At 42.7% G+C, this 144,179-nt stretch overlaps 5 protein-coding genes across 7 annotated transcripts in view; 3 read left to right on the top strand and 2 right to left on the bottom strand.

Moving 5' to 3' along the window:
* LOC129706691 (uncharacterized) overlaps positions 1–13,997 on the top strand; it is a 98,776-nt gene extending 84,779 nt beyond the window's left edge. Inside the window, exons 60-72 of the mRNA XM_055651089.1 lie at positions 1,250–1,367; positions 2,306–2,391; positions 3,645–3,771; positions 3,948–4,132; positions 5,232–5,322; positions 6,132–6,252; positions 7,558–7,739; positions 8,326–8,472; positions 9,297–9,430; positions 10,999–11,132; positions 12,324–12,418; positions 12,994–13,180; positions 13,290–13,997. Of these exons, the coding sequence (XP_055507064.1) occupies positions 1,250–1,367; positions 2,306–2,391; positions 3,645–3,771; positions 3,948–4,132; positions 5,232–5,322; positions 6,132–6,252; positions 7,558–7,739; positions 8,326–8,472; positions 9,297–9,430; positions 10,999–11,132; positions 12,324–12,418; positions 12,994–13,180; positions 13,290–13,393 (1,711 nt within the window). The 3' untranslated portion in view covers positions 13,394–13,997. The remainder of the gene's footprint in view (positions 1–1,249; positions 1,368–2,305; positions 2,392–3,644; positions 3,772–3,947; positions 4,133–5,231; positions 5,323–6,131; positions 6,253–7,557; positions 7,740–8,325; positions 8,473–9,296; positions 9,431–10,998; positions 11,133–12,323; positions 12,419–12,993; positions 13,181–13,289) is intronic.
* Positions 13,998–18,127: 4,130 nt separating this feature from the next.
* Positions 18,128–44,721, top strand: narfl (nuclear prelamin A recognition factor-like). The gene is made up of 11 exons (XM_055651094.1): positions 18,128–18,281; positions 23,618–23,713; positions 24,392–24,535; positions 25,791–25,923; positions 26,621–26,755; positions 27,434–27,552; positions 27,646–27,775; positions 30,041–30,113; positions 37,788–37,925; positions 41,430–41,587; positions 43,167–44,721. The coding sequence occupies exons 1-11, from the start codon at positions 18,216–18,218 to the stop codon at positions 43,397–43,399; spliced, it is 1,425 nt and encodes a 474-aa protein (XP_055507069.1). The 5' UTR covers positions 18,128–18,215; the 3' UTR covers positions 43,400–44,721.
* A 12,464-nt stretch (positions 44,722–57,185) lies between these two features.
* On the bottom strand, positions 57,186–74,461 carry hagh (hydroxyacylglutathione hydrolase). Its single transcript, XM_055651095.1, has 9 exons — positions 74,301–74,461; positions 70,869–71,035; positions 67,979–68,043; positions 66,619–66,736; positions 65,786–65,894; positions 62,863–62,966; positions 62,072–62,173; positions 60,967–61,046; positions 57,186–60,186 (listed from the first exon to the last, which is right to left on the bottom strand). The coding sequence occupies exons 1-9, from the start codon at positions 74,422–74,424 to the stop codon at positions 60,087–60,089; spliced, it is 969 nt and encodes a 322-aa protein (XP_055507070.1). The 5' UTR covers positions 74,425–74,461; the 3' UTR covers positions 57,186–60,086.
* A 105-nt stretch (positions 74,462–74,566) lies between these two features.
* fahd1 (fumarylacetoacetate hydrolase domain containing 1) lies at positions 74,567–75,910 on the top strand. The gene has a single exon (XM_055651096.1). The coding sequence runs from the start codon at positions 74,666–74,668 to the stop codon at positions 75,437–75,439; it is 774 nt and encodes a 257-aa protein (XP_055507071.1). The 5' UTR covers positions 74,567–74,665; the 3' UTR covers positions 75,440–75,910.
* Positions 75,911–77,786: 1,876 nt separating this feature from the next.
* Positions 77,787–98,224, bottom strand: meiob (meiosis specific with OB-fold). Of its 3 annotated transcripts, XM_055651090.1 has the most exons (14): positions 96,874–98,219; positions 92,745–92,825; positions 91,882–91,939; positions 89,046–89,177; positions 88,582–88,654; positions 87,308–87,503; positions 85,309–85,409; positions 84,070–84,122; positions 83,865–83,960; positions 82,850–82,942; positions 82,261–82,414; positions 80,346–80,535; positions 79,705–79,791; positions 77,787–78,668 (listed from the first exon to the last, which is right to left on the bottom strand). In XM_055651090.1, the coding sequence occupies exons 1-14, from the start codon at positions 97,072–97,074 to the stop codon at positions 78,540–78,542; spliced, it is 1,644 nt and encodes a 547-aa protein (XP_055507065.1). In that variant the 5' UTR covers positions 97,075–98,219; the 3' UTR covers positions 77,787–78,539. The 3 variants fall into 3 exon arrangements, with proteins under 3 accessions (XP_055507065.1, XP_055507067.1, XP_055507068.1); XM_055651092.1 differs by lacking the exon at positions 92,745–92,825 and having other exon boundaries at positions 96,874–98,220; XM_055651093.1 differs by lacking the exons at positions 85,309–85,409; positions 87,308–87,503 and having other exon boundaries at positions 96,874–98,224.
* Between the last annotated feature and the right edge of the window lie 45,955 nt (positions 98,225–144,179).

Genomic DNA, 144,179 nt, shown 5'->3' on the forward strand with positions numbered 1-144,179 from the left:
CAAAAGGTATTTGACATGTTTGCCTTATCGGCCAGGGTATTGAGTATAGGAGTTGAGACATCATGTTTCAGCTGCAAAAGATACAATAAGGAATATATGGAATACTGAGTAAAGTACTGGTCACCCTACTATATGAAGGCAGGCATTCATGTGGAAAGGGTGCAAAAAAGATTTACAAGAAGCTTACCAGGTATGGAGTATTTGAGTTACAAGGAGAGGTTAGTTCGGCTCAGACTTTTTGTTTCTCCCTGGAACATAAGAGGCTGAGGGGAGACTTTAGAGGTTTATAAAATTAAAAGGGGAATATATAAGGTGGCTAGGTACATTATTTTCCTCAGAATCGAGGAGTCTTAAACTGGAGGGCATAGGTTTGTGAGAGGGGAAAGGTATAAAAAGGACTTGAGGGACAACTTTTTTCCTATACACAGAGGGTGGTGCGTGTATGGAATGAGCTGCCGGAGCAGATAATTTAAGCAGGTACAATGACAACATTTAAAAGTCATTTGGGCGGCACGATGGCACAGCTGCAGAGTTTCTGACTTACAGCGCCCAAGAGACGGGGTCGTTTCTGACTACGGGTGCTGTCTGTATAGAGTTTGTACGTTCTCCCCGTGACCTGTGCGAGTTTTCCCCGGGGGTTCCGGTTTCCACACATACTCAAAAGACGTACAGGTTTGTAGGTTAATTGGCTTAATCGTAACTTGTTAATAGTCTGGGTGTATAGTGTTAATGTGCGGGGATCGCTGGTCGGCGCGGACTCGATGGGCCGAATGGTCTTTTTCCATGCTGCATCTCTAAACTAAAACTAAACATTTGGACACATAGGAAAGGTTTGGAGGGCCTTTGGCCAGGCACAGGCAAATTGACCAGCTTGGTTAGGCAACTTACTCAGCACGGTTGAGTTGACACAAAGGGCCTGTATCTGCACTTAGCATCTCTGCGACTTTACAGCTCTATGTCTCTGCCATTAAATGTATAGCAAATGAATGAATACTCTATTGTCACAGTGAAATCCCAAGGTATGAAAAGAGTCGCCACATAAAGGGCGCCGACAAAGTTACAAAGTCCTCCTTTGTTCCCCCCTCACAACGCTTCCCCCAGGAGCTACCCTTTGTTCCCAACGCTGCATCCTCCGGCTCCCACATGCAGATTCTACTCAAAGATAATATTGTAATCCATGCTGATTTCTAAATGCTGAACCTTTGAAAAATTTGACGCAAAAGATTAACCATTTAAATCTTTGTTACAGTGCATCTCCCTCTGTTCTGCAAGGATTTAGTTGTGCAGCAGGACACAATTTGAACATTAAACAATTAAGAAAGTTTGTTAAAGCCACAAGGGGTAAAGCTTCACTGAACAGTGATCAGGTAAACTCACCTACAAGTTAAACTCTTTGTTCGCCCGTAGGATGTGATTTATTGTGATACGAGTGCTGGTTTCTGACTGATTTAGGTTTGAGATTTTTAAGAGCACAGCGTCAAACTGCACCCTTAATTTAAAAAGTGCTCGTCTACAATAGCAGTGCACCCATATGAAAACATTTTCCCAACTAAATTTATAAATACATTTCATCCTCTTAATTGGAGGGATCAATTTGGAAACCTCCATTGAATTTCCTCCACACAAGTGAATGCTTCCTTCAGTTATTAGACAAAACCTGCATCCATATGTGAAAGGTAACTAGTGAAACTAGATAGAGGCTTAGATGGAGGGGATGTGGAGAGGATGTTTTCACTAGAGGGAGTGTCTAGGACCCTTGCCATTCAAACAAGGCTGATCTATCTCTCCCTCCTAACCCCATTCTCCTGTCTTCTCCCCATAACCCCTGACACCCGCACTAATCAAGAATCTATCTCTGCCTTAAAAATATCCATTGACGTGGCCTCCATTGCCTTCTGTGGCAATGAATTCCACAGATTCACCACCCTCTGACTAAAGAAACTCTTTATCTTCCTGAAGGAATGTCCTTTAATTCTGAGGCTATGACCTCCCGTCCTAGACTCTCCCACTTGTGGATACGTCCTCTCCACATCCAACTTTATCCAGGTCTACATTTTCTACTAAAATGGATGAATTCACTTTTGTTCCCGATGACATTTCATGTGCCCTTCAATTAATCTTTCTATATCCCTCCACAAAGTCTTCCTGCATCCCTTTTAATTTTTTTCGCTGTAAAGAAAATAAGATTTTAAAGATAACATCCGATGAAGTGTAACCTGTAAAAAAATTAAATGGCTAGAAAATAAATGAGCCTTGTTTTGCGATTTAAGAATTTTATTTAACAAATGAAAACTTGTTTCCTCAGCTGATTTGCATGTCTAGAAGACTGAATGCCAGTGGCACCCCATCAAACATTTCTGACCTACCTACAGATCTCTTGATATTCTACACGTAAGATTTCCAGTACTTTTATTCCCGTTTTTTGTAGATCATAAGGTGATGTGATAGGAGCAGAATTAGGCCATTCGGTCCATCAAGTCTACTCCGCCATTCAATCATGGCTGATCTATCTCTCCCACCTAACTTTATTCTCCTGCCTTCTTCCCATAACCCCTGACAACTGTACTAATCAAGAATCTATCTAAATCGGCCTTAAAAATATCCATTGACTTGATCTCCATAGAGTGATATAGTGTGGAAACAGGCCCTTCGGCCCAACTTGCCCACACCGGCCAACAATGTCCAGCTATACTGGTCCCATTTGCCTGCGCTTGGTCCATATCCCTCCAAACCTGTCCTATCCATGTACCTGTCTAACTGTTTCTTAAACGATGGGATAGAGCCAGCCTTAACTACCTCCTCAACTACCTCCTCTTCCATACACCCATCACCCTTTGTGTGAAAAACTTACCTGTCAGATTCCTATTAATTCTTTTCCCCTTCATTTGAACCTTTGTCCTCTGGTCCTCAATTCACCGACTCTGGGCGAAAGACTTTGTGCATCTACCCGATCTATTCCTCTCATCATTTTGTACACCTCCAAAAGATCTCCCCTCATCCTCTCCTATCCCTATAGCTCACTCCCTCTAGTCCTGGCAACATCCTCGTAAATCTTTTCCGAACCCCATCAAGCTTGACAATATATTTCCTATAGCATAGTGCCCAGAACTGAACACAATATTCAATACTCAATACTCTGACTGATGAAGGCCAATGTGCCATCTGCCTTTTTGACCACCTTATCTAACTGTGACACGAACCATGCACCTGTGCTTCTAGATCCCTCCCCTCTACAACACTACCCAGAGGCCTACCATTTACTGTGCCTTTCTTTAACTTCTGCAAGTCCTACAATCATCCAATAATCCTTGTTAAAAGTGGAGTGGGGAAATATTGTCAAGTCTATTGAAAACAACATGCTTCAAACCAGAAAATGAAAACTGAATCAAGTGAATGACTGTGTCGGATTAAAACTGTTACAGCCAAAGTGCTGGAGGAACTTAGTGGGTCAAGCAGCATCTGTGGAAGGAATGGCTAGCCGATACCGAGTTCCTCCAGCACTTTGTGCTTTGCTCAAGAATCTAGCATCTGCATTTCCTTGTGTCTCCACTTCAACCTGCCCTGCGTTTTTTGCCTTAAAGCAGTTTAAAAAAATTTCTTAGCACAAATAGTGGGATTCACTCTGCGATATTTTCACACTTTAGACCTGAAGCATTCCCATCTGAAAACTGTACAAGCTTCTTCCGTGCTGTTGGGCATGCCAACATTAACGTTGTATCACAAGGATCTCAAGTCAGAAAGGATCTGTTGCAAAATGCTAAACTCTGCTTGGTGAGTACATACTGCTATTTGACAACGATTCCTGAATACAGGTCCGGAAGCCTGTAGATGGGATACCGGGCCGCAAAGTTGACCGCGGAAGTCGGCTGTGGACACGAATCTGCCGGCTCTGGCAGAATTCATTCATCTTTCTTGCTTATCATTTTTATATTTGTTCTTTATTTCAGAATATTTCCAATCAAGGCCTGTCAAGAGATCAGGTGCTAATACTAAATAATCTAGTCTGTGACTACGATGGAGACATAACAAAGGCAGATATTTCTATACTGGAGGCTTTGAAAAACTGTAACGAATACACACCTACTCAGAAATATGCAATTAATGTCCAGCTTAACCGTGTTACACGATATGGGTGAGTTTTAAAAACATCACCTCTTTCCCATCTAATTTTATTATTAGGGTCTGTCAATTAGCCTGTACTCTTTCAGTCTCTTGTTTTCAGTACTGTTCAAATCTAGTGATGTTTCGGGTTTTTTTTGTGCTAATTCCCTGATAGGACATCATTCTTTGTTTTAAGTAACTCTGGAGAATTGAGGTCGAAAAGGCTAAGTTAATGCTATGGATTTTTTAAGAACCAGACTATATAGTGAAATTTAAGTTTTGACTCTCCCCAACTTGCCTTCCGTGAGCTCTTAAGCAAGTCAGATTTTACACATCAGCATCCCCATTCCCATCTTCATCCCCTGCCCCAAAATAACTCACCAAGTCTGAAGATGAGTCTCAACCAGAAGCGCCACCTGTCGATGTTCTCCAGAGATGCTGCATGGTCTGCTGAGTTACTCCAGCAGTGTGTGTCCATCGCTGAGAGTATTAACTGTCTCGGGTGTCCAGCTGCACCAGCACACTTTCTCTGGCATGTGTCCTTTTGGGAAAGGATTGCCAGCTCGAGTTCCGTCTCGCCGTTGGGGGACTTTCTGTGGCACGAGGCCTTCTGGGTAAGCACCGCCGCCATTGCCAGTTTGTTTCCGATGTAAACTTGAGTGATCGTAAGGTCTCGACCCGAAACGTCACCCATTCCTTCCCTGAAGAGTTACTCCAGCTTTTTGTGTCTATCTGTAATCATATAGTGTTGTGGAAATCACAAACTGACAGGATTGATGATGTAAGTTCGAGTTTACGTAAGTCAGGCAGTGTGTGTGCAGTGAATGCAATGTATCCAACAAATCTAAAGAATCTGAGGCCTGCATCATCATCCCCATCCCCTGCCCAAAATAACTCACCCAGTCTGAAGAAGGGTCTCGACCCGAAACGTCACCAAATCCTTTTCTCCAGAGATGCTGCCAGTCACCGCTGTACCTATTTTCGGTTTAAACCAGCATCTGCAGTTTCTTCCAACACACATACATCTAAATTTCATACTGTTCAGTTTTAAATGTATTTAAACAAACGTTTGCATGGTAGTTTATATACTGCATTATAACTGTACAAATATTTTTTTGATTTCTCTCCAGTGACCCCTCCACATGGAATACATCCACACTCGAAAATCTGGAAACACTTGTGTTTGCTGTGAATGGAACTACATGGAGTAAAGTCAACAGGGTATAACATTTTTTAAGCCTTGAATTTGAGCTGCATTTAAATATTTTGACAAATGCGTGCTAAGTCCTTGTCTAATAATGTTTAGCATCTGATGTTACGATGAATTGAGTGGGTCAAGTGGCGAAGATATAACATTTGCAAAGTCTGTCCTTAACTATAAGACCAGTAAGTGCAACGGGTATATAGTTTTTTGTTTTTAAGCAAGGATTTGGAAATTGGGAATTAAGGGATGGGATAAAAGATATTGAAGTAAAAGCTAAAGACCTGGGTAATCAAAGTCTGAAGATCCAGTATCAAGAGTCAAGAGTGTTTTATTGTCATATGTCTTGAAACAACTTGACTCAGTGGGCCGTATGGTCTGTTCCTGGGCTGTACAGTTTGGTTTAGAAATACAGCACAGAAATAGGCCCGCCGAGTCCGCACAGAACAGCGAACACCTCATACACTAACACTATCCTACACACACTAAGGACAATTTTACATTTATACCAAGCCAGTTAACCTACATACCTGTACGCCTGGAGTGTTGGAGGAAATCGAAGATGTTGGAGGAAACCCGCATGGTCACGGGGAGAGCGTACAAACCCCATACAGACAGCACACGTAGTCAGGATCAAACTGGGTCTCTGGCACTGTAAGGCTGTAGTTCACCCACCCTATGTTCTATATTCATATGACAATAAAGGAGATTATAGCATGCTTTCAGTTCTGAAAACTATTTGCTTTTCTAGCTTCCATTTATAGCTCTTTTTAAAAAACTGTTGTCTGATTGAAGTAACGATATATAACTGATATTTTTCTACTTGCAGGATGTTATTTTAGAAGGTCTGAGACCATACGTGGGGAGAAGTTCAATGTTCAAAATTAATAGACGAAGAGGTTTGCTCCAAAGACTGTTCTCATCATCTCGAAGATCAAGAGCTGCAACTGGTACATAGTTTTTTTTACAAGTCTAATTTTAGTTGGAGGGATTCCTGTAAAACCTTGCAACATTCCATGTAAAACTTGCCTTTGTTGCATCCCTCTCACTTTTATTCTTGGACTTGAATTGCATGAGAGGTTGCCGAACTACAACAGGCAGGTCAAGAAGACAGAAAAAGGAGGGAAAGGTTATATTTGTGGCGTTCATGTTGGGACATCAACAGTAACTTTTAGAGTCATTTTAGTAATGGTGACAAGAAATGAAACTTGACTGAAGGAGTTCAAATGAGTTCTGGTTTAGCTTAGCTGAGAGGTATAGTGTGGAAACAGGCCCTTCAGCCCACCATGTCCGTGCCGGCCAGCAATCACCCATACACTATTTACAGAATACAATTTATAAGTGATAGTTCAATAGTGCTCTATTTGTCACAGCCAATTAGCCTACAAACCTGCATGTTTTTGAAATGTGGGAGGAAACCAGAACACCCAGAGAAAACCCATGCTATCACAGGGAGAATGTACCAAACTCTATACAGATAGCACCCGTAGTCAGGATAGAATCCGGATCTCTGGTGCTGTGCCACTGGATAGAAAGGATCAAGATTTGTGTGAAGATTTTTCAAAAGATAGTTGAAGATATGGGGCTGAAGGATTCAAGAGGGTTTTGTTAAAGAGTAGTGGAATACCTTGAAGGGTCTCGACCCAAAACCTCTCCTTTTCATTCTCTCCAGAAAAACGGTCTGACCTGCTGAGTTACTCCAGCTTTTTGTTTCTATCTTCGGTTTAAACCAGCATCCACAGTCACTTCCTTCACCAAACTGTTGCATTTTAGTGTTTGTACTGTTAGAGAATGAATTGTTTCAAAGAAATGTAAGTTGAATTTATTGTCACGTGTACCGAGGTACAGTGAAATTTTTTTGTTGCGTGCTAACCAGTCGGCAGTACATGGACAATACATGATTACAATTGAGCCACTTACAGCGTATGAATACCTGATACAGGAATAACGTTTAGTGCAAAGTAAAGCCAGTAATGTCTGATCAAAGATAGTCCGAGAGTCACCAACGAGATAGTAATTTTAGGACTGACCACTGGTTGTGGAAGGATGATTCAGCTGCCTGATGACAGCTGGATAGAAATGATCTCTGTCCACAGATGGCATCAGGGAGGTTGAGTGATTAGGGATCGAGAGAGCAGAAGGCAAGTGTCATAGACAAGATTTCAGAGGTGATGAGGAAAGGGGGGAGAGCAACTAGAGAATGAAATATTGAAATGTGCTCCTCAAAATGAATGACCATATTATTGTATTTGCAGGATGTACGATTGGTGAAATCACAGCATCAATGACATTTGACGTAATGCTTCCTGCACTATACGGAGCTACAGAACTAGAGAATTGTCTGAATAATACTATTCTGAAGGATTACCTGTTTCAACTGGGGAAACACGCATTCGATGAAGTGCAACTTAGAGTTTTAAAGAAAAAATTGAATCAGGTAAAATGCATGGGTTTAAAATAAGCTTTGCAAATTTTTAAAAAATCAGATGCACTGTATATGTACAATCTGAATCCAGTTTTCCTGCTACTGAAGGAGGAATTATGTCTAAGACGATTTCATGCCAATCATACACTCCACCTTTACACCATATTTACTCTCTGAAGATAGATGCAAAGTGCTGAAGTAACTCAGCAGGTCAGGCAGCATCTCTGGAGAAAAACGAGGCCCTTCTTCAGACTGAGTAGGGAGGAGAGCAGGGGGAAGAACTGCCTCAAGAACAATTCTGGAGGAAAACAACAGGAGGAGAGAGAAAATAGTTCTTCCCCCCCCCGTAGTAACTCAGCGGGTCAGGCAGTGTTTGTGCAATTAATAAAATTAGATAATTCAACGTTCATACCGCTAAATTATAACAAACAAACCCTGTTTCTTAGCTTTTCAATATTAACTAGCATAACACAAACTGAATTTTATTAATTCACAAGTACATTCAAAGACTCTGGAATGCTGTAAAATGTGATTTTCTTTTCCCCAACGCATGTAGAATGATTCAGCAAAATGTAATAATTCTCTCATTCTTGTGCAGATTTACCCTAACGGAATTCCAGAAGACAAGATTCAATTACTGGGATACGTTACTTCAGCATTCAATTCTACTGACATTAACACTTGGAGTGTGACCAAACAGGAGACCCTGTCAGCAACTCTGCCAAACAGCCCGAATGATGGCGTGGTATGCTAGCCCTTGCAATAAATATATTGACAATTTGATGTTGCTCATAAAAACCTGCTTTGAAACTCACATAATCTGCCCAGGATTTTCAAATGGAAATAAGTTCACAAGTAATGGTAGAATTAGGCCATTCAGCCCATCGAGACAACTCCGCCATTCAATCATGGCTGATCCCTGCCTGCCTCCTAATCCCATTTTCTTGCCTTCTCCCCGACACCCGTTCTGATCAAGAATTTGTCTTTCTCTGCCTTAAAAATATCCACTTACTTGGCCTCCACAACCTTCTGTGGCAATGAATTCCACTGATTAATTACCCTCTGACTAAAGAAGTTCCTCCTCACCTTCTTTGCCCTTTAATTCGGAGGCTATGATGTCTGATCCAAGACTCTCCCACTAGTGGAAACACCCTCTCCACATCCATTCTATCCAGGCCTTTCATTATTCTGTATTCCAATGAGGTCCCCCTCAACCTTCTAAACTCCAGAGAGTAGTGGTCCGGTGCTGTCAAATGCTCATCAAATGCTAACCCACTCATTCCTGGTGAGCTATTCATGAACAAAGGCATTCTAAAACATTCGGGGGATGGTGTTTTGAGTCACATTTGAAGATACGAGTGGATTTTAAATCTGCAAATATATCACTGAAATAACTTGTCAAAAATTGACTTATTGGCCCATGCAGATTTAAATTCAATAAAATTGAATTAAAAAAACTACAAAATAAATGTAAATTTGATATCGGGGTTATCTAGCCATTGTTTTGATGTGAATTTAAAGATGAGCTGTAAATATTCTCCATAACAACTTGTTCTTTTTAACAAGCAGAGCAAAGCCATTCTTTCAAGGTACTTAACTGCATCTGGAGTAATAGATACAGCCACGCTGAACATTATAGGTGGTAGAGTGTTGTGTCTTCTTAACGAGAGCGAGATCCAGCCAATCAGCCCTACTAATATCAGGTGAGTGCCCTACTTTAAAGTCAATTAAATCAATAGGGAGCAACAGTGGTAGAGTTGCTGCCTGACAGTGCCAGAGGCCCGGATTTGATCCTAACTACAGGGGCTGGCTACAGAGTTGTATGTTCTCCCCATGACTTGGTGGGTTTTGTCTGTTTCTTCAGTTTCCTCACACACCCCAAATACGCATAGGTTTGTACGTTAATTCAAGTTCAAGTTCAAGTGAGTTTATTTTCATGTGGCCCTGATAGGACAATGAAATTCTTGCTTTGCTTCAGCACAACAGAACATAGTAGGCATTGACTTGGTATAAATGTCATTGGCAATTGATTGGCTTGGTATAAATGTCAATTGTCCCCAGTGTGTGTCAGATAGTGTCAGTGTGCAGGGATCGCTGGTCGGCACGGACTCGGTTCCACGCTGTACCCCTAAACTAAATAAAAACTAAACTAAATTTACTGAGATGCTGACCTAATTACAGTATGTCTGTGTGTAGGAAGAAGCTGCAGATGCTGGGTTAAACCAAAGATAGACACACAAAGCAGAAGTAACTTACTGCTGCTGCCTAACCCACTGAGTTATTCCAGCTTTTTGTGTCTATCTTCGAATTACTTTGTGTTCGATTGTCCAAATTACACGTCAAGAGTGTTTAATTGTCATATGCACCGACAACATAACAATGAAATTCTTATTTGCAGCAGCATAACAGGCCTGTAAATGCAATACATATAGACAATATAATAATCAATAAATGAATAACCACCGTACAAGGTCAAAAATACCTTAAGTCTTTAGTGCAACCAAAGACAGTCTATAGAGATTCATGGTTGAGGTTAGTGTCATGTAGTCTTCAAGAGTGATGGATATTGGGAAGAAGCTATAATGTTTATGTTTAGACACAAAAAGCTGGCGTAACTCAGCGGGACAGGCAGCATCTCTGGAGAAAGAGAATAGGTGATGTTTCGGGACGACACCCTTTTTCAGACCCGAAACGTCACCTTATCCGTTTCTCCAGAGATGCTGTCTGACCCGCTGAGTTACTACAGCTTTTTGTGTCTATTTTCAGTTTAAACCAGAATCTGCAGTTCCTTCCTACACTTAGTGGTCATGGTTTTCAAACTCCAAAACCTTCTTCCCAATGACAGAAGTGAAACTAGCGCATGTACATCAGATTTGCATATTACAAGTATTTGACTGATAAAATAGTGGGAACACTCATTTCCATTGGCTACTACTACTCTGGAATTTAGTTACCTCTCAATCTGTAAATTGAACCCGGGTGTCTGGTGCCGTAAGGCATCAACTCTACTGCTGCGCCACTGTGCCGCACCTTTTCTACAAGATTATTTATTGCGGCATGTGTTTCATCCTTAAGGTATCCTCTGACCTCAGACTCCATCCTAGTGCTGCCAAATGTCACACCTCTTCACAGTTTTGTTAAGTGTGCCGAGAAATATTATTACTGTTCCTATACAGCATCCAACAGTGAATAATGTTTTGATAGATTCAACACTAACATATCTTTTCCTAGATATTTCCTAACTCACTACCTTGCAATTATTTTCCTACAGTAACGCAAACCCATTGAATATTTCCTCGTGCTCTCAATCGAAGATAAACTTAATTTACAACAAAGCAAAGACCGTAGTCGCAACACAAAATAGTGATCAAGCCATCTACTACACCCAGATGAGAACATACCTTGGTAAGTGGAACAGAGATTGGCAAATCACAATAGAACATTTCTTCTGAATTCTATAAAATGTATTATACAAACCGATTATCCGCAGGCTACAGACTGGAAAATATATTTATATGTTTCAATGCATTATGAGCATAACCGGAGATTGTACTAATTAATATGTGGTAATAATCTTACTGATCCAAATGCAAAAAAAGAATCTCATCTCTTGGTACACATGATAATAAAGGATCCATTGATCCATTGAATTAACAAAATAACAATATATCAGCATATTTAAAAGATATGCAATTAGAATTAGTGCTGAATTAGATAGACTTCCATTTCTCGTTTGGAAAATATCACTGCCATAGATGGCTGTAGAGGCCAAATCATTGAGTATTTTTAAGGGGGAGATCGACAGATGCATAAGTCACAGGAGAAGAATTAGGCCATTCAGCTCCTGAGGTCCACTCTGCCATTCAATCATGACTGATCTATCTTTCCCTCTCAACCCCATTCACGACACCTGGAGGCTGCAGCAAATCGTCCGATCAGCAGAGAAGGTTATTGGCTGCAACCTTCCCTCCATTGATGAACTGTACACTGCAAGGGCCAGGAAGCGAGCGGGCAAGATCATCTCTGACCCCTCTCACCCTGGCCACAAACTCTTTGAATCACTTCGGACTGTCAAAGCTGCCACAGCCAGACATAAAAACAGCTTTTATCCTCGAGTCTCTACTCAACAGCCAAAAATCTGTAGCCTCCCTTTGATCTGGTATTTTGTTGGTTCACATGCTTGATCAATGGTGTTTTACTATTAATGTTTTATTATTATTAATGCTTAGTGTTTTCTGAGTCATTCGTAACTGTCACTATGTCATGTTACTTGTGGGCGGAGCACCAAGGCAAATTCCTTGTATGTGAATACTTGGGCAATAAACTTACTTACTTACTTATCCTTCCAGTGGATTTGGATGATGTTGCAGAGACAGTGTTGGTGACATTTATCCAGTGTCTAGTTGTGTGTTACAGTTGGCCCAGTTCCAATAACATACAGGAGAGTCAGAGAAATGAATGAAGAACCAGCTGGGCAACAGCATGTTCCAGCCCAATAGGGAAACATTCTTTAAATTATTGAGGACCTGGTATTTTACTGATGTAAAAGACACAGCGGTTTATTTTATATTGCATGTTCTTTTTATTTTCTTTCAGGTGGTGCAACAACAAGTGATTTGCAGTCTCTGGCATCGGGCAACATCAGCATGGATCCATCTGTAATCCTGGCACTGAATCCCGAGGAATTTAAAGTATGAAGGCATTAAACATTTCTGTTTCGTCATTCAAAATGTTTGTGTGCTAACATGATTCATACCGAGTGATATTTTCCATAACGTTTATGTTGACTGATGAATACCTTGTAGAATTGTATATTTTGGTTTTAGAGTAGAATGACAATCAGTGACATTCAGTTATGTTGCTGACCCTTGCACACTGAATAGTGTCCAGTTCAAGTCTCGATAGACCAGTGTTGCAGCTAGTAGAGCCACTACCTCACACCGCCAGAGACCCGGATTCAATCCTGACCTTGGGTGTGATTCTAACCTCAGGTGCTGTCTTTGTGTAGTTAGCACATTCTCCCTGCGGGTTTCCTCTGGGCACTCTAGTTTCCTCTCACATCCCAAAATTGTGTGGCTTTGTAGGTTAATTGGCTTCCGTAAATCGCCACCAAGTGTGTAGTGAGTGGATGGGAAAGTAGTATAACGAAGGGCCTGTTTCCAGGCTGTATCTCTAAACTAAACCAAGTCCTGATGAAATATGTTCTTGGGTATGAAGAGGCAAGAGACGGTTTCCTGGCAGTCATGCCCAATTCTTTTTATTCCAGGATCTTAGTACAGGAGATGTGAAAGATCTGCTTGGAATTAATCTTGAAACCATGAAAACTTATGAAAATTCCACGTTGGTTGAAACCTGGATTTCAAAACACACAAACGTTGAAGTGGCGAGTCTAGGAATTGGACTGAAAGGAGGAAATAAAATCCCGGTCCCTGGTGGCGTAATCGACATTCCAGGTGAGTGCTGTCCATTGCCAATACAGATGTTGATAATTATTAGAAATGATAAAAATCTGCGGTAAATTCAAGGATTAAAAAAATACTCTTTTTTTGTTTCCTTTCCCAGTGATAGAATCGGCATCACCATCCATCAACAAGAATTGCCTAATGTGTATAATTCACACACTCTCTCTCAGTGTGATAATCAGTGCATTGCAAACATGGTTGTGAGAGAAACCCGGATGTACTCCATATTGCAAATGTAAAACTAAAGAATTATCAGCCGGTGTTAATACAGTTTAAATGTGCCAAATGCTAGCATTTACTGTAAGATTTAATTGTATACAACGTTCAACCAACAAGATAAATACTTTCTATTATAAACCTGGCTTTGCACTTTAGAATTGATTGTGGCATGATTATTGAAGATAGATAAATTGCCAGGCAAACCGAATCATGTCAAAGCCCATTAATCAACAAAGAAAAATAAGAATCTTTTTAATCAGAGTTCAGTGATTTAGAATGTAAGCTAATAAATATAAAAGTGTAAATGATATGTAAAATATAATTGTGTAAATAATGCACAGTTCTGGGACAAATTTTATTTTCTGGTTTAAATTTTTACTTTTGTTCTTTAAAATTTGGCATGAAAGCTAAGCTTGAAACAAATATATTTTTCAATGAATATGTAAACAAATGATCTTTAACTAGGATGGGTGTAATTTCTCAGAATGGAAAATGTAACAATATTTTAAATACCAACTCGTAATTTATTACACCAAAATGAGATAATGCATGTTTTTAAATTAAATAAAACTTGAATTCCACATAACAACTTGTGTCCTGTCTTCTTCAAAATATAGACATTAAGTTACAGTTATCTATTGACTTATTACTGATGTCTGGATACTGGTGTACTTCTTTAGAAGGCATAGGATGTTCGGCATGTCCCCAACAACAATCACCAACTTCTACAGATGCACCATAGAAAGCATTTTATCTGGATGCATCACAGCTTGGTTTAGGAACAGCTCCATCCAAGACCCCAAAAATTGCAGCAAATCGTGGATGCCTCCCAGACTATCACACAAACCAACTCCCCTTCGATTGACTCCATTTATACCTCACGCTGCCTCGGTAAGGCCAGCAGCATTATCAAGGACCAGACGCACCCTGGCCACACCCTCTTCTCCCCCCTACAATTGGGCATAAGGTACAGAAGTGTGAAAACACACACCTCCAGATTGAGGGACAGTTTCTTCCCAGCTGTTATCAGGCAACTGAATCAACCTAACACAACCAGAGAACAGTGCTGAACTACTATCCACCTCATTGGTGACCCTAGGACTATCTTTGATCAGACTTTACTGGCATTAACTTGCACTAAACGTTAATCCCTTATCATGTATCTACACGCTGTAAATGGCTCGATTGTAATCATGTATTGTCTTTCTGCTGACTGGTTAGCACACAACAAAACATAGAAAATGGGTTCAGGAGTAGGTCATTCGGCCCTTCGAGCCAGCACCGCCATTCAATATGATCAATGCTGATCATCCAAAATCAGTACCCCATTCCAGCTTTTTCCCCGATATCCCCTGATTCCGTTAACCCCAAGATCTAAATCTAACTCTCCCTTGAAAACATCCATTGAAACGGCCTCCACTGCCTTCTGTGGCAAAGAATTCCACAGATTCTCACCTTTCTGGGTGAAAAAGGTTTTCCTCATTTCAATCCTAAATGGTCTACCCCTTATTCCTAAACTGTGACCCCTGGTTCTGGACTCCCCCAACATCGGGAACATTATTCCTACATCTACACTATCAAATCCTCTAAGCATTTTTATATGTTTCTACAAGATCCCCTCTCATCCTAAATTCCAGCGAATACAAGCCCAGTCGACCCATTCTTTCATCGTATGTCAATCCCACCATTCCGATAATTTTCCACAATGCAGCGATGTATTCTAGACCTTCCGGAAATATTCACAGGTTCCTTGTCCACAGTGTAAATAGTGTGCACATAAAGCAAATGAGGGGTTCCTTTAATTAAATGCAACCCTTTAAGGTAGAGATGAGGCAAAACCTTTCTTCACTCAAAAGATCATGAGTTCCGATAAAGCAATCAAGCCATAATGAAGAAGGGGTTTGGCCCGAAACGTTGCCTTCATCCTTCACTCCATAGATGCTGCTGCACCCGCTGAGTTTCTCCAGTAACATTATTAGGACTCTCTATTTTTCAAATAGAGAGTGGTGAATCTCTGGAATTCTCTGCCACAGAGGGTAGTCGAGGCCAGTTCATTGGCTATATTTAAGAAGGAGTTAGATGTGGCCCTTGTGGCTAAAGGGATCAGGGGTATGGAGAGAAGGCAGGTACAGGATACTGAGTTGGATGATCAGCCATGATCATATTGAATGGCGGTGCAGGCTCGAAGGATCGAATGGCCTACTCCTGCACCTATTTTCTATGTTTCTATTCTCCTACACACACAGGTGACAATTTGCCTTTATACCAAGCCGATTAACCTACAAACCTACAAACCTGTACGTCTCTGGAGTATGGGAGGAAACTGAAGATCTCGGGGGGGAAAAAACTCATACGGTCACGGGGAGAACGTATAAACTCCGTACAGACAGCGTCCATGGTCGGGATCGAACTCTGGCGCTGCATGCGTTGTACGGCAGCAACTATACAAATTTGTGCCCAAACTGTTCTCAGGATAATTTTGAGTTACTGTGCTAAAGAGATGATATCAATTCAGCCACCTGCTTTGCCTTCACATTATTTATTTCCATTTACTTTACCTTATGTTAAATTTACCATTCCTACTTTAGGGAACACTAAGTGACTGGAGATATAATTTTAGCAGGAATAGGTTGCTCCATAACTATTTATTTGCCCAAAGTGGACAGAAAAATAAATTGTGTTGATTTTTGTCAACAAGTAAGACTTAAAGGCAAGCCAACATTAAATTTACTGTATTTATTTGTACATTTGTTGTGCATCAATAACAATATCAAAAGCTTTATAGCAGGATTCAAACCTCTTGTATGAAGATTTCAAAGAAGCACAGGTTTGTAGGTTAATTGGCTTCTCCAAATTGTCCCTAGTTTGTAGGATAGTGCTTTCAGCGCTATATCTCTAAACTAAACTTCACAAAAAACACCAGCTTCAAACCAAATATCCTTGATCAATGGTCAACAACAAGCAATTAAGAGCAATGGCTGCAACAAACGCAAAATTGCATTACATTTTGCACATCATTCATAAAGGCTTACAAACACAATATATAAGATATACTGGCAGACGCAATGAGAATGGTTTTGCTGTCATCGCAAACCACCAACATAAATTGCAACTTTTCTCAGAACAACCATCCTAGTGGAAACATTCACAAAGTGTCAAAACCAGCCCCCAGTACGCCCAACCCTCCAGCTACCCCTTATTTATGATATAAGGCATAAGGGTTGGGTGTTTATGCGTGCTATTTTCGTGATATTTATTTAGTTGTTTATCTTTTAATATTTTACCTTGTATGTATCGTTAGCTTTTAGAAATGTTTGAATGGTGCACTGACTGGCTGACATTTTTAAATTTCGTTGTACATGGTTCATGTTACAATGACAATAAAGAAACTATTCTATTCTATTCTATTCTGACAGCCCCAGGACACTTAGAACCAAAGATTATAGAGGAGCTCCTCTAGAATCTTTGCTCAGAACCACCGACACATATACAGAACTGCAGATGCTGGTTAAATCGATGGTAGACACAAAATGCTGGAGTAACACAGCGGGACAGGCAGCATCTCTGGAGAGAAGGGATGGGTGACGTTTCGGGTCGAGATCCTTCTTCAGATTGTTTCGGGTCGAGACCCTTCTTCAGAAGAGAGCTGAAGAAGGGTCTCGACCCGAAACGTCACCCATTTCATCGCTCCAGAGATGCTGCCTGTCCCGCTGAGTTACTCCAGCATTTTGCATAACCAGCATTGACAACTTAACTCGTTGAGAAGCACCCAGTACATGTACTTCCAGCATCTGCAGTTCCTTCTTGAACAGTACATGTACAGCATTGGCATCTGATTCAGAAGCACTTCAGCACATGTATAACATTGGCATCACTGTGGTGGATGTTTATGTTAAAATGTATTTTGTGTTTCCTTTGCTTTTTATTTGCATGACTGACTTGGCAAATGAAATTCCTCGTATGTTGCAAAATATACTTGGCTAATAAAGTGATAATGATAGTGATACCGCTGGGGTGTGAGCTGCCCAAGTGAAATACGAGCTGCTCTGTCAGTAACTGTTCCCCAGGGAGCTCAGGCTAAGATGTGATGTGATGACTTCTGCAGAGACCACAGCTTCAGCCTCTCTCCACAATCCTGCCAGCACTTGAGAGCTGCCGCAGAGACACTTCATGATCAAAACGCACCAAAAACAGACTGCAAACCCGAGCTCTGGTTTGTGGGCAAGTTGTGCTCAAGTCCAAGCACTTGGACCTTCTTGATTAGTACGGGTGTCAGAAGTTACGGGAGAAGGCAGGAGACTGTGGTTCGGAGGGAGAGATAGATCAGCCATGATTGGATGGTGGAGTAGACTTGATGGGCCAAATGGCCTATCTCTTCTCCAATTTCTTTTGATCTGAACCTCTGGCCCCGCCCCGTGAGGGCGGATGTCTCAGGCCCCGCCCCGTGAGGGCGGATGACGCAGGCCCCGCCCCGTGAGGGGATGGATGCCCCGCCCCGTGAGGGCGGATGACAGGCCCCGCCCCGTGAGAGCGGATGACGCAGGCCCCGCCCCGTGAGGGCGGATGACGCAGGCCCCGCCCCGTGAGGGCGGATGACGCAGGCCCCGCCCCGTGAGGGCGGATGACGCAGGCCCCGCCCCGTGAGGGCGGGTGACGGCAGCCGCGCCCCCTGAAGGCACGTGACGTCCATATTTCGGCCCCGCCCAGTGAGGGCAGGAGACTCCGCCTCACTGCCGTCCGTCGGTCGGTCGCCGTGCGCTTTGCGGCAGCGCATTGACGCCGCTGGCTGTCAGTGAGCGGGAGTAAGATGGTGTCGCGGTTCAGCGGGGCGCTGCAGCTGACCGACCTCAACGACTTCATCACCCCCTCGCAGGTAGGCAGGGCCCGCTCCGCCGCTCACACAGCCGCCATCTGACGGCAACTGGCCCACGCCCCCCTCCCTGGTGATAGAATCATTATAACATAACAGGGATTCATTTAACGAGGGAAAAGCCAGGAGAGGCTGGGTGCTCCTCAACTCCGATGGGCTGAATGGCCTTCCTCCCCCCGCGCATTGTAAAGAAGAGGGGAAATGTGTAGGAAGAAACTGCAGATGCTGGTTGACCCCCAAGACAAACACAAAGAGTACTGGAGCAGGTCGGGCAGCCAGAGATGCCGAGTTAATGCAGCATTTTCCGTTCCTTCCCACAATGTAAATAAGAGGGCCTTGGTTCGGTGACTGTGATTGAATTGGCCCAGTTACTGGTTAAACTCCCCCACCCTGTGCCAACGTGATATCACACCAGGAAGTTTAGCTGCAAAGTATTTACTGGCTCCGAACTTCATCTCGTGGATTCTACTCACAAATGTGATGAATGAGAAGAGTAAAACGCTGAACATTTCCGCTCAGTCCGCCTGACCTCCCGGTTGCTCCACACTTTAACTACCCCTCCCGTTCCCACACTGCGTCTGAAGGGTCTCCACCCTTTCTCTCTCTCTCTCTCTCCAGAGATGCTGTCTGTCCCGCTGAGTCACTGTCTACCCACACTGACCCAGCGCAAATTGGAGGAACAACACCTCGTATTTCGCTTGGGCAGCTTACACCCCAGCGATATGAACATTGACCTCTAACTTCAAGTAACCCTTGCTTTCCCTCTCTCCCCATCCCAGTTCTCCGACCACTCTGGCTGTCCCTTGATTAAAGTTTATCTCTGTTTGCTTCGTTGTCAGCTTCCCCCAACTAACAATGATCTCTTTTATATTTACCTTGACCTGTATCCCCTTTGATGTCTCGTTTTCACACCTTGCACCTCATCCCTGTGTCTCACCGTCCTGGCTCACCCGTCAGATTTTATCAGTCTAAAGAAGGGGCTCGATCTGAAATGTCACCCATTCCTTCCAACCAGAGATGTTGTCTGAGTTACTCCAGCATTTAGTGCCTCTTTTGAGCATTGAAATAGTTTAAGGGTATCATCTCTTGTTCTTGATTATGTACTTACAAAATTCTCCATACACGTCCGAAGATAGACACAAACTGCTGGAGTAATTCACAAGTTTATAGGAGTAGAATTAGGCCATTCGGCCCATCAAGTCTACTCTGCCATTCAATAATGGTTGATTTCTGCCTCATAATCCTATTTTCCTGCCTTCTCCCCATAACCCCTGACACGTTCTAATCAAGAATATCTCTCCCTTAAAAATATCCACTGATGGCCTCCACAGACCTCTGTGGCAATTGGTTCCACAGATTACCCTCTGACTAAAGAAGTTCCTCCTCACCTCCTTTCTAAAAGAGCACCCTTTAATTCTCAGGCTAAGACCTCTGGTCCTAGACTCTCCCACCAGTGGAAACATCCTTTCCACATCCACTCTGTGCCTTTCATTATTCTGTAAGTTTCAATGAGTTCCCCCTCAACCTTCTGAACTCCAGCGTGTAGAGGCCCAGTGCTTTCAAACCGTTCTGCAGCATCTGTAGAGAAAAAGGATGGGTGATGTTTTGGGTCGAGACCCTTCTTCAGACTGAGAGTCAGGAGAAAGGGAATCGAGAGATATGGAAGGATAAGGTGTGAAAACAACTGATCAAAGCAGACTATGACCAAAGAAATGTAAAATGGTTCATTGTTGGCTGAGGGGAAGGTGAAAACGAGGCAAACAAACAGTAAAATTAATCAGGATGATAACTAGGGTGTGGGAGGGACAGAGAGAGAGGGAATGCATGGATTATTTGAAGTTACAGAAATCAATATTCATACCACTGGTTTGTAAGCCTCTCAGGTAAAATATGAGGCGGTGTTCCCGCTGAGTTACTCCTCCCCCTTCTGTTGTGGGGTAGTTCGACTCCCCTTCCCCCCCCGCCCCCCCTAATCTTTGCACATCCCCAATCCTGAACTTTCCACCTGTCACTTTCATTTCATGGTCCATGTATCTACTTGTGTTTTATGATTCCCTCCTGGGATAAATAAAGTTCTGTCATATATCGTAATAACTAGTCGATTCTGAGGTGGCTACTGTGGCAGAGTTAACCTGTCCCACATTGGCCTTATCGACTACCTCAAAGTCCGCAGATATGGATTGGAAACAAATCATCTTCAATTCCAAAGGACTGCCAAAGAAGAGAATACTGTGTGTAACTATCATCATGCTGATATACTAATCCTGCTCGTGCCAATTTCCTGGAAAACAAAATGAGGAAGCAGTGTAAACAACCGTGGAAGCAGGAAAGGGGAATTTGTAATTTATTCTTTTTTTGGGGTATTTTAATTAATAACCAAATGTAACAAAAATGCCTTCATTAATGTTTTTCAATATTTTAATATAACTCCTGTTAAAAAAAAATAAGTATGATGTAGGACTAAAATTTAGAAGAATGTTTGATGAAAAGTTCTCCAGAAATGGATCCAGGAAGTTTTGAGATCAAATTTAAGCATTTAAAATTTAAGCAATAAGTGCTGGAAACACTGATTAAAAAATATATATAATGTGGGTGAATCCAGACTGTGAGGATGATGTCACCAGTTGTTCTATTAAGTTGGTGCAAATATTGTGGATATTCTGGTGCATAGCAATTCTGGTGAAAGTGACTTCCACCCAATTTACCTCAAACTGAGCGAGTGCACAATTTGTAAATTATTCCTATAAACTGAACTGCTATTTTTGGCTCTTTGGATCCTTCATTTCCTGATGCCTTCATCTTTCCCACACAACCTTTTGATCTCTTTCCAAAAAAAAATTAATTCTGCTGCAGGCTTTCTGCATGGAATGTAGAATCAATGCTGGTTTGCAAAAAAAAAAACACTAGCTAGACAAGAGGGAGTGCATGACAAAGCAAGGCAGGTATTCCTGTGATCACCTGTTACCTGTTCAAATCAGTTTGAAGAAGGGTCCCAAACCAAAACTTCACCTATCCATGTTCTGTGGGGATGCTGCTTTGACCCGCTGAGTTACTCCAGCACTTTGTATCTTGGTTTTTTTTTATCCACAGGGAGCGTTTACCAGAGGTGTTTACAATGGCCAATTAAATAACTGAAGGTAGACAAATGTTTCCAGCATCTGCAGTTCCTTCTTAAAAATTAAATAACTGAGTTACATTTTGTTTTGTCTAAATTTGTTGGATTTTATTTCAGTGTTCTGTTTTTATTACTAAGCTTCTTGGCAGATAAACGTACAGATTGAGCATTTGATCTACATTCATGTAAGACTAAATTAATCGTGTGCTACTTTCAATTAGGTGGGAATCTGAGCTCACTTTACCTCCTCCTCCTCCCACATCATTTATTTCTGTTTGCATTTTGTACGTGCTCAACACAAAGGTCTTTTGCAATGAAGTTTAAAACGAGGAAGGGCGGGTAAAAACCGTGCTGTGTTTGTACACATTTCCACTCGCCACGCCTCCTGGTCCGATCAGGACTGTTATCCAGTTGAACATTTCAGACAGACTTGCAGGACAGATATTAGCACAGTAAGGACAAGAGCAGCTCACAGGGAGATTTGTCCAACTCGCAGAGCGAACCTTTATAATCCAAATACTTGAACCTGCTGCACCTCTGTCCACTGGTCATGAAGCAGGAGAAGTGTGCCAACTGCATCAGTAGGGTGAGAACACATTACTGCTAATCTCTCGAAGGAATGTTTTCTATGAGAAGTTACGCAATGGTATTAAATAATGGCAACAAAGTTCATTTATAGCTGCCCTAAGCGCGTTCTGCAGGCGTTGATATATGATGGGTTCTTCTGAATTTGGAAGTAATGTACTCAAGCTGATCATTGTTTTTACGTATGGTTTAAGTATGGTTTTTACTTTTTAAATGAATCTTGGACGGAAAGAGTATTTTGCTGTGGGTACGAGAGACTATGAATGACTGAACTTGCTCACTGTGGAGCTGCCGCATCGACAGCTCAGTGGTTAAAAGGGAAATTTACTTCAGACAGGAAATTGTAAATTGCCATTTAAAGTACAGAAATTGAGACATCGTTAGTTCCCTGTACACACACTTGTGTGTGTTCTCCCTGCATTGGTCTCTTTTTATTATAATGTTTCTTATAATTCCTGTTGCAAGGAGCATATCTTATGCATGCATATTCAAGGACAGTTTCAACCCAGCTGTTATCAGGCAACTGAACCGTCCTCTCACCGGCTAGAGTGCGGTCCTGACCTCTCATCTACCTCATTGGAGACCTTCAAACTATCTTTGATCATAGTTTATCTAGCACTAAATGATATACCCTTTATCCTGTATCTGTGCACCGTGGTTGACTTAATTGTAATCATGTATAGTCTTTTCATTGACTTGACAGCACACAAGAAAAAAGCTTTTCACGCTACCTCGGTATGCGCGGCAATAATAATAAACTAAACTAAATTAAATCACTGGACTCAACAGATAGACTGTCGTTAGTAGACTGCACGCTCCATTGTGGCATATGGAGACACGAGACTGTGGATGCTGCAATCTGCAGCTACAAATAATCTGCTGGAGGAACTCAGCATGTTGAGCATCATCTCTTGGAGAGGAATGGTCAACGTTAAAACCTTGCATCAGGTCCCAATGCAGTGTTATGTCCCGAAACGTCATCCATGCCTTTCCAATCACAAATGCTGCTTAACCTGCTTCATTCTGGCAGATGCTCCTTTAAAAGACAAAAGGCAATTATATTAAAATATAAGGTTTAAAAAATCAGATTTTCTTACCATTTAAATCCAGGCAAGTGCTCATTTTCACCCCTGAGTATTGCAAAAGAGCTGAATCTTGAATATGATATTGTATAAGGAACTCTGGTATTAAAATTTACTTTGTAACAGTGATATTTGCGCCTGGCTCAAATATCACTTATTTGGTGCAAGTACTAAATTAAGAAGCAAGCAGAGTGTTTCACTGTACCTCGGTACACGTGTTAACAATCTTTTCGTGTCCATCTTGTTACAAATGTTGGCCTTGCTGCCATCGTTCGTCCTGAAAAGGGCGCAAGCGTCCGGCGACAATCAGTGGAAGCCATCACTTGTCGCAGTCGATGATGGTTGTAGCAGAATTAGCTCGGGATACCTCCAGTTTCCAGCCCCGTGACGTGGACGCTTCTGCTGTGGGGCCGTGGCTTTGGTGAAGCAGTGGTTTTCCACATGGTGAATTATTTTTGTGGTCCAGATGCCCACTACTGTGATTCTCGGCTGCAATTTGCTTTAAATATCTTTGAATGGGGATCCCAATTTAAAATCTTTAAACATTATTGTTGTAGGAATGTGTGAAGCCAGTGAAAATTGAAAAGAAGCAAGGGAAATCCTCCGGAATAATCCGAATTGAAGATGATGGCAGTTATACTCAGCTGAACCAGGTAATACCTGCAGTCTCCTTTCAGTCTGCACTTGCTTCCGTCAATTAATGTTTGAAATGTCTTCATTTCTTTAGTTAAAGTGACATTAAGTAAATGAAAGAAGTAATGTCAGAAACAAAGTTGAAGCAACATTATGTTTGGAAAAACAAAAGACAATATATAATAAATTGAAAAATTGGTGGCGCAGTGGTTGAGTTGCTTCTTTTTAGCACTGGAGACCCGTGTTCGATCCTGACTGCGGGTGCTTCTGTACGGAGTTTGTACGTTCTCCCCGTGGCCTGCTTGTGTTGTTTTCCGGGAGCTCCAGTTTCCTCCCGCACTCCAAAGATGTACAGGTTTGGTTAATTGGCTTGGTATCATTGTAAATTGTTCTTTCTGTGAATAGATTGTGCAATTGTGTAGAGATCACTTGTCATTGTGGACGCGGATGATCGAAGGGCCTGTTTCTGCGTTGTATCTCTAAACTAAAAGGTTTTAAAAATCTGGGGTGATTTTCTTACCATTTAAAGCTAGTCCCATCTTTAATCACGTGCTTTTCTTTTTTTAAAAAAGTATCCTCTGGAGAGGAAATTTGAAATTGTCCATCTCAAAATCCAGATAGGGAGATAGTAATCCTTCTCTATTTGAACTGTTGCCTTTCAGTGTTTGTACTCTCATCTGACTTGCTTTAATTTTCAGGATGGAGGTGTCCAGAAACTTGAAAAGGCAAAAATAACCCTGAATGATTGTTTAGCATGCAGCGGTTGCATAACGTCAGCTGAAAGTGTACTCATCACTCAACAAAGCCAGGATGAACTGTACAAAGTTTTGAACCAAAATAAAGTAAGGCTGTTGTGGCAGATTAAAAATAATCTACCAAATTTTCTTGAATCAGTAAAAAGAATGCATATTAATGATACATGACAGATCTAAGAACTCTTTACAGAATATCATAGTGTTTAAGAGACATTTGGACAGGTACATGGATAGGATAGGTTTAGAGAGTTATGGACCAAGTGGGACTAGTGTCGTTGGGACTTGTTGGACGGCATGGGCACGTTGGGCTGAAGGGCCTGTTTCCATACTGTATTTCAATCTTGGTTTGTAAAACCATATATTACTACAGTACATCCTGACACGGAGGGTGGTGGTTATATGGAACTAATTGCCAGAGGGAATAGTTGAGGCAGGTATAACAACAATTAAAAGACATTTGGACAGGGACATGGAAAGGGGTCAAACATGGGCAAATGGGACTAGCGTAGATGGGGCATCTTGGTCAGTATGGGCAAGTTGGGACGAAGGACCTGTTTCCATGCTCTGTTCCTAGGTTGCCTGCTGAGAAGATAGTTATAGATGATGTCAGATTTTTATCAAGTTGAATTAAATATGATTGTGTTTAGCTTCTGGGTAGTACAATGAGCTCTATAATAAATATGTCTGAAAAGTCTGGAAATACGGTAACATCTTTGAAAATAAGTAGAATGGAGAAACAAGGAACTGCGGATGTCGTTTTACAAAAAAAAAGACACAAAGTGCTGGAGTAACTCATCAGGTCAGGTAGCATCTTTGCAGAACATGGACAGGTGATGTTTCGGTTAGGGACACTACTTCGGGCACCGACCCATAATGTCACCCATCCACGTTCTCCAGGAATGCTGCCTGACCCGCTGAGTTACTCCAGCACTTTGTGTCTTTTGTTTTTTAAGCCAGTATTTATAGTTCCTTGTTTCTACATGAAAAGTACAGTGCAGGAACGGTCCCTTCATCCCACTGTGTCCGTGCCAAACATGATACCAAATTAAACTTCCCACTTCTGCCTGTACATGACCCATATCCCTCCACCCCTTGCATATCCATGTGCCTATCTAAAAACGTTAGACAGCAAAATATCTACCAGTAGCTCTCTGAGGTGGGTGACAATTTTTCTGATCTCCAATGGAATATTGTACTTGAGAACAACTCATACCCTGTTAATAAAATGACAAAATCAATAAAAACAGTCCGTAATATTGGGGGTTTTTTCTAACCAGAGGTAAATGGGTTTGATTTTAATGTGGAAAGCAAGTGTACTTAGCACTACTCTTTCATCAATTAGGTATCCATCTCCAAGAATCGAAAGACGACGGTAGTTTCAGTTTCACCACAGTCCAGGGCATCAATAGCAGCGAGATTTAATTTGCCCGTTGCAGACACTGCTCGGAGGCTGACGGCCTTCTTCAAAAATCTAGGTGAGTGGCTTGTGACAAGTATATTGAACCATCAGCCCACAGCATGTAGAGTTCGACACCGACGCACAGATACCAAACATGTCATAAGTTCACAAGTGGTAGGAGTAGAATTAGGTTATTCGGCCCATCAAGTTTACTCTGCCATTCAATCATGGCTGATCCATCTCTCCTGCCTAACCCCATTCTCCTGCCTTCTCCCCATATCCCCTGATACCCATACTGATCAAGAATCTATCTATCTCTGCCTTAAAAAATAGCCATTGACTTGGCCTCCACAGCCTTATGTGGCAAAGAGTTCCACAGATTCACCACCCTCTGCCTAAATAAATTCCTCTTCATCTCCTTCCTAATGGAACATTATTTTTTTCTGAGGCCGTGGCCTCTGGTCCTAGACTCTTCCGTTAGTGGAAACATCTTCACCACATCCACTCTATCCAAGTCAGAGGTTCTTGAGGCAAGGCCTTTGAAACAAGGTCTAAACTGGGGAGTTGTTGAAGGTCTCCGCTGTATGACTCTAAGACTGATCATTTGTACGTGCCACAATCTTTACACTGTTTATTTGAGAAATGTAACTGAACTGTTATCATTTTGGAGTTGGTTGATTCAGATATTTCCAGTCATATTTTATTGTGTTTGATATTCTTGATATTTTAATTACTCCAAACATTATTTTTCTGCCTCTTCAAAATATCCCCAGGTGTTGACTACGTGTTCGACACTACTTTTTCCAGAAACTTCAGCCTGATAGAGGGTCAACGGGAGTTTGTGCAACGTTTCCGCAGGCATAAGGATGATAGCAAAGCACTGCCTATGCTGGCCTCGGCTTGCCCAGGTACTTAGAACCCGTGTGGATGTAAGCTCTCTACAAACAATGAAGATTGGCACTCACTGCTGTGCTGCTATAGTCAGAATTTTGTATTGTCTCCTGAGCAATGGTGGCTCAGCGGTAGAGTTGCTGCTTTACAGCGCCAGAGACCCGGCTTCGATCCTGACTATGGGTGCAGCCGGTACGGAATTTGTATGTCCTCCCCGTGACCGCGTGAGATTTCTCCGGCTGCTCCGGTTTCCTCCCACACTCCAAAGACGCACAGGTTTGTAGGCTCACTGACTTTGGTACAAATTGTAAATTGTCGCTAGTGTGTAGGGGTAGTTCTAGTATGCGGGGTGGTCGCTGGTTGGCGCGGACTCGGCGGGCCGAAGGGCCTGTTTCCACGCTGTTTCTCTCAACCAAACTAAACTAAGCTAGAATATTGTAAATGGTCTGAAGAAGGGTTTCGGCCCGAAACGTTGCCTATTTCCTTCGCTCCATAGATGCTGCTGCACCCGTTGAGTTTCTCCAGCATTTTTGTCTACCTTAGAATATTCTAAATCCAGTTTTGATCCTTTGTTGAAGAATCCAAAGATTGTCGACTCTGAGAGAGAATAGGGCTTTGCCTCATCTCATGAGTTCGGCCCAACATCAGCTTCAATTAAACATGAATGCTAATTTACAGTTGTACTCCTGTTTTAGGTTGGATTTGCTACGCTGAAAAAACCCATGGTAGTTACATAATTCCATATATCAGCACAACAAAATCCCCCCAGCAGATGATGGGCTCATTAGTGAAGGACTATTTTGCAAAACAGCGGGTAAGCAGTCATGTTTTGTAAATTCATTTGCAATATTGGTTATTATGCACCTGGTAAAATACTGAGAAGTGTTGCGTGTTTTTTTGTCCCTAGAGTGTGACACCAGATCAGATATACCACGTAACAGTGATGCCATGCTATGATAAAAAATTGGAGGCTTCAAGGGCAGATTTCTTCAGTGAGGAATACGAAACAAGAGATGTAGATTGTGTCATTACTTCTGGTGAGTAAAGCCTGAAGCAGGGCAGCTTGTTCAGCTCAATGACACTGGTGCATCTGTTGTTCTTTGCCTACTTTGCCATCTCCTGCCACCCTCACTCTCATTTGCTTTGTCAATAACATCATTCTGTGTGATTAAACATGCCGACGTGGACGGGAGGAGGAAGATCGAGTGGATTAATATGTGCCGAGTGTCCTCAGATTCTTGAGGCTTTCAGCTCCTCTGGGTTGGAGGCATCCAAAATTCAAAATGGACATTTTGCACAGCTCAATCAGCAGGAAAGATGTAAATGTATAGAATCTTATAGAAACTTACAAAATTCTTACCGCGGGAAGTCCAGACAGCTTAAGGATAAGGGGGAAATTCATCACTGTGAACTTTTTTCACAGAGCATTGGAACTCTCTGCCACAGAAGATTGGCATCAGTTCTTCAATCAAGAGGAAAGATGTGGCTAAGTGGGAGGGGGTATAAATGCAGGTAAATATCAATGATCATATTGAATGTGTAAGGCTCGAAGGGCCGGAGGAACTCCCACCTGCAATAAATATAGGTAATAGAGCACAGCTATATGAGAGAGCACGACGACATGAGAAACAAAGGTAGATAAAAATGCTGGAGAAACTCAGCGGGTGAGGCAGCATCTATGGAGCGAAGGAATAGGTGACGTTTTGGGTCGAGACCCTTCTTCAGAAGTCGGGCTGAAAATTCATTAAATTAGTCTGTACAAATAGGTGTAAAAAGGGCTGAAGCTCTATAGACAGATGTAGCCATAGGAAATGCCAATAGCAAAAAGAGGCTCAATAGAGGGCTGAATAAGGCACTTATTGTCCCTTGAAACAAGTAAGGATGAAATAAAAATGACACAATGAAAAAGTATTGATTTAAGCAAAATTATGATCATACTGGAGAGTGGCACCCATGTGTTGAGAGCTAAATTCAAGGTGGTTAGTCCTTAGACTACAGCATCGTGTGAGGAGCAAAACTGTAGATATTCAAGAGCTATGGACTGGCGACATTAAGGTAATCTGTTACCACAATAGTAATTTGGCTGCCATTAAGAGTTAGGAGCAAAGAATGGGAGTAATCTCTGCATTGTGTTCTGGAGAATTACCTTGATCACTCTAGGTTGTTATTGTCGGGTCTGGCTCTCAGGAATGAGGTGGGCTGCGCGGATGAGTCTCATTGGGAGAATACTTGGGGAACAATGAGCAGCAAGTCCGTAAGATTTAGATTAGCAATGGGGAAGGGCAAAACAAAATCTAATATAGGACTTCTTAACGTGATGGATAATATCACTAGCTCGAATAAAGAAAGACCAAGTATTGGCAGATGAAACAAAAATGGAATAATAGGTGGCCTTCAAAGAAGAGGGCGTTATGTTGTGACAAGGTGGAAGGATAGAGAGCTAAAACCAAAACTAGAGCTTGCAGGGTGATCAACGAGATAGAGACTCTGATAAAACAGAGAAATCATTGAAATTATTTAAACTTTTTTAGATCTGGCCAATTGCTATCAAGATTATACCTCTGTCTACCACACATATCTGATATTTCATTTTTAAATGTTGTTCTGTGATTCTATAACTCCGGGTGGTGCCACTGCAGTGGCTGCCTCGCCAACAGTCTGTCTGTCCCTCTCTGTTTTTATTATTTTAAGTATGCTTTAGTGTTTCCTGGTCTGTTTTATGTGGGGGGAACTTTTTCAATCACTTACCTCGACAGAAATGCGATTCTTCGCAGTATCATATCTCTGTCCCCTCTGCGGCCTAACTTCGTGGAGTGGTGCGACCTTTCCTGAAGTCTGGACGGCGCTTCAAGCCGCGGGCGCGCGGACTTTAACATCAAGGGAGCCTGCGATCTTTTGCCGAGGATCGCATGTGAAAGATGCCTGTGGACTTTAACACCCTGAAGCCCGCGGTCCCCAGTAAGAAGAGGCCGACCCGGGAGCTCCGTGCCGCGGAGTTCTCCAATCATCCCGACGCTGGAGTTTCAATCATCCCGACGCGAGGGCTTCAGACATCGGACTGTCGGCAGCGGTGACTGTGGAGGGTTCAACAGCCCCGACCACGGGTGAACGAAATGGAAGATGATTGAACTTTATTACCTTCCATCGCAGTGAGGAATGTGGATGTTTATGTTACATGTTATTTTATGTTGCTGTGTGTCTTGTTGTTTTTCACTTAGTATGGCTGCATGGGAAATCAAATATTACTGTACCCTAATTGGTGCACGTGACAATAAATCTGAACTTGAATCTCTGTTTTGAAGGTGAAGTGTTGAAGATGTTGGAACAAGAAGGACTTTCTTTGGCCAATGTGGATCCCATGCCATTGGATACAATGTAAGTCAAGATGCTTCTGTATGTGATGCACTTGGGCCTCATTATATCTTCAGTTCTGATCAATTTTCCATGTAAGTTTTTTTTTAATTTACAATCTTCACAGGCATTTTACTTGTTTTAAAGTTTTGACCCAGAACATCACCTATTCCCTTCTCTCCAGAGATGCTGCCTGACCCGCTGAGTTACTCCAGCATTTTGTGGCTAGCTTTAGTGTAAACCAGCATCTCAAGTTCCTTCCTACACACTAAGCAAAGTATGTCCTGTACTGACCTCATTTCAATGTGTATATCACAAACCATAAACTGATACTATGGCCCTTGTCATTAGGCTATATGTTTTGTCCTTGGAACTCACATTAAAACCATCAAGGACTCTGCTGAGAGCGAGAGAGAGAGAGAGATGGCATTTAGATTGGACTTCAAGCTATTTTTTATCACAGTAGTGTTTATTACTCCTGGATGAGAAGGTGGGATAACGTAACCTAGTGTGAATGGGTGATCAGCTTGGATTCGATGGGCCGAAAGGCCTACTTCCATGGACACGAAAAGCTAGAGTAACTCAGCGGGTCAGACAGCATCTCTGGAGAAAAGGACTAGGTGATGTTTCGGGTGGATACCCTCCTTCAGACCTGAAATGTCACCTATTCATTTTCTCCAGAGATGATGTCTGACCCGCTGAGTTACTGCAGATTTATATGTGTATCTTTGGTTTGAACCAGCGTCTGCAGTTCCTTCCTACACAGACCTACTTACACACTGTATCTTGCAAATAATCAGTCAATAGTCGCATAGTTCACTACTTTGGAAATCCTTAACACTGTAAAATCACAAATGTAATACGTAAAGTAGGCAAATAATACATTTTGCTTAAGATGGGACCTCATGAGTTTTCAGACTAAGACTAAACATATTGTTGGGCAAAAATAAACATTGCAGCAAACAGAAACTTGGCTTTGTCAGAATGATTGCCCAGATATTTTGATACTCGTACAGAGGGGTTGTTTCCAACTTCCTGAAGTTAATGATGTGTGGCAGACAAGATGCCACCGTTATGCCTTTCCAGCTCGGCTGGAGAAATGCCAGTCTGTGAGCGTAGAGTCTGCAAAGTATTTATTTCTTGCTGGAAACGATGCAACAGAGGAATGCTAAGCTGGAGACTGGCCTAAATAGGTTCCATCTTCAACATTTCTTGTTTACAATCCAGGACATGAGTAGGCACTCCAGAGAGACATGTGCAGCGTAAGAAAGCATCGGGAGCTGATTTGCCTTGAATTTGGTTGCAGACATGTAATGTACAATACTACCATTGCTAAAATGCATTCATGTTTTTATTCCGTCTATAACATTATTACAGAAGCCACTTCAATTATTATAGACAACATGAACTGTATCTAATAAAAGTGCACAAACGTTTGGAGGGATATGGGCCAAACGCAGGCAGGTGGGACTATTGTAGCTGGGTCAGTATGGGCAAGTTGAACCGAAGGGGCCTGTTTTCACGCCATATGATTCTATGACTCTATAAACGCTGTGAGTCAGAACATGGGTTCCGATGTTCTCCAGAGATGCTGCCTGACCCGCTGAGTTATTCCAGCACTTTGTGTCCTTTTATTACATATACTCAGAGTCTGAAGAAGGATCCTGACCCAAAATGTCCATGTTGTCCAGAGATGGCCCGATGAGTTACCCCAGCACTTTGTGTCCTTTTGTGTAGACCAGCATCTGCAGTTCCTTATTTATAATATATGTAATACTTCTTTCATGGTAATTTTATTGCCTTTGAATAGCTTGTTTCACATAATATTCATGTGAGATAAAAAGATTCTGCAGTAGATGGAATTTTAGAATTGATTTGTTTAGTTTTAGTTTAGTTTAGAGCTACAGAGCGGAAACTGGCCCTTCTGCCCACTGAGTCTGTGCCGACCAACAATCACCTATACACTGGCACGATCCAACACACTGGGGACAATTTACAGAAGCCAATTAACCTACGAACCTGCACATCTTTGGAACACCCGGAGAAAACCCATGCGGTCACTGGGAGAACATGCAAACTCCTTACAGACAGCACCCGTAGTCAGGATCAAATCGGCAGCAACGCTACCATTGCGCCACCCAAAGTTGCACGACAGAAATATGTGACTGGGAATTTAACACTTAGCTTTTTGTGGGAAAGGTTTTGCAGTCTCATCACCAAAATGTTGAAAGATTTTTGTTTTAATTCGAATGACCTGAGTTTCTTTATAACCAGCTGGGTTTGTTACTACAGAGAATCAAGTATATCGAAGCTATTGGGAGCTAACTCCATTTCCAAGACAGCGACAATGCGAGCAGAATTCAAGTGCTCGGTTATCTGTCTCACCAGCGACTCTGAAGATAGGCTGTGTGGATTCGATACTCCCTGTTATGGAAATAGATAATTTAATATCTGAATAGAAATACTAAAGGAAGACACTTCAGAAGAATTTCCGTCTAAAATACAGGTTTTACAGTATTAGCTTAAACATCCAGGTCCATTGCCACGCTAACAGCGTGCATGAAAGTTATATGTTACAGCAGCAAAATTGCAACTGTTTACACTATAGGGGAGGAGGAAACTAAACACTTCCTGGAATTAATGAAGTGTGACTCCTGTACTGGCGTTTATAGTGAGGAGTCCAGATGGTGAGGTGGAATCTAAAGGGAAAGGAGAATGCCTTTCAATTATACAATCCCAATGAAGTTTGCACCTAAGAGTTAGCTACTGTTGAATTTAAACATAGCTACCAGCGAATTTAAATAGTAATATAGTTTTTAAACTCGTTTCCATTTAAACCACCATCTGCAGTTGCTTCCTACACTTCTTTTCCATTTTATCTTCCCAATTAAATACCCCATTTTAAAAATATGTGGTCCCAAATATGTCCACAACTGTATTATAGTGCCTTGGGGGTTGTACACCACAGAAACAGGCCATTCAGCACAACTCATCCATGCCGACTAAGGTTCCCACCTAAGCTAGGCCCATTTACCTACTTTTATTGCATATCCCTCTACCTTTCATATCCGTGCACTTGTCTAATGTGTTTTAATTTAATCCCCACCTCTACCCCTTCTTCCAGCACATTGTTCCACATATCAACCACCCTTTGCGTTGATGTGTTTGTTCCTCAAGACCCCTAAAAAATCCCCCCCCCCCCCACATCCCCCCCATTCCCCCCCCCCCCCTACCCCCCCCCCCCCCCAACCACCACCAGCATAATTTTTACCCTCTAGTTTTAGACTCTGCTACTGTGGGGGAAAAGAATGTAATTCGCCTTTCCTATTTTTCTATGCCCTCATGGTTTTATATCACCACAGCCTCCTTTGTTACAGGGGGAAAAAGCCTCGGCCTAACCAGTTTCTCCTTATAACTGAAGCCCTCCAGCCCCCATAAAATCAACGTGAATATTTTCTGCAACCTATTCAACTTAATGTCATCCCTTTACTCAGTAACTGAAACTGCAAACAAATACTCAAAGTATGATATCGCCATGGTAGACACAGAATGCTGGAGTAACTCAGCGGGACAGGCAGCTTCTCCGGAGAGAAGAAATGGGTCTTTTCAGAGATGCTGCCTGTCCCACTGAGTTACTCCAGCATTTTGTGTCTACCTTCGATTTAATCCAGCATCTGTAGTTATTTTCTACACATGTGATATCGCCAACATCTTGTACAGTTTAGTTTAGAGATACAGCTTGGAAACAGGCCTTCGGCCCACCGTGACCACACAGACCAATGATCACTCGCTCGCACTAGTTCCCACTGTCTCATCCATTCCCTGCACACTAGAAGCAACTTACAGAGTTCAAATAATCTACATAACCTGCATGTCTTTGGAGTGTGGGAGGAAACCAGAGCACCCGGAGGAAACCCACAGGGTCACACAGAGACTGTATAAACTTCACACAGACAGAACCCAAGGTCAGGATTGAACCCGTGTCTCTGGCACTGTGAGGCAGCAGCTCTACCAGCTGCACCACTGTACCACCCTATCAAGTAGTTGTAACATGCCGCCTTGACTCTTGTACTCGATACCCGAACCAACAAAGGCAAGTATTCAATAGCTTTCATCACCACCCTCTCTACTTATGTAAGCACTTTCAGTGAATCATGTATTTGTACCCCTTGGTTTCATAGTTCTCCAACTTCCAGCCCCTGCCATTTACTGTCTAAACCCTGCCTCGATTTAACTTGCCAAAATGCAACTCTTGATAGCACTATTTCCATCACTTTGATGGCAATTGAGTGTAGACTATCAGATTGGGTTTGTCTTGCTGTTTGTGGACAAATTAACTAGTCCTACTGTAATAAAATGCCCTGAAAATCTTAGTCACTCACCCAAGTCATTAACGATGGACACAAAGTGCTGGGGTAACTCAGCGGGTCAGGCAGCATCTCTGAAGAACAAAATATGGGTGTAGAAAGGAACTGCAGATGCTGGTTTATACTGAATGTAATGATCCTATCCTTTTTCTCCAGAGATGCTGCCTGACCAGTTTAATTACTCCAGCACTTTGTGTCTATCTTTGGTATAAGCCAGCATCTGAAGTTTTATTTCTCTCATTTAAATACTTCTAAATACAAGCCATTTTTTTAAGTGTTTTTTTTTTAAATAATATTTTTATTAGAAGCATATCATAATCCAAACCAATACAGACTTTGTGTAACAATTGCATATTGTTAGTATCTAGCGTCCTGGGGTAGCAGCTATCAAAATAGCTGGGGTCCTCATTTATTAATTACGTATTAACACTGCTTCGAATTGGTTATTTTTATTTATAGATAGAGAGAAAAGAGAATTAAAAAAAATAGAGTAAATTATCAATAATACAGCTTAGGAGATAGGTCCGTATGTTATAAAATGTAACTATTGATCTAATCCTGGATTCAAGTTTCAGGCAGGTTCCCGTGCTGGACCAATCTACCACTTCACATAATCTATAAATCTAGACCATGGTCTAGCAAATAAATCTGGTTTGTCAATTAAGACAAGTCTAATTTTTTTCCAAATGTAAGGTCTCCGACATCGCCATAATCCACATTTTAATTGTGGGGGTTGTTGGGTTTTTCCAAAATTTTAATATTAATTTTTTCCCCAATTATTATACTATAATCAAGGAAATTTCTTTGGCTTTATATAGGTTAGCGATGGAATTTTGGAATTCACTTTAATCATATTCTAAGTGTTTGCTAAATCGTCGTTGGGATATTTATCTTTGTTTGCTTATTTAATTATGTTTTTTATTGATAGCATAAAATCTTGTCTTTGGGTAGAATTGTTAAAAGCTGATGGACTGGATTAAAATCAACAATGATTACGTGATCACACACAAGTTGAAGAATAGTTTTAAGTGATTTGTTTTTTAATCGGGTAAAGCAAAAGTTTACAGTCTTGTTCCTAAACAGCTCTCGACATCAAGCCGGCCACCTTGATTAGTTTGTAGGAAGGTGGACAAATGTCACTGAACTTGGCCGAGATTTCTGCTGTTATTGGATCAGACCTGTCCAGTTCTTTTATTGATGAGAGCAGTTTCCACAGAGCTACGTGATTTGAGACGCGTTTAGCTATTAGTGTTCCAGCCTTCCTGTAAACAAGGCAGTTAAAGCTAAAGATAGCTCTTACAAAAAGGTATTCGAGTCCTTGGGGCAATAATATTTTAAAATGCCTGTTTCTAATGTGTTTGTCTGCGTGTAATTGATTCATAATACTCCTGATGTGAAAGAGCGTAAACACTTCCTGAATTAACTTTGGCATAAAACTGAAATCTAGTACGGGATTTCGAACATGCTCCTTGCAGTTTACATTGAGTATTAAGGTCAGGAAGTCGTGTTGCAGCTTTATAAAAAACATTGGTTCGGACACATTTGGAGTAGTGTATACGTGTATTTTTACAATGCTGGAGAGAACATTAAATATGTCGTTTCTCCACTGTTCCAGTAGTATGCTGTTAATTGTTTCAGGAATTGTCATTCAAATGTGCAAGAGATAATAGAGATTAAATCAAGTTAGGAATTAAATTAATTCCCTGATTCAACCAGTTCATATCTCAAAAATATCCATTTTTAGGACACCAAAAATGTGACATGCTTTGACACAATGAAATAAAGAAGCAATTTCTGCATTAATTTCATTCTAATTTAAAACAGTTTCAAGTTTGTTGCTTTGCAGAGATGCATGTTTCACAGTAATGATCAATTTGGCATTGTGCTCTGAATGGCCATATTTCAAAGAGTGTAGCGGTGGTTACTGTTGGTGTCCACCCTATTGTAGAGTAACCACCGTTACACCACAATGGTAAACGAAGACCAGAGAACTTCCCAAGGAGATTGAAACATTTCTACTTTGAAGAACAATAGATAATTAAATTATGAGAATGTTATGTATGATGTCACACTTTTTGTGCCCTGTATTGTAAAAACACACATACAGTTGTGGCCACCCCACTCCAAGGAGGATGTGAATATTTTGGACAGGGTGCAGAGGAGGTTTAACCCAAATGCTGCATGGATTAGGGGTATTAGCTATGGGGAAAGGTTGAACAAACTTACATTGTTTCCTGTGGAACATTGGAGATTGAGGGTAGGACTGGTAGAAGGATATTAAATTATGGGTGGCATAGATTGGGTAGACTGTCAGAATCTTTTATCCAGTGTGGAAAAGTCAGCGACTAGAGGGCATAGTTTTAAAGTGAGAGGAGGAAAGTTTAAAGGATTTGTGTGGGGGAAATTGGTTTTACACAGGGTGATGGGTGCCTGAAACACTCTGCCAGGGTTGGAGGTTGTTGCTTTTGAGAGGCTTATAGATGGATATACAGGGAATGGAGGGATGTGGATCATGTGCAGGAAGATGAGATTAACTTGGCATCATATTCAACACAGACATGGTGGGGTGAAGGGCCTGTCCCTGTGCTGTACTGTTCTACATTTTAAGCAGTTAAAGTTTCACTTTGAAGACCATTTTTCATAATTGTTGAGGATGTTCTGGGATAAAGTAATGGGGCTGTCCCACTGTACGAGCTAATTCAAGAGTTCTCCCGAGTTTCCTCTGATTCGAACTCGGAGAATTACGATAATAGCCGCTCGTAGGTAATCGGGGCTCTCGTGGACATTTTTCAACATGTTGAAAAATCTTCACGAGTCTTCACGAGCTTACCACGTTTCCCGAGTACCTGCCGTTAGCGTTACGAGCCACTAAGAGACGTCCCCGAGCTCCGACGTACCGGCTACGTACATTCTACGTGTTTACCACGAGTTTGATTGGTTTTTTTTAACTCAGGAGAGCACGAATGAACTCGTACAGTGGGACAGGCCCTTAGGACTTTTGTTGTTGACAGAAAAATGCTGACCTATTAGTTTGGTTTATTTTAATTTCGGTTATCACATTGTCACATCTACCAATGTTTGTTGTGTGGTATCCTGTCAGCAAAAAGTCTATTTTGAGTACAACCAAACCGTCCATGGTGTACAGATACAGGATAAGGAATAACGTTTTGTGCAAGGTAAAGTTGGATAAAAGAGAGCCTGAGGGTCTCAAGTGAGGTAGATGGGTCAGAGAGAGGTCCTGCTATTAATTCAGATAACGGTCAATTTTCTATCTTTTGTGTTCGACTCATTAAGTATTTGGGAACTCATGTCAATAGAATTGTTTTTCTAGATTCGGCAGTGTTGCAGACGGTGAAGTTGTTGGCCATTCTGGTGGGGGATCTGGTGGATACCTGGAACATATTTTCAAGCATGCTTCCAAGGAACTCTTTGGAATTGAAGTGAATCAGATAATCTATAAAACTCTCAGGTAGGTGATCAATTCTGAAATGTACTTCCCTTGTTTCCCTAACTACAATAGGAAGATTTGATTTGCCGAACCCCTCGGCACAGGAGTGGTGCACTCAGCCTAACATGATTGCAGGTTTATTCAATGGCTCAACTCTGCCAGAGCATGGCATCGGATTGCCTTGGAAACTCCTGGCTAGCAGGGAGATAATTGATCAGTGTTCCGTAACAACTGTATGTGCTTTATGTGCATTATCAGACGGGGGGGCAAGGTTTTGTTGGGCTGTAATGGGTCCAAAAGCCAAATGGTTCACCTTGAGTTAGTCCAGTCTACCCTGGATCAGGCCAAAGGCAGCCAGATGGATTAGACAACTGTTGCTTTTTACTATTACTATTTTTACTATTCCTTTTGCAATTGTACAGAGCCCTAGTGAGACCACACCTGGAGTATTGTGTGCAGTTTTGGTCCCCTAATTTGAGGAAGGACATTCTTGCTATTGAGGGAGGTTTACAAGGTTAATTCCCGGGATGGCAGGACTGACATATGCTTAGAGAATGGAGCAGCTGGGCTTGTATACTCTGGAGTTTAGAAGGATGGCATCTCATTGAAACATATAAGATTGTTAATGGCTTGGACACACTAGAGGCAGGAAACATGTTCCCGATGTTGGGGGAGTCCAGAACCAGGGGCCACAGTTTAAGAATAAGGAGTAAGCCATTTAGAACGGAGACGAGGAAACACTTTTTCTCACAGAGAGTGGTGAATCTGTGAAATTCTCTGCCTCAGTGGTCGGTGGAGGCAGGTTCTCTGGATGCTTTCAAGAGAGAGCTAGATAGGGCTCTTAAAGATAGCGGAGTCAGGGGATATGGGGAGAAGGCAGGAACGGGGTACTGATTGGGGATGATCAGTACCAACATGATCACATTGAATGGCGGTGCTGGCCCGAAGGGCCAAATGGCCTACTCCTGCACCTATTGTCTATTGTCTATTATATAACTTTGTTAATGTTAACCGTTCAGAAGCCAGAACTAAACAGGTTACCTTTAAGTGTTTTCACTTACTAAATCGATTATAGAAACTTGTAGCACAGGAATGTGTCTGGGCCAGCCAAGTAGTGTCACTTTAGATGGACACAAAGTGCTGGAGTAACTCAGCGGGTCAGGCAGCATTTCTGGACAAAAGTAATAGGTGACGTTTCGGATCCAAACCCTTCTTCAGACGTCAGAGAAAATCCAGACCCAGCAGTGTCATTTTAGATTAATCCCACTTCCCATTTCTTGGCCAATAGACACAAAATGCTGGAGTAACTCAGCGGGACATCGAAACATAGAAAATAGGTGCAGGAGTAAGCCATTCGGCCCTTCGAGCCAGCACCACCATTCAATATGATCATGGCTGATCATCAAAAATCAATACCCCATTCCTGCTTTCTCCCGTTATCCCTTCATTCCGTTAGCCAGGGACAAGCAGCATCTCTGGATAGAAGGAATGGGTGGCGTTTCGGTTCGAAACCCATTTCTTGGTCAGTTGGTGATGACAAAGGTGATCGTCCTTATACCTTCATAGCGTCGTGGTCTTCTCTCTACACTTTTTCAGCCAGTGAGTACCACACTGGCACTACTTATGGAGTGAAAACAGTTTCAATCCCCCGCTATTCCTTCTAATAATGAACTTAAGTCTATCTCTACTAATTCTTGGGCCTCAGGGAAATGAATCTTTCATGTTCGTCCTGATTAAGCTACTCATAATTTTATAGACCTCAATTAAATGTCCCCTCTGCTTTGTTCCAAAGAAAACAAGCTCGGCGTAGCCACACACTCCACGTAACGACAATTTCCCAGTCTTGGCAACGCCTTCTACAGATTTCCTCTACACCCTTTCTAGCGTTATCACATCCTTCCTGCAGTGCAGTGTCCAGTGCTCGTGTTGTGGGCTGACAAGTGTTTCACACTAACACAGCGTGACACTCCCGCAGTCGCCCCTTCGAACTACAGCTGGCTTTGTGCTTCAGGCTAAGCAGACGTGCGACTGTCGAGGACTCCTTCGAGAATTTCTCCTCTCGTACCTTTGTTGATTTTGTAGCAAGTTTGATTTTGAGTTCAAGTTCAAGTTCAAGTGAGTTTATTGTCATGTGTTCCTGATAGGACAATGAAATTCTTGCTTTGCTTCAGCACACAGAACATAGTAGGCATTTACTCCAAAACAGATCAGTGTGTCCATATACCATAATATAAATATATACACACATGAATAAATAAACTGATAAAGTGCAAATAACAGATAATGGGTTATTAATAATCAGAGTTTTGTCCGAGCCAGGTTTAATAGCCTGATCGCTGTGGGGAAGTAGCTATTCCTGAACCTGGTTGTTGCTGCTGTTGATTTTGTAGCAAGTGGTTCTAGCAAGTTTCTCTGTATGCACCCCCGATATTAGTTGGCTGACCGTTTGTTCAGAGAGTCTAAAGTCAGTGTCATCTCAACCACAAAGGTGTATTCACTCTTTGTTGAGCCCAACATCCACTTTGCTTTTAAACCACCGGATCTATTTATCCTTCTATCTTCAGGGACCTGAGAACTTGCAGTCCAAGATCCCTCCTAGTATCAATAACACATAGTGTATTTTACTTGTCCTGCTCTTCCTTGAGCCAAAAGCAAAGGCTGGAGGATCTCTCAGTGGGTCAGGCAGCATCTATGGGGGAATGGACAAAGAACATTTCGGGTTGGAGCCTTCTACAGATTGATTGTAGGAGGCGGAGCAAGCTGCAAAAGAGAGAGAGGTGGGAGCGGGACACGGTATGGCGAGCGATAGGTGGATACACGTGAGAGGGTTGATTGGTAGATGGGTGGAATAAGTGTTGCGGTGAAAAGGAGACAACAGGGCTTCAGGTAATGAGAGGAGGAATAAAATGCCTTCTCTTTTTCCTTCGAGAATACATAATCTTCTTCAAATTAAGTTCCACGCCACCTTTGTCATTGTATTGACATCTTCCTGCAGCCTCGCATTTTCTTCTTCACCATTAGCCACGAATAGTATTTTGATTTCATTGGAACATTGTGGCTCCGACAATTAAGTCCAAATCATTGAGTTAAACCATGAACGGCAAGTAACCTAACAGAGTCTTGCCTGACCTCACTATGCTCAGCTCTCTGGGCACCAACACTACCATTGAACATTGCCTTTTGCTGATATAATTGCCTTATATAATTGTTAGACCCCTTAATAAGGCCCTTCTCTCTATGCGAATCATTTCCCATGATTCACTCTCTTTCTCCATAATACAGATCCCAATATCATATCGTTCTTCTATGAAGAAAAGTGCAAATTAATTGTTCAGAAATTTACACACATTTCCACCTCTTTATTCAGACCATTATTTTGATGTCAAATAGGACCAAGATGCCAAGATTCCTCTGCACGTCAATGCCGTTATGGGTCTTGCCATTCATTGTATAATTTCCCCTTGCATTCGACCACCCAAAGTGCAACTATCTGGTTCTTCCATCTTCAATTTTTCTTCTCTGCAGGAATAAGGATTTCCAGGAGGTGACGCTGGAACAGGATGGGAATGTTCTGCTCCGCTTTGCATTAGCCTACGGATTTAGGAATATTCAAAACCTGGTGCAGAAACTAAAGCGCGGAAAGTTGACGTACCATTATGTGGAAGTGATGGCTTGTCCTTCAGGTAAAGCTTTGAGAAATTAAAACGTAGGTGTGATAGATTATCTGTACCTGTCGCTGTGCTCCCTTGCTGATTCCATTTCATAGAGTCATACAGCATGGAAACAGGCCTTTTGGCCCAACTTGCCCACACTGACCAACATGTCCCATCTACACTAGTCCCACCTGCCTGCGTTTGGCCCATATCCCTCTAAACCCATCCTCTCCATGTACCTGTCTAATTGTTTCTTAAACGTTCTGGTAGTTCCTGCCTCAACTACCTCTTCCGGCAGCTCCTTCCATGCACCCACCAGTGGAGACGATGAATAATGCCCTGAAAAGTTGCCCCTGGGGTAATTCTTGTAGACACGTGGAGTTCATCAGATGAGCTGAGCCTTGCTGGGATCCTATACATTAGACTAATGTTACAGAGCAGGTGCTGCCAGTGATGGTGGTGGTGGAAGCAGATACAATAGTGGCACTTTAGAGGCTTTTGAATAGACGCATGGATATGCAGGGAATGGAGGGATGTGAATCACAGGCAGGCAGAGGTAGATAGTGTGATGAGAAGGCATAGGATAAGCTTGCCTTCATTAGCCGGGACATTGAATTCAATAAGTCAGAAAGTCATGGCGCAGTGTGATAGGACTTTGGTTAAATCACATTTCAAGAGTCAAGAATGTTTTATCATCATATGTCCCAAACTGAACAATGGCATTCTAACTTGCAGCAGCACAACTCAATGTGGAAACATAGTAGACTAAACAATATAATAAATGAGTAAAAAAAGTTCAGTGTGTGTATATACACGCACACACACACACACCATAAAAAACAAACAAACAATAATTGTGCAATAATAACAATAATAGTCTATGTAGTTCAGAGCTTATTTGGTGTTGTATTGTTTAATATGCAAAGAAGCCTCATCACCATTCTAAAGGTACATCCTTTTATTTGGAGGCCCTGCTCTCTAGTCCTAGACTCATTGCTTGTAACTAGTTGCCCCATTGATGCGGAGGCTTTGAAGAAGGTGCAGAGGAGGTTTACCAGAATGATGCCTGGATTATGGGCTGTTAGATATAGAGAGAGGTTGGACAGACTCTCGGTCAGTTTCAAACCACATATTATCTTTTGGATAATGGATGGCTGCTGTATAAACTTGTTGACAGTTGAATGGCAGTCCCCATTGTAAATGTGAATAAACTGGTGATGTTAAATTGACAGGGAATTTGCCCTTGTAAGAATTTGCTCATTTTAGATGGATTCTTACTAATTTTATAGGTGAAGCTTCCGACTGGTAGTGGCATTTTCAGTTGAAGATAGATGGTATTTGATTGAACTATTAGAGATCTACAAAGATTGGCATTCAAGTTTGCATTACACTGTAAATCTTTTAAAGGCTTAAATCCAGGCTGCACAGAATGTACAAACCCCATACTGACAGCACCCGCAATCAGAATTGAACCCAGGTCGCTGGTGGGGTACGGCAGCAACTATACTGTTGTGCCATCGTGCTGCGATGATATAATATGATTATATATTCATTTTTACTTTTTTTTAAAAAAACACTTACTAACTAATCTGGTCTGTCCTGTCTTCAGGTTGTCTGAATGGCGGTGGTCAGATACGAGCAGAGGAATCCGGGTCTGGTAAGGATTTGTTGCAGCAAGTGGAGGATCTCTACACAGCGGTGACGGTCCAGGCACCTGAAGCAAACGAGTCCATCGAGCAGCTCTACCAACAGTGGCTGGGTGGCACGGGTCACACACAAACGCTACACACACAGTACCATGCTGTGGAGAAGGTGGACAGTGCCCTGAACATTAAATGGTGAAGCACCAACTTTTATATAGAAAGCACCTGATGGACATTAACAAGGTTGACAACCGTACCTTTTATTTGAAACAGGAATTTGGTGAATTGTTGTCAGAATTTAATTTGTTATGTTCTTAGGAGACGGGCTAACATTTAAAATAGATATTCAACTTACAGGCGACCTTGCCATTCTGAAAGAATAGTATGGATTATGCCTGACAATGGATAGGGCGGCAGGGTGGAGCAGCGGTAGAGCTGCTGCCTTACAGCGAATTAAACGCTGAAGACACGGGTTCGATCCCGACTACGGGCGCTGTCTGTACGGAGTTTGTATGTTCTCTTCGTGTCCTGCATTGGTTTTCTCCGAGATCTTCGGTTTCCTTCCACACTGCAAAGACGTGCAGGTTTGTAGGTTAATTGGCTTGGTATAAATGTAAATTGTCCCTAGTTGGTGTAGGACAGTGTTAGTGTGCAGGGATCGCTGGTCGGCGCCGACCCGGAGGGCCTGTTTCTGCGCTGTATCTCTAAACTAAACTAAACAGGAAACCAAAGCAGTTTCAACAGTGCAAATTAATAAAATGTACAAAAACAATAATTGCCCCTTCAAGTTCAACTTGATACAGTCATCGAGAGAGTCACAGCATGGAAACAGGACCGCCAGCCCAACTTTCCCACGCCGACCAGGTTGCCCCATCTACACTGGTCCCACCTGCCTGCATTTGGCCTGTGAAAGATCACCTCGCGAGGAGAAGGAAAAGCAAGTGTTGAGAAAAGGTGAAGGTGTTAAAAGCTAACACGGCTGTTTTTCACCAATACAGAGCAATAACAGTGGGTTGGGGAACCTGCTGTTCTATTGCTGCTCTGGCTGCTGTCATGTTGGTCGAAGGGTTGGAAATGGCTGGTCCAAGTGCACAGGAGAAATGTGCAAGACCCAAATAGCTCATCACATCATTCTGTGCTGTAAATGGGACCTGCAATGCAGTTGTGCTGAAGAGACTGCTTATTTACACATATTAAAACCCAGTGATTTTATTTTGACCTTTTATTACAAGGGGTGTGGGGTATAAAAAAGTAGGTGTACTTGTAAAATTTCCATGGAGCTGGTCAAACCTCACCGTGACTACTGCGTGCAGTTAAGGTTGCCACATTTATGTGCTGGCTTGGGAAATAACACACAGAAGGTTGATTTATGGGAGCAGGGATTCGTTATGAGGGTCACCCAATTCGGAAGGAGATGAGGGGGTTATCTTCTCGGTATGGTGAATCTTTAGAATTTTCTACCTCGGACAACTGGGTCAAAGTGCATAGAGAGAGGGGGAGAGAGTGCAGGAAGGTGTCATTAGGGGGGTCTGTCAGGGGGCTGTCAGCAGCGCGTTTTAGTGTTCCTTTGTGTTTTTTTTATGTGTTTAAAGTTTGTTTTAATGGGGGAACCGCTTCGTGTCGTCTCCTCCACGGAGAGGCAACTTTTTCCAGGTCGCCTCCCCCGTGGCCTAACAACGAGGATCGGCGTGGCCTTTTCCGGAGACACGCCCGGGGCTTCAGCGGCGGGCGCAGCGTGGACTCTCAGCGTGGAGCGGGCGAGCCCTCGCCGGGGCTCACCAGAGGGGAGCGCTCTGATTCACTGGCCCGGGGCAGCCGGCAGCCTGAAGTCGTGGTCTGCAGAGCTCAAGCTGGCGCGGCGTCCGCAGCCCGGGATCCCTCGTAGGGGGACCCGGGGGAAGAAGAAGCCATCACGGCCGGCCCGCGGCCAACTTCTACCGCGGGGCCGGCATGGACTTACCATCACCCCTGGAGGGGAGCTTCAACCACCGGCCTGCAGTCTGCGGTGCTTCTGGCTGCGGCACGGCGGGAACTTTAAATCTTCGACCGCCGGCCTGCGGCCTACACCAACCTGAAGCCGCGGTCTCCGGTGGGGAAGAGCCGATCCTGGACTTACTTTGACTTTGGCTCTTACCATCTGGACGCCCGCAGCAACGGCTGTGGAGGGTGGAGGTCCCGACCACGGGGGAAAATGGAGGAGGACTGGCCAAGTTCTGTGCCTTCCACCACAGTGATGAATGCCGTGGTGGATGTTTGTGTCACATTTTTATTGTGGTTGTGTGTTCTTTATTATTGTACCGCTGCTGACAACCCAAATTCCACCGACCCTGGTTGTGTGGCAAATAAATTCTATTCAATTCAATTAAAACCCATTTGGAGTGGCACAGCAGGAGAATTGCCGCCTTACAACGCCATAGATCTGGGTTCAATCGTGACCACGCGTGCTGCCTGTACAGAGTTGGTTTGTTCTCTCTGTGGCCGGATGGGTTTCCTCCCCCATTCCAGAGACTTGCAGGTGTGTAGGTCAATTGGCTTTGGTAAAATTGTAAATTGTCCCCAGTGTGTAGGATAGTGCTAGACACAAAATGCTGGAGTAACTCAGTGGGACAGGCAACATCTCTGGAGAGAAGGAACGGGTGACGTTTCGGGTGTCGGAGAGTGCTAGTGTGCGGGGTGATCGCTGGTCGGCATAGATGCTGCTGAACGATGGACCAGATTTAATGGGCCGCTGGTCTGCTCCTGACCCTGCTTCTGTTCGGTGTAAGAAAGCCATCAACCTTCATGGACAGGTAACTGAATAACGTCAATACCCAGTTTCCAGCCTCATTTGTCTGTGCCACTGGACTCTACACAAGAGACATCTTGAGTTCCCACCTCTCGCTGATGGTGGTTTGTTGATTGCCGACCGACCAATGCCTCCCGTTGGATAGACTGGATGAGTATCCGACGGGAGGCATTGGTGGGTCAGCACACTAGTGGCAATCATGGAAACAGGCCCTTCGGCCCAACTCGTCCATGCCGACCAGAATGCTCCATCGTAGCTGGTCCCATTTTCCCCTCATGGGCCCCAATCCCTCGAAAACCAGAAACTCCATGGACTTCTTTACTCCTCTTCCCCAGGGGACTAGTGCAAGAATGGGTGAGAAATAAAAGATCTGCGTGGCTCTCTGGAGTTTGATGTGCCTGACCGCAAAGAAATATTGGCAGCTGGCACCTTCCGGAATGTTCTCGGAAACATTCCACTACCGTTTGCCTAATAGACTGTGGGCAAATTCTTTCACCAAACAGCAAATAATACTGAAGTACACAGGTTAATTATTACTGATTTTGTACATGATCAAGATTAGACTAAAGTTTTAGACAAATAACTTACTTTATTAATAAATAAAATTTGTGATAAGCAAGTGTCCAGATTATGAAAAATGTTTGCTTTCACCTTCGGATTGAGAGGATGATAAAAGTGCACTGGCCCAGATTTTATATAAAATTCTTTCTTGCTGTGACATCTTCTGCTGCCCCCACACATTATTCCCCATCCACGTCCCTATATCATCAGGGAGACTCGATTACAAAGGGATAGGATCAGCAGGATTCTGAAGAATGGTCTTGACCCAAAACGTCACCATGTTCTCCAGAGATGCTGCCTGACCCGCTGAGTTTTGTGTCTATTTATTAGTATGGGTGTCGGGGTAATGGGGCGAAGGTGGGGTTAGAAGGACGAGATAGATCGGCCATGATTTAATGGCAGAGTAGACGTGATGAGCCGAATGGCCTAATTCTACTATCACTAATGATATTCCAGGATCTCTTTGGGTTCTGGTTCTCGGTTAGTCCACCAGATGGCAGCTCTACCCTTCGACACTTGATGAAACATCTGTTGAAGGATGTTTCCCTGTATATTCCTTGCCTACAGGGGGCACCCTTGGACAATTTGCACGTTGAAAGAGAATATTCAACTGAGTTTTCATAAGTGATTGGAGCAGAATTAGGCGATATGGCCCATCAAGTCTACTCCCTCTCAACCCCATTCTCCTGCCGTCTCCCCATAACCCCAGACACCCGTGCAGAGTTTAAGATTTAATAAGCTTGTGTGATTGCAACTCCATTAGGTTTTAATTATATGTAAAATAACCAAACACCATGCGTTCTACATCAAGTGCATTTCAGAGCTATACAGTGTTTCCCAACGATAAATAGGCACATAGGGAATTCAGGCTCCCTCAGACACAGTAACTGGACATAGAAAATAGGTGCAGGAGTAGGCCATTCGGCCCTTTGAGCTAGCACCGCCATTCAATGTAATCATGGCTGATCATTCAAAATCAGTACCCTGATACTGTTTGCTCCCCATATCCCTTGATTCCGTTAGCCCTAAGAGCCATATCTAACACTCTCTTGAATACATGAGGTATAGAAGTCATGGCCAGGTTGTGGTACAATAATCCATAGGAAGTACAAACTGCTGAAGGACATTGCATCAAGACTGAGAATAGAGAGGGAAGGTATCAGGAGCATTCTGAGTTCAATATGAAACTTCCCTGTGGTCACATGGAAGGCCGTTCATTCCTTTGCACCATGCATCATTCAATTGTGTTATAGAGTCACAGAGTGATGCAGTGTGGAAACAGGCCCTTCGGCCCAACCTGCCCACACCGGCCCACATGTCCCAGCCACACTAGTCCCACTTGCTGGTGTTTGGTCCATATCCTTCCAAACCTGTCCTAATCATGTACCTGTCTAACTTTATTAAATGTTAGGATAGTCGCTGCCCCAACTACCTCCCCTGGCAGCTTGTTACATACACCCACTACCCTTTGTGTGAAAAAGTCACCCCTCAGATTCCTTTTAAACTGTTTCCCTTTCACCTTAAACCTATGTCCTCTAGTCTTCAATTCACCTATGCTGGGAAAGACACTCTGTGCATCTACCCGATCTATTCCTCTCATGATTTGATACACCTCTATAAGATCACCCCTCATCCTCCTGCGCTCCAAGGAATAGAGTCCCAGCCTACTCAACCTCTCTCTTTAGCTCAGATTCTCTAGTCCTGGCAACATCCACGTAAATCTTCTCTGTACGCTTTCCAGCTTGACAACATCTTTCGTATTAGCATGGTGCTTAGACCTGAACACAATACTCTAATACTGCAGTCTAAAGAGGGGTCTCCACCAGAAATGTCACCCATTCCTGTTCTCCTGAGATGCGGCCTGCCCCGCTGAGTTACTCCAGCATTTTGTGTCTTTCTTCAGTTTAAACCAGCAACTGCAGTTCCTTCCCACACAATACTCTAAACAGTGGCCTCACCAATGCCTTATACAACTGCAACATGACCTCCTAACTTCTGCTTGTGATTTATCCGATTGAGTGAATTGGAGGGTGATACAGTGGCGCAGCTGGTATAACTGATGCCTTGCAGTGCGAGAGATCTGGGTTCAATCCTGAGCTCGAGTGCTGGCTGTGTGGAGTTTGCACGTTCTCCCCGTGACCATGTGGGTTTCCACCAGGCGCTCCAGTTTCTTCCCACATCCCAAAGGGGTTTGGGTGTGCAAGTCAATTGGCCTCTGTAGATGCGGAGGTGGGATGACATTGAACGAGTGTGAACTGGTGATCGTTGGTCGGCATGGACTCCAGGGACCGAAGAAACTGTATCTCTAAAAACTAAAGCTAAACAAAAACATACGAACCAAATGTAAAAGGTGAGCTAAAAACACACCAAACGCTGGCTTGGTTTGAGAGATAACTGAGTCTGCCACTGAGTAACTAGCTTGTTATTCATTTAAAACAGTTTCTATTTTTATAAGACTGCAGTTTGTAACTTCAGGCAGGGTCACTCATTCATTTATTGCCACTACCAGCCTGGGACTATAAATCATTGTGATACATCACCATCATTTGGTGCCTTGTGTTCATTTTCCAGTTATACCCACCTGAGCCTTTTGCTTTTTTTTGCTCAGCACTTTACTAAATAAACTAATTAACACTAATTAGTTTGTTTGATGGAGGTGGGGGGGGGTTTGGGTTGTGGTGACTAAATGCTTGCCATCGATAAACGTGATTCGGTGTCAGTGCTGCTCATGGGGCGTCATTACTGCCAGAGTTCCTCTGTTCACGGTGCACCTGTTAGCCTTGTGATGGGACAGGTAGGGCAGCCTAATGCGCTGAAATGTTATTCATTAGAAAAATTCTCACTGCAGAGCTTTTCAGCTCAGCAACACACACGATTAACCCTTTACAGACAGAATCGTGCCTCTTAGTGGCGGCACGGTGGCACAATGGGCAGAGCTGCTGCCTCACGGCGCCAGAGACCCGGGTTCGATCCCGACTACGGGTGCTGTCTGTGTGGAGTTTTGTACCTTCTCCCTGTGATCTCGTGGGTTTTCTCCGGGTGCTCTGGTTTCCCCCACATTACAATTTGGATTCAAACTTTATTGTCATTGTGCAGTGTACAGTACAGAGACAACGGAATGCAGTTAGCATCTCCCTGGAAGAGCGACATAGAATATGAGCAATAAATATATATATATATGTACATACAGTGCATTTTTTTTCTGGGGGTAGGAGTGTCCGGGGGTGGTGGTGGAGGGGGGGTTTGATTGGCAGTCACCGAGGTACGTTGTTGAGTAGAGTGACAGCCGCAGGGAAGAAGCTGTTCCTGGACCTACTGGTCCAGCAATGGAGAGACCTGTAGCGCCTCCCGGATGGCAGGAGGGTAAACAGACTGTGACTGGGGTGAGAGCAGTCCTTGGCGATGCTGCACGCCCTTCGCAGACAACGCTTGCTTTGGACAGACTCAATGGAGGGGAGCGAGGAACCGGTACATTCCATACACGTGTAGGTTTGGGAAACTGGGCTAACATAGAACTAGTGGGAAATGATGATGAATAATCAGTAGATCCTGTGGACTCAAGGACCTGTTTCCATGCTGTATCTCTTAAAAACAAAAACAGATCATTCTATAAGCAAACAAAGTTAGTGTTTGTTAATGAAATTGATTGCTGGTTAAGTTTTTTAACTTTAGTTACAGCACAGAAACAGCACCGATTCCACGCTGATCATTGGTAGACAAAAATGCTGGAGAAACTCAGCGGGTGAGGCAGCATCTATGGAGCGAAGGAATAGGTGACGTTTCGGGCCGAGACCCTTCTTCAGACTCGTCACCCATTCACACTAGTTCTATGTTATCCCACTTTCTCGTCCACTCAGGAGCAATTTACAGAGGGACAATTAACCTACAAACCCGCACGTCTTTGGGATGTGGGAGGAAACCGGAGCACCCGGAGAAAACCCACGCAGTCACAGGGAGAAGGTACAAACTCCACACAGACAGCGTCCGAGGCTGGGATCGAACCCTCTTCTCTGGTGCCGTGAGGCAGCGGCTCTGTGCCACTGTGTCGCCACCACAGTGTTACATTGGGTTAGTAAAGTACAGATGAACGATGACTAACTTGCAGACTATCCAGAAGTCAGTTTAATCTTTGTTATTAGGTGGTCGACGCTAAATTCACTGCAGATGTTATTTCCCTTATCACTGGTCGGACAAGATTTCTGGCTATTCAGATTGATTTACAAAAGCTTCAAGGGATTCATATTTTGGCAAATTCCTATCAAAAATACAAGTGCCAAGGCTCGTGTAAGGTCACTTTTCTGTTATGTTTTCCAGAAATCCCACTGCGGCGTTGATGGGTTCTCAGAATGAATAAAGCTTCTGCCTAATTTGCTCAGAATCACCATCTTATTTTTCTCAAACTTCTGGTAAAGCCATTCAGAAAGTTTACTTGGAATTGTGTCAGATTTGTCGTCATCCATCCACACCTGTTCTCACTTGCGATTCCAGCACGGCGGCGCAGCCTCCTCACGGCGGCGGAGGCCCAGGTTCGATCCTGACCTCGGGTGCTGTCTATGTGGAGTTTGCACATTCTCCCTGTGACCGCCTTGGGCGCTCCGGTTTCCTCCCACATCCCAGAGACCTGTGGGTCTGTAGGTTAATTGGCTTCTGTAAGATTGTGTGTGGGGGGGGTGGATGAGGAAGGCCGAATAACAAAGGGATTGGAGTCATAGATTATATAGGGTGATTTCACGAAAGGTCACTGGAGCATAGACGCTTTATTCATTTGTTATATGAAAAGTTTTAAAAGTGAAAAATCCCTCAGTAAAATTGCAAAATCGCCCATGCAGGTGGGTTTTAACATGCAAAATGAAAACGCTTCTGAGGCTACATTTACCATTTAAATCATCGTAAACTATCAATTCATTTTGAAATAAATTCAAATAAATTCAAAACGCATTGATAGTTTACGATTATTTAAATGGTAAATGTAGCTTCAGAAGCGTTTTCATTTTGCATGTAAACTGGCTCATAAACTGGCCGTTTTCGATGTTTTTAACGGATGTGAAAGTGCGTGTTTTCCCATTCACTAACATGTACCGGATGTATAGCATGTACTCCACTTCAGATTTTCGGTCACGTGGGTGCGGATCTACGCTCCAGTGACCTTTCGTGAAATCACCCTATAAAAGAACTTTGTCAATCGGACGCATTTTACAGTGGTTACAACATTCTACAGCATGTCAGGGTGCATCATCTTTAAACAGGTATGGAGAGGCAATTACGTCAGATTAGTCAGGGGCCAAAGTGGGCAAACGTCACGTGTGCCTGGCTCCTGGGAACTACACATCCTAAAGATAAATGATTATAATTTTGTTGATTAATGCTACACCAATTAGTATCAGTCGGTGTACATCACCAACCACCTGAAAATGGCTGCGGTGGGGCTCAAAAATATTCGGATTAAATAATTAAAATACAAAGATTAGTCGTGCTCAATTAACCTTATTAATCACTGTTGCTCAGAAATTAAACCCGCTGCAGATGGGTAAATGTTGCTGACATCAGCCTTCTCTTCAAATTGCTCCTAATTAACATTAATTATATTTTGATAACAGACTGAATATCCCCACATAGGGAATGGATCAATCTACCTTCATTGTTGCAGTAAATAGTTGGAAAAGTGTGTGTGTGCTTGTGAATGAGTGCATGTGTGAGTGTGTGCACGTGCGTGTGTGCGTGTGTGTTTGTATATGTGAACCAAGCTACAAATGTAGTTTCACCTGGTTAAAAATGAACTAAAGGCAAGAGACGTATATTGAATTGAATTGAATTTCCTTTATTGTCATTCAGACCTTGCGGTCTGAACGAAATTTCGTGCCTGCAGTCATACATACAATAATACAATAATAAACAACAATAAACACAAATTAACATCCACCACAGTGAGTCCTCCAAACACCTCCTCACTGTGGTGGAGGCAACAATCTTAGGGCTACAGTCTCTTCCCTCTTCTCCCTCTGCGCTGAGGCAATTCCCCACCGGGCGATGGTACAACAGTCCCGCAGCTCACCAAACCCCGCGAACGGGCCGGTTCAAACACTGCCGCCCGGGGTGGTCGAAGCCGCCGCACCTCCAGTCCAGCACACGCAGCCGCTGGCCCGTGGCTGAACCCCAGGACTCTGGACACCGCCGCCAGAACGTCGTCCCGGCCACCGGAGCACCGTCCCAGCCCCCGGACCAGATCGCCCTCACGTGAGTACCGTTCCAACCTCGGGCTGGGCCACTCCAGCGGGAGTGCCGTTCCTCCCTCGGGTTGGGCCACTCCGACGGGAGTGCCGTTCCTCCCTCGGGTTGGGCCACTCCCACGGGAGTGCCGTTCCACCCTCGGGCTGGGCCACTCCAGCAGGAGTGCCGTTCCTCCCTCGGGCTGGGCCAATCCGACGGGAGTGCCGTTGGGCTGGGCCACTCCAGCCCCTCACCATGCCGCTCTCACGGGAGCACCGTTCCATCCCAGGCTGGGCCGGGAGCGAGCCCAGGACGAGTCCTGTCAGCTGCCTCCAGAGTCCCGGTCGCCGGCTCCGCTAGGCCTCAGCGTAGACGGAGGCAAAGAAGGGGGATACGACAAAAAGGTCGTATTCCCCCGAAGGGAGTGACAGCAGCCCCCGTTTCACCCCCCACCCCCCTCCCCACATAAACACAGCCTAAAAACCAAAAACATAACTAGACAAAAACGAAAAAAAACAATACAAAAAAGTAAAAACCAACGGACTGCAGGCGAGCCGCTGCTGCCAGGGCAGCGCCGCCACTTATATATAAGCTCTCACTGTGAAGACGGAAGCAGCCGGAGTTGGCTTCACAGCTGGTTTAATCTCCACTTTGTGCAAAGAAGCTACATCAGCATTGTGACTTCAACTGCTTAATAGCAAGAACTGTCCCAGCTTACTTTAGATACTTTGGAAGAATAGCTACAGGTAGAAATCATACTCCCATAACTGCACACACATATTGGATAAGCTAGTGACTGTCTGATTCACCTCCATCCATGGGGGGGGGGGGGTGAGGACACTGGCCCTTGTCAATGGAGCTGATGTGTTGCAATGTGCTGAGAACTATATTCAGCACGACAACAACATTTGTACAGGTACATGGACAGGAGAGGTTTAGAGGGATGTGGGCAGATGGAGCATTTTGGTCGGCACGGGTAACTTGGGCTGAAGGGCCTGCTTCTATGCGGTATGACTCCACGACTCCGTATCTTCCCCTTTGCTCTATTGTACTTAAGTTTCACTCGATTGGATCTATTTATGGTTTATCCGATCTGTTTGGATGCAGGGAAAGCAAAGCTTTACACATGACGATAATAAACCTAGACTTAAACACACAACACAGTATTTACAATGAGTTGCCGGAGGAGGTAGTTGAGACGGGTACCGTTGCAAAGTTTAAGAAACATTTAGACAGTACATGGCTATGACAGGTTTAGAGGGGTATGGGCAAATCGGCGGGTCTAGTGTAGACGGGACATGGTGGCAGGTGTGGGCAAGTTGGGCCAAAGGGCCTGTTTCCACGCTGTAACACACTACGACACTGTGTGTTATTCATGGCAATGTCTCTAAGCTAAGTTTAGTTTTGTTTCATTTAGTTTAGAGATACAGCATGGAAACAGGCCCTTCGGCCCACCAAGTCCGCACTGACCAGCGATCCCTGCACATTAACACTATCCTTCATGAGGGACATTTATCACATTTAGAGACCTTCAAACTATCTTTAATCAGACTTTAAGTATTTTAATCAGTATTTTGTTGGTTCACATGCTTGATCAATGGTGTTTTATCATTAATGTCTTATTATTATTAATGTTTAATTTTTTCTGAGTCATTCGTAACTGTCACTGTATGTCATGTTGTTACTTGTGGGCGGAGCACCAAGGCAAATTCCTTGTATGTGAATACTTGGCCAATAAACTTACTTACTTAATGGACTTTATCTTGGACTAAACGTTATTCCCCTCATCCTGTATCTGTACACTGTGGACACCTTGATTGTAATCATGTACAGTCTGTTCGCTGACTGGATAGCACGCAACAACAAAAAAAGCATTTCACTGCACCTCGGTACACGTGACAATAAAATATACTAAACTAGTCCCAGCCTGGTTCTGAGCCTGCTTTGGGTAGTACAGGTGTCAGGGGTTATGGGGAGAAGGCAGGAGAATGTGGTTGAGAGGGAAAGATAAGAATTTAGAAGATTGAGAGGGGATCTTACAGAAACTTACAAAATTCTTAAGGGGTTGGACAGGCTAGATGCAGGAAGATTGTTCCCGATGTTGGGGAAGTCCAGGACAAGGGGTCACAGCTTAAGGATAAGGGGGAAATCCTTTAAAAACCCGAGATGAGAAGAACTTTTTTCACACAGAGAGTGGTGAATCTCTGGAACTCTCTGCCACAGAGGGTAGTTGAGGCCAGTTCATTGGCTATATTTAAGAGGGAGTTAGATGTGGCCCTTGTGGCTAAGGGGATCAGGGGGTATGGAGAGAAGGCAGGTACGGGATACTGAGTTGGATGATCAGCCATGATCATATTGAATGGCGGTGCAGGCTCGAAGGGCCGAATGGCCTACTCCTGCACCTAATTTCTATGTTTCTATGATAGATCAGCCATGATTGAATGGCAGAGTGGATGATTGACCAAATGGCCTAATTCTGCTCCTAAAACTTAGAAACGTATGAACCCATCTGGAGCCTAAAGTCTAAAGGTTGTTGTTCTAGGAAGGAACTGCAGATGCTGGTTTAAACCGTAGACACAAAATGTTGGAGTAACTCAGCGGGACAGGCAGCATCTCTGGAGAGAAGGAATGGGTGACCTTTCGGGTCTGAAGAAGGGTCTTGAGTCGACCCGAAACCGCACCCATTTCTTTTCTCCAGAGATGCTGCCTGTCCAGCTGAGTTAATGCCCCTGTCCCACTTAGGAAACCGTGCGGTTCCCGGAGGTTTTTGTCAGTCTCCCTCGCTGCGTCCACTACCTGCAACCTCCGGCAACCACCTGCAACCTCCGGGAACCGCACGGAAACCTTGGGTGGGGCACAAAGTCTCCAGAGGTTGCTGTTCAGGTTCCCTCCGGCATTTGGTGTCTGTTTTTACTGGGCAGATGTCGAGCAGGAGCTTTGACCACTTGGCTGCTCTTTGCCCTTTTCCTGAAACGTTTGATGCTGGAGGTGGACCGACAGTCGGCTCACACGGACTTCATTGGGAAAACGTACCTCTTCAGAACAATCTTAGCCGCTCTATTCTGCCCTACATTCACGCATAAGTCTCACCTGCATTTAACCACATTACTGATGATCTACAGACACAGAAATCATCGACGGCTTACACAAGTGTGGGTTCACACTGTCTATTATTTGTCTTGCCAATTGCTGCAATCGAAACGAGGGATAATCTTTAGCATCTGGTTAAAAAAATAAATCACCAATCATTTGTTTCCCCTGACGCGTCCTATTTTAATGATACACGTGCCAAAATTGTTCATCAAATTTAATATTTTCACACCGTGGGACTATGGATCGTTGGGTCAATTCTTCAGCTGTCGTTAGATCTCTTCATCCTGTCCAGGACAATTTGCTTTCCCACACAATTATCTGCAAAAGGCAAATGCTTTAAATACAATAATTTCACCGGGATCATTTATAACCACTATGTACATGGGGTGGATCCCTGGAGCTCTGATCTGGTCACAGCAGCCACTATTACTATTGATAACTACCCTCTGTTTCCTATTTTCTAACCAATTTGTTCGGCAATTTTTAACTTCCTCTTTGGCCCCTGTGCCGATGTTGGCCGCATGTCTTCTCTGAAAGTAAACGTTTTCTGAATGTCAGGCCACATAATAAATCATCGCTTCTCACCAATATAATTGCTCATTTGTTAAACACTTCTTCGTAAATGCACAATGCACAATGGCGATGCCTTCATTTCACTTTAAGAGGCACTCTTAAAGTGACAGTAGGCTGTGGAGGCCAAGTCAATGGATGGTTTTAAGGCAGAGATACATGGATAGATTCTTGATGCGGACGGGTGTCAGGGGTTATGGGGGGGTGGGAGGCAAGAGAATGGAGTTAGGAGGGAGAGATAGATTGGCCATGATTGAATGGCAGAGTAGACTTGATGGGCCGAATGGCCTAATTCTGCTCCTATCACTTATGAACTCTTGAATTATTTCACCTATGTTTGACTAATATCTTCTCCAATACAGGCTTTAAAGTAATAGTCCTATAACTGTACCTTAGACTTTTTTTGAAGATTAACTATAATGTCGAACTAAACTGAACAGTGAAATTTTTCAACCAGCACTTCATATCATCCCAATTATTAAAGACCCTGTGGATATTTTTCATTTGGTCTGAGTTTCTTTTCAATACACAAAAAGCAAACATGTCATAGAGTCATGGAGCTTAGTTTAGAGAGGGTGGAAACAGGCCCTTCGGCCCACCGAGTCCACGCCTACCAGCGATCCCCATACACTAACGCGATCCCAAGCACACGCTAGTGACAATTTACAATTTTACCAAAGCCAATTCGCTCTTAAAATCATCTGGTTCGTCTTCGAATCAGTAACAGAGACGTCCGGGTTTCAGGTAAAGAAACGTCTCCACAAAATGCAACAGCACAAAGCATTTTATTTATTCATTTATTTTCTTTATAACTTCTCAAAAATTGACAATAACGCAATGAAAAACAAAACCACAATCAGCAGGTATATTGTCAACGGAGAAACATCTTACCACACAGATTCCACACAGGGATGCTAATCAAGATGAAAAGGAACACAGTTTGTTTCTTCAAGCCGAGTGCTGGACAGATCTACGGAATAATTCTAAAGCCCGGCAGAAAAGTCAGCATGAAATTTCTTCGATTGAGATGAGCCCTGTAGTTTTCTTATAGACTATCTGATACTTACTGAGGAAGTGGCCAATCTCGGTTAAAAACAAAACTGCATTCTGGAAGAGCCGAACGTAAAAGGTATAAGTTAGCAGAGCGTTAAACAGTGGTTAGTTTTGGACACACAGTGCTGGAGTAACTCAGCGGGTCAGGCAGCATCTCGGGAGAACACGGGTCGGGACTCTATTCAGACTGTGACAGGGAACAAATCTGGGTTTCTCAAAGCTGGTCCAGCACATACATAGCGTTTCTATTTTGTTTACACTTAAGATTCTAGGTCATATCATTGAAAGGAACTAAATATTTGTGAAGACACGAGGTACTTCAGAAGCTGGTTTACAAACAAAAGACAGCAGATTACTGAATCAGTCTGAAGAAGGGTCCTGGCCTGAAATGTCACATAGAAAATAGGTGCAGGAGTAGGCCATTCGGCCCTTCAAGCCTGTACCGCCATTCAATATGATCAGGGCTGATCATCCAACTCAGTATCTTGTACCTGTCACCTATCCACATTCTTCACAGATGCTGCCTGACCCGCTGAGTCACTCCAGCACTTTGTGTTAAGCATTTTCGTTGGGACTACAAACAAGGGTTCTTACATTCTTTATCAGTCCCCACAGCCGTTGACTTTAGATATATCAATTCCACTGTACAATGAAAAATCCCAAGATGGAAGTCAAATTTCACTGGACTTTAAATGGCCTGTCCCCACTGTATGAGGTCATTCAAGAGTTCTCCCGAGTTCTCTCCCGTTTCGAGCTGGTGTAATATACGTAGCGGGCACCTAGGGGCTCGTACAAGTAAAAAGTAAACATTTTTTTTCATCACAAGTATTTTTTTACTAGTGGACATTACATGAGCTCGAATCAGGGGAGAACTCTTGAATTACCTCGTACAGTGGGGCAGACCCTTAACTGGTACATGTGACAATAAACTGACATTGAAGACTAAGTGAAATCTGTAATAACATATATATATATCTTTTTTTTAAATGTGTCCAGTGGAACAATTCTAATGTCGCAGAGAACAAGAGGGAAATATATCCATGTATCACATTCAAACGCACTCTGGATTTTATTTAATGACATCAGTTTTTGTTCCTTCCCACAGCGACATTCTTAACTGATATTAAATGAATCGCTAAAATTAATTGCAAAAATTCAATATGATTACATTTAATTCAAAATCATCTAATTTTTTACTTTTACTATTCACACTTTTTCACACTCGCGTTGGGACCAGTCGGATACAAATATATTTTTGTATTTAGGATTTTGTAAATCAGAAGCTTGAAGCTACTTCAAATTGATGGAAGGGATTGAAAGATACAGCACCTGGAAACAGAGGCTTCAGCCCCCCGGGTCCACGCTGACCATCCAGCCCGCCAACCATTCAGCCCGCTCACACTAGTTCTATGCTATCCCACTTTCCCATCCACTCCCTTCACACTGGGGACAAATTACAGTGGCCAATTAGCCTGCAAGCCCGCACGTCTTGGGGACGTGGGAGGAAACCGGAGCACCCGGAGGAAACGCGCGCGGTCACAGGGAGGGCGTGCAAACTCCACACAGACAGCACGGCACCTGAAGTCAGGATCGAACCCGGGGCTGTGAGGCAGCAGCTCCACCTGCTGCGCCACTGTGCAAACGGGCTTCAGTGCCCAGAACATAGCAGGGATAGAATTATGTTTCTAAAATAAGGTGACTGCAAATAGCATGCAGCTATAGAAAGAATCTGATTTAATTTATTTACACATTTAATGATTCTTTGCTCCATAATCTTTGTCCAGAGAGCCCGGGAGACCGCGGCTACTTTCAGATTGCGACGCTGTGCGGTCATCGGCAGAGTTGTGGTCTTTCAATCCCTGGCCATCCATTTACGATGTAACATTTGCTTTCCATGCTTCGGTAAAACAGGGCTGACAGGTCTCAGTGCGAAGTGACTGGGACTTTTTGCTCAGGTATACAGTCACTTAAATCGCTTGGCTTCTAAGAAAATGGCAGCAAGCAAGTCAAGTTAAAAGCAGACTAAAAGATGGAGAGAGAAATGGAGCAAAAGAGAATCATCTCTCTGACAGAAGTGAAAGAACATGTTACAATTTTCATTCATCTACAACACATGAAAATTAGATACCATAATCATAACTATCATACGTTATTAGCCAAGTATGTTTTGCAACATATATTGTACATATTTCATTTGTCTAGAGTTGCTTAGAGATACAGCGCGGCAACAGGCCCTTCGGCCCACCAGGTCCGTGCCGACCAGCGATCCCCGCACATTAACACCCACTAGAGACAATTTTTCGATTTCCCAAGATAATTAGCCTGCTGTACGTCTTTGGAGTGTGGGAGGAAACTGACGATCTCAGAGAAAACCCACGCAGGTCACGGGGCGAACGCACAAACTCCGTGCAGACGGAACCCGTAGTCGGGATCGAACTCGGGTCTCCGGCGCGGCATTCGCTGTAAGGCAGCGACTCTACCGCTGCACCACCGTGACCACAAAGCAAAGCAAATACAATTTATTTAGAAGATTTATTACTGAATATATTTTACACCATTATACTAGGTGCAGAAGTCAATGTGTATTGAAAGCCCGTGACCTGGTCGCACCTTTTAATTAATCCACCGGGACTTTAAAACGGTCCTTTTCTTTCCTGATTGCATCCATTGTGGAAATTGCATCCTTCGTCCCAGCGTGGTCCTGCACACTTTTTTCCCTGTTTAAAAAAAAAAAAAACACTTGTTGTTTTCCACACCTCTCTATTCTCAAATGTCAATACTGACAATTACTTGAGACAGACAAAAAAAAGCTCAGCCGGTCAGGCAGCATCTCTGGAGAAAAGGAATCGGCAGGCGTTTCGGGTTGGAAGCTTTCTTCAGACTGGATTCAATTTATTTAGAATCTTTATTGCCTTCCAGGGGAGTCCAGAACCAGGGGCCACAGTTTAAGAATAAGGGGTAAGCCATTTAGAATGGAGACGAGGAAACACTTTTTCTCACAGGGAGTGGTGAGTCTGTGGAATTCTCTGCCTCAGAGGGCAGTGGAGGCCGGTTCTCTGGATGCTTTCAAGAGAGAGCTAGATAGGGCTCTTAAAAATAGCGGAGTCAGGGGATATGGGGAGAAGGCAGGAACGGGGTACTGATTGGGGATGATCAGCCATGATCACATTGAATGGCGGTGCTGGCTCGAAGGGCCGAATGGACCTATTCCTGCACCTATTGTCGATTGTCAGAATGCGGGAACTCCTCTCGACCATGAAGGAGACTCACCAGAGGCCACCAGCGAGCATGTGGCAACCATGAGGCGAGCACAGTCTCCTGCACTTGCCTAAGTGGGACAGGCTCTTTAGTAAATATACTTTACACCTGGGGCTCCTTTGGGAAAAAAGGAATAGGCGACTTCTATCAGGTCTCCCCGCAACCTCCAACATTCCAGAGAAAACAATCCACGTCTGTCCAGTCTCTCCCTGAGACGATTAACATGGATTTAGTCATACCTGACTCTCATGAAAGGGTTATAACTGAACTCCTCTCCAATGGTGGATGGGATGGTGGGATTTCCAAGTTTGTAGTGTTCCTAAAACAGATTAAAGAATCTGATCAAAATCTATAATTCAAATTTGCCAACTATTAACACAAGACATAAAGTGATGGAGTCATACAGTGTGGAAACAGCCCCTTCAGCCCAACTCACCCACACCGGCCAACAATGTCCCAGCTTCCCTATTCCCTCTTGTCCGCGCTTGGTCCATATCCCTCCAAACCCGTCCTATCCATGTAACTGCTCAACTGTTTCTTAAACGATGGGATAGTCCCAGCCTCAACTACCTCCTCTGGCAGCTTGTTCCATGCACCCAAAGTGAAAAGGAATTGGCGGCCGTTCCGTGTTGGAAGCCTTCTTCAGACTGGATCCAATTTATATAGAAGCTTTATTGCCTGTGAAAAAGTTACCCCTCGGATTCCCCATTAAATCTTTTCCCCTTCATCTTGAACCTATGTCCTCTGGTCCTCGATCTTTGCATTATAACTTAACACAGAATACACTGAATTTTTATATACATGGGAACAGCTCTAAGAGAAATCCACAGTCTTATCTCAACAGAATCGAAGTGTTTTGAGGGTTTACATAATTTATGGATGAATCAATTGCCCTGAAAATGTTCATATTAACCATTTAAAGGGCGGCACGGTGGTGCAGCGGTAGAATTGCTGCCTTACAGCGCCAGAGACCTGGGTTCGATCCACGATGTCTGCTCGGCCCACCGAGTCCGTGCCGACTAGTGATCACCCCGTACACTAACACTATGCTACCCGCACTAGACACAATGTACAATTTTACAGAACCTGCACGTCTTTGGAGTGTGGGAGGAAACCGGAGCACCCGGAGAAAACCCACGGGGTCACGGGGCAGGTACAAACTCCGTGCAGACAGCACCCGTGGTCAGGATCGAACCCGGGTCTCTGGCGCTGTGAGGCAGCAGCTCTACCGCTGCACCACCGTGCTGGCCCGACAATAAAACACTCTTGACCAGCGAAGCAGGCGGAGTCATACGATGAAGCAAGCGGTTACACACGCGCTGAAAATGCAGGCGCCAAACCTACCTTAGCCCAGGCTAGCTTTTGTTTGATCATTGCATTGTTTGGTTCAACATGTTGTGCAAATTTAAGGTTGTTGACTGTATACTCGTGGCCGCAGTACACCCTCTGGAAACAAGGAACGCTCAGTCAATACCAACTTCTTACCGAATAAAACACACAATCCAGCAATGGCAGCCACAGCAAGCCGTCGCAGAGGGAGTCGTGTTATTGTAACACTTTAGTTTCCAAAAATATGACATTTTCCAACATGTAGTGAGAAAGCACAATTGAAGAGAATTAGTTTGGAAGCTTGGAAGGAAAGTGGGGACAACGGAATCAAGGGATATGGGGAGAAAACGGGAATGGGGTACTGATTCTGGTTGATAAGCCATGAGCATATTAAGTGGCAGTGCTGGCTCGAAGGGCCGAATGGCCTACTCCTGCATCTGATACAGAATGGGAACAGGTCCGTCGGCCCACCGAGTCCATGCCGACCCGTTCACACTTGTTCTCCACCCAGGGTTCAATCCTGACCTCGGGTGCTGCCTGTGTGGAGTTTGCACGTTCTGGCGATTATCTCTGCATTTAGAAGATAAAAATGTGGCGCTATGTTCAAGCAGTGGCTTCAACATATAACATGGCAGCAAGAGGCAGGGAGTAAATTAAATGCTTTATTTGTAAGTACTTCTTTACATAAATCTGACAATGGAAAAAATAGATGGCACGGAATGATGCAGACACATGGTAAATGTGAGGGCTGACATTGGGAGGTGGAGGGAGCTTTTCCGATCGTTGATGAAAATTAAACCACTCACGGTTTCATGTGGCAGGCTGCCGAGGATGTCGATCAGGGCTCGATACATCTCCTCGCCCGACCCTTCAAAGAACTTACCACAGCCACCAACAAAGAGTGTGTCACCTGTGAACAAGCACAGAACCAACCTATCAATCTGCAGACCATACCGTGAACTTTAAAACAGATTTTATAAACAGTCTATACAGTATATACATCTTAGTTTATCATTTTAGTTTTAGAGATACGGCGTGAAATCAGGCCATTCGGCCCGCCGAGTCAGCACCGACCAGCGATCCCCGCGCATCAACACTACCCGACACACACACACACACACACTGTGGATAATTTACACTTGTACCGATCCAATTCACCGACAGACCTGCACGTCTTTGGAGCGGGGGAGGAAACCGAGGATCTCGGTGAAAATCCACGCGGGTCACGGGGAGAATGTACACGCTCCGTACAGACAGCGCCCGCCCGTGGTCGGGATCGAACCCGGGTCTCCGGCGCGGCAAGCGCTTGTAAGACAGCAACTCTACCGCTGCGCCACCGCACAGGCCCATCAACTCACCGAAGCGGTGGAAAGGACACAGTACAAGCGAAACCAAGATGGGCCCTTTACCTTTGCACTGCGGACAGCTAGATCGTATTCCCGTATAGTCTTCACCTGGCCAGCACGCAGATGAAAGCTGTTCACTGTACCTCGGTACATGTGACAACAATAAACAAAGTCAAAATATTTAAACGGTGATCGGTGAAGTTTGATGCACTTAGTTCAACTTACACTAGAATTCCCACATGACTGCTGTTTAAATTGGTCAAGGATTTGTTTGATACTAATCGTGCTTATGGGTGGTCGATGGTCGGTGCGGGCTCGGTGGGCCGAAGGGCCTGTTTCCATGCTGTATCTCTAAACTAAATACGACCCAGCTAACAACCTCACAATCTACTCTCAGCTGAATCAACGGTGCTGAAATGCAGCACCTACTCTCCCAGGTAACCCCGCTCACACTGTGCTGGGAGGGGGAGAGGGGGAGAGGGGGAGAGGGAGAGACGGGAGAGAGAGGGAGAGAGGGGAGAGAGAGAGAGAGACCTAGATCACGCGACAGCCTTTGTCCACCGAGCTGAACTCTATAGAGGACGAGAGAGAGAGAGAGAGAGAGAGAGAGAGAGAGAGAACGCCTGTCCTCAGGCCAACACTCGGCAGTCAAGGTGTTCTGGTAAAACTGAAGACAAAGAATATCAAGGGGAAAAAAACAATTCTAACAGATGTCGGCCTGCTACGCTCAAAGGAAGCTGGTTGTGATAATTGGTCAATTATCTCAGCCTCCAGAGTGCAGTCGTAGGAAGTCCTTGTGGCAGCATTCAAGGCACAGCCATCTTCAGCTGTTTAACACATGATATTCCTTCCAGCACAGAGGCAGGGGCTTGCAGACGCACTATCTCACAGCTCCAGGTTCAGACGCAACTTCTGGTGTTGCCGGCACGGAGCTCTTACATTCTCTCTGTGACTGTCCGGGGTTTGTGTGGGTGCTACGGTTTCACATAGATGTGCGGACCTGAAGTTTAATTGGTCACTGTATACTTGCCCTGAGTGTGTGGGTGAATGTTGGTGGGGGCGGGGGGTGGGGGGAAACACAAGGGTTTTGATAGAAACATTAGAGAGAATGAAACAAGACAATTAAAAATGTGTAGGAAGGAACTGCAGGTGCTGGTTTAAACCGGAGATAAGACACAAAAAGCTGGAGTAACTCAGCGGGCCATTCAGCATCTCTGGAGAGAAGGAATGGGTGACGTTTCAGGTCTTGGTTTATAACCTATAACGTCACCCATTCCTTCTCTCCAGAGATGCGGCCTGTCTGTCCCCCCTGAGTTATTCCACCATTTTGTGTCTTATCTTCTTGGCAATTAAAACGATGGCCGATGGTCGACACAGGTAAATGCACTGATGGACAACACAAAGTGATGGAGGATCTCAGCAGGCTCGGCCGCATCTGTGGAGATCTTGAAGGGCCTGTCCCACTTGGTGATTTTTCCCGGCGACTGCCGGCATCATCGACTGACGTATCTGGTCACCGGACAATTTGCGGCACGGTGGCGTATGACGCGGGGCGTTTTTTTCAAGTGTCGCAACATTTTTTTTGTCGCCGCTGGATTTTGAAATGTTCAAAGTCTTTTGGCGACACTGAATTGACATCGTCAGTCGCCAAATAAAATCGCCAGGTGGGACAGGCCCCTTAAACTCTCAGGAAGGGCCCCGACCCGAAACATCACCTATCCATGTTCCCATGGGGATGATCAGCCATGATCACATTGAATGGCGGTGCTGGTTCGAAGGGCCAAATGGCCTACTCCTGCACCCATTGTCTATTGTCTACAGTTGTCTGTATGGAATTTGAACGTTCTCCCCGTGACTACAAAGATGCGTGGGTCTGAAGGTTAATTTCCTTCGGTAGGTTGTAAAATTGTCGCTATTGTGTGTAGGTTAGTGTACGGGGTGATCTTTGGTCAGCGCAGACTCGCTGGGCTGATTCCACGCTGTATCCCTAACGTCTAAAAGTCTATCTGCGTATAAAAAAAATCATTCAGCTATATTTTAGTTTAGTTTAGAGATACAGCGCGGAAACAGGCCCTTCGGCCCACCGGGTCCGCACCGACCAGCGATCCACGCACGTTAACGCCGTCCTGCACATACTAAGGACATTTATTTTTTTTTACACTTCCCAAGCCAATTAACCTGCAAACCTGCACGTCTTTGGAGGAAGGTGGGAGGAAACCGAAGATGGCGGAGTGAGCCCACGCAGGTCACTGGGAGAACGTACAAACAGCACCCGCAGTCAGGATCGAACCCGGGTCGCCAGCGCTGCATTCGCTGTAAGGCAGCAACTCTACCGCTGCGCCACCGTGACCATATTGATGAGGGATGTTCCAGATATACTTACCAGTGAACACAGCGGGGGCCTCAGTACTATTATCTTTGGTCACAAAGTAGCAGATATGTCCTGTTGTGTGACAAGGAGTAAACAGGCACTCCACATTCAACGAGCCAACCTACATGGGTCAAGCACATCACGTCAGGCTGTTAGTTTCAATTTGACACACGTTGTTACTCACTTAGAATCACCAGTCGATGAAATGATAAAAAGGATAATCGGATGAAAAAGATACGACTGTTAGATGAAATGGCAGTAACTCTTTCCAAAACCATGTTGTTTTTAATCATTCGGCAACAATAGACAATAGGTGCAGGAGTAGGCCATTCGGCCCTTCGAGCCATTCACTGTGATCAAGGCTGATCATCCACCATCAGTACCCCGTTCCTGCCTTCTCCCCATATCCCTTGACTCTGCCATCTTTAAGAGCTCTCTCTAACTCTCTCTTGAAAGCATCCAGAGAATTGGCCTCCACTGCCTTCGGAGGCAGAGAATTCCACAGATTCACAACTCTCTGGGCGAAAGCGTTTTTCCTCATCTCCGTTCTGAATGGCCTTGCCCCTTATCCTAAAACTGTGGCCTAAATAATTAAACATATATACAGGTTTACCCTTGGGAAGGAGATGAGGAATAATTTCTTTAGCTAGGGGGTGGAATTAATTGCCACTGAAGGCTGTGGAGGCCAAGGCAATGGTTACTTTTAAGGTGGAGATTGATAGATTCTTCTTTAGTACAGGTGTCAGGGGTTAAGGGGAGAAGGCAGGAGAATGTTGGCTGGAAGGGAACGCTTGAGGTGTCATTATTATGGGGGCAGACGATTCTTGCGCAATCTCGTTGGCTACCTGGAACTTCTTCTTGTGTGTGACCTTGCAGGTGAGAGCTCCGATGCGATCGTCCCCACCATAGACCTTGAGGCCAGGCACTTTCTTCACCAAATCCTCATTTCCCCCAGCGTGGTCCCTGGAAACAAGGCAACAGAACCGTTAGCAGCAGAGCCAGACCTGAATAACGCAGGGAAATAAACGGAGCCATCTTTGCAAAAGTATGAGGGGGATGGCCGAGACCTATGACAAGAAGACTCTCGTTGAACTAGGTCATGGCACCAGACAAATAATAATGGTGAGGCGAGGAACTGCAGAGGCTGGAGTCTTGAGCAACACAACAAAGTGCTGGAGGAACGCTGCAGAGAATGGGCAGGCAATGTTATGAGTCCAGGAGAGACCCTTCTTCAGACTGACTGAGCAAATACAGGGATACAGCAGATACAATAATGGCATTTAAGAGGCTTTTAGATAGGCACAAGATAGTCAGACGATCAGATTTGGATGGTTCTTTTGTAAATCCTTGTTCAGCAACTAATTCCTGTTTAAACATTGTTTAATAAATCCCTTTGGGTTCCTGTGTTGGTTCCACTAAACTCTCTAGTGGGAGGGTCCAGAGCACGAGGCACAGCCTCAGAATAAAAGGCCATGCCTTTAGAAAGGAGATGAGGAGGAATTTCCTTAGTGGTCAATATGTGGAATCCATTGCCACAGAAGGTTGTGGAGGCCAAGCCATTGGGTATTTTTAACACGTTTCACCAAGTGCTGGAGTCACTCAGCGGGTCAGGCAGCATCTATGGAGCTAAGGAAATAGGCAACGTTTCGGGCCGAAACCCGGAAGGGTTTCGGCCTGAAACGTTACCTATTTCCATAAGGATTTCGGCCCCGAAACGTTGCCTATTTCCTTCGCTACATAGATGCTGCTGCACCATAACTCAGCGGGTCAGGCAGCATCTGTGGAGAACATGGATAGGTGACGTTTCACAGAGTGCTGGAGTAACTCAGAGATTTGCTTACGTAACTCGATTAGTAAGTGTAAGTGTGTCAAACGTTATGGGGAAGAAGGCAGGAGAACGGGGTTGAGAGGGAAGGATAGGTCCGCCATGATCGAATGGCGGAGCAGAATTGATGGGCCGATTGGCCTAATACTGCTCCAATGACGTGTGAACATATGATCGTTGATTGTTTCTGTCCCTGATTTAAACTTTTCCCGACTTTCTCCCTATCTAAATTCAGAAGAATGGTAGAGGGAATAGACAAGGCAGCAGGTTTCAGGTCAGGAACCTTCTTCAGAGTCACGTTGGCATGGGGGAGATCAGAGCTGAAGACGTATGCGAGGCACGTCTATTTTTCACTCCTATGCTTTCGGGAACTTGCTTACCAGTGATGGTGTGTGGTAAGGACAGTGGTCAGCTTTACACCGTGCTTTTTAACTGCAGCGACCACCTGCAAGAAAAAAAACAAAATAATTCATTCAAAGCTAAACTTTATAGCATTTATTTGCAAAAATAAACTTCACAGATTCAGCAACTAAATTTAGTTTAGTTTAGTTAAAACACATTTGTACTCCCTGGCTTTTGACCATGCCTGAGGCTTTGTTTCTGTTTGTGGTGTTTTTGATGTTTCTTTATTTTACATGTCTTTTCCTACTATTTCTTTTGATTGTTATTTTTGGTGTCTATTGACTTTTTTGTCAATGATTAGTGATGTACAGCACTTTGTTGCAGCTATGTTTGTTTTTAAAGTGCTCTATAAATAAAATTATTATTATTATTACTATTATTATTAGAGATACAGCGCGGAACAGCGCGAGTCCGCGCGGACCAGTGATCCCTGCACGCTAACACTATCCGACACACACTAGGGACAATCTTAGCCACCAAACCTGTACGTCCTTACGTCTTTGGAATGGGGGGGGGGGGGGGGGGGGGGGGGGGGGGGGAGACTGGAGATCCCAGAGAAAACCCATGCAGGTCACGGGGAGAAAGAACAAACTCCTTCGAGACAGCACCCGTAGTCAGGATCGAACCCGGTTCTCTGGCGCTGTAAGGCAGCAACTCTACTGCTGATTTATAACGGAAACAAGTGTTCGGCAGAAATTAAGCGAATCATTGGTATTCACATATCACTTTTGAAATCCACCAGAATATTCAATGTTCTTCAAGTTATTTTATTGCTTTCCTTGACACCAAATAAATTGTTGGTCATCGTGGTCTGATTAGCTGCCCTCGCATGCTATACAGTAGGCAGCTCAGCATTTCTTCAATGAAGGGGTGGTACACTGGCACAGCGGTAGAGTTGCTGCCTCACAGCACCAGAGACCCAGCTTCAATCCTGACTGCGGTTGTTATCTGTACTGAGTCCCAAAGACATGCAGGTTTGTAGATTAATTGACCGCCGTAAATTGCCTCTGGTGTGCAGGGGATGGATGTGAAAGTGGGAGAACATTGGCCTAGTGTGACCTGAACATTGGCCTATCTCTGAACTAAACACAAGCTTTTCACTGTATCTTGGTGGACAATAATATTCCAATACTAAACTGCAGGTAGAAATCTTTACTATTAAAAGAGAGAAAAATAAGGTAAAAGGTACACAAAATGCTGGAGTAACTCAGTGGGTGAGGCAGCAGCATCTATGGAGAGAAGGAATGGGTGACGTTTAGGGTCGCGACCCTTCTTCAAAATAAGGTAGCATGCCTTAATAACTACCGTCCACCAGCTCCAACATCCAATATGACCAAGTGCTTCGAGAAATTGGTGTTGGCGCACATTAACTCCAGACTCCCAACCTGCTTTGATCCACCGCTGTTTTCTTACCGTCGCAACAGGTCCACTGCAGACGCCATCTCCATGGCCCCAAGCTAAACTCTGGAACACCCAGACCATAAACCTAAACCTAAAAACTGAATGCCACGTGTCCGTTGCTGTCTGGATCTTAGTTGAGCACCACAAACATAGAACCAGTGTGATCCAGGTGACCCATTGTTGGTGTGGACTCTGTGGATCAAAGGGCATGTTTCCATGCTTTATCACCAATCTTTCTTCTCCGGGATCTTCGGTTTCCTCCCAAACTCAAACGACGTACAGGTTTGTAGGTTAATTTGCTTGGTATCATTGTAGCGGCAGATTTTTCAGATCTTTCAGGAAATTAACTCCCTAGCCACTAATTGGACGAGAGGGGATAAGGGGAATATCTTCGGTACGCATGCAAGCTGCCTCAGAGACTTTCAGAGCTTCTACTTTCATAAAGCTTCAGCACACAGTCTTTTAATGAATATTTTCTTTATTGTAGATATAAAACAGTAAGATACATCCAAGGTTTACCGACTTGTTCCAGCAATCTTCTTCGAACTCCAGCGCATTGCTTCAGATACTAGAAAACTCCTCGTGTCTTCTTCTTCACATGAGGCTTGACATGCTTGACCTGGCTTGACATGGTCGAAGGATAAACCTTCTCCCTCTCCTGTCCAAAACGAATCCCCAACTAAACTAACACCCAAGCAGTTTAGCTGCATAAACACGCCCCAAGACACGTCATAAAATCCCACCCACATTATAACGGGCTGGCTAAAATTTAAAGGACCATGCCATCCACAATGACATGCAAAATAGGCCAAATGGCCACTACAATCATTGTAAATTGTCCCTAGTGTGTGTAGGATAGTGTTGGTGTGCGGGGGGGGGGTCGCTGGTCGGCGCGGACTCGGTGATCGAAGGGTTGACGCGTCAATTTCTGCGCTGTATCTCAAAACTTAACTTAACTAAAGATAGACGATCTAGAACATAAAAAATAATCTCCTTGTGGCGATTGAATAAACTCCCTCCTGCTTTCCCTCCTCACTTATTTCTTTTCTTCACTATTTTCTTTTTCCACCTATCACTCACCCACACTAGCCTATTCTTTACCCTCATTCTTTACTACCTCATTTTCCTTTTTCTATTCTTACTTTTCTCTTTAACAAAAAAGGAAGTTGTACAGAGAATGTAATATGTTAACATAATTTTGGGAACCTGTAAAAAGGTACCACTGTATTGTACTTACTTCTAATAAATAAAATTATAAAACTAAAAAAAAAAATTAAAAAAAAATGCTGGAGGAACTCAGCGGGACAGGCAGCATTTCTGGAGAGAAGAAGTGGGTGACGTTTCACGTCGAGACCCTCCTTCAGACTAAACTAAACTAGTTTTTTCACTATAGCTCAATGCACATGAATTTAATACTATTAATTTTATAATTTAATACTAATAACTACATATTTTTTTCCTACTTGCCTTCTGTGGCTCCACAGGATCGACTATCGCGGCCTCTCCGGAATCCTTATCAATGAGGAGATACATATAGTTATCCTGCAGTGCTGGCAACAGTTCAACCTTCATCCCTGCCTTGAGAAGGGTCTCAGGTTGTCTGATGGCACCTCTAGAGTAAAAACACAACGAGCCTGCAGGTAGAAGCAGAAATAAACACAGGTGAAGCATATTGTGTACATGTTATTCCTGAATATTATGCATTAACATTGATAATTTCCAGCTATTAATTGACAAAGTATTTTGTTTTGTGTAAGGGCCATTGATTGCAAGATGAAATCAAGCTGAGCTGAATCAGGTATGATGACATTTGAATAATGCCACCAATAATGTCGGCGCCCGCATGTGTAATATACACAAAAATAATTTCACTGTGTACTTGCAGGCGTGAAAAATAAAGCACTGTTGAACGACTGACTATTCTCTCGGGTATTTGATTCCCAGGCATAATCTTCCCACTCTCCCTTATCTGAATGTTTAATTTTGCTAGCCTAATTTTTTGCTGGTACCAGGAACCCACTCATCTCACATCTGTAAAACCCTGCCCCAAGCATTTCCATCTCCCTCAAGTTCTTCACCAGCATTCACAAAACTGTACAGACTTTCCGTAGGGACTTGGGTTTTATTTCGATCCTCCCTGTGTGGGGACTGTGAGAAGAACGGGTCTGCTCTTCCATTTTGTCTTCCATCAATGGCAACACTTCACTCTGTGGGGAATCAAACTTTACTCCGGTGAATGTACCCCCTCCGAGAGCTAGGCTAAACGTTCCCAGTGGTGGTGGCCCATAGAGTTCACCTAGCTATAGGTGCTGAGACCATTTCTATCAACCGGCTACACATAGGGCTAATGTCAGGCTCATCCAAAAATATTCAGTCTTTAAAAGTAGATCATATTTTAGTGAAGGAAGAATTATTTCATCTCCTCACTTTGATTAAGGCCAATACGTTTTTTCACTTCTCGCGAGAATATTTGCAGTTTTAGGAGAACAGTTTTAGGTAAGTGGTTCATGTGGAATGCTCAATCCGAGCATAGCGAACAGCCGCCTCCTGAGCCATTCACAGGTTCATAAATTTTAGGAGCGGAATAAGGCCATTCCGGCCCATCAAGTCTACTCTGCCATTCAATCATGGCCGATCTACCTTTCCCTCTCAACCCCATTCTCCTGCCTTCACCCCATAACTGCTTACATTCATGAATTCTATATTATAATTACATTTAATGTGAGATGAGGAACTGGCGACACTGAGTGAGGCCAATCAGAGGCAGTTAATTAAAGTTCCACTGGCACTAAAGCGGTCTTTCAATTTGCATTGTACCTTTGGAAGGATTTACAAATGTCAATGGATAAACTATGGAAGATTAGTTAAAGATTTAAAATTGACTTTTGTTACACATTGAGACACTAAATGTGATTTAATTAGAAACACTGTTTACGTTTAACGGGGGGGTGTTCACATGTGCTCTTTAACGATGTAGAGGTGGTGTTTTAAGCAGGATCCCAGAAAACGTCTAATACCAGGTAGAAACAAGGAACTGCAGATGCTAGTTTGCGCAAAAGGACACAAAGTGCTGGAGTAACTCAGGGGGCCAGGCAGCATCTCTGGAGAATATGGAACCAATCAATGCTGTGTAGAAAGGAACTGCAGATGCTGCAGTTAGATAGAAGACAAGACACAAAAATGCTGGAGTAACTCAGCGGGTCAGGCAGCATCTCTGGAGAAAAGTCTGAAAGGTCTCGCCCAGAAACGTCACATATTCCTTTTCTCCAGAGATGCTGCCTGACCCGCTGAGTTACTCCAGCAATTTGTGCCTCGCCCCATTTATTTTCTTGTTAGACCAGAAGTATGGGTAATCCTCCGTCAGTTTCGCCACCTCCCGTCAACGTGACCCCACCACTCGCCACATCTTCCCATCTCCCCCCATGCCTGCCTTCCGCAAAGACCGCTCCCTCCGTAACTCCCTTGTCAATTCTTCCCTTCCCTCCCGTACCACTCCCTCCCCGGGCACTTTCCCTTGCAACCGCAAGAGATGCAACACTTGTCCCTTTACCTCCCCCCTCGACTCCATTCAAGGACCCAAGCAGTCGTTCCAGGTGCGACAGAGGTTCACCTGCATCTCCTCCAACCTCATCTATTGCATCCGCTGCTCTAGATGTCAGCTGATCTACATCCGTGAGACCAAACGGAGGTTGGACGATCGTTTCGCCGAACACCTCCGCTCGGTCCGCAAGAACCTACCTGACCTCCCGGTGGCTCAGCACTTCAACTCCCCCTCCCATTCCATATCCAACCTCTCTGTCCTGGGTCTCCTCCATGGCCAGAGCGAGCAACACCGGAAATTGGAGGAAGAACACCTCATATTCCGCTTGGGGAGTCTGCATCCTGGGGGCATGAACATTGAATTCTCCCAATTTTGTTAGCCCTTGCTGTCTCCTCCCATTCCTCAGCCCTCGGGCTCCTCCTCCTCCTCCTTTTTCCTTTCTTCTCCCCGCTCCCCCCACCAGTCTGAAGAAGGGTTTCGGCCCGAAAAGTTGCCTATCTCCTTCGCTAGACGATAAGCAAACCTCTGCTACTCTACAATTAATTTTCCAAAGAGCTGCTTGCTACATCTGATTGCAAAGTGCACGCATTTATTTCCTTCCGAGCTAAAAGAGCCAGAGCTTTAATTGTAAACATAGTTCCAGAGAGTGTTGTCAATTTAATTGAACAGCGGGGAACCCAAACAAGTGGGCCTCAAAAATACTGTGTCCACCCGCAGACATGACTTGTAAACAAAAGCGCTCAGTGCAGGTAACTTCCGCAACACAGCCCAGGCTGCCAGCTGACAGGCCCATACTATAAACAAGTGTAACCTTCGATTCTCCAGCATCTGCAGTTCCCTCTTAAACACTATAAACAAGTATGTTTGTCACCGAGGGAATGACAACCACCGAAATATGCATCTGTCTTTTACTGAATTAATTCGAATTGCTAAAAAAATGGCTCCTAAATGCATTTGAGAAAGGGGGGGGGGGGTGGGTGTTAAAAAAGCAGGTGGATTTTATATATATATATATATATGTATATATATATACATACACACATATATACATATACACACACACACAACTCCACAGATAAATATGTATCCGATATTCTGGATTTAAAGTGACAAACGCAGGGGTGTTGCAAATGGGGACGGCGACAGCAAAAGGAGGCAACGTTTAGAGGATGGCAGGGGAGGGGGGGGAGAGGTTGCAATGATACATTTATGGTTGTTGTGCAAGTTTGATACATTGTGGAGGTGGTGAAAGAGAGAGAGAGAGAGAGAGTCAGGAGCAAAGATTTAGATTATAGAGCTCTAATCTAATGATCTTTGGTCAGGAGCGGATCCACAATTGAACTGAGTGAGTGTCCTACCGAGTCTCCGAGCAGCGGCTCCCAGCGCAGTGACACCACAGAGTCGGTGCAAGAGCACCACCATAGTCAGCGGCGGTACATAACCGTCAGGGGAGGGAGGAGAAGGGGAAAGTGCACCAACCATCTGAGCAAGGACAGCCTTTAACCTCCAAACTCTCCCCCATCAACTCCACCCCCGCTCGGTATCGGCGACCAATTGCAATCTTTTCCCCGCCCACCAACTGTTGCAAACGTCAATACGCAAATATTATTTGCAATCATATTTTGTTTTAAAGTGCAGCAGAGGCGATGATTTTTTTGGGGGGGGTTGCATAAAATTAAGATGAAGATGCACAAGATTGCAAACAGTTTCCGAGGGCCGGCGGATGATTAACCCCTCGCTGGCCGGGCTGTCAGAGTGTGAGTCACTGCCGGGTTGCAAGTCTGTGCCGACAGACGCCAGGGTCAGGGCCACTGCGAGGATGGGTTCCAGGAACCTGAGCTGCTTCTGGGAGTGGGGGAGAAAGATAGTGTGCGTGGGCAGGAATTACGCCGAGCACGCCCGGGAGCTGGAGAACCCGGTGTCCACCAGCGAGCCGCTGCTCTTCCTGAAACCTCCCAGCGCCTACCTGAGAGAGGGCTCCCCGCTGCGCCTCCCCCACTACAGCAGCAACGTGCAGCACGAAGTGGAGCTGGGGGTGGTGGTGGCCAAGGGGGGCAGCCACATCCCGCAGGGGGACGCCATGGACCATGTCGGGGGGTACGCCCTGTGCCTGGACATGACGGCCAGGGACGTGCAGGACGAGTGCAAGAAGAAGGGGCACCCCTGGACCCTGGCCAAAGCCTTCGACTGCTCCTGCCCCGTCAGCGACTTCATCCCCAAGGGCAGAGTCCCCGACCCGCAGCGCCTCACCCTGTGGCTGAAGGTGAACGGGCAGCTCAGGCAGCGAGGCAGCACCTCGCAAATGATCTTCCCCGTCCCCTTCCTCGTCCACTACATCAGCCGGATCATCCGGCTGGAAGAAGGTGACCTGATTCTCACCGGCACCCCCGCCGGAGTCTCTGCCGTGCAGGAACACGACGAGCTGCAAGCTGGCATCGACGACCTCATCACCATGAAGTTCACAGTGGAAGGGAACTCACCCAGTTACTCGCAGTGACTTGAGAGTCGGGAGTGTTTTATTGCCAAATGTCCCGAAACGGAGACATTGTTGTTTGCAGCAGCAGTAGCAGCAGCAGACTGACAAACAAATAAATCAAAGGCCAAAGTTCCTCATGCAACCCAGGCGGTTCAGTGGTTTAGTTGGAGTTTCTAGTGTTCAATAGCCTGATGGTTGTTGGGAAGAAGCTGTTCCTGAACCTGGACGTTACAGTTTCCAGACTTCTTTCTGAAGGCTAAAGAAAAACGTTCTGCCTACTACACTACCACTCGCTGAAGAAAGTATCTTCCTCGGCACAATGACACTCCCGACTAAAGGGCAGCTGCCTGACACAACCTCAAACGATGCATCCTAACCAATTACGTTGGATCAACAATGAGAAGCAACCAGCAACTGGACCAATCAATGTATTTGAAGCTTCCAAAAATTAAAATAAATGGTATTTTGATCATTAAACACTAGCCTGGTACAAATTCACGTCTGCCATAGTTGTCAATCTGCCATAGTTGTCAATTATTTACAAAGTTTTGGACCAGAGGTGATGTTTTCTGGGTGGATCGGTGTCATTGAAGCAAAGACATTGCACCAGATTGCTGCATGAAATGTAAGGGCAAGAGGGTTGGTGATTGCAGGCTGAGGATTGGAATCGGGTATTAGAGCATTGTGCCTGAGACAATAGTGGATCAGGTTTGCTGATGTTGATCAACAGGTGAATTGCCAGGGGCCAGTGTGGTCATTGTGAAGGCTATGACCATCAATGTGCATTTTAACATAGTACATACAGTACTATGTACTCACCACATAAGCAGACTGAAGATAGACACAAAATGCCAAAGAAGGTTTCCGACCTGAAACGTCACCTATTCATTTTTTCCAGAGATGCTGCTTGACTCGCTGAGGTACTCCAGCATTTTGTGTCTATCTGGATAGCACGCAACAAAAGCTTTTCATGGTACCTCAGTACACGTGACAATAAACTAAACTGAACTGAAATTCCTTTGAACGAACTTGTCAATGGCACAATGTACGGAAACATTTTCCTTGCTATATATAATTGCGTCAAGAATTTACCAATGATTGTGAAGATAGACACAAAATGCTGGAATAACTCGGTGGGAAAGGCAGCATCTCTGGAGAGAGGGAATGGGTAGGGGAGGATATGAAGGATTTAAGGTCTGAACCCAAAAGGTCCCATTCAACTCTCTAGTGATGCTGCCTGACCCGTTGAGGTACTCCAGCATTTTGTGTCTATCTTCGGTATAAACCAGTTCCTTCTTGCACGCAAAAAGGTGCTTTGGCCCACAATGTCTGCTGAACATGATGCCAGATTAAACCAATCTGCTCTGCATAAATATGATCCATATTCCTCCATTCTCTGCCAATCCATGTGCCTATCAAAAGCCTCTGAATCTGTTTTAGCTGACGAGCGAGTTGAAAGAGGGTGAAAAAAGGGATTAGAGGTGGCGTGGTGGGCCGATGGCAGGTGTTGCCTGGAAGTGTGGGATCTTGTTGGGTCTCATTCTAGGACGACATTGTAAAGGACGATTGTCCTGGGGATGTTCAAGTGTGGTTACTTCTGGAATAATGTGGTCTAAATACCAGCACCCACTCTCCCTCACACACACATGCACACAATGACAGCATATTGTGTGCATGACTGACAAAGAAAAACAAGTGTGTGTAAGGGCAGTGCCTGGGCAATATCATACCCCGACCACAAGAACCATCATTGTATAAGAAAATGTATAACTAGACTAGAACACACATGTTGAATTGTATTCTTTGTTACAGTTTTAACTTGTTTTTATAATTATATTTTATTTTGTCCACTCTTATAATGAAAATACATGCCTGTCACACTCTATAACTATGGTCTCAGATCAATGGTGGAATTGCACTGATATTACCACTGGGTTTTAGCATCTACTGTATTACAATCTGGTACGGAAATAGATTCCACTATAAATATTAACACAGAAATGTAATATTAAGGAAGCTAGCAGGAAGTATGTACAACAGAAGACTTTTAATGTACTACACAACAAAATCCAATGCTGGTATTCCAGGATTGTTTTCAAAGCTATTTACAAAATAAATACCACCATAGGAAATACATTTGCCAAGATTTCGTTGACAAGCTGACAAGGATAATGAAAGTGTGAAATAAACCACTAAACTGTGATTTTTCACTCTTTACTTGTAACGTTTTGGTAATTATATCTCCAAGTGGACTTAAAAGTTGCGTTTCTATTGTCATTTAAAGATATATTTGAGACTGGTTCACAATAATGAAAATGTGATAAGATAACATGGCAACAAATGCCGTGTTTGAGAGTAACAGGAAATTCAAACGTTTGAAGCAAGTAACTTTACTTAAACATGTCTCAAAAAGTATTCATACCCATATAAATGATGCTATTAAAATGGGATGACAAACAGGCAAATTTAGCATGGGAAAATTCCACCTACTTTATATTATATCATCACTGACTGCTTAAATATAAACCGACAAATTCCATGCAGTTCTTTAAGATGACAAGCAATTATTGTGATGTCACAAGAGTTTAATTATCACACATGTTTTAAAATAACTGTCATCTTTCACATAACTTTAAAAAAAAGATTATTTCTAACTGCTCTACTGAAAAAGTGTGAAATTTTGTGTTAATAATGACAAATTACGACCGGTATTTTATAATATATATTCAATTAAGAAGATATATGAGCAAGAAAAGTGCAGATGAGTTAGATAATTGAAGAAGGACCAACAAAGAGATCTCTGGGTTAACTGTAAACATTTAACCCTGAGCCAATGTGTCGAGGGCCTTTTGCAAAAGAGCAAACTTAGAAAATATAACCATAAGTTTCAGTATCTAAAATAAAATGTTCTACCCTAACTCAATGTCATTCTCTTGCCATGCATGAACAGTCAACTGATTTGACAAACTTCTGCACACTTTTTTGAAATTTAATAATGCATCATAATCAAAACAGTAAACATTTACACCTAAATATTAATATAAACTGGCAGCTGAATTTTTGGTTAAGATTTTGTCTACCAGTTTTGCTTGGAAGTAAGTATTTGATCTGGGGTTCATCTCTATAATAAACAGCTGCTGGAAGAAATTGATATGCTGGACAAAGTCTGACTAGCCTCTTCAGGATCAGCTATTTGGCAGGATAGAAAACTTGTTCTTATTCCATTTCTTGCGTTACTTGACGGAACCAACTGCATGCAATGATAGAAAAGATTTTTTATTTTTATAATGATATAGAAAAATACATACAAGGGAAATTCCAATTTTTTTTAAAGCTTGTAGACCTGATACCTAACATAATAAATGTATGATCTCCCCACCATCGAAGGGATCTATCGCAGTCGCTGCCTCAAAAAGGCAGCCAAAATCACCCACACCATCCTGGCCACACACTCATCTCACCACTGCCATCGGGAAGAAGGTACAGGAGCCTGAAAACTGTAACGTCCAGATTCAGGAACAGCTTCTTCCCCACAGCCATCAGGCTATTAAACACAATGAATAAGCTATGAGCTCTGAACTGCAAAAGACTATATTATTATTTGTTATTTGCACTATATTTTATTTATTGAACCATTTCTTTTTTCCCCCCATTATTTAAAATGTTTACATATTCACATATTTTGTTGTGTTGCAGCAAGTAAGAATTTCATTGTCCCGTCCAATAAAACACTCTTGACTAAAATAAATGAGGATTCCAGTTCATGTGTTGTCTCGTCAGACACACAACCTGAGAGCCATTCCTAATATAATGGTCTGGAATCCTCACAAGACCAGACCTGTGTCATATTCTTTGTGTAGGAAGGAACTGCAGGTGCTGGTTTAAACCGATGACAGACACAAAATGCCGGACTAACTCAGCGGGCCAGACAGCATCTCCAGAGAAAAGGAAAAGGTGCCGTTTCGGGTCGAGACCCTTCAAACTGAGCTCAGTCTGAAGATGGGTCTCGACCCGAAACGTTACCTATTCCTTTTCTCCAGAGATGCTGTCTGACCCGCTGAGTTACACCAGCATTTTGTGTCTATCTTCAGTGTTATACTCTATGGGAAGTCCAACGCTTTTGTTGGAATGATTGAAGCCCGCAATTCCCTTTGGAGTCGTTGGCCATAGCCAACAAGATTCAGCCCAAAAGTGTGAGAAGTAGTGTTATTCAGTAAATTGTAAATCATTTAAAAATATATATTTTCATGAGTACATAGTATAGTTAGGATACATAAAATCCAAACCTTTAGATAGATTTTACATCTCTCCAAAAGAAAGTTCCATTTTAACAATGTTTTCTGTTCTTCTGTTAAACTGCAAAACTCTTCAATCTAGGAATCATAGCATAAGATACATAACATCAGTTTTGTAATCTAAAATCATTAATTATATCCTTTTCATTCCTTGTTGTTAAAAATAACCCCAAAGGTGGGAAGGGTGATTACAGTTTCATCGAAGTTGGATATCCAGTTCTGAATTCTACAACCTGGGACTTTCTCAGCCTGTACCCAATTATTTAATCTACTTTGGTTCTTTTTAATAACAAAACTAAATAAAGTGGGATCATGTAAGAATTTTGGAAGGAAAAATAAACATCAAATGGAATTTTTGAATAAACAGCTTATAAAAATGCAGAAGTTAAATATTCCTGCATGTCTTGAGATGAATGAGCAAGTAAATTTATTGTTGCAGATGATTTCAAGGTACGATATTTTTCTCAGTCTGCGTGCTTCCTTAACACGTGTCTTCCTCTCCCAGCCTGACTGACTGGTCCATACAATGAAAGCTAATCTCAAATGTGTGTTGCAGCATAAAGCACTCGAGAAAACACAGTAACTATTACACTGCAACTTTAATCTAAAAGTTCTAAGTACTAAATACTCACTGTGTAGCCAAGAGTTTTTTCAGCTGTGTTTCCTACTAAGTTACAAGACGGAAGAGTGCCTGTATGGTCGGACACATCCACCCAGAAATCAAAATTGGTAATGATATTTGAAGAGCTCATTGCGCCGAATGAACAAGAAGGATTTGTGCATACGTCTGAACCAATATCGACCAACATTCTGCACCTACCACTTCAATAAACAAAATTGATGTGTTTTAAAATGTTCATGGAATGTTTTTGGAACATGACTTCATAATTAGTACCTCTGCAAATCTGCATTTTTTGTCTCTTTTATCACTATTCCCCTTTTTCTGATTCTGAATTTTCTTTCTTACCATATCTGAATTTTAATAGTATTTTAAAAAGTAACGCAGCATCAATAAGACTCTTACAGATAAAGATTATTATGCAAAACTTCTGATTCCTAACATGACATATAAGTATAAGAGTATAAGAGCAGGGAGGTTCTACTGCAGTTGTACAGGATCTTGGTGAGACCACACCTGGAGTATTGCGTACAGTTTTGGTCTCCTAATCTGAGAAAATACATTCTTGCCATAGAGGGAGTACAGAGAAGGTTCACCAGACTGATTCCTGGGATGGCAGGACTTTCATATGAAGAAAGACTGGATAGACTTGGCTTGTACTCGCTAGATTTTAGAAGATTGATGGGGGATCTTATAGAAACGTACAAAATTTTTAAGGGGTTGGACAGGTTAGATGCAGGAAGATTATTCCCGATGTTGGGGAAGTCCAGAACAAGGGGTCACAGTTTAAGGATAAGAGGGAAGTCTTTTAGGACCGAGATGAGAAAATAATTTTTTACACAGAGAGTGGTGAATCTGTGGAATTCTCTGCCACAGAAGGTAGTTGAGGCCAGTTCATTGGCTATATTTAAGAGGGAGTTAGATGTGGCCCTTGTGGCTAAAGGGATCAGGGGATATGGAGAGAAGGCAGGTACAGGATAATGAGTTGGATGATCAGCCATGATCATATTGAATGGCGGTGCAGACCCGAAGGGCCGAATGGCCTACTCCTGCACCTATTTTCTATGTCTATGAATACAACAGAACGTAGAAGCAGACAATGGAATATGTATTTAATGTGAAGAATAAACAACACAGGAAATATGAAAAAAATGTGTGTTTTTACACTGAGAATGGGAATAATCTGGAACTAACTGTAAGAGTAGAGGAAACTGAGTCAATCAGGACTTTCAAAATAAAACAGGATTGGCACTTGAATAAAGTAATTTAGATGGGGGGAAAAGTAAGGAAATAGGACTGAAATGACTGCCCTTCAGGGACCTGATGTGAACTAAATGGGCCAAATCATTTCTTTGCATATCATGTCAATTCGGATTGTTTTTTAAACATTTGATCATGGATGCACATGTCAGAGTAAAAATCTAGCATGTATTGTCCATTCCTAAGTGCCTGAGGCAGCTGAGTGCTGCTTTTGTGATTACATGGTCATGTATAAGGATAATAGGTTTCCTTCATTGAAGGACATCAATGAATCTGATGTTTTTATACAAAATAGTAGCTGCAGTTAAATTTAAATACTTCAGCTTTCATGTTGGGATCCAAACTAATACTTCTTGATCGATGCTCCAGATCTCTATCTGTAGTCCATTATGAAACTATGAAATTCCATGATTTAGCAATAATTCTGCAAATGGATAAACAGTTGGAATTGCAAATTGCATGGTGGGGAATGGCTCAGTCGACATTTTCTTAAATATTTTCGCTACAAAGCGATTAAAAGGAACTATGATTCCGAACTGTGTCCTAAACATATTAGACCAAACACATTTAGAGTATTATCAAGAACAAATTAATTACAATACCAAGAAAAAATGTATCCTCTAACATTTATGAATAAAGTTCAAATAAAAATAAATCATCATTCTTACCATCTGGATTTTATTATCTTTGAATTGTCAGAATCAATGTTAAACATTGTAATGTAAGCATACATGATTCCATAAATAGACTCAGATTTGCCACAGTGGTCTATTGCTTTGTTTTTGAACTGCTGAACAGTGAATACATCCACAATGGAATGCACTGCAAACATAAAATGAAAATACGTAAAGCATGGGATAATTCCAAAAGATAATAAAACATTCCCTGTTACACTTCAGAAGTAAAGTACCAGCTATCCATTGTTTAATACAATTTTTGAATCACAAATAATGAAAGAGTTTAGTTTTAGTTTAGAGATACAGCGCAGAAACAGGCCCTTCAGGCCACTGAGTCGGTACTGACCAGCGAGCCACGCACATTAACACTATCCTACACACACTAGGGACAATTTTATACTAAGCCAATTAACCTGCAAACCTGTACGTATTTAGAGTGTTGAAGGAAACCAGAGCACCCGGAGAAAACCAACGCTGTCACAGGGAGAACGTACAAACACCGTACAGACAGCGCCCATAGTCTGAATCGCCTGCTAAATTAAACTAAATTATACTTCACACATAAAACTCAACGACTTACAGTTTATCAACTCATCAATTTGTTCAGGATCTTCATCATCATTTCCTGCATGATCTTTGGCAAAATTAAACAACAGATTGGCCTCTCTTGTGTCTTGATATTCCCAGGGCAGAAAGACAATACTCAACATTAATTCATGAAGTAAATATTCTAAATAATTACAATAACGTTTTCTGGAAGGTCCATTCCAAAAAAGAATTTATACTTTAGCTGATAATCCAATCCAATCACAATACACGAAGGAAAAACTTGATCTTCTAATTTCTTGATGAAATGATAAAGAATACTGGTAGCTGGTCTAACAAAAAATTAAAAAAATTCTACACATTACCAGAGATTAACTGGCAAAAATGTATTTAAGCAACTTACAGACTAAAAGATACTAAAGTTAGAAGTTTGTTATCTGTCATAAACATTTTGATGGACGTTTTTGTTATGAACAGTTCGAGATTCACACGTTGAACTTACAGTATACTATAATTAAAACCATAAACTCTTTTCATTTGCAGGAAAAGCAGATTAACGCGCCTCTCCTTGAGGAGGTCCCTCTCCTCTGTCACAGAACTAGTGGTGTGCAGGTCCTTGGGAGACTACGGCAGATACCAGCTAGATATTATCTACAAGCCAATAAGTTCAGGATCACTGATCATCGTTAATGAAAAAATGTAAAATAAAACCATAGAATGCTGGAGATACACAGCTGATCGACCTGCTTGATGATCTTAAGATCTTTGACCTAAAAGTTTAACATTTTCGCTTTCCACAGATATGTCCCATCTGCTGAGTGTTTCCAACATTTTCTGTTCTTATTTTTCAATCAAAACAAATTTGGAATCAATCTGGATCCTTTAATGTAGGTTTCTTCCACGTGCAGTATCAGCTATGTGTGCTAGTTACTTTGATGGGCAGGGCAAGGATCCAATTAAGTTACATGTTTAAGTTGCATGTGAAAATCAGACTTCAAATATTCACTGTGTTTTTTTTTGATGTTGGCATTAAAATTGAAAAACCTTACCAGGATTTGTTGTAATAATGCTTTTAGCAACCACTGCAGCAGTCATGCAGTTGCGATAATTATCGTAATTGACTCGAGCATCGGCTATGAACAATACTGTAAAATATATAAAGATCTAACCTATAAAATATGTTAAGGCATTCTGCAGAATTATGAAGTTTGAGATAAGGAAGATATCCTTCATTCAAATTAACATATACAATACCTGTTTCCCTGGGTACCCATGTCTGTGCAAGCTGTATAGATTCATTATCCCAGCTATGAGAATCACAAATAGTAGTTAGATATTAAAAAGATAACTGAATGTTTATGTTGGTGAAAGCTATTTTCTCTTCTGTTTTACAGAATTAGCCACTATCAGGCCTGATGGTTTAAATATTATGAATTGAAATAATATCCTAAATGATCCTAGTAATTATCCTCTAATTCACTGGGTGGGAGTAACCTTAAAAGTTTAGTTTAGTTTAGAGATACAGGGTGAAAACAGCCCCTTGTAAAACAACAAAGTAGTAAGAGTACAGGAAACTTGCAAGAAAACCAGAAAATATTGCAAAGCAATCAGGCACAGATAATCGACCAATAATACTAAAATTGGACTGTGTGTTAACCACGTATCACTAGACACTGTGCTCAATTCTGCTTGGGGTTACATAAAAAATAATAAGATTCTTTAGCTTACGAACTGCAGAGAAGTAATTGAGGTTGGATCCTAGAATCTGAGAAAACAATTAGATTAAATTGGCACGGTTGGATTTGTCAACCCGAAAAGAATGTCACTAAAAGGAATTCACAGAACAGATAAGGAGTTAATTAATTTTAATAAATGTTACATATTACTATTGAGTAGGATAGAGGTCAAAATCACCCAAGAGAATTATGGAATTTGAAAGTACTTTGTGCAGATTAATTAACACAAAGGTATTCACTTGCTGTGGCAAGGCATTCAACCTTTTTATAATTTTGTGCAAGGATGGAAGGATTATTACTGAAAATCTACAAATAGACCGAATAACGTCACCTATTCCTTCACTTCATAGATGCTGCCTCACCCTCTGAGTTTCTCCAGCATTTTTGTCGACAACCCATTCTGATTAATTAGTTTAGGTTAGTTTACTTTAGAGATACAGCGTGGAAACAGGCCATTCGGACCATGATCACCTATACACTAGTTGTATCCTACACACCAGGGCCAATTCACAAAAGCCAATAAATCTACAAACTTACTTGTCTTTGGAATGTGGGAGGATAAAAGAGAAAAGACACACGGTCACAGGGAGAATGTACAAACTCCATACAGACAGCATCCATAGTCAGGATCGAGCCCGAGTCTCTGGCGCTGTAAGGGGGCAGTAACTCTGCCGCTGTGCCACTGTGCCACCCTTATTAGGACTCAACATTAGAAACTTCCAATCTTACTGATAAATCTACTGAAAAATACACTGACCAGTTCATTAAGAATGAAGGTACAGTTTCATCGAACAGTTTTACTTCACATCGTTGACCTTTTCTTTTGTCAGCTGTAGTAAAATGCTTCTGCTCCCCTATCTTAAAACAAAAGTATTTTAAACTAATATAATGTCATAATTACACCTTCAATATAAATATCGAGAGATTATTATTAAAGTGGTGCTCTTTGGAGATCTAATCTTACTTAAATCGAAGATCTCACCCTGAAATTGAATTTTACTGCGGCACATTTCCCGAGCTATTACTTTAAAACCAAGAATAAGGCATTATCATCAGAGTAATAAATACATTAATTTTTGATATATAAATTTGCTGACTGCTAGATTCATCCAACAAGATCAACTCCCTCTGCTGCTTCTTCTGATTTATGAAGAGCACTAAAGCAGATAGGGATACACTGAAAGAGTTTCAATTGAAAAAGGAGGTGTCACCAGACAAGCAGAGATTAGTTAGAACTGGGAAAGAGACAGCTTAAGGAATGTAATGGTGAATGAGTAATTGGAGAGAGAAGGGACTGCAGCTTAAAGCTTAATATGCTGTGGTAACTAGACATAAAGTTATGAACACGAAGAGTAAAATAAAACCCAAGTCTGTATTGGTATGGATGTTAATTGTAAACAGAAATCTGTCCTTGGCTGTTTACACTAATCATCATGCATATATAGGAATATGGGCTGCTTCAAAATGAAAGAGTCAAGCAAGCTCCCCAACTGTGATACCAACCATGCAAACATTTTTCTATGGTTGTGCACTAGTTGTACAACTCAAGGTTCCTCTGGGGATCATGAAGCACACTATTATTCTTTAAAATTTAGGAAACTTTGACATTTTGAAATCTTCATAGTTCATACATCACAGGAGCAGAATTAGGTCATTCGGCTCATCAAGTATATTCCTTCATTCAATCATGGCTGATCTCTCTTTCCCTCTCAACTCCATTTTCCTGCTTCTATTGTGCAGAACACTCAGCGGGACCGTCAAACAAACAATCGAGGTAAAGTTGTAATAACTTGAAGACTGGTTGTGCAGATCGGATGCAGCTTATAGACACCTCTCATGGCCACAGGCAGTACCCCAACTCTGCAGAAGCCAGTATCATAGTGTTGAGTAGCTCATTAAATTGAATTACTGCAGCAAATGGAGGAACTACTGTATAAACATTGGTTCCCATGATATTTCTGAACTAGAGAAATCTGACCTACTTTCAGCTGCAAATGTTGCCAACAACTTTTACCATTACAAGTGACATTATTAGTTCAGCATCCTTTGCGTCAAGCCTCTTGGAGACACACTGGAGATGATACTGAAATCTGGAGCAAAGAAACTGGACAGAGAAAGGATTTTGAACCGAAAGATCGATTGTCTATTTCCCTCCACAGATGCTGCTTGACCCACTGAGTTCCTCCACCAGTTTATTTTTTGACAAGCTTACTTACACGCCTTAATATGTACAGCGCATGAAAGTGCGAGACTAAACTTTTGGATTCATGCATAAAATCATGCAAATTTATTTGCATAATGGTAAACAAAGGTGCTGTATGAATGAATTTCTAGTGTAGGTTGCTATTCATGTAAATTTCTAATTGTGGGAAATTTCAGAGATATAAAAATAATAGTCAAGAAACTTATCCCTGGCTAATGGCTGAACTCTCTATGTAAATTTTTGAATACATTGTGTTTGGCCTTCGAATTCATTCACTAACAACAATTAAATGAATTGATAAGGAAGGATGCAATACTGACTTGAGTACAAAGCATAATTCGTACTACCAATTGGAATAATGAATTTCTATGCAAAGTTTTCTTGTAATAGAGGTTCAAAGGTCTGTTTATTGTCACGTGTACCAATTAAGGTGCAGTGAAATTCAGATTACTAACTCGGATAATCTAATACAAAATACACATCAATTAATTTATGCCGCTGGCCATCATGGCAAAAGAAAAAATATGTTTTGATTTAACTACAAGAAACCCACCGATTTGACTGATGCCAGAATATTGATAAGGGATCCATTTAGGCTCTGCCCATTGTGGGCAATATCTCCAAGTGAGTAGTAGTCCTGGTGGTTTTTCACTGGCAAATGCAGCAAGGAGAGAAGCCTAGCTTCAACCTCCGGATCATGGCATAACTTGACCGTTGAGAAGTTCTCACTGACCAAAAGCTTATAGCAACTAAATTTGAAACAACAAATAACATTAATGACAAATGTTTATCTGCAGAGAAAATAATCTTAAGTAATTCTAAGCATTAATTTCAAAACTATTCAAATCATAAAAATTTCAATGGGGAAAAATGCACTTTCTTTATTCTAATTAATTAGTAATTAAATCTGTTGTATTCTTACTGAAATTCAGAATAAGTGTACATAATCAAACTGCCTGCTACTATTTCTTGTGTTCTTATGCAAGAGTGAAACCAAAAGAATGGCATCTCGGTGTGAAATCAAAATTACGGTGGTTGTAATTTTGTGGGGCCCAACCCCACCCCAGTGAAGACAAAGCAATGCAGATAATTTTGAGAGGTTTATTTCTTGCTATTGAGGGAGTGCAGCATAGGTTCACAAGGTTAATCCCCGAAATGGCGGGACTGTCAAATGTTGATAGTATGGAGCGGCTGGGATTGTGTACTCTGGAATTTAGATGGATGAAACATATAAGATTATTAAGAGTTTGGGCACGCTAGAGGCAGGAAACATGGTCCCGATGTTGGGGGAGTCCAGAACCAGGGGCCACAGTTTAAGAATAAGGGGTAAACCATTTAGAATGGAGATGAGGAAAAACATTTTCACACAGAGGGTTGTGAATCTGTGGAATTCTCTTCCTCAGAAGGCAGTGGAAGCCAATTCTCTGGATGCTTTCAAGAGAGAGTTAGATAGAGCTCTTAAAGAATATGGGGAGAAGGCAGGAACGGGGTGCTGTTTGTGGATGATCAGCCATGATCATAGTGAGTTCAAAGGACCGAATGGCCTACTCCTGCACCTATTGTCTATTGTCTATAACTGGGCAAGTACGTGGATAGGATAGGTTTAGATGGATATCGACCTAACACAGGCAGGTTGGGCTAGTGTAGTTGGGGAATGTTAGTCAACATCGTCACGTTGGGGCCGAAAGGCTTGTTTCCGTGCTGTATTGCTCTATGACTCGATAACTATATCAATTAAATAATTAATAATTTAGCAATTTTAATTATAACAAATGATTGCAAATATAAGTATTACAATTGGATTATTATGACGTGTCTTTAATATACCTTGAAGTAGACGGGCTGAATCTTTCTTCCTTCTCTGCATCTTTGGTCTGCACTAATGGATTCTCAATCACAACTACAAAACAATATCAAAATTAAAAATATGTAATGTTGCAAATTATCAATGTTTATTATGAACATCAATTGATAAATTAGTATTCCACCTTTCAGCTAGTGAACTGATGTGAGTTCTGTGTATTTTCTATCATATATTATATACCATGATTTCTCAATGTTGTTAAATCTGTCCTTGAAACTGATTTTTTTAGGTTCAAAGCTCTTGAGTGTAAAATGGGCCCAAAGAAGGGGTGACATGAGTTAACAAAAGGGTAAAGTAGCTGATTATTACAGTAATTAAGGAAATAATGTTTGAATGAGCCAATGAGCCTATGGATTACAGAACAATATTGAGTACACTACTTATAAAATGTCTTACAATTATAAAAAATCAATTCAATAAAACATACCACAATCCCCAATTCTGAAGCTGTTAGATAGACTTCTCACATATTCTTCTCTCCCCCAGGAAGCTACATTGATGAAGTAAACTGTATCATCTCGAATTGTGAAAGTGAAAGTATATCTTTCTGTTCCAATGTCTAAAGAAATTAAACAGAATATATATTTATACTCCAAGATAAATGTATTCAATATCTACATAATATCAATAAAATCTAATGAAGCTCTGTTAGGAGTCAAAGAGTTATACAGCTCAGAAACAAACCCCTCACCTCAACTTGTTCATGCCAGGAGTTCATGTTCACAGCATGGAATTCATTGAGATGATGACTTGGTGGGGGGAGGGAACTGAGGGCTTGGTGGAGGGCTCATCATTCAGTTCAAAGAGGGAAGCTCAGAAGGAATAGTTTAAAATGTAAGATTATGTTTGAATTCAGTTGTTGTAGTTTGCAACCCGTGATATCTAAAAGGATAAAAGAAAATCTCCAGATGTGGCGAAGGAAAAAATGGAACCACAGATGAATGTAGCAACAGGAAGAGTAAGCTGGTACAGAGGTAGAGGTAGAGATAGAGAGAGAGGGAGGGGGTGAGGGTGAGGGAGAGAGATTCAAGTGTATGATGATACTCATTCATGACATCAAGCATGGGTCTCAAGATGCACCAAGACAGGCCATTTCAGAAATATTGAATATCCTGAAAATACCTTTAAATATAGATTAAACTGAAATGAAAAGCATGAAACCTCAGTTGCAATTCACTTGCAATAAGTCAAAGAAAAAAGACTGTGGGAGTGGGTTTTAGCAGTTACTATTTCAATAGGAGGGTAACAAGAACTAGAAATTGCTTCTCTGATTATGACTAGGGAGTGAGCAAAACTGAACTCCCTTTATGCTGTATTATATCTACTCTCCATTTTCAAATGACTAGACTGCCTCACTGCATTTGAGTCAGCCCTGTTACTAGCAACTGCAAATTGCTAGCACATGTAGAAAAGCTGTTGCCTGAAATTAAAATGATCAGACTTTAATGCTAAAAAGGCAAATAAATGTGACACTCACTCAGTTCAATTCTCTTTTCTGTAGATTGAAGTGTTAAGCCTTTCGAATTGTAATCATTAGAACACAGAACGGTACAGCACAGGAACAGTCCCTTCAGCCCACAATGTTTGTGCCAAGCATGACGCCAAGACCAACACTTATCTGCCTACACATAATCCATATCACTCCATTCCTTGCATATCCATGTGCCTATAAAGTCTCTAAAATACCACTACTTTATCTCCAGCAGCGCATTCCAGGCACTCTCTCAATTCCCTGCATATCCATATGCCACTTGTACTTTATTCATCATTATCATATTATTATTAATGCTTACGTTCTTTCATTAATATCAGTATTATGGCAGACATCTAATAAAGTGCTTAAGTGGAAAGGATTATCAGAGCAGCACATGATTCTGATCTACACGTCAGAATTGTGAGCACAGCTAAAAAACTAAATAGGTAAAACATCAAGAAGTTAACAATAATTTAAACACCATCAATGATTGCTAAGAGGTCGCTCAGTCATCTCAGAAATGAATTGCAGAATGTTTTTTAAATTATAATTAATGTCTTTCAGTGTCAATCAATTAATCTACTTCCATTTTAAACCAAATATTCTAATACCAAAAGGTTTAGTAGAAGTTAATTTTGGAAAATATATAAATAATTTTGAAATTTAAATGCTGCATATACATAAAATAAATTGCACCAGTGGGGAAGCTGTTCTAATTAGTGAAAGAAAAACTGTCCATTTTATACAAGTGTATGCATGTTTATGTATGACAACTAACATCTTGAGGTTCACTTCTGAAAAATATTAGCATTGTTCAGTTTAAATTCTAGGCATTAATCATTTTCATGAACTATACACTTATTAATATCCACTTGAAAGAAAGAGACACATAGGTAAAATATCTCAACCACTGGATATCACCTCAAATAACAGTGCCCCTTCCATTCTTTACTGCAATATCATTCTAGATTATGTGGAGATATATCTTGTTCAGTTCTGGTTAAGTTTGTACTTTTCCATTTTAATAAAAAAGTCCAGTAAAAGTAAAAGTCCAGCAAAACTAAAATCAAGGTCTGAAGAGAACAAAGGTTAACTTAAAACTTAGGCAACATAGTATGGGCACACTCTCTTGAACAGTATTTCAAAAATGGAGACTGGGGTGGTTTTGACTTGAGTACACAAAATTCACAATTTATCTCCAATAACTTTTCTGAAGTTGCCAATAATTTGAATCTAAAGTAATAGGATCATTAAACAAAAGCATGATTTAAATGCAAATAATTCAAACACAAATGAGACCACCGATGTACCATCTAGCATAGATCTTTTCAAGCTTTTTCTGCCCCACTACAATGTCTGAAGAAGGGTCCCAACCCGAAACGTCGCCTGTCCATATCCTTCAGAAATGCTGCCTGACCTGTCGAGCATTGTGTGTTCTACCCATCTAGCATGACATTTGTCAATAGACATTACGATTAAATGGCCTACAAAAGTTCATAGATATCTATCTATTTAGACAGCCTGTTAATTTAAAGGTTGGAGCTAACATTAACTTTGGGTTATTATAGTTTACAAAAACTTCACATGTTATTTACAGAAAGATAAGGAAAGTAACACATTAATATTGCGTCAGTATTTTTTAACTTTAATTCACAGGATGTAGTGTTAGGCTCCAAAACAGATATTTGCTTTTGCAGAATTATCTATGGTACTTGTACACGTACGACTGAATCATATTTAATCTATAACCTATTTCAGAAGAACACAAATAGTAACTGGAATACTCAACTCTTTCGGTCGGGAAATCCTTTTGGATCAATTTTTCCAATCACGATTCCAGCTACACTCTGAAATGCACAAAACAACAGAATTAATCCAGAATCTGATACTAACAACAATATATGTAAGGATATGAGAGTTTAAATAACTATAAGAAATAGCGGTGCACTACATTACAGGAATATTACATTTATTGGCACCAACGTATAGTTTGAAGTCTGCATATAATTTTTATCCCAGGTCAAAGGCGTTTTGTCTGGATGACTGGCCAGGCCACTAGTTTAAGATATCTTGCTCTTTTTACTGAATTGACTTAGGTGGCACAGTGGTGGCACTGTGCACAGTGGTAGATCTGCAGACTTACAGCGGCAGACACCCGGTTTCGATCCTGACTACAGGTGCTGTCTGTACGCGGTTTATACTTTCACCCTGTGACCTTGTGGGCTTTCTCCAGGTGCTCCAGTTTCCTCCTACACTCCAAAGACATACAGGTTTGTAGGTTAATTGGCTTTGGTAAAAAAACATAATTATCCTTAATGCTGGTGTACAGATCACTGGTTGGCATGGACTTGGTGGGCTGAACGGCCTGTTTCCGCACTGCATCTAGCTGTGTCTCCAAAGTCTAAACAGTACAATGCCTTTTACAGCTCCCTCCTCCATCCATTACCGCTGCTTCTACAATTCACCCACTTCTGGAGCAAGATTTAACATGGATGAAATTTAGATCAATCTATAAAAATCTTAAATTGAAATTATTTTGCTTTATAAGAAAACAAATAATTTCAAGCAAATATTAAATATCTGGCTTAATCTGAAAACCTTCCTGAACAGCCTTTTGAAATTGTATAAAACGGCTCTATAATTGGTACCTACAGGGCGTGATGAATTTGGATGAAGATCGGAGATGGGAACCAAGTTCTGGGCAAAGGAACCAAAATCCATTGTCTTCTTTGTCTGAAATTTAATAAAAGCTCTGATATTATATATGTTTAATTCAACTAGTTATTTCCTATCCATGCATTTTCTCCCAAGGCTGTGTTTAAAACATACTTCCACTGATTCTGACTGACCTGCTGAGTTCCTCCAGCAATTTCATTTTTGCTAAGGAAAAAGATTTGTTTCCCAGCTAATTTACCTCATTGGAACCAACAAATTAAACTATTGCATAATGACAAGTTCCATGTAATTCCATTAAATGGCTCTGGGCGGCATTCTGAAGCTAGGCCGTCCATACTAAGAGCTTTTCTTCTTTTCTCCAGAGATGCTGCCTGACCCGCTGAGTTAATCCAGCATTTTGTGTCTAGCTAAGAGCGTCAAGGGTGCCTTTGGGGAGTTTGTGTGAAGGTGGTAACCCACCAATCTATGAGGTTGATAAATAGGACATGGAACTTTAAAGACAAGTACCATTATTTTCCATTTGTGTACTCTTGGATTTTCCATTATTCTAAATGATCAAGAGTCAAGTGTTTTATTGCCATATGTCCCAGATAGGATGATGAAATTCTTGCTTGCTGCAGTACAACAGAATATGTAAACTCAGTACATAACGGGAGAAGAAAAAACATTCAGTGTGTGTATACACATGCACACATACTTAACCTCAATAAATAACAAACATAGTGCAATAATAATGATAGTCTGTTGCAGTTCAGAGCTTATTTGTTGTTGTGTTTAATAGCCTGATGGCTGCAGGGAAGAAGTTGTTCCTGAACCTGGACTTTACAGTTTTCAGGCTCCTGTACCTTCTTCCCGATGGCAATGGTGAAATGAGTGTGTGGCCAGGATGGTGTGGGTCTTTGATGATATTGGCTGCCTTTTTGAGGCAGCGACTTCGATAGATGCCTTCGATGGTGGGGAGGCCAAAGCCAGTGATGATAAATAATGATGCGCAATAAATAATGATTCTAAATAATGATGTGCAAATATGTTGTTATTTAGTGGAGATATTTCTGCACATTTTAAATGACACTGGTATAACAGTGGTTGGCATTGTTGCTTGCCTGGCAATGCTTAACCTGAACTCTTTATGTCACCATGTTCACAGAATGATTATCGCTATATAGTCACAAATTACTGAAGTAACTCAGCGGGTCAGGCAGCAGCTCTGGAGAGAAGGAATGGGTGACGTTTCGGGTCGAGACCCTTCTTCCGACCCGAAACGTCACCCATTCCTTCTCTCCAGAGATGCCGCCTGTCCAACTGTTACTCCAGCTTTTTGTGTCTATCTGCAGTTTATACCAGCAGTTCCTTCTTACACATTCCTATCACTATGTAGTAACTGATTCCACTCCTTTAAAAAACAATTCCCCGCAGCAGAAGATTGCAAGGGTGAAATATTATGACTGATGGCATGGCTGCACATTATTTTTCCAATAATTGAGTATAAGCTTCAGAGTGAAGATTTTTATTTTGGGATTCTTCTTCCCTGTTTAGTCTCCTCTTAGAATACTTGTCATAGCAACCTGTGAGGGAGGGACTCTGTTAAGATGCTGAGAGATATGAAAAAGGTCAGAGGGTAGAATGAAACATCTACTCTGAGTTGCTCACTGTCTGGCATTCTCCTTTTATGGATAAGATTGAAAGGAACAAAATTAGGTGGAGGTTCATTGGTTAAAAGGAATTGATCACACCCAGTTGTTATAAGCTGATTAAAATGCTGTGCTATACTGCTGAGATTTCTTCCTCCATTCGGCTCTTCCCCATTTACACCTTAAAATGAATAGTGGCTGAGAAAAAAGAGCCTAACTTATAGATCATTGCTGAATGAGTATGGAGTCCATTGCCTTGAAATTTTAGTTTCAGGTTGCATTTTTTAAATATATTCACCGTGGGGCAGCTGGTGGAGCTGCTGCCTCACAGCACCAGAAACCCGGGTTTGAGCCTGACCTCCAGTACTGTCTGAGTGGAGTTTGCATGTTCTCCCTGTGACAGCATGGGTTTCTTCCTGGTGCTTGTTTCCTCTCACATCTTACTAACTTGTGGATTTGTAGGTTAATTGGCCTCTGCAAATTGTGTAGGGACTGAATGCGAAAGTGGGACAATAGAAATAGTGTCAACAGGTAATCAATAGTCAGTGTGGAATCGGTGGACCAAATGGCACATTACATATTTATATCTCTAAACTAAACTAAACCAAACTAAAGCAATGTGGGCTGGGCTATGTATGCCGAGCTAGCATTTAATTATTCAACCCTGGTTGCTCTTGAGAAGGTGGTGGGGAGCTGCAGTCTTGAACTGTTGCAGTCCTTGAAATGTGGTCATGGTGCAATTCCCACGATACTGTTTGGTGGACAGAGTTCAAGGAATTTGACCCAGCAACAGTGTAAGAAACAACAATTTATTCCTAAATTAAATGGTGTGTGCCTTGGAGGGCAATCTCCAGGAGATAGTATTCCCATGGTTTTTCTCCCCTTGTCTTTCCAGCGGTAGAGATCATGGAACTGGATGGTGCTGAGTAAGGAGTCTTTGTGAGTTGCTGCAATGCATCCGACTGATGGTATAAACTTTGCTACTATGCATCAGAGGTGGAGTGAGTGAATGGTTGTGGATGGGATGCCATTCAAGCAGGCTGATATGTCCTGTATGGTTCTGTATAGAATAGGGTAATGGGGAAAATGGGGAATTGGGATGGGAATGGGGATATTGCATCTGCTGCCCGGCAGGATAACCACAAGTTGAGGCACAACGAACTGCAGGTGCTGGAATCTTGAGCGAAACACAAAGAACTGGGGGACTGAGCAGGTCAGGCTGAGTCTGAAGAAAAAGGGATGGGTGACCTTTGGGGTCGGGACCCTTCGTCAGACCCGACCTGACACGTCACCCATCCTTTTTTTCCACAGATACTGCCTGACCCACTGAGTTACTCCAGCGTGTTGTGTCTATCTTTGGTACAAACCGGTACCTGCGGATCTTTGGATAGACACAAAAAGCTGGAATAACTCAACGGGACAGGCAGCATCTCTGGAGAGAAGGAATGAGTGACGTTTTGGCTCGAGACCCTTCTTCAGACTGAAGGGTCTCGACCCGAAACATCACCCATTCCTTCTCTCCAGAGATGCTGCCTGTCCAGCTGAGTTACTCCAGCATTTTGTCAACTTCGATTTAAACCAGCATCTGCAGTTCTTTCCTCTGCAGGTCTTTGTTTCTACATGTTGTCTGCTCCACTGCAAAATCGCCATAAAAGGCCTGCCTGCTTTGAAGAAGTGAGTCTGAAGAAGGATCCTGTCCCGAAACGCCACCCACCCTTTTTCTCCAGAGATGCTGCCTGACCCGCTGAGTTACTCCAGCGCTTTGTATCCACCTCGAGTTTCTCAGTCGCTTTGTGTACAAACACACAAGTTGTTAGGCACATGGGGATGAGTTGCTGCTGTTCCTTCCTCCACAAAGTGAGGAGGAGATCAATGGATTTGTTTAGGGAACTGCAGATGCTGGAAAATCGAAGGTAAACAAAAATGCTGGACAGACTCAGCGGGTGAGGCAGCATCTATGGAGCGAAGGAAATAATAGGCAACGTTTCGAGCCGAAACCCTTCTTCAGACTGATGGACCTTCAATGGACCTTGATCGTCGGCAGCGAGCACCCGCTTCACCTCCGCCGGGTGGCGCGCAACCGCTGACGTGAACGCGCGGGGGGGGGGGGGGGGCGCATGAAGCCTCTCTCTCTCCTCGTGAACGCGCCAAACGCAGACGTGAACGCGCCAATCCGCTGACGTGAACGCGCGAATCCCCTAACGTGAGCGCGCCAAGGCTGGCGTGAACGCGCGAATCCCCTAACGTGAGCGCGCCAACGCTGACGTGAGCGCGCCAAGCCCCTGACGTGAACGCGCGCGGGGCCGTCCGCCAGACCCCGCGCCCGCCAATTCTGACCACCCGCCGCTTCGACGGTTAGCGACGTCCTTTGATCTTTACCCGGCGCCTCAGGGAGCTTTACTATCTACCGGGCCAGGAGGTACATATGGTTTATTTCGTGTTGTGTGTGTGTGTGTGTGAGGGGGGGGGGTTACCTGTGACTGCTCTGTGGGTCTGTCAGAGACGCGGCGGTAATGGCGGCCGTTGCTATGCAGTGACGTCAGCGCCCTGGAGCACGTGACCGAAACACCACAGAATAATACAAAATATACTGTGTTTAAGGAGGAACTGCAGATGCTGGAAAATCGAAGGTACACATTAAAGCTGGAAAAAAACCTCAGCGGGTGCAGCAGCATCTATGGAGCGAAGGAAATAGGAAATATACTGTGATGTGGAGAGCATTTTGGCAAGAAGCATCTCAGCCTGGTGTGGCAACTGCTCTCCTCTTCACTGTCTGAACCTGCAGAGAGTGGTGAACACAACCCAGTCCATCACAGGCTCATAAGGTCATGCAGATAGGAGCAGAATTATGCCATTCGGCCCTTCAAGTCTATCCGCCATTCAATCGTGGCTGATCTATCTCTCCCTCCTAACCCCATTCTCCTGCCTTCTCCCCATAACCCCTGACAGACGTACTGATCAAGAATCTATCTCTGCCTTAAAAATATCATTTGACACAGCCTCAAAAGCCTTCTGCGGCAAAGAATTCCACAGATTCGTCACCCTCTGTCAAATGAAATTTCTTCTCATCTCCTTCCTAATTTGATTTGATTTAATTTATTGTCATTGTCTTCAATGAAGAGACAAACGAAAAAGAATGTCCGTTAACTCTGAGTATGACCTCTAGTCCTAGACTCTCAAGATTCAAGATTCAAGATTCAATTTAATTGTCATTTGGACCCCTTGAGGTCCAAACGAAATGCCGTTTCTGCAGCCATACATTACAAACAAATAGACCCAAGACACAACATAATTTACATAAACATCCATCACATCGCTGTGATAGAAGGCCAAAAAACTTGTCTCTCCACTGCACTCTTTCCCCCCCCCCCCCCCGATGTCAGAGTCAAAGTCAAAGCCCCCGGCTGGCGATGGCGATTGTCCTGCGGCCATTAAAGCCACGCCGGGTGGTGCAAGGTCGCACACCGGGTCTTGGTGTTAGAGCCCCCGGCGTGCGCTCGCAGAGTCCCGCGGCCATTCCAAGCCGCGCGGGGCGGTGCTGTAGGCCCCGCTCCAGGAGCTCTTCAACCCCGCAACTCGGGCGGGAGAAGTCGCCGTTGCGAGAGCCCTGAAAAGCGGTCTCCCTCCAGGGACCCGCGGGCTCCCGGTGCCGCCGTCTGCCAGACCCGCAGTTGCAGCCTCCGAATCTCCGGAGGTCGGGCCGCAGCAGCAGCAGCGCTCCACCACCGCTCCACCCGCTCCAGACTCGGCCAGCTCCGCGACGGTGACGGTGAGTCGTCGGCACCAGAGTCCCCAGTCTTCTCCTGTTGGAGGCCGCTCCTCGTTGCAGCCCCAACGACAACGGAGACCCGACAAGAAAAGGTCGGGTCTCCCGTGCAGGGAGAGATTTAAAAGTTACCCCCTCCCTCCCACCCCACCCCCACACACCCCAACAAAAAACAAAAAAACTACATAGAAACATAGACAAAAAATAATAAAAACGCGGACGGGCTGCAGAGGCCGCTGCTGACGAGAGTCGCGCCGCCTACCTTCACTGGTGGAAACATCTTATCCACATCCACTCTATCTAAGCCTTTCACTATTCGGTACGTTTCAATGAGGTCCCCCTCAGTTGATAATTGTTAAGAGAGGTGGGCATGAATAAAGCAATATAAAAACTATTATAAGGGCAGCCGGAAGGTGAAAACACAAACAAAGGCATTAACAGTTGCAAAATGCAGAGCTACAGGAAATACTCAACAAGTCAAATTGTGCTCATGGAGGGAGAATAATTGACCCAATGTTACAGAAGAATGATCAATCAAAGGGGCAACTTTTTTGCAAAGAGGGCAATATGAGTTGTCAGTGGTAGTATTGAAGCAAGATAGACACAAAATGCTGGAGTAACTCAGTGGGACAGGCAGCATCTCTGGAGAGAGGGAATAGTTTCCGTTTGGGGTTCAGACCCATCTTCAGACTGCATTTTTTGCACTTGCAGTTCTGTCCTACACATAATATTGAGAGGTGAAATAACATTTAAAAAGCATTTGGACTGATGTGTGGATGGAAAGATTTAGAATGATCTAGGTTGAACACGGTGATTCCATAAGAGAATGGGCAAATATTGGGCAGCATAGACGAGTTGCGTTTAGGTCCTGTTTCTGTGCTTAGGAGTGTATGACTTTGTTACAGCAGAACTGGACAGTTCTGATAAATGCAGAGAAAGTAACATCCTGGACTTGTAGATTTCTATATTGATTCCAGACGTCTGCAACGTGCCCAGGCAGAATGTGAGGTGGTATTTCTCATCTTCTGTCTAGGCACAGGAGGCCACAACCAAGTTAATCAGATTGGGAATGGGGTTGAGAATTAAAATGGCAAGCACTTGATGCTTATCACTTTGCAATTTCCTTTGCAATGTGCAATCTTCATCAAACTTGTACCACTTGCAAGATATTCCTCTTCCCTCTCCTTTCAACATTCTGAAGGGATTGCTCCCTTTGAGATGCCTGGTCCGTTGTTCCATCTCCACCAACGATTGTCTTTCCCATAGGACTTTCTTATGCAAGAGATGCAAAACCAACCTCTTCACTTCCCACTCAAACGACCCATCCAGGAGAAGCAATGATTCACTTTTATTTCCTCCAATTTTGTACATTGCATTTGGTGCTCATGATATGGTATTAAAGTACATTGGTGAAATCAATCGTAGATTGGATGACTACTTTGTGGAGCACTTGCTTTCAGTCCCTAGAGAGGACAGACCACATTACAACCTGCAAGACTCTGCAACAAATTCTGCAACTTCAGATAACTCACTTTCTCGGTTTGTCTCAGTATTAGCCACTTATGTTGTAGGTCATATGTTTGTCAGTTTCAATCAGTCTATCCAGGATTTGAACAGTACCGATCTTGTGAAATGTTGCTTGATTTACTGAGCTTTTCACTGTATCTTGTTGCACGTGCCAATAAACCAAATTGAAACTGAAATGTTGCCAATCATACATTGCTTTTCTTTTTTTTGCTTCATAGTTTTCCAGTCGGCTTACATATCTTATCTAATATAGGCCAATCCTTTGTTTATTGGTCGAATCGTAAGAAATAATATACAATTGATTTGTTTATTGCCATGGTGTCATTTAATTCCCAAGAAAATTAGTATGGGACTATTCTATTACAGTAGAGCAAAGAGCCATGGCCTATCGTTCTTCATTGCCTCAAGGGTTTAAATCAATAATAATTAAACCATAACAAAATGAACAGATTTTTTTTTTTTGATACTACCCAGGTGAAGGTTATAGCTCTAAGATTATTGGTGTGGCAAATGTTTATATTGACTGATATTTTGTTTCAAGTAACCTCATGTTACAAGATCTTTCCTTACAGCAGTTATTACAATGAAAATTAATATCCCCATTGCTTTTATATCTGTTATGTCAAATGGATTATCTGACTCGTATGACTTTTATGACTCATATAAATGATTTTTGGCAGAATTTTCGGTTCGTAGGTTGACAATGATTAGTGTTTATGAGGTTCACAGCTGACAAGTTCAGATTGGCATTAAAGAATTTCCTTGCCAGTAATTGAGACTGGAAGACATTAAAACGGCATTGACTCTATAAATTGCAATGGCAAATCATAAAGAATGTTAACATGCATGACATATTTATGATTTGCTTCATCTTTTATTGCTAATAATTTACTAAGTTTTGGTCAGATATTTAACAGAACTATAACTTTACTTTTCTTCTGGCCTACTATTCTTTCGTTAATGGGGATTCAAAATATATATTAACAATTCCATCAGTCCTTTCCTTTCAAGTACAAGCTACCTACTGCATGGTTCCATGAATGCTGATTCAAAATACCGATTAGCAATTCAAATTCAGATTCAAACTTTATTGTCAATAGTCCTTTGCATTCAAGTACACATTGTGTCAGTTATCTCACTACCTAATAAACTATCCTTTTCATTTGTTAGTACTTTGCAAAATCCCAAGATATATCCCAAAAAATTTGAACCTTGTTGCTTTCTTTTTGTTTCCCTATACTATTTTTTTCCAGACGAGAATTACATTTTAAAAATGGCTATGACTTAAGCCTCTTTAATCTTAATATTTTCATTTATTTCTTGTGGTACCCTCTTCTAACCAGTGGCAAAGAATTTCACATAAACCTTTCTGTTTGGTATTAAAATATATCTTATTGTTCTTCATTATTTATGTTCTACTAGTTTTCCAATTAATTATCTCTGTTCTCTTTCATATAATTGAAATTAAGGACCACTCTGGACAGAACGGTGGCGCAGTGGTAGAGTTGCTGCCTCACAACAGCAGGAACCCCAGTTTGATCCTGACCTCGGGTGCTGTCTATACGGAGTTTGTAAGTTCTCCCTGTGAACGCGTGGGTTTTCTCTGGGTGCTCCAGTTTCCTCGCACATCATCATCATCATCATCATCATCCTTTTATTGTCATCATGCAAAGCAACAATTGTACAGTGCAAAATGAGAAGATGTTTCCCAGGGAATACCGGAGCATTGCACATAAAAACTTAAACATTTCACGCATAAGTAAAAAGCAATCCATTCCTGATAAAAAACAGTACGAATAGTTTAAAAAAAGTGTTTCTCTGGAACAGTTCTTGTACCGAGGGTGAGCGAGACGCCAATGATCCTCTCTGCTCCCCTCACTACCCTCTGCAGAGACTTCCTGTCTGAGCAGTTACAGTTGGAGTACCACGTGTTCATGCAGTACTTGAGTACAGACTCCACCGTGCCTCTGTAAAAAGTCCTGAGTATGTTGGTGGGAAGTGAGACCTGTTTGAGTTGCAGTCGCTGATGGGCCCGTTTGACAATCTCAGTGATGTTCCTGGACATCCTAAAGACTTACAGGTTTGTAATTTAAATGGTATCTGTAAGTAGAACATACTGGTGTATGTATGATCGCTGGTCGGTGCAGGTTTGGCGGGCCAAAGAACCTGCTTCCATACCGTATCTCTACCGTGCTCCATAAGTTATTGAGGAGTTACTGATAGACATCAGACAATGGATATCATTCTCTCTAATTGAACATTTAGACTGTGAAACTGCAGTAATGATTGAATTCGCTGTTTGTTAGGTGATATCTGACCTGTTTGTGAGTGAGGGGAATTGACGGATACCCTCAACATTTGATGACAAATACCTACAGTAGGTGTTGATTTCATGAAACAGTTGCAATATGCACAGTTCGATATTTGATCTTACGGTCTCCTCTTAAACCCCGGTCAACTATTGTTAATTCAATACTCTTGTTTAGAATCCATTCATCTGGGAACAAATTTATTGAGTTTTTTTGAAAGGGGAGAAAGCACAAAGGAAGTAATTGTTGGCCCAGATGGTTCCTCTTTAGTTCTAATGATAAAACTAATAAAAAGGTAAAAACAATTGAAGTGACAAGTGACACTAAATACACTTTAAAGGGCATATGGGTGCTGAAGTTTTTACAACCACTGTAAATTAACTCCGAAAGTTTTAGCATTGAATCTAATTTTGCTTACTTGGTAATGTACTAATGGTTCTTGAATTTCAGTCACATTTTCACTTTTACTTCCACATGAGATGGAGATCCATCTTGGTTATGTATCTAGGATGTGGGAAAGAAGTTTCCAGTAATGGGAGAGTCTAGGACCAGAGAGCGCGGCCTCAAAAAAAAGGACGTACCTTCAAAATGGAGACGAGGAGGAATTTATTTTTATAAGGGGGCTCGTGAATCTGTGGAATTCATTACCACATACTACGTCATTGGGTATTTTTAAGACTGAGATTGATAGGTTCGTGAAGGGCATCAAACATGACGGACAGAAGGCAGGAGAATTGGAAAAATAGATCAGCCATGATTGAATGATGGAGTAGACTCGATGTACTGACTGGCCTAATTCTGCTCCTATGTCATTGTGTGTCTCTGGGACAGATTTAATGAGCTATTTGGTCAACATTTTCTCCAGTATCCTATGATACTACTTTTGTCTTTACAGTCAGTGCACCTCAAAGTAAAACAATCCAACTAACGTTTTTGAAATAAAAAATGATATTATATTTAACTTCATGTCTTTTTCAACCTCTCAGTGACAGTAAAATTTATTTTGGCTTGCGAATTCTGACAGTGTAAAGCACAAACCAAGATGAAAACCAAGGTGAGCCTGGACTAAATTACCAGATAGTTGGTTCCAAAATGCTTGTGACAAACAATTACCACTTTGAAAAAATTGTAATAGTTAGACTTTGCAAAAAACATACAATAAGATTGAAGTCGTTTTTGATTATTTCACTAATGACATTTAATAGTAAATGCCTAGTTCATACATTATAATTTAATTATGTTTATAATCAGTATTTTCATGGTTGTCTAATGAATATGGTGGTGCTGCGGTAGAGTTGCTGCTTTACAGTGGTAGTGACCTGGGTTCAATCCTGACTACGGGTGCTATCTGTACGGAGTTAATACGTTTTCCCTGTGATCACGTGGGTTTTCCCTGGGTGCTCCGGTTTCCTCCCACACTCCAAAACGCTCAGATTTGACAATTAACTGGCTTCAGTAAAAAATGTAAATTTTGTGTGTAGTACAGTGTGTAGTATAGTGAAAATGTATGAGGATCGCAAGATGGCGCAGACTTGGTGGGCCGAAGGTCCTGTTCCTGCGCTGTGCCTCTAAACTAAACTAAACTAAACTAAACTAAACTAAACTAATAAAATAATATGGCCATGAGAACATTGAAGCTGTCTTTGATAAATTAATGGCTGTTTTCCAAATGCAAACTCAGTATTTCTTCTATGTAATATTTTCTCAAAGAATTCTGAGGCCAACGTCATCAACTTATCTTAAACTGTGCTCCCAGGATGATAATGAGCTCCCGCTGGTAAACAGCTGTCTGTGTCATCGGTTTAACCCAGGTTTCATCACACATCAGACTTCAAAGCCTGCATGGTATGCGCTTAGTTCAGGTCTGCTAGGCAATGACCTAAAAAAAAGATGTTCAAAAATGTTATTTTAACTCTCAGTTTGAAATAATAATGATATGAACCCAGGGAGTGGACTCTGGATAACCCCATCAAGTACATTTTTAAGGCAGAGATATTTTTAAGGCAAAGATAGATAGATTCTTGATTAGTATTGGTGTCATGGGTTATGGGGAGAAGGCAGTAGAATGAGGTCAGCAGGGAGAGATAGATCAGCCATGATTGGATGGAGGAGTAGACTTGATGGGCCGAATGGCCTAATTCTGCTCCTATCACTTATGACCGTACATATGACCTTACATATTAACCTTATGACCTTACATATCCTTCATATTTATTTAGCTCTTGCATTTGCTTACTGTGATCCACAAGAACTCCTTGGTGTGGCACTGTTGCTGTTTATTACAGTTTTTGCTTCATGTCATAGTATGTTGCTTTTGCTAATTATTTTGCTGAGGCTTATATAAATGTTCTGCTCAATGAAATTCATCTGTTCAATGACCTAAATTTCAGAAAACTTAACAACACTGAACATTATGTTTTACACATAGAGAACTGAATGCACAAATAGAAATATGGGTCAGTGATGTCCATTTTTGATGTAAAATTGGTGCAGAATATATTTTTAAAAATTTAGTTTAGAGATACAGGGCGGAAAAAGGCCCTTCGGCCCATCGAGTCCACACCGACCAGCGATCCCCCACATTAACACTACCCTACACACACTAGGGGAAATTGTGCATTGACACCAAGCCAATTTTTAAGGCAGAGATATGCCTGCGATTGGTCTATATCCATCCAGGTCTATAATCCAAATGTCTCTTAAACCCCCGTTTACAGCTTTCTCATGTGGTCTTTCCATATACCCAATGCCCTCCATAGAAAAAGCTGCCCCCAAAAATCTTCCCCTTCTCACCTTAAACCCATGTCCCCGAGTTATTCATTCTCCTGCCCTGGGTAAAAGATTGTGACCATGCACCTTATCTATACCCATTGTGATTTTAAAAACCTCAATAAGCTCACCATTTAAGTTCCAACGATCCAGGGGAAAATAAAGTAAATAGAATTTTTAAAAAAGTTCCTGCCCATTCAGTCTCTCCTTATAACTCAAGGCCTCTTTGGATCGTTGACCTTGTCTTGGTGAAGAGGCTTGTGTGACCCCATGATTCCGAGAGCGATGCCTTCTGAAGCACCAGCTTAGAAACATAGAAACATAGAAAATAGGTGCAGGAGTAGGCCATTCGGCCCTTCCAGCCTGCACCGCCATTCAATATGATCATGGCTGATCATCCAACTCAGTATCCTGTACCTGCCTTCTCAGCCTTCCCATCAGCTTCGGGTTGGGCCACCCATGGCGGCACGGTCGAGGATGGGGGTCCAGACTAAGAACGATCCAACCTGCAAAACCTCAACGGCGGACCAAGTTATCTTGAACTCAACGGCTGTGAAGGCGGACGAAGGCTGCAACAGATCTATCAGCTCCAATCGGCTTGGTTCCCTTGCCTTTGGAATTAGTTGATTGAGTTGTGAGGACCGTGTGCTTCTTGGAATGCAACATCAAGTACACGTTAAACAATTAACCTACACACCTGCATGTCTTTGGAATGTGGAAGGAAAGGGGAGCACCTGGAGAAAACCCAAGCGGTCATAGGGAGAATGTACACACTCCCGTACGGTCAGCATCTGTGATCAGGATTGAACCCGGGTCTCTAACACTAATGTAGCAACTCCTCCACTGTGTCACTGTGCTGATCAGAATCTCAAGAGGGGTCCCAACCTGAAACATCACCTCTCCATGTTCTCCAGAGATCCTGCCTGTCTGCTGAATTACTCCAGTATTTTGTTTTTCTTTTGATCCTTCACCTATCACCTTCTGAATTCCCAATCTTAGTTTGTGGAATCTTTCCTTGGAGTCTAGATATCATTTTGGTAAATCTAGATTACACTATCTACAAGACTATTCTAGTTCTCCTATGATGTAGCATCCACAACAACTTATTCTCACCCCATTATTCTAATTCTCTCGATGGAAGAATAGCTTTTTATGTAGCTCATGAACACTAGATGTCACTGCAACTTGTAGTTAAAATGAATCCTTCTAAACACATCTTGAAAACACGAACAAAGATATTCATTATAATTTGGGTACAATATAGTAAAATAACCAACTTGTTATGTAGCATGCTAACTCAATTTTCCTCTGATTATTATTTTTTGTGAGCTGTGTTATCATTTATGAAGCATTTTCAGTGAATTGAACATATCTGAAAATTCATATCAGCATAATGATTTCACCTTAATGTTGATGTGATGACCATGATGATAATTGCAATAGAACACAACAATTTATATTAATTGTACATGCGCAATGAACCTAATGTGTATATTAGTTCAGTGAAATGGAATCAATGAAACCTTAAATGATGCTCTTTACATTTAAGTTATTTCTTTTGAATATTAATTTATTTGCCTTGTGGAAGTTGTTAAGAATTAAGTTAAAGATGGTAGAGTTACGGTAGAGTTGCTGCCTTACAATGCCAGAGACTCAGGTTGGATCCTGACTATGGGTGCTGTCTGTATGGAGTTTGTGCTTTTCCCCACCCCACCCCCGTGGCCATGTGGGTTTTCTCCGAGTGCTCCGGTTTCTTCCCAATTCCCAAGATGTAAAGGTTTATAGGATAATTAGATTTTTATAAATTGTCCCTCGTGTGTAGTATAGAACAAGTGTATGCGTGATCAATGGTCATCGTGGACTCGCTTGGCCGAAGGGCCTGTTTCCACGCTGTATCCCCAATAATTTATCAAACCAGATATCCGTTAAGTTGTAATCAAAGTGATTATTTTTACACAGAATGAAATTATGAAGATAAGTCTTGATTAAAACAGCTACAATAGAAAGATTGACTAGAAAACGGAAGATTAAGCCTACAGGTGTGGTTACTGATGGTTTCTGATGAATATATCTTTTTAGTTGTACTGAGTAGTAGCATTCCTATCACTGATACAGATTGGTGTGAATTCATAACCCACTCCAAAGGGTGGCACGGTGATAGAGTTGCTGCCTTACAGCGTCAGAGACCCAGGTTCAATCCTGATAGCGGGTGCTTGTCCGTACGGAGTTTGTACGTTCTCCCCGTGACCTGCGTGGGTTTTCTTCGGGATCGCCGGTTTCCTCCCACAGTCCAAAGTCGCACAGGTTTGTAGGTTAATTGGCGTGGTGTAATTGTAAGTTATCCCTAGTGTGTTGGATAGCGTTAGTGTGTGGGGGATCAGTGTGGGGCATCAGCATGGACTCGGTGGGCCGAAGGGCCTGTTTCCGTGCTGTATCTCTAAACTAAACAAAAGTAAACTAAACTAAACTATACAAAGGTTTAACATATACTCAAATTATCAAGGATGTGCTACCCTGTTTTAGGTGGCATGTTTCAGTCAGTTAAGACCTGCCTTCCGTCTAACATATACAGAGATTCTGTTTGTGATTTGACTCCAAACTAAGAAAAATTGTGGAAAAGGTCTTTGAAGTGGCTTTCATAAATCTTGTTACATTCTGCTAGTCAGGACATTTAAAGTAAAATATTGGTCAGACAATGAACAACCAATTTAAAAAGGCTTTCACATCCTAAACAAGGGCATGATTTCAATATTTATAATTGCACTAATTTTCAATGCACACTAGGGATCTTGTAGATCAGTAGCAGGCCTCTGCCCTTTTAATTGTTCACCATCTTGCCCATTTCACTGGATAAACAATTTGCAATTATCTTCTCAATCTAGCAGCAAAATTAATTAATTGGCTTCAAAATGTAAAAAAAGTTATTAACATTTAAATGAAGTCTCTTCGTGAGTTGGAACTGATTGTATCTATCTTTAGTTTAGAGATACAGAGTGGAAACAGGCCCTTTGGCCCGTGTCCCCACCGATCAGCGATCCCTGCACATTAACACTACCCTGCGCACACTAGGAACAATTTACACTTACTTATACCAAGCCAATTAACCTGTACATCTTTGGAGTGTGGGAGGAAACAGAAGATCTTGGAGAAAACCCACGCGGTCACGGGGAGAACTCCGTAGCAGACAGCACCCGTACTCTGGATCAAACCCAGGTCTCCAGCGCTGTAAATGCAGTAAGGCAGCAATTCTACTGCTGCACCACCATGCTTATGTATGGTATATCTGATTTGTTTGGATAGTGTGTTAAACAAAACGTTTGACAGTTCCTCAGTACACATGACAATAATAAACCCAAACTTAAACCCTCCTCTATCTTTTACTCTTTGATTCAATTAACCTTTAGAAATTATAGAATTTCAGTTGTTGTATAATTAAATCCTATTCCTCCTTAAAAAACATATTATTTCATTGTAGCTTTTAAAACATGTCCCCTTGCTTTTGAAAATAATTTGAAGTCTGCTGGTGAGAAAGTGTTAGAAGCTAAAGAACAATATTCTGATATAGGTATGTGAATTATAAAGTTACATACAGTGCCCGCAAGACTATACAACTCAAATCCAGTTTAATGAGTCACAATGCAGATGGAATCAAAGCCCAAGGTTTTTCGATAAGCTGAGACCTTTAAAACACAAATGCAGGTACTAAAAGAAATGAAGAGCAATTCAATAGATATATTTAATTCTGCTCATGTAAATTAATTCCAGATATTATTAGAAGTTTGATCAAACTTAATTAGGAAAAGGCTCCTTTAGATAATAGACCATTGGTAAAAACATTTTGGAAAGTATTTTCAGTTGTTTGTGGGATCCTGATGGTCAAATTCTAATTACTTTAAAACCCCAGCTACAGTATTTTGAATCAAACAATCAAAGTTGCTGTAAAGACTTTATTTATTGGTATCAGCAACATTTATACTTGCCTAGAAATTAATCTACGTCCTTATGACAGCACTAAATGCCTGTTGTGCCAAAGGCCAAATGTGTAGGAAGGAACTGCAGATGCTGGTTTAAATCGAAGATAGACACAAAATGCTGGAGTAACTCAGCGGGTCAGACAGCATCTCTGAAGAATCCTTTTCTCCAGAGATGCTGCCTGACCCGCAGGGTTACTCCAGCTTTTTTTGTCTATCTTTGGTGTAAACTAGCACCTGCAATTCCTCCCTACTCCTCTTGGACTTTGTGTAGACAAACGGAACTGCAGATGGTGGAATCCTAAACAACACCCAAAGTGCTGGAGAAACTCAATAGGTCTTTTTTGATCCAGCCTTTCCCCTCCAATCCGTCTGGAGAAGGGTTCAGGCTCAAGATGTCACCTGTCCGTTCCCTCCACAGGTGCTGCCTGACCCTCTAAGTTCCTCCCTCCAGCACGTTTTTGTTCTGTTGGGCTATATGTACTGTAGTTTGGTTTGCCACCTTTCCTCTTTAAATGATTAAGTTCTCAGGATATGGATGTTACTGGCAGGACCTGCATTTATTGCCCAACCATAGTTGCCCAAGAGAGTGAGCCTTGCTGGTGAGCCATCCTTTGAGCTGTTTTCTGATGACGCTACTCCGTAAACAATTCAACATTTCAGATTCAAATCAAGAGAGGAAAGTGATGTGTAGAAGCAAAGAGATTTCACTTAGAGTCATAGAGTCAAACAAGCTGTCTGGCCCAATTTGCCCACACCAACTAACATGCTCCAGCGACACTAATCCTATCTGCCTATGTTTGGCCCATATCGCTCCAGGGACACTAATCCTTTCTTCCTATGTTTTGCCCATATCGCTCTAAATCTATCCTATCCATTTACCTGTCCAAATGTTTCTTAAACGTTGTGATAGTATCTGCCTCAACTATGTCCTCTGACAGCTCGTTCTATATACTCACCACCCTTTGTGTAAAAAAAAAGTTACTGCTCAGGTTCCTATTCAATCTTTCCCCCCTCACCATAAACTATGTCCTTACTATGGGTAAACGTGCATTTACCATTTCTATTCCTCACATGATCGTATACACCTCATATTCCTGCGTTCCAAAGGATAAAGTTCTAGCCTGCCCAACCTCTCCCTATAGCTCAGGCCCTCGAATCCTGACAACACACTCGTAAATCTTCACTGCACCTTAGCAACTTCAAGAGGGAACTTTGGTCTTTGGCTCCCAGCAGCTGAGGCCACAAAGCAAACATTTTAAAGCATTGTTTTGATGGATTTAAATTGAATTTGTAATGGAACATAATGTCATGTCAGTCAGTGAGAATTGTGGCCACAACACTTAAACATATTTCTGTTTTGGTGCTGTGCAGGAAACAGTATATATGATGAAGCAACTTGAGTATGATAAAAATAATTCTTGTCATTATGCCATTCAGATGCTGGTATATTGCATTGCTAGTGTCACTGGGGAGAGAATGTCCAGTGCTCTGCTGCAATATGTCGCATTGCCACATATGAATAAATGCATTGTAAAGTACTTTAAATTCTAGGTACTGTATTTAGCATAACTCAAACTGTGAGGCACTGTCTTTGAACGAGGAAATTGGTCGAACCACAAAAGATGAGATACCCTTCAATTAGGAGAAGCAGCACATGTGCCATAAAGTACAGGTTGACCAGACCCAGACGTTTAATGTTCCATGCACAGTTGATTGTACCCTTTGGGACTGAAGGATACTTACAATTTCAAAACTGCCTTTCTTCAGTTTCAGTTAAGGATGGTATTCTGTAAAAAGACTATTGAATATCGACTTTAATGGTGAAAATGGCCAATTGATATTTTTTTTAGAGATACAGCACTGAAACATGAGCTTGGCACACCGTGTCCGCACTGACCAGTGATCCCCGCACGCTAACCCTATCCTACACACACTAGGGATTTACCAAAAACAATTACCCAACAAACCTGTACGTCTTTAAAGTGTGGGAGATTTGCTTACTCTCGGGATACTACCCAATACTACCTTCTACTATTTGTGTCAAATAGTGGTCATGACCCAACCTCTTCATGCAGTACTCCTGGAAACCCAAGACCATAGTTGCCAACAAAAGTTTCTGAAAGCTCTTGATTAAATGCTTTTCTTTATCCTTCACTGGATATGTTTAGATCAAAGCTTTATTGAAGCTTGCAACCATACCAGTAAATAAGTATGTGGAAGAATGAACTGCGGATGCTGGTTTACACCGAAGATAGACACAAAATGCTGGCGTAACTCAGCAGGGCAGGCAGCATCTCTGGAAAAAAGGACTAGGTGATATTTTGGGTCCAGACCCTTCATCATATGGGTCTCGACCCAAAAAAAGTACGTTTGCCTGTGGCCCTGAAAGAAATGAACACTGGCAAGCCATTGTGTACTAACATAACTGACAAAAATGATTAAGGAAATGGTCTTGTATAGTTAATATTTCAGTTTATTGAATAGGAACTGAAAACAAACACATAGCATTTAGTTCATTGCTGTGTAATAAATCCTCAGTAGTCCATCAAAAGAACAGAAATCGAGTAATTTCACCTTGTACCATTTTTCCTGAGCCTGCATTTATCAAAACTTCAATTATTGGCAATATCAAATCATTCCTTTAGGACTGACAGTGAATACAACTGTTGAGATGGAAATTATATAAAATTAGCTACGTAACGTTGAAAGCCAGTTGCAAAGAATAAGAAGAGTTACAGTTTGCTTCTTTCTATGTCAGTTGCATAATTCAAGTATATAAATATATTAGAAATTTCTGTCTAGTGAAAGAAGATGTTAACAACTAATTTCAACCGACAGTCAATGTTGAGGCGAGTGATTAAAAGGAGTCAGTAATTCAGAGCTATGTGGAACAGAAAGGTTTGGATCTCTTTGCTGTCTATTCATGGCACTAATATGATTTGATCAGTTTGAAAGAAGTATGGTGATACATCGTTTCGCTGTTATAGTTCAGATTTAGTCTTAAAGATTGAAACTGTTGGGCCCCACAACAAACAAAGAAATATTGTGTAGAAATTAACATGCTATTAAGTTTCTGTTTATGCAGACAGTAAACTTCTAAAAACTGCAATTATTGGATTAGCATTTAATATTTGTCAACATTAGTATTTATTCATCTTGTGCATATAGCAATTATAAAAAGAATTTACTCCTTACGTTTGCAATTTTTGAAAATTAACATGCTATTTTACTTATAAATATTTGGCCTCCAATTATTTGCACATCTTGTTTCCCAAGAAGTATGAGCATACAAATTAGATGGTTGGAAAAGATCGGCTGAATGACTAAATCTCTCCCATTCAATGATGACTTCAAGACTGAAATAGAGGAGAGATAACTGGCAGAACGAGGTGACAGGTGGACAGATGTGGAGGTGCAGGTAAACCTCTTGTCTGACCTGGGAGGATTGTTTATGTTCCTCGGAGTAAGGGAGGAGGTACAAAGCCAAATGTTGCACTTCCTGCAGTCGCAAGTGAAAGTGCCTGAGGAGAGGGTGGGATGGTTGGGAGGAGATGAGCGAATCGGGGCGAGAGAGTGGTTTCTGCGGGAAACGGAAAGGGCATGGAGGGGAAGATATGACTATTGGTGGATTGAGTTGAAACTGGTGGCAGTGTTATAAAGTCCTAAGGAATAGGAGTAGAATTAGGCCATTCAGCCCATCAAGTCCACACCGCCATTCAATCATGGCTGATCTATCTCTCCCTCCTAACCCCATTCTTCTGCCTTCTCCCCATGATCACTGACACATGTGCTAATCAAGAATCTATCTCTACCTTAAAAATATCCCCTGAATTGGCCTCCATATCCTTCTGTAGCAAAGATTTCCACAGATTCACCTCCCACCGACTAAACTGTCGGAAAATAATGTGTTGAACGTGGAGGCAGGAGGATTGAAAGATAAGAATCAGGTAAGCTCTACCCCTGTTCTGTCTAAATCACTAAATCTCTCCCATTCAATGATGACCAAAGCAACGTGATTTACACTCAATTCACTGCCACAGGCCCACATCCATCGCCACGTAATCTCCTTGGAGGAAAAGAGGAAACAAAGGTGGCAGTAAAGGGATCGGGGTTTTACCTACGAGGGCGACTGCAGGAGGCGTCCCAGGGCCACAAAGACTGAACAGTGGCTGGGTGGGGTGAGGTGAGGGGCGGCGATGTAGAGTCGCAGGTCGATGTGTCCAGATCGAGGAGTCGGTGGAGTGGGCTGCTGGTGGCCTTCCAACGTCACGGAGCGCTGGAGCAACACGGGCAGACACCAGCAACGTGGCTTGGCCAGACCGACTCTGCAACGATGCCAGGACAATGTAGCCAACTCAAGAACTCTATATTTATAACAACTTTCAGACTTGAATCTTGAAAAATGGTGCCAAGATATGGCAACTCTTGTATACTGTCTCAGTGTACTATTCTTAAACACTTGGATTTAACTAAGATTGTGCTCACATGATACTTTTACATAGAAACATAGTAGGAGTAGGCCATTCGGCCCTTCGAGCCTGCACCGCCATTCAATATGATCATGGCTGATCATCAGTTACTGAACTGAATGCAAAAAAAAATTTCACTGCACCTCTGTACATGTGACAATAAAGTAACAATGAACTGTTGAAGAAAGAAGAAGTCAGCTGACATATAAATACAATGTTACATTCTACCTTTACCTCCAACCATCTCCCCCAGCCCAGCTCATCAGATGCAATCCAGGGGATCAAAGGGATCGAGTTTATATTTGATGTAATCTCTTCCTCAAAGAAAAACAAATCAACCTCGCTCTTGTCAAGGCATCAGAAAGTTAATATCAAGCATACCAATTGCTAATGAACTCCAGAAGCTCATTGTTATCCATGAGTAGAAGAGCTGATTAATTCCATCTCTCCCTACAAATGTATCCCCTGGTACTCATCAAATTGAGTAATCTATGTATAAGAACACAATTCTTATTTTTAATTTCTGTACCTCTATAGGCTAGGGGCTAAATCTAGTCTGATTTAAGGAAATAGATCTGTTGTTTGAGCCTGTCAAGATAATTGAGTTTAAAGAATCTCAGTTATGCATTAAACCTGTATCTGTTCTGGACATTTTCCAAAGCCTCCACCATCCACAATGATGTTGGGATAGGAGATAGAGTCCAAAACTCAACATAGTATTCCAAAAGTGATTATATGATAACTGATTTCAATCTTTGACTGTCTACTTTTAGTTTAGTTTATTGTCACGTGTACCAAGGTACAGTGAAACGCTTTTGTTGCACACTAGCCAGCCAGCAGAGAGACAATACATGATTACGGTCGAGGCATCCACAGTGTACAGATATCTGATAAAAAGAATAACACGAACGACGTTTAGTGCAAGATAAAGGCTAGTAAAGTCCGATTAAAGATAGTCCGAGGGTTTCCAAGGGTAGCTCAAGACTGCTCTTTCACACTTCTGTAACTCTTGCCTGATGGGAGAGGGGAGAAGATGGAGTGGTCCTTGATTATGCTGGGGGTAGTTTGACCTACTGCATTATTCCATAGATACATTATTGGTGTCTACAATAATATCTGGACTGGCCCTGCTATTGTCTATTAAAATTAAACATTTGTCATGGTGTGGCTTATTCTGTAACTACATACAAACCTCTGTATAGTGTGGGAAGGAACTGCAGATGTGGGGTTATACTGAAGATAGACACAACACAAAGTGCTGGAGTAACTCAGCGGGTCAGGCAGCATCTCTGGAGAAAAAGAATGGGCAACATTTTGGGTCAGAACCCTTCTTCAGACTGTAAGTAGAGGTGGGGTGAGGAGGGTGGAATCTCTTACATATAAACCTCTTTGGGTTTGATTCCCCATGTTAGTCCTTGTATAGATTTTGTTTGCATCTGCAAACTTACTTCCCAAATTGCCTCCAGAACTCCCCCTCCCTATCAACATTTACTTAGGTATTTTATTCTTCGGATCACAGGCAGCCGGCTGCTTTAAATCCTCCTTTATTATACCTATTATTAATGTTTTATGTATCATTCTTAACTGTCACTGTATGTCATGTTGTCACTTGCGGGCGGAGCACCAAGGCAATTTCCTTGTATGTGAATACTTGGCCAATAAACTTATTCAATTCCATTCAATTGCTGCCTTCCAGCAACTCGTTCATCTGGGAGAGAGTCTAATGGTAATGAGCCAGGCTCACTCCTGTTACATTTTGAATTCACATTCTCTAGTTTAAAAAAAAGGCTTTAGTGAACAACACGGCTACTTTAGACAAGATCGCCTGACAACGTGACTTACGGCAAATATACTGTATAAAGCTCTCCAGTCTTTTTGATATTGACTGTTTATTCTCCATTAAGCTCATGTTATATAATAGTCATACTCCAACTATCATATTAACAAAGGTCTGTTTACTATCTCCAACGTGAAGTTGCTTTTATGTCGTTCTGAACTGTATTGGAATACACTTGCTGTTATTAATGCAGAGCATTACTGGTAAAGTTGGCCATCTCAAATGGTCTTTACACTGAGTGGTTCATTTGGCCTTTCCGAGGGCAGTTTAGACTCAACCTCATTGTTATGGCTCCAGAGTTACGTACAGGACAGCAGATTTCCTTTCCTGGTAAACTGAATGGAGAGTCTTTGTTGCAATGTGATAATTCCAGACAACCCGTCAAGGTAGTGTATCATGTTTTGAATTATTCCTGAAATCAAATTTCTATTGAAAATTAATTAATTAGCTGAGTATGTTTTTTATACCAATTACCATGGGATTCAGTGCATTAGGTTTGTGGGTTAATTGGCTTGGTAAAATTGTAAATTGTCCCTAGGGTGTGTGGGATAGTGTGAGGGGATCGCAGGTCTACGTGGACTCGGTGTGCCGAAGGGTCTGTTTCCGCGCTGTATCTCTAAACTAAACTAAACTGAAATGTTGTTTGGGGCTGTTAAGTAAAGTCCTGAATTATGAGGGAACTGAATCCAACATCGATACTTACAGTCTGTTCTGAATGCAGATTCTTTGGGTGATGCAGCTTGGTGGATGACACAATGGCTCAGTTATTAATGTTGTTGCCTCAGTGCTCTGGTGAGCTGGGTTCAATCCTGACTTCCAGTGTGGAGTTTGCACGTTCTTCCTGTGATCAAGTGGGTTAACTGTAATTAATATCCACATTCTCATAATCTGAGGGTGGTGGGGTGGGGGTTGGAGTGTTTGGGGGAAGTTAGGTTAAGGTTTAGTTTATTATTGTCATGTGTACCGAGGCACAGTGCAAAGCTTTTTTGTTGCGTGCTATCCAGTCAGTGAAAAGACTATACATGATTACAATCAAGTCGTCCACAATGTACAAATACAGCGTAAAGGGAATATGGGAAACAGGGAGAATAAGTTGGTTTGAGATTATGATTAGCGTAGGTAATGGTTGGTGCAGAGGACCTGTTTCCGTGCTGTATCTCTAAACTAAACTAAACTAGATTATGACACCTGCCAACTGCGTAAACTCTGGCTAAAACATTGTTCAAATTGACAAGTTAATGGGAGGCACCTGAGCAGTTTAATTCTGTGATATTTGGACAAAGGGATATGGGAGAATTTGCAGTTAGACTATCTGCTGCATCTTGGCATGCGTTTTAACACCGTGAAAGTCTTACGGCATCAATTACGCAGCATAGCAGAAACATTCATATTCAAAGTTGCAGAAACTTTCCATCTGTTTAGCCTATTTTTGAAAATTATTCCCTGAGGAAGCACAAAGGTACTTACATGAAGTGTAAATCGTCCAAAAGCAATTTTGTGTAATTTCCTTTAAGTTGCTGTGAAATATGTTTAAATGAATTTGGGTGATTAGTTTCTAATTCCTTCCTTTATCTGTGGAGTGCGGTTGAAAAATTGAAAAATTATAAATCCAAAATCATCAGAAACACATATTAACAGCATTCCTCGTAACTGTCAAGGATAAGTCTGCTTTTTATTATTATTGCTATTGATCCTCGGGCTTCTGATCTTGTTAAGCAGTTACTGACATTCAGAAAATGATGATACATCGAAGAAACCTAACAGTCCACTTCAGAGTGTGTTTAAAAACCAGCCACTTCAGTGTGAAAGAGAGTGCATCTGAATCGGAATGGACAAGGTTTATGAACTATAATTTAGTTGCAAATTAAGTTTTGTTTAGTTTCTTGTCACGTGTACCATGGAAAAGCTTTTATTGTGAGCTATCCAGTCATCAGAAGCCCAATACATGATTACAATCGATCCATTTACAGTGTATAGATAGATACATGATAAGGGAATAACATTTAGTGCAAGGTAAAGCCAGCAAAGTCCGATCAAGGATAGTCCGATAGTCACCAAAGAGGTAGATACTAGTTCAGCATTGCTCTTTGGTTGTGGTAGAATTATTCAGTTGCCTGATGACAATTGGGAAGAAAGTGTCCCCGAATCTGGTTGTGTAAGTTTTTCTGCCAACAAGACATTAATAAACCGAAGACAGATACAAAATGCTGGAGTAACAGCGGGTCTGGATCTACGGAGAAAAGGAATAGGTGACGTTTCGGATTGAGACCCTTTACCAGACTGACCCGCTGAGTTACTCCAGCATTTTGTGTCTACGGTGGAAACCAGCATCTGCAGTTCCATCTTACATAAGACATTAACAAACCTTCCCTGCAAACGTGGCTATCAACCTCTCTGCAGTTGCAAACATACAGCTTTGCAACTTAATTATAGTACATAGAGCAGTACAGCACAGGACTGGGTCTTTCAGCCCACAATGTTTGTGCTGATTGCATTTCGATGTCTCTGTACTGTACACTGCACAATGACAATAAAGTTTGAATCTGAATCTGAACATGATGCCAAGTTAAAATGATCTGCCTCTATATCACCCACATCCCTCCATTCCCTGCACTTCCATGTGCCCATCTAAAAGCCGCTTAAATGCCGCTTTCGTATCTGCCTCCACCACCACTCCTGGCATCGCCTTACAAGCCCCCACCACTCTCTGTGTAAAACAACTTGCCCCGCACATCTCCATTAAACTGTTCCCCTCTCACCTTATAGCTGTGCCCTCTAGCGTTGGACACTTCCACCTTGGGAGAAAGCTTCTGACTCTACTTAGGTCTCACATAATTGTTTTACTTCAGTCCAACCTCTCCTTGAAGCTGAAACCCTGTAATCTAGTCGGAATTCTGGTAAACCTCCTCTGCACCCTCTCCAAAGCAGCCACATATTCCTTACAATGTGGCGACCAAAACTGCACGCAATACTCCAAACACGACCCAACCAAAGTCCTACAGAGCTGCAGATGTTTAAACTTGAAACAGATAATGGGTACAAGTGCTTTGAAAAACGAATTGAAATACGGGAAGATCCAATAACTAAATAAAGAGGTGATAAATTGAAGCACATGGCAGATGCACAACAGTAAGCGTGGAAGCGCATAGAAAGTGTAAGAGTAAGAGTGAAAGCAAGGAAAGCAATCAGAGGGTATGAACACATTCTAAAATCAAAGATGTTTTATAAGTAGAAAAAGTAACCCGTGGGTTGATGTGGAAATGTAAGTAATTTTCTTAATGACACTTCCGCTGGTTTCTTATAACTAAGGAAGGTGATGGCACTGCTCCGACAAAGGAATTTTGACCTGAACCATTCATTCTATTTCTGTTTAATAAGTTCATAAGTTGTAGGAGCAGAATTAGGCTGGTTGACTCGTCAAGTCTACTCCCCCATACAGTCTATCTTTACATCTCAACCCCAATCTCCAGCCTTCTCCCCATAACGCCTGGCACTCTTACTAATCAAGAATCTGTTCATCTCCACCTTAAAAATATCCATTGACTTGGCATCCACAGCTGTCTGTGACAATGAATTCCACTGATTCACCTGAATTCCACAGATTAAAGAAATTCATCCTCATCTCCTTTCTAAATCCTATCTACATCAGGATAAATTCCTCCTCACCTTCCTTTATGCTGAGGCTATGGCCTGTGGTCCAAGACTCTCCCACTAGTGGAAACATCCTCTCCACATCCACTCTATCCAAGCATTTTCACTCTTCAGTAAGTTTCAGTGAGGTCCCTCCTCATCCTTACAAAACTCCAGCGAGTACAGGCCCAGTGCCATCAAACGCTCATCATATATTAACCCAATCATTCCTAGGATCTGATTTCCTAAAAGCTTCCTGACTTGCTGAGTGTATCCAGCGTTTCCTGTTTTTTTGTTTCAGATTTCCATCATCTGCAGGTTTACTTTGTCATTTGCAGTCAACACAGAGATATCAAGGGAAGGTTGGGTCCGTGATTAATTGGATCACGTTTTTTCATGACGTAACGGAGAGGGTCGTGAAGCGATTTTGATGGCGTCCACATGGATGTTAGCCAGGTTTTTTGACAAGGTTCTCTAGTCTGAAGAAGGGTCTAGATCCAAAACGTCACCCATCCCTTCTCTTCAGAGATGCTGCCTGTCCCGCTGAGTTACTCCAGCTTTTTGTGGAAGGAAGACTGATCTGAAAGGTAAAAGCCTATGGGATCCAATGGAGAATTGCAAATTGCATCCAAAATTGATTCAGTGGCAGGAGGAAAGGATAATTGTTGACAGGTGCTCTTGTGACTGGAAGGCTGTTACCACCGAGATTCCACAAGGCTTAATAATCAGTTTCTTGCTATTGGTAATAGGTTTAGATCTAAATGGGGCCATTTACTGTAAATAAGTTTGCAGATGTTACATCCATTAGCCGTGAAGTTGACATTGAGACGGGAAGCTTTAGACTGAAGGAAGTTATTGAGGATCTAGTGAATTGGACAGAAAATGGGCAAATGGAATGTAATCCAGGGAGTTGGGGTGGAGTTTTGAGTCTGGTTCTACGATTAGCCATTCGAAGCTTGATAGAGGTGCTTGAGACTAGGTTCACTCGAAGAATGAATCGGCATGTCTGAGAAATAATTAGACAGGTATGTGGATAGGACAGGTTTAGAGGGATATGGGCCAAACGCATGCAGGTGGGACTAGTGTAGCCGGGACATGTTGGCCGGTGTTTGGGCAAGTAGCGTTTCCTCACTGTATGACACTATGACTCTCTGACTCTTGCACTGATTTGTGTGACATGGGTGGTGGCCATATGACCAGTGAATCTGTCTGTCAGATGTTGGAGCCGGGGAGATTAGGTTGCAGGATGGTGAAGGAGAGAAGATATAAAGGGGAACCCTCTGGGCGCTATGGTGGTGCAGCGGTAGAGTTGCTGTCTTACAGCGCCGGAGACACGGGTTCGATCCTGATTTCAGGTGCTGTTTGTGTGGAGTTTGTATGTTCTCCCTGTGACCACCTGGGTTTTCTCCGGGTGCTCCGGTTTCCTCTCACACCAAAGACGTACAGATTTGTAGGTTAATAGGTGAAACTGAATCATCCCTGGTGTGTAGGATAGTGCTAGTGTACGGGGACGGCAGGTTGGTGCGGACTCGGTGGGCTGAAGGGCCTGTATCTATACTGTATGTCAAACTAAACAAAGCTAAACTACTAAACTAAACTAAACTAAACTATAGCGGGACAATGTATAAAACCTTGACTATTGTGACATCATTGATCCTGTCCGCATTTGGCGCATATCCCTCTAAACCTTTCCTATCCATGTACCTGTCCAAATGTTTTTTAAATCCAGTTATAGCACCTGCCTCAGCTACAACCTCTGGCAGCTCATTCCATACACCCACCACCCTCTGTGTGAAAAAGTTGCCCCTCGGGTCCCGATTAAATCCTTCCCCTCTCACCTTAAACCTATGTTCTGGTTCTTGATTCCCCGACTCTGGGTGAAAGACTGTGCATTCACCCTATCCATTCCCCTCATTGGGAAATACTTCATCATAACACTTAAGCTTCATTCTGCTTGGGCTTCATAATAACGGAATCATCATGCAGCTTCAGGATTCCATTACACGTAGCCATTCTCACGGCTATTGTTTGGAATTCTTGGAAGCTTTTGAAATAAAATCATGGGATCTATCAATGACGTTCCCAGGACATAGTAATGACATTAGGGAGACGTACTGAAAGTTTGTAACCGCGCTTTTGTGCTGCACATGATTCAGCATCTCTCATCTCAGTATTGGTTTCAATATCAGACAATGAAATCTATCGCTACTCCACGGATGAAGTGAGATATTGAGAGAAGGTCCAGTGATTAACAACTAGACACAAACTGCAGCTCAGTGCTGTGCATGGAGTCATACAGTCTCAGCCCATATCTCGTATCCTGCTATTATCTTAGTACATCATCACTAGGCACGTCAAAAGGAATCTGGAAGCCAGGTGTATTCTCTTTGTTGGTTACAAACTCCTTATACTCAGGTAGTTGGCCAGTGAGTTCAGTTTGTAAAACCTGCTGCAAATTAAAGTCATTGGAATTAGGATATTAATATTCAGAATTTAAAAGTAATTAATAATATAATTTCATATCAAACTATTTTATGTGGTAAGGTATTTCATCCTTATTAGTGAGTAAAAATCGGAAATGTTTTGTGCTATATTAGAGTTGTGGAATGATAGGGTAGACTACATAAAGCTGGTGTAAATACAATCACATCACATCAAATATCTTGCATCAAAATGTACAACAATCATATTTGTAGAAACAAGGAACTGCAGATGCTGGGTTGCAACAAAAAGATACAAACTGCTGGAGTGACTCAGTGGGTCAGGCGGCATCTCGGGAGAACGTGGATGAGGTGACGTTTCGGGTCGGGACCCTTCATCAGATTGATTGTGGTTTGGGGAGGGGAGAAAGTTAGAAGAGAGGAGAGAGGAGAAAGTGACCCCAACACTGGCATCTTGAGGTCAAACGAGATGTTATATAAACTAAACTCCTTTGGAGACCCAGAGGAGCAGAAATGCATCAAGCCGAGTCTCCTTAGCTGTCACCTTGTGGACGATAATATTTAAAGTACCAAGTCACGTTGATGAAATGAGGCGAAATCGAGGCGGAACCGTTGCGCAGCGGTAGAGTTGCTGCCTTACAGCGTCAGAGACCCGGGTTCGATCCTGACTATAGGTGCTGTCTGTATGAAGTTTGTACATTCTCCCCGTGACCTGTATGGGTTTTCTCCGGGTGCTCCAGTTTCCTCCACACTACAAAGACTTACTGGTTTGTAGGTTAATTAGCTTGGTACAAGTGTAAAACGTCCCTGGTGTTTAGGATAGTGTTAGAATGTGGGGACTGCTGGCCGGCGCGGACCGAAAGGCCTGTTTCCGCACTGTATCTCTAAACTAAATTGAAATATATTGGTAATTAATAAGGAAGGTATTTACCATTTCCTTTCTGCCACTTCAACTTGTTTCCACGATAGATTATTCATATAAAAGAGAGAAAATGGATATTCAAGAAACCAACATGTAGAAGAATTACCAGGGCATGTAACAATAGGCAGCCCCCTCTAAATGGGGAAAATAAAATATATCTGTGTGGGAAGGAACTGCAGATGTTGGTTTGTACTGAAGATAGACACAAAATGCTGGAGTAACTCAGCGGGTCAGGCAACATCTCTGGAGAGAAGGAATAGTTGATGCTTCGGGTCAGAACCGTTCTTTAGACCATCTGGTGACCCAAAATGTCACCTATTCCTTTTCTCCACAGATGCTGCCTGACCCATTGAGTTACTCCAGCATTTTGTGTCTTATCTAAAATATATCCGTCTGGCAATGGTGAATTGCAAACGGTGCTGGCGTTTGCCAAAAGGACACCGGGAAGGAGTAAGTCATGACTCATGCTGTCTTCCAGTCCGCAGAGCAACATGATACGTATTAACTTGAAGACTTGCTTCAGGCACAATTTTTCGATCAAAAACAACTCTATACTTTGAAGAAAGGAGAAAGAGCGAGATAGATAATATCTGACCTGCAGAATGTCATCAGGTGCATTCTGCTGGCAGGCCTTGTCAAAACTTGTCCCTAAAAACACACAAACTCAATGGCTGTGTTTCTTTTAAGGGAAGTCTGATATTAATCATCCGACAGTGATATAGAAAATCCTTTAACTACAGTCTTAAGTATTAAAAGCTTCACAAAACGAGCCCTACGATGTAATGATTACATCAGTAGTCAGCAGATGGAGACTGTTACTTTAATCAGTCTCTCTGATCGCCCGTAGTAAACAAAAGCAATCTCTTACAGAAAAGTGCTTTGGGTGGGCCCTCCTCTCCCTTCAAAACCAGTGGCCCGTGGGTTGGAACGGGAAGAGCTCATAGCGAGGAGAGCAGAAAGTCAGTTTTGTCTCAGATTTGAAGAGCCCTTCCATCCACTCGTTTTGATCTCTGAAATCCCATAATTGAGTAGACATTGTCTGCAGTGTTTTGTCTGGAAATCCTTTCGGCACAGCTCAGCGAAGGAAATGGGCTCATTGTTCACGGAGTTAAGGGACCATCATGGATTTGAAACCTTCAGAACACCATAACCTCCAATATATTTTCTAATCACTGAAACTTCTGATGTAATCATTCGGCCTTCACACCGCCCAATTTGTTGTCAAACGTGATGTTACATCGTCTTAGCTTGACGCGGATACGACTACGTAACTAGGATACAATAAAAAACAAAAGAAGTGCCTTTTAGAATTGGTATATTGTGTATAAAGCAACTGCAGATGCTGGTTTCAATCGAAGATAGATACAAAGTGCTGGAGTAACTCAGCGGGTCAGGCAGCATCTCTGGAGAAGAGGAACGGGTGACGTTTCGGGTCGTGACCGTTCTTCAGTCCGAAGTAGTATATCGTTCACTTAGGGAAAACACAAAATACTGGAGTAACTCAGCAGGTTAGGCCACGTTGTGCAGGTAGGAACTGCAGATGCTGGTTTAAACTAAAGAGAAACACAAAGTGCTGGAATAATTCAGTGGGGCTGAAAGCATCCCTGGAGAGAAGGAATGGGTGACGTTCTTCAGAATAAGGGTCTCGACCCGAAACGTCACCCATTCGTTCTCTCCAGAGATGCTGCCTGTCCTACTGAGTTACTCCAGCCCTTTGTGTCTAGGTTAGGCCACATTCTTGGAGAACATGGATAGGTGGTGTTTTGTGTCGGGGCCCTTCAGACTGAATGCAGGGGTGGGGGCAAAGAACGTTTCATACGTTCATGTCATAGGAGTAGAATTAGGCCATTCAGCCCATCGAGTCTACTCCTCCATTCAATCATGGCTGATCTATCTTTCCCTCTCATCCCCATTCTCTGCTTTCTCCCTAGAAAAGCTAGAAGAGTGGAGGGGCAGGACAACTCATGGCAGATCAGGTGAACACAGGCAAGGGTTTATGATAGGCCGAGGATTGTTCACTTAACTCCTTTGTCATTCTGTCCATAATTCAATTCCAAAATTGAAACAACGATAATGGACATTTCATTTTAACCATCTTTCTTCTGTCATTATATCCAGTTTTTCAAGCATGTCTCAGATTATTAACCTTCTGGTCAACGTAGCACACTAAAGGTGCACTACCTGACATTAAACTAAATCATAGATCATAGAATCATAGAAAATAGGTGCAGGAGTATGCCATTCGGCCCTTCGAGCCTGCACCGCCATTCAATATGATCATGGGTAATCATCCAACTCAGCGGGTCAGATTAAAGAAGCAGATTAACTGAAGAATGGCTTCAATGCCCAATCATCAGGTTAAATGGGAAACAAACACTTCTCCTTTCAATGTGTCGGAAGGAACTGCAGATGCTGGTTTACACCGAAGATAGACCCAAAATGCTTGGGTAACGCAGCAGGTCAGGCAACATCTCTAGAGAAAAGGAATAAAGGAATAGGAGTAGGTCATATTTTGGGTCGAGACCATTCACCAGACTCTGAAGAAGGGTCGAGACCCAAAACGTCACCTATTCCTTTTCTCCAGATATGCTCCCTGACCGCTGAGCTACTCCAGCATTTTGTATCTAACTTCGCTTTTCAAGGTTTAGGCGCAAGGCAGGGAAGGTGGCTGTTACTTGTTTCGTATTTAAGATTGTAAAATTATATTTGTACTGAGTTAAATAAAAATAACGGTTTCAAAGGATCCCGGCCAGAAACGTCACCTATCTATGTTCTCCTGGGATGCTGCCTGACCCGCAACGTTACTCCAGCATTTTGTATCTTTCTAATGCTCTCAAATGTAATTATAATCAATTTATTAGTATTATATTGTGGCACATGAAGTCATTCTTCACCAATCACGCATATACAGTATATTCATGATTCAATGTTCATCATGTCTCATTGTCCTGGAATCAGCTCTGAAAAGGATGCAAATATGAAAAAATTGGGCAGATTGCCAATGCTGATGGATGAACAGGATTTGCACCGAGATGCCTTTGTTGAGTTCTCCATGAACAATGTTTTTTTTTTGGATGTATTCATTTTTTCGAACACAGACATTGCACGCAAGGTCAGGATTTATGTCGCTCCCCTAATGGCCTTTGAGAAGAACGAAAGGAATATATCCTGTAGGGTAAGGATCACTCAATAATCCGTCAACCAAGGCACTCCATCAACAGCCTTGTTTCTGCGGCAACCCTGGCCACACACCATCAGGCACATCCAATTTATCCAATCTTTCTATCCATCACCTTCTCCGCAACTTACAATAACTATTAGACTAAGTGTTCACATGGAGGGCTGGACCCCCCACACAATATTCCACCTCTCCACCAATTACTTCAACCCAAACAACCATTTGCAGTGCATTTTTACTTCAAACCAACCATATTTTCATGTTCAAACCACATTAATGGCACTCACAGTTGAGTAGACATGTGTGTTCAGTGTTATTCAGAGCTCAGATAAGGTGAATGTAGAGACAGAGTGAGGCTTTGGTTTTATAGTCCCAGGATAGGAGAATGGCAAAAAAAATATAGAATACTTCTGATTTTTCAAAAAAATCCTCTGGGCCCGGAAGGCGGAGGGGGGCTCTGAGCGAGGTGGCCAAAAATGACGACCGTAGGTGGCGGCTTTCTCTCGGAAATCGCAGCACAGCGAGTCAAAAGTGGTCAAGATCAGACTTTTAGTAATATAGATTGGGAATGGATAAGGTGAATGTAGAGAGTCTTTTGCCCAGGATAGGGGAATCAAAAACCAGAGGACTTAGATTTAAAATGTGAGGGGCAAGATTTAATAGGAACTTGAGGGGCAACTTTTTCACTCAGAGGATGGGGGGTGTATGGAATGAGCTATCAGAGGAAGAGGTAGTGGAGGTATTATAACACTTGGAAAGGTACATGGATAGTGCAGGTGGAGAGAGAGATGGGCCAAAAGTGGCAAATAGGGCTAGCTTAGATGGGGCATATTTGTTGGCATGGACATGATGGACTGCAGGACCTGTTTTCATGCTGTAGGACTCTATGACTCCAGCTCATTTGCCCTCTCTGCTAGTTCCAATGAAGGGTTTTTGACTGAAGCATTATCGTAGATTCTTTCCACAGATGCTGCCTGACCTGCTGAGTGTATTCGACATTTTCTCTTTTTATTTCAATCATCCAGCAACTGCAGTACATTTTCTATTTTTAATCGGCATAAATGCATCTATCAGCTCCAAGTTATGCTCCTTTTCATAACCATGGGGTTACATCTCTACTTGGTTATCCAATACATCAAAAAATACAAGATGTTGGGTGAAGCCATCAAGTTTACAACTAAAGAATAATTTAAAATATATCAAAACATAACTTAATTTACTGGAAGCATAAAATCTCAGAACACAACAAAATATTATCGGCCTGTCATAAACTATATAAGTGTTGCCTACACTATCGACATTTGTAAGATACCTCGTGACATTCACAGATTCTCTTCCAAAAGAGACCAGTGTCATAGAAGCTATAAAGGATGGAAATAGGCCCTTCGGCCCATCTTGTCCATGCCAACCAGATTGGCCTACTGGCCTTGCCCCATTTGACTGCATTTGGTCCCTAACTCTCTAAACCCTCCCAATCCATCTATCTGTCCAAATATATTTTAAATGCCGGACTTCTATAGCTTCCTCTGGCAGCTCATTCCAGATACAGACGACTTATTTTGACATTGTCTATTGTTTCCCGCTCAGTGGAGGATGAAGCAGATGTAACCATGTTGGATATGTGATACCACTCTCACAATCTCACATGATAGCACAAAATAAACCATCAAAGTCCAAATTCTATGATTTAAATTGTACAATCATTCAATTTTCAGTAATATTTCTTCCACTTTGCTGAAATTTACTTTTCTTAGATGGAATTTTGAATAATTTGAAATTTGTTTGCATAATAAAATAATTTTAAATGAGCAGGATGTTCTGCTTCAAGCACCATCTACAACCTTTGTGGATGCACAATGGATAAGGTAGATGCACCGAGTCTCTTGCCCAGAGTGGGGGAATCGAGAATCAAAGAGTATAGGTTTAAGGTGATGGGGGAAAGACTTTATAGTAATCTGAGGGGTAACCTTTTCACGCAAAGGGTGGTGGGTGTGTGGAATGAGCTGCCGGAGGAGGTGGTTGAGGCAGGGACTATCGTGACGTTTAAGAAGCAATTAGACGGGTACTTGGATAGGAGAGGTTTAGAGGGAAATGGGCCAAATGCAGGCAGGTGGGACTAGTGTAGATTGGACATGTTGGTCGGTGTGGGCAAATCCACACTGTATAACTCTATTGCCAGTAAGGGCAGTTTTGTTCCATGTCACCTTTGATCCATTCAGCTTGCATTAACTTAAGTATTTTGTCATGATCAAATGAAAAAATGTGCGCAGATCCCATTGCTTATGTTTAATTATATTTTACCAGCAGCCTAATGTTTCAAAATATATATTTCATAATCATACTTTTCATAATCATACTTCTACGAACTAGATTTTAATCTTGTGGAAAGAGTCATTTCTTGTTTAATTGAATACTGCTTCCTCAATGTTTTAATTTGCAATGAGCAATTGCCGGTCGGACACAATAGCTTGTTACTATCCTGTCTTCTAAGAGATTTCATTAAGTAAGGCATGTGCTTTAAAGATTTGAACTAGACTTCACCCAGCCAGTCTGCAGAACAGAACAGGGAAGATCCACTTCAGTTTAGTTTAATTTAGTTTAGAGATGCAGCGTGCAAACCGACCCTACGGCCCACCGACCAGCGATCCAGCGATCCCCGCACATCAACGCACAAGGGACAATTGTACATTTATACCAAGCCAATTAACCTACAAGTCTGTCCGTCTTTGGAGTGTGGGAGGAAACCGAAGATCTCGGAGTAAACCCACGCAGGTCACGGGGAGAACGTACAAACTCCGTACAGACGGCACCCGTAGGCAGGATCGAACCAGGGTCTCTGCTGCTGTAAGGCAGCAACTCTACTGCTGCGCCACAGTGCCGGCCTTTAGTTCTTCCCTGTAGTGACCCTAAAAGGAGCGGCAGACGACATCTCAGACTAATGGAATGGCTGAATAAATTGAAAGTCTTTAGAGGCCGAGGAGGAATATTGAATCTTCTCGAGGGAAGGAAAGAAGAAAATAAATCATTTTGCAATTGATTTTTCACATAAGTGAAACCAATTTGTGTGGTTGCCAGCGTAAAAAATAGAACAAAAGTATAATTTGCCTATGTAAATAAGTCAGTTTAAGTATTGATTTGCAGTTTAATACTTAACTGAGAACTTATGGGTAGCTGCTGCTTTTAAAAATCCATATCTTCTCTACTGCAATTTCTAAAAATATATTTTTAATTTCAATTCTCAATTTAAATGGGCTCCCAGTACACCCTGACAAAGACTGAAAGGAATTCTTCTTCTTGCCTCTTCCACTGCTCCGTTGCATTTGCTAATGGCCACTTGTACAGTCACACTGGCAATTCAGCTAGGGAACAGTGGTTGTGGAGGGGGAGAGTTGAAGAGGGGGGGTCAATAAAATGGTCTCTAGAGGCAGAGGTGTGGCCCTGAGCACCAGGTCAGGAGAGCTTAGACCTGCAAGTGGATTAGCAATGGTATAAACTGCCTTCTGCTCAGTTGTTGCTCAGAGTCACAGTGATAGAGATGTCACCCTGAAGCATCTCTATTTAGGTGAGATAGAACATCAGATGTGTGTGTGTGTGTTGGCTTGCGGAAGGGGGGGGTGTTGGGGAATTGGTGATGTCTTTGGCAGCAATTAATCTTCCTAAGTTTAGTTATTAGTTTAGTTTAGAGATACAGCGCGGAAACAGGCTCTTCGGCCCACCGAGTCCGCGCCGACCAGCGATCCCTGCACCTTAACTATCCTCCACACACTAGGGACAATTGACACTTATACCAAGCCAATTAACCTACAATCCTCTACATCATTAGACTGTGGGAGGAACCTGAAGAGCTCGAAAAAACCCACGCAGGTTACGGGGAGTATAAACTCCGTACAGACAGCACCCGTTGTCAAGATGGAACTCGGGTCCCTGGCGCTGTAAAGCAGCAACTCTACCGCTGCACCACTGTGCCGCCAAAGTTGTTATTGTGAGGACTGATGCGGCAGGAGACTAATCACTTAGTAATGTTTAAGAAGGAACTGCAGACGCTGGAAAAATCAAAGGTAGATAAAAATGCTGGGGAAACTCAGCGGGTGAGGCAGCATCTATGGAGCGAAGGAATAGATGACCTTTCAGGTCGAGACCCTTCTTCACACTGATGTGGGGGTGGGGGGGAAGGGCAGGAAGAAGAAAGGAAGAGGCGGAGACAGTGGGCTGTGGGTGAGCTGGGAAGGGGAGGGGAAAGAGGGAGAAAGCAAGGACTACCTGAAATTGGAGAAGTCAATGTTCATACCGCTGGGGTGTAAACTACCCAAGCAAAATATGAGGTGCTGATCCTCCAATTTTTGGTGGACTTTATTGGACATTTCTGTTGAGCGGCAGTCGGTTCGTTGGCTTGTGGGCGACTTTCGGATAGGTGGCGTTTCGACAGAGCGGCCATTCGGTGAGTTTGCTTTTAGGTGACGCAGCTTTTCGGTTAGTTGGCTTTTCAGCGTCCCGCCATTTCGGTTAGTTGGCTATTAGGCGTCCCATCCTTTCGGTTAGTTGGCGTTTTGTCTTCGTACTGTTTCGGTTTATTGGCGTTTCGGCCCCGTTTCCATTCGGTTCTTCGGCTTCGACCTCTTAGCTTCGGCTTCTCGTCCATCGGCTCCACGTCCGCACGCGGTTCCTTCCTACACATTGAGTCTGTGATCTTGTTTTCTTAGAAGAACTTGGCAGAATCCTGTATTATTATAAATTCAGGACAAATGATCTTCTTGAGAAGGTTCATGTTTGAGGTTCGCATGTTAAACTTGCAGTCGTCAATAACAACCTGAATGGGCAACAATTGCATTACACGGAAAGCAAATCCAATGTTAATGAATAATGGGTCAGATACTCAATATATTACCTTTTAATTTAACCTTCTATGTCTGACAGACTTGACGAAAGACTGATAATGGGAAGGAAAAATTCCGATCAGATAAATTGATTTTCTATCAGCACATTTATAAATGAGAATGTTACAAAAAATGGGTAAATCGCATAGTGTGTAGGGACAGTTCTCTTTCACTCTGAAGTAAGGGATCAGATTGACAGACAGATGGTATGAAGGCTTCACCTTTATTAGCAGGACCTGAGTGAAATTAAATTTGACAGTCAGAAATCTAAATCCAGTCTCCAGTAGGTAAGATCGAGCAACATAATATTTGGTCATCAATTCAGCAAGGACCTCGGTAGACAGGAGAGTGGGATGAAGCGAAATGTCTTACTGGGACCCTTAAGGTATTCTGACTGGAATAGCAAATGTCAAGATGTTGAAGGAAGTCTGATATTTTAACTTGTACCAATTACGTACCTGACTTAGAACGGGTCAGTTCTGCCATGAGTCTTTACTCGAGTGTCGCCAATGGAGTCACCGACTGAACAGTGAAACACAATGCTTTAAAATAATCACCTCAACGCACTGAGTATTAATTCTATTTTCTTTCTCCCCGTGCGTTTGCTACTTGAAGCGTGAGCGAGTCTCTGGCCTGAAGACTGGATGAGCAACCTGCAGGTGCCCTCAGGGCTTCCAGGACCTCTGTGGTTGTGTGTGTTAACCCACGGAATTGTGAGCCCCAGAGGAATCGCTCGAAACCGACGTGGAAAGCAGTGAATGTGCCCAGAGACCAGGTCTTGCCCATCTAATTAGGATCAGCTGTTCTTTTGCATTTGACTGTAGATCTGAGAGAGAGTTTGTCCAACACTGTGGGTTACAGCGCCCTGTGAATGTGTACTTGCTGTAAGTCATTTGTACAGGAATAACACCCCAGCCGCATTGGAGATATATATTATTTATGTACCTGTGCTGCTTTTTGACATGTTAATAGATGATTTCCAGCTGTTTACTCAGTAACGCAGCTTATACCGTTCTTAAATAACACCTGGCCACCCTCGCATTTAGCATACATGGTTGAAATAGGATCGTAACATCAGTAGTTGTATTTCTAGATTGTTTGTCTATTGGGTTCACCACTCGAAATACCAACCATGCACAAACACTAATTTACATTCACAGATTTATCTCACTATCAACCAATTGTTAATTGTGTGGAACAATAGCAATGCAGTTCATACAGAAGCAAGGAAGTGCAAATGCTGGTTCATAAAAGAAGACACAGAGCGTTGGAGTAACTCAGCGGGTCAGGCAGCATCTCAGGAGAACATGGATAGGCAACACTCCAGATCAGAACCCTTCATATCAGGACCCTTTTATCTGCTTAGATATGAGGTGTCCACTTTGGTTCTCTCAGTATCTCTCTTGCCTCTTTGAGTCAAAAGATTCATGAGTTCACATTGAGCACACAAGCATAGGCCGCCGACACCTTAACGTTATTCCCTCATCATGTATCTGTACACTATAAGTGGCTTGACTGTAATCATGTATTGTCTTTCCGCTGACTGGTTAGCATGCAACAAAAGCTTTTCACTGTACCTCGGTGCACGTGACAATAAACTAAACTGATCCAGGCAGCATTGGTGGGTGGCATTGAGGGGAGACATTGAATTGAATTGATTTAAATTGAATACATTTTATTAGCCTAGTATGTATAAATACAAGGAATTTGCCTTGGTGCAAAATTGAGGGGCAACTTTGAGGGGCAGCATTGAGGGCTGGCATATTAATGTACTACATAATACATCCCTCTTAAATGGGATTATATGTCCATCACAGAATATATAAATGCAGAGCATTACAATCCACATTACAGGTCATGCTAATCTAGGCAAATAATGAAGAATGGTCTCCACCCAAAACGTCACCTATCCATGTCGTCCAGAGATGCTGCATGACCTGCTCAGTAACTCCAGCACATTGTGTCCTTCAGATAGACATAAAATGCTGGAGTAACTCAACGGGTCAGGCAGCATCTCTGGAGTAAAAGGATGGGTGACGTTTCAGGTTGGGACCCATCTTCAGAGATGCTGCCGGTCTGCTGAGTTATTCCGGCAGCATATCTTTGTGGCTATCTTTGGTATAGACCAGCAACTGCAGTTCTTTGTTTCAATAATGTAACCATGTGCTTTAGATAGCCTAGAGATTCATTCATCATTCATTCATCATCGTTGAAAACAGTGGCGCTGGTTTCCAACGGGAACGGTGACGGACGCACCACACGTCTCCGTCCTCCAGTTCCTGCGGACTTCCGCCGCTGGAAGTATAGGATTTTGGTGTGTGTGTGTGCTTCATCATCAACGTTCCTTACAATGCCGTGTACGACAGTGATCGCAACTTCTACTGAAGCGTGGATGGCCGTTGGCTCGCTAGGAGCTCATCCGCCCTTTGACAGTTCTTGTTTTTGGTCCTGCTGGGGGTCCACAGCCCCCTCCTCATCTAGCAAACCAGGTGGGGGAGACGGTTTAGTCGCCGACTATCCGACATACATGCCCATTGTTAAAGTTGTTTATTTTTGTACTAAAATATGCAACTTTGGGAAAACTCTGAGCGGTGTATAGAGGTACCTTTTTAATATTTGAACGGTTGAAGTAAATGATTTCTACACTGGATTTTCCAGCATTTATGAGAGAAACTCACAGGGGCGCTTGTGGCAAGGAGCCGATGTATTTCGATGGGTTGCACTGACACTTCAGCTCAACAAAAGGAACAATGTACGTTGGAATTTAACTACTGTGTCATCTCTAGGAAGATCCTTGCCAAGTGAAGGGACGACTGAGTTCACCAAGCCGCAGGGCTTTGATCTTTAATTAGTTGGAGAAGCTCTTTTGCGGAGGAGAAGTGGACAGGGCTCGCCATACATTCATTGGGAAGGAGATTACACATGGAGCGTCAGTCACTAACCCGGTTGGAGTAATATTCTTAGATGGAGCGGGTTAGATTCTCACGGTCAGGATGAAATAGATGCCAAATTCAAGCAGTGACCAATTAAACATGGGAAATTGCGAGCCGTTCTGGTCACCTCGATGTAGGAAGGATGTCATTAAGTTGGAAAGGGCGCAGGAAAAAAAATCACCAGCACTCAAGGGATTGTGAACACAATTCCCCATGTTTAATGGGATTAGGAGGCAGTGATCAGCCATGATTGAATGGCGGAGTAGACACGATGGGCTGAACTGCCTAATTCTACTCATATAACTAGTGAACACACGTTATAGAATTAGGCCATTCGGCCCATCGAGTCTACTCTGCTGTTCAATCATGGCTGATCTCTGCCTCCTATTCCCATTTTCCTGCCTTCTCCCCATAACGAGATTCCCATTCTCCTGCCTTCTCCCCATAACCCTTGACACCCGTTCCAATCAAGAATTTGTCTATCTCTGCCTTAAAAATATCCACCACTGACTTGCCTCTACAGCCCACTGAGTGAGTTCCACAGATTAACTGCCCTCTCACTAAAGAAGTTCCTCCTCACCTCCTTTCTAAAAGAGTGCCCTTTAATTCTGAGGCTGTGACCTTTCGTCCTAGACTCTCCCACCAGTGGAAACATCCTCTCCACATCCACTCTATCTATGCCTTTCATTATTCTGCAAAGTTTCAATGAGGTCGTTCCTCAACTTTGTAAACTCCAGGGAGTAGAGGCCCAGTGCTGTCAAACGCTCATCATATGCAAAGCCCACTCATACTGGAATCATTCTTATAACCCTCTCCAGAGTCAGCACATCCTTCCTCAGATACGGAGCCCAATTTTGCTCACAGTACTCCAAATGCAGCCTGACCAGTGCCTTATAGAGCCTTGGCATTATATATCTAAGGAGAGACTTGAGAGGCTGGGTGTTCTCTTTTCCCTGGAGCCTAGGAGGCTGAGGGGTACCTTATAGAGGTAGACAAAGTCACGGAAGACGCAGACAAGGTGACTTATCACACTTTTTCCTGTGATAGTGGAATCCAGAACTGGAAGGCACAGAACAGTGCAGCGTGGGAACAGGCTCTAGGGCCTACAATGTCTGTGCCAAACAGGGTGCCAAGCAAAATTAATCTCCTCCGACTGCATATGATCCATTTCTCTCCATTCCCTGCAAATCCGTGTGCCTGTCTAAAGGCCTCTTAAACATCACAATCATATCTGCTTCCCCCACCACACCTGGCAGTGCGTTCCACACACCCACCACTCTTTGGAAGAAAACTTGCCTCACACATCTGCATTAAATTTTCCTCCTCTCACCTTACAGTTAGGCCCTCTAGTATTTGACATTTCCACCCTGGGAAAAAGGTTCTGACCCATCTACACCTCTCATAATTTTACATTGCATCTCTCGGGCCACTCTTTAACCTCTGGTGCTTCAGGGAAAATAATCTACGTTTGTCCAACCTTTCCTAATGGCTAGCGCCCTCTCATCCAGGTAGCATTCTGGTAAACTTTTTTGTACTCTCTCCATTGCCTCCACATCCATCGAATAGTGAGGTGACCAGAACTGCTGACAACACTACAAATGTGGTCAAAGGACATTTTGAAAATCCGCAAAATGACTTCCGACCATACACCTTCTTTCCCATTCTGTGTATTCGTCTTGCCACTCGCTGGGAACCATGCACTTGGAGTCCATGGTCTCGCTGTACATCAATGCTGTTAAGGGTCTTGCCATCAATTGACTATTCAGTTGATTCACTCTCCATTCGACCTTCCAAACTGCAACACCTCACACTTGCTCGGAGTAAACTCCACCAGCCATTTAACCACCTATTTCGGTAGCTGATCTGTATCCCGCTGTATCCTTAGACGACCTTCCTCACTGTTCACAGATCCATCTGTAAGCTTACCACGTCCCAAAGATGTGCAGGTTTGTCAGTTATTTGGCTTTTGTGTCTTTCTTCGTGTCCATCTTCCACGTTTCAAATGTTGACATCGCTGTCATCGTCCGTCCTGAAAAGGACGCAAACATCCGCCGACAATCAGTGGGAGCCATCACTTGTTGCATTAGATGATGGTGGTAGCAGGATTAGCTCGGGATACTTTCCAGTTCCCACCCACTAGACATGGACGCTTCTGCTATGGGACCGTTCCTAGTGTGCAGGATAGTGTTAGTGTACAGGATCACTGGTCGACAGGGACTCGGTGGGCTGAAGGGCCTGTTTCCATGCTGTATCTCTAAACTATGTTTACAGACCTGTTGTGCTGCTGCTGCAAGTAAGAACTTCTTTGTTGTGCTTCGGGACATATGACAATAAAACACTCTTGACTCATGACACGTGAAATGAGACCATCTCAGCTGTAAAACCTGGTTGGTGTGGATGCGTTTTGCTCAAGGGCCCGTTTCTGTGCTCTAAAGCTCTATAATTTTGCAATTATATAGTACTAAGAGCTAATGTGGCGCAAATTTGGATTTCAAATGTCTAGGTGCACTTAATGGATGCTGTGAATTTCCCAAGTCACCAAGAACTTTGTTTAGTTTTGTTTACTTTAGAGATCCAGCGTGGAAACAGACCCTTTGGCCCACTGAGTCCGTGCCAACCAGCGATCCCCACACGCCCACACTACCTTACACGCTAGGGACAATTTACCGTTACACCAAGCCAATTGCCTTACAAATCTGTACGTTTTGGAGTGTGGGAGGAAACCGGAGCACCCGGAGAAAACCCACGCAGGTCACAGGGAGAACGTACAAACCAAAGATTATAGAGGAGCTAATCTTTGGTACAAACCCTGTACAGACAGCAACCGTAGTCAGGATTGAACCCGGGTCTCTGGCGCTGTAAGGCAGCAACTCTACCGCTGGCAGAGCTGTGACATTGTCTCCTTCAGCCAGCTCTGCTCAGATTTTATTTTCCACCTACAAATTCCGAGCAGTGGGTTGAGAAACAGCAGCTCTGGCCAGAATGCAGTCTAATTCAGCACCACCTGCCAGCAAGCAGGCCGGCGTTATTAAAGTGAGCCTGGGATGCTTCCCACAGGGGCGGAGGTTGACTTGTAACGGTGAGGGGGGGGGAGACCGAGGGAAGGAGGAACGCTGAGGGTTAAAAGGCACTGGTGTATGTGACGGGGCCGCCTACAATATGCAGTGGCCAAGTGTCAGGATAGAGTCACGGCCACCAGGTCGAGTCATCTTGCACTGGGACCTTTATCCGTCTGTCTGTCTGTCTGCAAATGGGCCGCGTGTGGGAATCAATGTGGGGTCTCAGTAATGATAAAATCAATGACTCAGCAGGGGTCCTTTAAATCATGTATAGCTCTCCACTCCGCAGTGCGTTGCTGCTTGTTTCACTGTGAATGAAAAACAAAGGTCACATCATCAACTTTTGATCTAGATTTTGTTCGTTTGTCAGGAAAATCATACCGCACGTGATTCCCAACAGAAGGGGGGCCAGGCCAACTTCCTGGTGGGCAAGACTGGCCAATTAGGACACACACTTAACGATGGGAGCAAAGTACTTCACACAGAGGGTGGTGGGTGCCTGCAATGTGCTGCCAGAGGGCGGCACGGTGGCGCAGCTGTAGAGTTGCTGCCTTGCAGCGCCAGGGACCCGGGTTCAATCCTGACTACGGGTGCTGTCTGTGCAGGGATCTCCGGTTTCCTCTCACACTCCAAAGACATCCAGGTTTGTTGGGTAATTAGTTTTGTAAAAAATGTAAATTGTCCCTGTTGTGTGTAGGATAGTGTTAGTGTGTGGGCTAGTGCGGACTTGGTGGGCCGAAGGACCTGTTTCCGTGCTCTATCACTAAACTAAATGGAGGTAGTTGAGCAGAAACAAAAGCTGGAGTAACTCAGCGGGTCATGCAACCTCTCTGGAGAAAAGGAATAGGTGACATTTTGGCCGTAACCCTTCTTCAGAAGAAAGGTTTGAAGAAAGATTCTGACCTGAATCATCACCTATTTCTTCTCTCCAGAGATGCTGCCTGACCCACTGAGTTACTCCAGCATTTTGTATAAACCAGCATCTGCAGTTCCTTGCTGCGCAGGTAGTTGAGGCAGATACAATAACAACTTTTAAAAGATACTTAGACAGATACATGGATGGGAAGGATTAGAGAGATATAGGCCAAATACGGGCAGGTGGCAAGATGGGTCATCTTGGTTAGCGTGGACAAGTAGGGCCGAAGGGCCTGTTCCATACTGTATGACACTATGACTCTACTTGGGAGAAGGCAGGAAAAATAGGGTTAGGAGGGAGAGCTAGGTCAGCCATGATTTAATGGTGGAGTGGACTTGATGGGCCGAATGGTCTAATGCTGCTCCTACCACTTATGATCTTTTCACGTTGGATTCATGCATAAAAATAGTTTTCTCCAAATTCAACCACATTGTTGAAGAAAGAACTGCAGATGCTGGAAAAATCGACAGTAGACAAAAAATGCTGGAGAAACTCAGCGGGTGAGGCAGCATCTATGGAGCGAAGGAATAGGTGACGTTTCAGGTCGAGACCCTTCTTCAGACCCTTCTTCAGAGTTTCTCCAGCATTTTTGTCGACCGTCTAAGTTCACATTTTAACATGTTGGCAAAAATAATGCCCTTCCTCTCTTCCAGCTTTCTTTCCCCTTCTCACCTACAATCAGTCTGAAGAAGAGTCCACCTCCAGTTTAAATTCCATTTGGAATATTTTACAGGACCAAGAAACCAAGAACCAAGAGTCCCGACCCAAAATGTCACCTATCCATGTTCTCCAGAGATGCTGCCTGACCCGTTGAGTTACTCCAGCACTTTGTGTTCCTTTGGCAAAAATATTCTTCTCCTGGTATATTAACCATGTTTAACTTGTATTTGAACATGTTGGCAAAAATATTCTGTTTTTCTGTCATGTCTGTGTGATATTATAAATTAATTACTTGTATAAGGTTGCTTTGCTGTGGTTTTATTCATATTTCAACTCTTAATTTCTCTTCTTGTATATTAACCATGTTTAACTTGGTTGGAGTTCACACACTGGTAATTTTCCAATTGCATTGAGAAACATGAATGCCAGCTCTTTGCTTCTGAATACTCCTTACTCAAACTCTGGAGCAGACCTGTATTTTGTTGAAAACACAAGCCCCAAAAGAGATACTTGTTTTCTACATGATTTCCTTTCTGTACGTGATTAAGTTTTCTGTTTTTAACCTGATCTACACCAATATCCCTCAGAAGATAAAGGAAATGCACACTTTTACCCATCGGCAGGGCAATCACAAACAGGAGGACATATGTTTAACGTGGGAGGGACATGATTTAATATAAAACTTTATGGAATGAGCTGTCAGAGGAGGTAGTTGAGGCAGGTACTGTAATGAGGAAAGGTTTAGAAAGACATGGACCCAAACAGAAAAATTGGTCTAGTGTAGATGGGGCATCTTGGTTGGCATGGACAAGTTGGGCTGAAGGGCCTGTTTCTGAGCTGTATAACTCTCTGACTAGTTCATCATGCTGCTTCACATTTAAGTCGATTCTGTAACGTTCCTGACTTGGCCAGGCCATTAAAATAGCAATATTAATCCTTACATTAAACATAATCGTAAATCATATGACCATTCGCATCCCTTTAGTTTCCCTGACCAACTTTATGCTCAAGTTATGCCGCAGTCTCGTGAAATCAAATCAATTCTGTTTAGTTTCGTTCAGTTTAGGTTGGTTTAGTTTAGTTTAGTTTGGTTTAGTTTAGGTTAGTTTAGTTGAGTTTAATTTAGAGATACAGCATGGAAACAGGCCTTTGACGCACTGAATCCAACGTCAACCAGCGATCACCCGTTCACTAGTTCTATCCTACATACTAGGGACAATTTACAGAAGCCAATGAAACTACAAACTGGCTCGGAATGTAGAATGTGTTAAATATTTATTTCAAGTTGGCTTTCATTTGTTTGGATTGAATTATAATACAACACTAATACATAGATTTGGAACTTGGCCACATAAATCTGCAGTTTATGGAAACTGTGATTCGAGCATAAGATTTATTGGCTTAGATTTACCACTGTTTGACTGCAGTTATGAGGGATGTGGTGTACATCAGGCCATTAAGCTTGAGTATTGTACTCCAGTGCCCATGTAAAATATATTAAAGGTATAGCATGCTTTTGTCTGATTTGACTCCTGGGAAACCTCTTGGTCTCTTATCTCATAAAAAAACGTGATACTACTGTGAATTCTTGTGCTTAATTTCTTTCAATGCAGACATAAAAAGAAAAATGTCAAAAATTCCAGATGACAGGTTCAGTGAGTTTTTTGCAGTGTCTGAACACCAGAATGGATCAGAATGTAGAAACAAGGAACTGCAGGTGCTGGTTTACATAAAAAGATACAACGTGCTGGAGTAACTGGCTGAGTCAGGCAGCAGGTCTGTTACTTGAATGGTCCCGACCCGAAACGTCACCTGTTAATGTTCTCCAGAGATGCTGCCTGACCATGTCTTTGTAAATGGAATCAAGGAGGTGGCCAAATAGGCTAATTCCGTGCTGTAAATTCTATGTAATTAGATTTAGTTTTATAGTTTTAGAGATACAGCGTGGAAACAGGCCCTTTGGCCCACCAAGTCTGTGATGACCACAGATCTGAAGAAGGGTCTCAACCCGAAACGTCACCCATTCCTTCCCTCCAGAGATGCCGCCTGTCCCGCTGAGTTACTCCAGCATTTTGTGTCTACCTTCGAGTTAAACCAGCATCTGCTGTTCTTTCCTTCAACTGTTCACTCGTTTTATGTTAGTCCAGGGGCAATTTACAGAAGCCAATAACCGCAAACCCGCAGGTCATTGGAATGTGGGAGGAAACCGGAGCACCTGGAGAAAACCCACCCAGCCACAAGGAGAACATGCAAACTCCATGTGGACAGCACCCGTTGTAAGGATCGAACCCAGGTCTCTAGAGCTGCAAGGCAACAGCTCTACCAGCTGCGCCACAGTGCCGCCCCTAAAAATATCCCAATAATTTCAACGTTCTATGCAAGTTTAAAGGTTCTTTTGTTTCACCTGCGAAGGTATTTTTTTAACTAGTTCAGTTTGGTTTGGATTAGAGACACAGTGCGGAAACAGGCCGCTCGGCACACCAAGTCCGCACCAATTAGCGATCCCCGCACACTTACACTATCCTACACACACTAGGGACGATTTACAATTTTACCGAAGCCAATTAACCTACAAACCTGTACGACTTTGGAGTGTGGGAGGAAACTGGAGATCCCGGAGAAGACCCACGCAGGTCACGGGGAGAAGGAACAAACTCTGTACAATCGGTCGGGATCGAACCCGGGTGTCGGTCTCTGTAAAGCAGCAACTCTACCGCCATGCACCATGCACCACCATGCACCATGCACCACCATGCACCATGCACCACCATGCACCACCATGCACCACCATGCACCATGCACCACCATGCACCATGCACCACCATGCACCACCATGCACCATGCACCACCATGCACCATGCACCACCATGCACCATGCACCACCATGCACCATGCACCACCATGCACCATGCACTACCATGCACCATGCACCACCATGCCCATGCCGTCTGCCTATATTTCTGCCTATATTTCTGCCCATAGCATCATTAAAAATATTCCAATATCTTATGAACATTGTATATCCTCAAATGATTTGAGGATATTTTGCCTTCTGGTAATTTATTCCACTGAATAACCCATCTGCCCCACACTAATCTGTGCTATCATCCAACCCAGTGAAGTGTTGGTACGAAGCCATGCTTACTTGGCACAAGTGTTACCCCCGTAGCAAAATGACCTATTGTCAACCTTTCCTGACTTGGAAATGAAGGGCTTGGCCTCTTGGGTGTTTCTTACATGGCTGCACAGCTAAGAATTGATTTAAAAAAAAAACTTGTTCCTACTGTGATCATGGGATATGAGTTTCAGGCAGCATGGAGATTGAGATCATGTATTTTAGTTCACAATGAGCTGAACTACTTTTTAATCTTCACGCCCTTTCCCACAGACTGTTTGAAAATAAAACATACCAGAATAAAATGTGTTTAATACCTAATCAGTTGAAGTACATCCCATTTACCAAATAAGAAATGACTTTGTTTAAGATAGATACAAAATGCTGGAGTAACTCAGCGGGACAGGCAGCATCTTCAGTTTAGTTTAGAGATACAGCGCGGAAACAGGCCCTTCGGTCCACCGAGTCTGTACCGACCAGCGATCCCTGCACATTAACACTATCCTATGCACACAAGGGAAAATTTACATTCATACTAAGTCAATTAACCTGTACGTCTTTTTAGTGTGGGAGGAAAACCAAAGATCTTGAAGTAAACCCAAGCAGGTCATGGGAGAACGTACAAACTCCGTACAGACAAGCACCCGTGGTCATCCTATGATATCCTAATAGTTTTGATATTCCTTACCATTTTCCTCTTGGCAGAACACTTTTAATGTTAAAATTGTGCTGAGTTAAAGTACCTCGGTTACCCACAATGGAAGAAAAATTTAGCCAGATCTAACAATTTCACATCTGGGGTGAATATGGAGCCTATAGTTATGTATTGTTAATCTGTGGACAGTTTTGACGACAGCTAACTCTTTAATCTATTGTTGATCTCAGCTTCATTTCATAAAGCTCACTTCATGAAATTGCTTGCTTCAAGATCTGGTCAGCATAAATGAGAACAGGCTGTTATTCCGAGGACTGGTAGCTCAAAAATCAAAATCAACGCAGTTCAATCGATAATTGGACTTCATTCCATTTTTACAATGCAGTTTGAAAGCAGAGAATCTTTACAGTTCTGAAAAGCAGATATTTTCAAAAAGAAACATATTCGTGCTCTTTCGGGAATTAAAAGGTTAATTTTCTATTGCCGTCGACAGTCAAAAACTCTTTTAAACCTCTGAGTTTACAAAAAAAAAACTCACATCCAAAATTCTTTCAAGCATGTTGGCATCCTTGTGATCATTTGTTCCTTTCCCCATCTGGTAGCTCTTGCTTAAAAATCTTCCCCCTCCCCCGTCCCCCTGCTCTCCTTTCTTTTCAAAAGTTACAGTATTAAAAACTTCGTTTTAGCGGCTCTTTTCGATCCCCGGAGAATAAAAGAGCGTCGCAGAAGAGCAGCGATTACGGAGCGGACCATATCATTTAAGCTGACAGACCCTTCAAGGTTCACACTGGGAAACCTGTTGTTCGACCAGGACTCTCCTCTGTCGCAGGCCCCATTTAGTCTGGGATGAAGGTTATTCAGAGGCAGCACCAGCCAGCGAGCATCTTTGATCAGGAGACCATTGAGGAAAAGCCAAACTAATGTCTGAAAGCATACAAGTGTGAAAAGTACAACTGGATGTTTACCCTCTGAAAATATAATGAGGGCAGTCTATTCCAGTTGCGTTTAACCTCGTCTCTTTGCAAAATTTGTTGCAATTCCACAAGTTCCTTTAAACTACAAGTTCAATAACTTTAGTGGGGTCAAGGAAAGAGCGTTCGCGTCACAGCCCTGTTTCCACCAATCTTTCCACCGCCACGCACAAGAAGCGCAAGACACAATTGTAGGCTGATGCCGAGAAGTGTGGTCAGCTCTGGCTGAACAATTTCTGATCTTGTGACGTGGACTCGATAAGAAGAATTACTTTAGTTTAGTTTAGAGATACAGCACGGAAACGGGCCCATCGGCCCACCCCCGGTCCGCACCGACCTGTGATCCCCGCACACTAATACTCTCCTACACCGGGCCCAATTTTTACATTTACACCAAGCCAATTAAGCTACAAACCTGTGTGTCTTTGGAGTGTCGGAGGAAACCGAAGTTCTCGGAGAGAACCCATGCAGTCACGGGGAGAACGGTCAAACTCCTTACAGACAAGCTCCCAGAGCCAGGATGGAACCCGGGTCTCTGGCGCTGTGAGGCAGCAACTCTACTGCTGTGCCATCCTTACCATCCATTAATAAATTTAACCTGCAACTTGCTAGGGAGAAGTTCAATAAACCTATAATGTAACTTTTTTCTAATTCCTCTGCTAAACACTTCTTTCCCCATACAGTTCTATCAAGTTAGTTTGAGTTACAGTGAAAAAGCTTTTGTTTTGTTTTGAAAGACAATGCATGATTACAAGGGTATAACATGAATAACGTTTAATGCAAGATAAAGTCTAGTAAAGTGTGATCAAAGATAGTCCGAAGGTCTCCAATGTGGTAAATAGTAGCTCAGGACCGCTCTCTAGTTGTTGACAGGATGGTTCAGTAGCTTGGTAACAGCGGGGGAGGGGGGGGGGGGGGGGGGGGGGGGGGGGGGGGGGGGGGGGGGGGGGAGGGAGAAACTGTCCCAGAATGTGGTGTGCATTTTCCCACTTCTGTATCTTTCACCTGATGGGAGAGAGGAGAGGAGGGAATGACCGGGGTGTGACGTCCTTGCTTATGTTGGTATCGTTGACAAACCTGTAGCGTATCCTTGACAATGTTAGGGAGGATGTATAAGAAAATTCGTCAAAAGATTGTTGCAGGACTTCAGATACGAGCAAACTGGGAAAAACTCAGCTTTGGGTGCTGTAAAATGGATGATATTAAATTGGCTATTTATCAAGGTTCTTCTTTATTTCCATGAAATACAAAAGAAGGGGATTTCACAAATATTTAAAAGATCTGCAGATGCTGGAAATCTGAAATAAAAACAGGAAATGCTGGAAACACTCAGCAGGTCGGGCAGCATCTGTGGAAAGAGAAACAGGTAACGTGTCAGGTCCTAGATCCTTCATCAGATCATCAAACATTGTTTGAGCCTGAAATGTTAATGAAACGTGAATGGAATATTGGGTTTGGTATAACATGAATACATACACTATTGAAAGCGTATTGTCAAGTTGTCTCACAGCTTGGTTTGGGAACAGCAGCTCCCAAGGCGGCAAGAAATGACAGAGTTGTCAACGTAGGCCAGTCCATCACACAGCCCATTCTCTGATATAACTGAGGTCAAGAGGGGTGAAATGACCAACGGAATAATAGTGGATGATAAAGGAACGTGATATTAGAACAAATAAACAAAATGGCCAAAAGGAACTGTAAATGAAAGTAGCAGAAACCTTGTAGGAAGGAACTGCAGATGCTCGTTTAATACCAAAAATAGACACAAACTGCTG

The sequence above is a fragment of the Leucoraja erinacea genome, chromosome 20 (genome assembly GCF_028641065.1).
Source record: "Leucoraja erinacea ecotype New England chromosome 20, Leri_hhj_1, whole genome shotgun sequence".
Lineage (NCBI taxonomy): Eukaryota > Metazoa > Chordata > Chondrichthyes > Rajiformes > Rajidae > Leucoraja > Leucoraja erinaceus.

Excerpts from the sequence above, each read along its gene's own strand:
- hagh (XM_055651095.1), bottom strand. The coding sequence starts at position 74,424 with ATGGTTGGTGCACTTTCCCCTTCTCCTCCCTCCCCTGACGGTTATGTA. Across the intron at positions 65,895-66,618 it reads CACACAAGAAGAAGTTCCAG|GTTGGCTCGTTGAATGTGGA; the intron begins GTAGCCAACGAG and ends TGACCCATGTAG. Across the intron at positions 61,047-62,071 it reads AAAAGCTAGCCTGGGCTAAG|GAACACTACAAACTTGGAAA; the intron begins GTAGGTTTGGCG and ends AATCTGTTTTAG.
- narfl (XM_055651094.1), top strand. The coding sequence starts at position 18,216 with ATGGTGTCGCGGTTCAGCGGGGCGCTGCAGCTGACCGACCTCAACGAC. Across the intron at positions 30,114-37,787 it reads CCCATGCCATTGGATACAAT|ATTCGGCAGTGTTGCAGACG; the intron begins GTAAGTCAAGAT and ends TTGTTTTTCTAG. Across the intron at positions 41,588-43,166 it reads AGTGATGGCTTGTCCTTCAG|GTTGTCTGAATGGCGGTGGT; the intron begins GTAAAGCTTTGA and ends TCCTGTCTTCAG.
- meiob (XM_055651090.1), bottom strand. The coding sequence starts at position 97,074 with ATGCTGCTGCACCCGCTGAGGTTTTTTTCCAGCTTTAATGTGTACCTT. Across the intron at positions 87,504-88,581 it reads TTCAGCCCGTCTACTTCAAG|TTGCTATAAGCTTTTGGTCA; the intron begins GTATATTAAAGA and ends TTTCAAATTTAG. Across the intron at positions 85,410-87,307 it reads TTCTGGCATCAGTCAAATCG|ATAGGGGAGCAGAAGCATTT; the intron begins GTGGGTTTCTTG and ends TTTTGTTTTAAG.
- fahd1 (XM_055651096.1), top strand. The coding sequence starts at position 74,666 with ATGATTAACCCCTCGCTGGCCGGGCTGTCAGAGTGTGAGTCACTGCCG.